We start from the raw sequence: 105390 nt of genomic DNA, 5'->3' as shown, positions 1-105390 counted from the left end.
AAGCTGCAGCAACCATACTGTACATCACAGCCAGGCTGGACTCTCTGCTTGTTACCGCTACTGATTTAAATTTGTGTCAACCATGGCAGGGGCTGATCTTCAATAGAGTGCCTATTCCCTTCCTTCTCCAAAACATCTAGATTGCCACCCAATCTACCCTACTGCAGCCTTGCTCTGTCCCCCTCTGGGCAATTCCAGCACTCACTGCCCTTCCCCATTCTGCCTGGTCCTCTGCTACAGGTTTTTCCTGATATACTACAGCATCAGCCCAAGGGTGAGGGGTTAGATTGGGGCTGGGGGAGCAAATTTATTCTTTGAGCCATAGCAGGTGGTCATCCTCCCCCCACAAAGAACAAGGACATTCTGGAGAATGTGTTTATTTACAGATTTATAAAAACCCCAAGATAAAAATAATCAATCAAACCCAGCAGGGGAAGTTCTCAGAACGCAGTAACCTAGGCCTGCATTGTGCACTGCCAGACAGTATCCTGCCTCTGTGCTTCCACAGAACAATTCAGGGCTTAGGCCAAAGGGCAAGATGAGATCAACAGACTTGCTTTACTGGTGCTCCTCCTCTCAGCAGCAGACTGGAACTAGTAGCAATGTTTTAAAATACAGCGACTCAGGCTGCTTGGCCCAGTCTCTCTCCTCTGTGCCCTGGGATATGGCACCATCCGACTTCCTTCCCTGCAGCATGCAAAGACCACATAATCTCACCACAGCCTCCATCGCAGGACATAGTTGAGCCTACAGCCTGATCTCAGTAATGCTCCATGTATCCTTGAGCTGGCAGCAGAATTGAGAAGAACAGCAGATAAGTGACACTTGCCACCAGCAGGAGCTTCTGTTGCATGGAAGAAATGCTGACAGCACAGGGCCCACACCAGGCCCCTGATGTAACAGATGACAGCACACAACAGAGGGCAGGGGAGAGAAGGGGTTGTTCCATCACCGCAGGAGCTGGGGGTTCATTTGCAGCAGCCACTCAATGGTCTCCAGTAGGTAGGCCATGTCATAGTGCCGGGCGATATTCTGGAAGATGTTTATGTGTTCCACAAAGGTCTGAGGGAAAAAATAAGAGCAATCAGGGGAGGGCCAGGCCATGGTGCTACACATGGAGTAGTTGAGAGGGCCACACCACCCTGCAGCATGCAAAGCAATGTGACACACTGAACAATTGAGGCGGCAGGGATAGCCATGATCTTGTACCTGGGCAAGATAAGCCAGGCACAATGCAGGACATGGAAACACATGAATGCAAGAAGCCAGAAGGCACCAAGAGGAAGCCCAAGAGGTAGAGTTTTGAAGAACTTTTCCTAAGTCACTAAGAGGGAAATCCTGTGGAATATCCTGGGGACAGGATCCCTATGCACTCTAAAGGAAGAAGCAGCACACACCTTGGTCTGGATCATCAGGTTGAAGTCTCCTGCACAGCTGCAGTACACGGGCATGTGGCTTTCCTTCACGCCTTTGCACTTCACACACATCTGGAAAGCAAAGGGACTCAGGTTGAGATAAGGAGACAGGGCTGGCTATCCCAAGCATATTTAAATTGCCAGTGCAGGTGAAACCCAGGACTGTGATCCCAGGCTCCGGCAAGTACCAGTCTCCTGCAGATGCAAGTCCTGCAGCTGATGGGACTTGCAGCCATGGCAATGGCCCACATGTTGCTGCAGCTGTGAGCCACATAGCTGATGGGACTCCCAGCCACGGCAGCTATAAATTCAGAGCTGTAAAATGTGTCATAGTGCTGGGTGATATTCTGGAAGATGTTTATGTGTTCCACAAATTAACAATTTTATAGCTTATTTCTATCCAGCTTTAATGCAAATATGTAGCAGGGAACCTCCATGGCTCAGAGCGTTGTCAGCTATCAGAGCTTCCAGCTGCAGGGGGGCACCATGCACTACTGAGACTGGGAGATCTGCATCAGATGGGATTCCCAGCTGTGGCAGTGCCCTGTGCATGGCCACAGATAGGAGTCCCATCAGCTGTGGGACTCGCAGCTGCAGCAACGCTGCTGTGAGCTGTGGAGTTCACAGCTGCAGCATCCTCTCCGATACAGGGAGCAAAAGGATGCTGGTGACAAAGAGGAAGTTCAGCATGAGAGTTGCTATGGAGATAAAGCCAGCTTCTCACCAAATCCTGCAATGTAAAAGCCATCAGCTTCTTCTGCAGGGCTTCCACCAATGCCTTTTCGATGGAGTCAGAATTGTACTCTGCCTGGCAGTTTGAACACACCCAACTGGGTAACACAGACCCATCCTGCAGGACAGAGAGAAAGGGATGAGAGCAAGTTAGGAAGGAAATGCAGATACTAGGTAGCAAATGACAAGCCTGAAGCATAACACCCTGGACCCCTCACCTTTCACAGGAGTGAAAAATCAGATAATACTTTGTGCAAGACCCTGAAAGCCTGAGCTCCTGGATGAGAGGAGCTATGGCAAGCTCACATGGCAACCTCATACCTGAGAGAGAGCAGGGTCTTTGCAGAGATCAAGGTCCCTACAGAAGTTACAGTTCCTGCAGATAACCTCAGGGAGTACATAGGAACGGCAGGGGTCCCGAAACTGGGCTTCCTCTGAGAATTCACCGACTTCAATCAGGCGCAGAAGATCTCGCTTCAGCTTATTTACTTGGTTGGTTATATTTGCATCTAGGGACAGCACCTTCAGGAGGAATTATTATGTGAGTTTACTAGCATTAGGATGATCCATGGTAATAGGAGAGTAAGATGCACCTCCCACTCACCTTCACCCCTTCACAAAGTCATAGCAACCTAATCTTCCTCTCCTGGGTATCTGAGTTGTTCATTAAAGCCCCTAGGGCTAGACATGGATATACCTCATGCCCTGTACAAGGCAAGAGAAAGTTGTAGAAGAACCAGGAACTAGATCTGGGTAGCAGGAAAAGGCATTCTCTTTGTGGAGGATCTGCCTCATTGGTCACAAGTTGTAGCAAGGTAAGTTTAGGTTAGATATTAGGAAAATCTCTCCCATGAGGAGGGCAGTAAAGCACCAAAACAGGTTACCCAGAGAGGTCAGAGAATCTCCATTCTTGGAGGTTTGTAAGACTCAGCTGGACAAAGCCTTGGCTGGGATGATCCTGCTTTGAGTAGGGGATTGGACTAGATGACCTGAGGTCCCTTCCAACCCTAATTTTCTGATTCTATGAAACTCACAGGCTACAGCCCCTTTACTTTCCACAGGAAGCAGGTATGAAAGAAGAACTGCAAGGTAGGCTGAAGGATGCACATTTGGGATCCCATATTTGCCTTCTGTGATCCAGGCTGGATTTGTCAAGTGCTCTCCTGATCCAGCAGACTTGGGCCTAGAAGTCTTGTAGTGCAGCAACTCACCTTACAAACATACTTAATAAATTCCAGAGCTGGGTTGGTGAGTGGCAGGTAAGAGCCTGGAAGTACTGGGAACATTTCTGAGGGCTCTGAGGCGTTGCGGGAACCACTCATCTTCTTTTGGATTTTCTGTGTGATCGTGAAGAAGCTCTGAGTGAGCTCATTAGAGACATAATCCTGTGAGAAAGTGATCATACCTGGGGAAGAGGATGGGATGGGGAGGGAGAAACAGAGAGAGATACAGGAGATTTGAAGCAGACTGAGAAGATAACTGTGACCCTAGCCTCCAGCAAACTTTTCAAGAGTAAATTGGATGCTTATCTTGCTGGGATCCTATGACCCCAGCTGACTTCCTGCCCTTTGGGCAGGGGGCTGGACTCGATCTCCTGAGGTCCCTTCCAGCCCTAATGTCTATGAAATCTATGAAACTGCAGCAACTCCACTCTTGATCAGGCACACAAAAAAGTGTGTTGGGGAGGAGGATAGGGAAAGGAAGGAAGAGCTTCATAGCCTCCAGTGTAGTATATTCTCACCAGGGAACAGAACTGGCACTCACCTGGCATGGCACCCGTCTCCCCCACAGCTTCTTGGGAGGCCTGGGTGTTGGTCCTTCTCTTGATAGGGGTGCTCCCTGGAGTATTGCGTCTCATCTCCTCCTTCATGCTGTGATACACAGCAACAATGTAGGCTAGGGAGAGGGAGAGGCAATGTTTCATATAGGATCCAAGCTGTACACCCAACCCCACTCAGAAGCATCTCCTAGGTTAAGAGCCTTGTCTGAAGGGCTCTTATTCCTTGGGACAGAATGAATTTGCCATATCCATTCTGAATGCCATCTTTAGCAGAGCTACTTCATCTTGTCAGGCTTCCTATTTTATGGGACTCCCATTACCACCTCCATTCTGGGTTTTACAGTACCCAGTTGCATAACTAAGGCAGGCTGATGGGGCAGCAGCTCCGGGCAACACCCTTGGAGGGAGGAACAGAAAAATAAGGTCTTCTGCCACAGTGGCAGCCTCTGTGCATTGTGGAAAGCAAGTCATAAGAGGAGAGGCTGAAGGAAATAGGCATGTTTAGCTTTCAGAGGAGGTGCTTAAGAGAGGACTGAAATATCTAAAGTGCTGCTATAAAGGAGGAAAAACATTTTTTCTCTTGTTCCAGACAGCAAGTATAAAAGGGTGGTTTCCAGGGGTGGCTGTGAGCCCCCTGGAGTCCCTTCAGCCCTTATCCACTCTGCTGTCTTTGGGCAGTCATCCCTTCATTTGTCTACCACGCCTTGATGCACCTGTTTTTATAAAATGGAGGCCGCCCCAAGGCTTCCCAATCTGCTCTCATTCTAATGACCAGGTGTCTGTGTTCACTGCCTTAAGGGCTTACTGCATGCCTCTGTCCATCGCTACACCATGACCCATGCCTTGCTGGTATCACCATTCACTGATGATCACTCAACATACTTAGCCTCTTTCTGGGATCTCAGACCCCCTGATCTCACTGGACTCCTGGACTCCCTGCTAGGTCCCTAGAGACATCCTCCAACCCTTTAGTCTTTTCCAAAACTTCCAGACTGCTGCACACTGTACTCTCCACATTGACATTCAGGAGCTGCAGCCATTCTGCTTCAGAGATGTTCCCCTCAGCAGCATCTAGGGCCCTACTACTGACTCAGCTCAGGGCCTGGGTTAATAGCCTGTCTAAGCCCAGCACCCTCCGTGGTCATGTGGCCTCTGATTGCTTTTCTGCCACACCTGCAATCTGTCTGCTCTTACAGTAGCAGGAGCACCAAGCCTCCTGCTACAGTAGAATGTGGATCAGTGGCCTTAAGTTGCAGCAAAGTAAGTTTAGACTGGATATCAAAATATATTCCTTCACTATTGGAACAATGAGGCAGTGGAACAGACTGCCTAGGGACACTGGAATCTCCAGCACTGGAGGTGTTCAAGAGGCTTGACAAGCACAGATTAGGGATAATCTAGTGGTAGTGATGCCTATATTCTATTATAGGTATTTCCCATGCTTCTGGGCTTTCCTGGCTGCCACATGGGGCCAAAAAGGATTTTTCCCCCTCCTGCTGCTACATGTTGGGGAGGGAATGGGAGGTGCGGGTGATGGGGAGTGGTTTGCCTTCCTCAGACGCCTTGGGTGTTGGCCATTGACAAGGCTGGAGATTTTGACTGGGGTATGCCAATGCTCCTGCTGAGACAGAAACCTAAAGATTCCTGGCTAGAGGGTCTTACCCCTTTGCTCAGGGTCTGATTGGAATTTGAGCTCAGGAAGCAATTTTAACCCCATGGTCTGATTGGTATGGATTGTGAGGGTTTTTGCCTTCCTCTGTAGCAAGAGGCATGACCCTCTTCCTTGAATCCCTAGAGGGTATTTTAACGAACTTTCCAGCAGCATGATGGTGGCTGCTGTGGTCCTGCTTTACTTGTGGCAGGTTAGAGCGTTATGTCTGGGGTTTTGTCAGGGATGACTGCAGCTTTGATACTGGTTTAAATAATGGATTTTTATAGGATAGTTTGGATGGGGATGGTCCTGCATCAGGCAAGGGGTTGGACTGGATAGCCTCTGGAGGTTCCTTCCAGGCCTATGTTTCTACGATTGCTGCTGCCCTGGGTACCAAGCTGCCCCATTATGCTTCTAACAGCATCTAAGACAGTGGGGATTTAGTCCATAACTGGGGATCTTAGATACTATCCCAAAAAAGATAAAAGGGCATAGAAGTCTATTCCTGACTACCAAGGAAGCAGCACTCAGTGCCCTCAGGGGCTGGCAAGGCAACAGTGAACTTTGGTGCTATCCCCTGCCTTAAGCAGGAGAGAGAGTTCTGAGCATCAGCCAAGTGTCCAAGGGAGAAGGGCCTGTGTGAACTCTGCAATAAACACTCACCTGACACAATCATGAGGAAATAGCTCTGGCAGGAGGCAGCTTGGGGCAGGTATTGTACAATGTTCCAGTTGTTCTCCAGTAAGTCTTCCACACTGGCCTCTCCATCTTGTTCCCCATCTGCTTCTGCCTCCCCCTCTTCCTCGTCCTCACTGTCCTCTTCATCCACCTCTTGCCTTTTGTTGGTGTCATTCTATAAGAAGAATTTAACCACTAGATTGTCACATGCTCTTGAACCTAATTTACTGAGATGACAGCACATTGTGTCTAAACAGCAGCAATCTCCTTCACTTCCCCATACCTCCAAGTATCTTTCCAGATACTCAGCTCTCCACAACATATCAAAAGGGTGCAAAACCCCTTCTCTAGACTCTTACCTCTCCATAGTGGATGTTAGATGGCACTTTCCCTTTGATCCCCCCATAGTTCGCTGGGTCCATCCAGAGAAGGAACTCCCAGCAGCGGCAGAATGAGATGGTCAAAGAGTGGAAGATCTCTTTTGAGTGAATGCTGAGGGGCAAGAAATCAGAGTCAGCCAGTGATCCACGAAGACTACAGTCTAGCCCTGGGCTCTGCCTACTCCTCCCCACCTCAGACAGACAGAGGGAAGCTTCCCTGGGGACCCAAAAAAGACAGCAAATCGTATGCAGGTGATCCACCCATTTCCCCACATCAAGTCTCACTTCAGGCCCAGTACAAAAGGGCTGAAGTGCATTTCTGTTCTGGTCCTTCACCCTATAATGGCTAAAGCAAATGGGAAACTCTTTTTCTGCAAGTAATTTAGTGCTAGTGGAAGATAACTGACAGCCAATTAACAGAAGGCCAGAAGCAACCTCCCCCTACCCTACTGCCCTTACTGCACCCCTCCCAGTTTCTTCCTACAGGAACAGCCTTTAGGGCAGAGAAAAGCTCAACTCCAGGATCCATTTGGTTTTCTCTGCTGAAGTAAGTTGTTCCTGGATTGTCAATCTTGCTATACTGTCTGACCTTTCTGGAAGCCTGACCATTCCCCACCTGTTGATGATGTACTCCATGTAGCCAATGGCATCCTCAATACGCCGCTTCTTGGTGCACAGTATGATGCGATTGAAGTTGGCATAAACCACTGAAGAGCCAAGACGTTTGAACTCAGTTACCAGCCTGCAGGCAGAGCACGGAAAAGGAAGGAAGATACTGTCTCTCACAGGGCTCTAGGCTATATATGGCTGGCACCAATACAATTCCAGGCCTGTGCTGGCCAGAGAGTCCTATGAACAGGTGCTAACTACCAGTGTCTGCTTAGTGCCAAGTTTTGAAAGAAAACCTGACTGGGCACATCTGCACATGTGCCAGACTGCATAGTTGTTACTGTGCAGTCCTGATGCTGCACAGGTCTTTTCCCATGCTACTGTGCTGCAGCGTTGGCATCATGGTTGCCGTAGCAATGAGCTATGGCAATGCATCTTGTTGCTATGATGATGTAGTGTCTCATGTAGACATGTCCTATTGGATGAGGTCTGGCAGGGAAGCAGGCATATGGCCATTTCAGCTTTATGGAAGTACACAACAATAACTTTATGTCCTACAAAAATTGCTCAAGCTTACAGTTTTTTTGAGGCTATACACTCTCTTTTTTAAAAAGGGGATGAGCCCAGGGAGCAGGCTTCCCTTCATCTGAAAAGAGAACACAGTGAACACCCTCCAAGCCTTCAATGCCCTTGCTCTTGTAGCAAGGTAGTTGATCATCCCCTTGAACTGTGTTAACTTGGATGTCTTAGGAAAGAAATGGAGGGAGGAAAAGAGATGAAACACTGGGGAAAGACGGGGATGGTTCAGGGGTTCTCAGGTTGTTTATTTACCATCTTTAGTACATGCATTCATTTCACACCTATTTTTATGATGGTATTTCTAACCAATGGTAGTTGGGAGCTGCTGTGCACCTATGGTGCATGCCAGTGGCACAGCTGTAGGCCACAGGCCTCTGACTGGTGTGTCTTTTCACTAGAGCCAGCCAAATGCATCACCGGGTATAGGGTGACTGGGGCATGCTCCGCCTGCAGCTGGCACCTAATTTATTCCATGTTGCTGAAGAGTTTAGGAGAGCTGGCTGCAGCTGCTAATGATGCAAGGACCTGGTTGTAAGCAAATATCTCCAACAGTCACCTTGTAACATACTACAATCACTACTCATAGCTCCACTCAACTCTGACAAACACCAGCCCTCACTCACTGTAGGAAGAGTTTCTTCATCATATTATGCAGTGTTCGGTGCAATACTGGATCATACAGCAATGAGGATGGTGAGCGAAGCCAGCGATAAAAATGGATCACTTGGTTATCTGCATAGATGTTGTGGTACTGTGTAATCTCCTTCACCCAGCCCACCACCATGCTCTTCAGAATCCTGCCAGAAGGTAAGAGATCAGTGTCCTAGTATGAGCCAAAGCATCTCTCCACTCACCTACAAACTTCCAAGTAGATGCCAACATCTTTCAAATGGCATTGCAGAATTGAAGAGTGGGGAAAGCCTAATGCATCAGAAATATAGGTGACTCTGAGCCCCCCACCCCAAGGACTAAGCTGAACACTCTTGTGCTTCTCCCTTTACCTCACAGTTAAAGGCCACACATCCAGATACCCTCCCCCAACAGAGCACAAGACTAAAGAGAACAAACAGGGATAAGTTACCCCCAACATAACTACAGACTGAGACCTGTCATTGAGCTTGCTCTGACCTTAGAAACCCTTACATAAGCCGATCAAAATTTTATTGGGAAAAAAAACCAAAACCCCTATCCTTCGGCCAGACACAGGGGCTGCTCATCCTTTTCTACTGTAGTCTAAGCTGGCTGTAGCCTAAACCAACTTCTGCCAAGTCCCAAAAGCCAAAAGTTATGCTTCTGGCCACTCCACAGATACGCCCTTCTGATTTCTCCAAAAAAGTCTGGAGACACTAAAGCTGCCCAGCCACTGGCTGTGCACTTACACAGTAAAGTAAGACAGCATGAGGAAGTCACTAAAATTGGCTTTTACAACCTGTTCTGTTGGCTCCTTTGGTCATACCTGAAAGTGTTTGAGCAGAGTGCTGTGTCATCATAACCAGCTGGGATGTTCGCAGCCTGGTTCCCTGTAACCATGTCCTCAAGAGATGCCTGCTGGATCACATCAAAGCTGATGTTTACGCTAGAGGCTCCCTCCATGTCGTTGATGTGATGGGACTGCAGAATAGTGTTTACAGCCAGGCTCTGGATGTCCAGCTCCAGACACACTACAGCAACACACCTTGTCAGCAGGAGGAAAAAGGGACTCCAACTCTTCCTTTACAAGGCAAAAGGCTAAACAGAGCAGCATCATATTGTACCCTTTTTTCCAAGCGTGCACCAGAAGCTAAACAAATCACTTACAGGGATTGTGCACAATGAAGAAATGAAACAGCAGTACAGAAGGATAGCAATTGTGGAAGAATCCTGTATCTAACTAGTGGTGAAGGAATGACTCTTTAGTGGCTCCAAAGAGTCTCAGCACTTTTCACATGGGCCATACACTGCTGTGTATGTCACCTGAGTGGGAGAATTGTCATAACATAGGAAACACTGGTTGTCAGAACTGGACTTGCCATTGTATTGTTGTCAGTATCATATTATTCTGGAGTCACGCACAGAGGCAGCATGTTGGGAAGGATTACCTGTTCATGGATGGAGAAGGCAGGGCAGGGTGGTACCAGAGACACTAACTAGCTCAGCGAGGCATAAGCTTTCATAGACAACATCCTACTTCATCAGATGCTAACACAGGCTGTCTTCTATGAAAGCTTATTACCTCTCTGAACATAAGAGCATTAAGAATTGCCATTTTCTGGGTCAGACCATAGGTCCATCTTGACCAGTATCCTGTGTCGCACAATGAGAGAGAGTGGATGCTAAAAGGGAAAGTGAACAGCATCTGACCAGGGTTTTTTCCCCTCCGCTGTTCCTCCACTTGTAGCCTCCAGCATTTCAGCCCTAGGAAGCTCTGCTTCAGAGGCTGTACTCCTAACTCCCATGCTCAATAGCTACTGATGCTCCTTTCTTCCAAAAATTTGTCCAATCTCTTTTTTTGAATCTAGTTCAACCCTTGCAACATCATGTGGCAATGAGTTCTACACTTTAAAATTACAGACTGTATGAAAAAGAACTTGTTTTTATTAGGTTTTAAATTTACTCCAGTAAAATCCCTGTTACGCGGCATTCTACTATCCAGAACACTACTAACTGGAATTTCTGGCCAGCTGGCCAGACATGGGGGAGGAGCAAAAGCTCACACATGGTGGCCACCGCTGCTCCGTGTGCGTCTGCTGCCACCCCGTGCCCCATGCGGCGGTCACCGCTATTACCGCCCCCGGCTCCACATCCATCCACACGACCTACGCTTCTCAGGTAACCGGCATTTTTAGATGCCCGGCACGCCCCATTCCCCACTCATGCCAGATAACAGGGATTTTACTGTACTTACTGGTTTCATTCTATGACCTCCTTACTTCTCATTTTGTAAGAGACTAGTAAGTAAAAAAATCCCTATTTACTTTCTCTTCACTATTCAGTTTTCTGTAAATCCTTATCGTGTCCCTCTCAAGCATCTCTTTTCTAAACTGAATAGGCCTAGCCTCTTTAGTCTCTCCTCAGATGGAAGCCCCTCTATACCACTAATCATCCTTGTTGCCTTTCTCTATACCTTCTCTTGTTCTTCTGTTCTTTTTGAGCTGTGGGGACCAAAGCTGGACACAGTACTCAAGATGTGGATGCACCATGGATTTATAAAGGGGCATATTGATACTTCTTTTACAATTTCCCTTCTCCATAATTTCCTAACATTATCTTTGCCTTTTCGACAGCTGCTCCACAGTAACTCCCAGATTGCTTTTTTGGTGTGGTAACAGCTAAAGGTAGAACCCATTATGGTATAGGTATAGCTCGAGTTATTCTTGCCCATGTGCATCACTTTACACTTATCTATATTGAATTTCACCTGCCATTTAATTGCCCATTTGCTCAGTAGTGCCAAATCCTTCTGTAGTTCCTCAAAATCCGCCTTGGTCTTTAACACTTTGAATAATTTTGTGTCATCACAAAATTTGGCCATCTTGCTATTCACCTCCTTTTGCAGATCATTTATGAATATATGTTAAACAGCACTGGTTCCAATACAAATCCCTGGAGGAACCCACTGTTTACGTCTTTCCATCCCAAAAATGACCATTTATACTCACTCCTTGCTTTCATTTTTAAGACAATTTCTAATCCATGAATGGACCTGCCCCGTAATCCCATCACCACCTAACTTCATTAAGAGCCTCCGATGGGGGACTTAGTACATCTGGACAATGTCAACTGGATCACCCTGATCCACCTGCTTATGGACACCCTCAAAAAACTAGTAAGGGTGAGGCATGCTTTTCCTTTGAGAAAACCATTTCAGAGAATGTTACCATGGAGGTCCTGGACTTCAACTTCCCACCTAGCAGCCTAAATTTAGCTTCCAGGACTTCTCTGCTCTACTTCCCCATGTCAGTGGTACCCACATGAACCCCAACCATCAGCTCCTCTCCAGCAGTCCATAGCAGTCTATCTATGTATTTTGTGAGATGTTACCCTTTCCACACAACAAGCAAATCATCACGTGGTCCTCCTGGACATCACAAACCAGCTATGTGCCTAAAGACTGAAATTGTCTGCTGTTACCACCTACCTCACTCCTGTCTTGTGGGGTCCCCTTTCTTGTAGGAGCATCCTTGGTGCAAGAGGACACTACAACATCAGCTGGAAACTGTGTCCTATCAAGCAATAGTTTCCCTCTTTCCCAGCTTGATGCCCTCCATCCCTGAGGCTCTCATCCTTCTCAGCAGAATGGGGGCTGCTACAAGGAAGGTGGGACTGCTCTACAGTGACCCTAAAAGCCTCATCTGAGAACATCTCTTCCTCCCTTAGCTGCCACCCTAGCCTCAAGAAAACATACCTGTTCTCTCAGAGCCAGGAGCTCCTTGCACCAGATGCACAACCAACCAGCACACACATGAGACCTGCCCCAGGGGTATGTAATCATACATACTGTACTTGGTCCAGTAAATTGGGTAGCCCCCAACCTGCTGCTGGACTTCTCTCTGCATTTTTTGAAATGTTAAAGTGTAGTTTTCTTTTTTAATGTTTTATTAAGGGATCCCATAGATTAAAAACTGAATTTATGAACTGACCTTCTGTCTAACTTTACTCTGTCCGAACTGCAGGTAATATTTAAACAAAGGACTTAAATATTGATCCAAATACTAATTTTGACCTAATTCAGCTAGATATCTAGGTTAGTAACTCCTAATCAAAGAAACAACTTGGCTTGAAGGCTTTCCTTGCACGTGGGGGGGGGGAAGGGTGGGAGAGAGAAGAGGGTGTTAACGAACTGACCTGTGAATTGCTTGCAAATTGCTGTTTGCTCATTTCCCTAGTTCAGTGTTTCCCAACCTTTTCCAGCCCAAGGCACACTTACATTAATAAAAAATTTCTGTGGCACACCTCTTAAGGCACTCCCCATCCTCATACCTATTGTAGCTCATTGCCATGGCAAAAATCTGTGGCACACCTGTTCACTTCTGATGGCACGCTTTTGTGCCACAGCACACTGGTTGGGAAACACTGCCCTAGTTGCTCCAGTCAGTCTCTCAGATGCCCTCTTGCTCTGACTTCTGCCCAACTTCAAACTAAGACAGGTAACTGCCTTTCTCTGTGCACAGAACAGACAAGCCAAACTCATAAATCAGCTTTTTGGACACTAAATGTAATGCAAGTCTATAAAGCTGCTATAACATGGATGCTAACCCCTTAACAGGGTGTCCTTTCTGTGTCCAGGCACTGACGCTCCGACACAAATAAGACAGGCAGATCCTGCTGTGGCTGAGTGATCAGTGGACAAGTCAGCAGTTCTCCTGAAGCTGGACAGCTGACATGCATTAATAATCAGAATGGCACTTCACCATGCCCACACCACCCAGCATTCCACGATAGTTTGCATTTTAAAAAACTGCAGGTAAAACTTCCTTCTGCTCCTCACCTGTGGAGTAGCAGCCAGGGTTGTTTATCTCCACTGAGGCTCGGTCATCAAATTCCATAACTAGGCGATTGTCATCTGCCTCCTTGCCCCCGAGATCTGGGCGGGATGTAGGCGAGAGCCACAGCAGGTGGTTGTGACGATGGAGGTGACGGGAGAAGAAAAGGTCAGAACCAAAGGTGGACATGTCATCAGGGAGATTCCCAATGGGAATGTGATAATACCTGGGTAGTGAAGACGAGGGGCACAGTTAGTCAACTCAGAGCTAAGTCCAGCTACAGAGACCCACTGGACTGTCCCATCTCAGGGACAAACAGTAGAGCCAATGATAATTTTGACTTACCTTGGCTTCACAGCCTGTGCCCAAGGTGACCCCTCCCCAACCAATACACAAATGCAACAGCTCCCAATTGTATGTAGACTCCCATATATCTTCTGGTGGCATAACAGTGGCTCATGTACCTGCTCATCTCAAAGGCCTGGGATAAGCATATGTCCAGGCTGAGGTACTGACGGATCATATGGCGAGCAGCATGGCGCTGCCAGTCCAGAACTCCATAGTTGATGTCATTTGTCACCCGGACAGGAACCAGTGGAAACTCTTCGAAGACAGGAATCCCATTCACCAGCTGCTTAAGGTCCCAGTTGGACTGTACAGCAATCAGTGTGGGGCCCCGACGTTCATCCTGGAGAGGGTGAGTTTGACAGACCAATTCAGTGTACACCCCCCTTTGGAGGAAAGAAGGAAGAGAGGGGCCCTTCTCCCTCAGAGAGATGTTTCCCACTAGCTGAAAAAGTTTGGCAAGGGCAGGAGCCATACAAATCAGTGACTGAATATTCTGTCCACATATTTCTTCAGGACATCAACACAGCTGGAGTGAGTCTGGAGTTCTCAAACCACTCTCCCCATAAGGCTTCATAACAAAGCCCTTGTTGTAACACTTGCACCACAAAAGGCAGACCATCCTAGGTTACCTAGTTTTACTATAGCCCTGGCCTTGACCACATGACCAGCTAGCACTGCAACAGTGTTAACAACACCCATGCATCTTGGACAGCTCTTACGTGTTGATGCAAGGTGCTCCGTAGAACCCCAAACTCAATGTCTCCCAAGCAAGCTCTGCTGTTATACCTGCATGTCTGCCAAAGTTTTGGGGAGTGGAGAGGGGACATGAACATTTTGCAGGCTGTACTCTCAACTCATACCTTGTAGCCCAGCAGAAGTCTCTGGATAGCCCTGTAGACTGTCTTAACATCAGTTTCAGCTCGCACCTCAAATGTGTGCTTGTCAGGAGGAAGCAGCTCCTCGCCCACCTTTGCCAGCATAGTGCTATGCTCTGATGAGTACATAGCGGTCAGGTTTGGCATTTGGTTACTGCGTACCTGTGGTAAACAGAGAAGATCAGAGAGAACAATGGACTGGGAGAGAGAGGCTCCATATCGTAATGTAACAGCGTCACAGGACCATCCACTCCATGTTAGCATTTCTGCACCTTAGGAACAGTTTGTAAACAGGCCTGCTGGAAATTCATGCTTCAAGGAACTGCAGAGATGTGTGCCCTTCCAAAGAAATCCTCACATCCATATTATCTCCTAATGCTGCCAGTTGCTCCTTTCTTATTCTTACCGTGTCCAGCACAAATACTGAGGCTTTGCGCTGAGATGGGATGAAGAGGCCAAAGAGTGCCTTTCTGCTTTGGGAGTTGTGGTAGAGATAGATATGTCGTATGCTTCCTAGGAATGCAAAGCAGACATACCAATGTCAGAGATACCATCCCTGAGCCAGGGGGACTCTTGGTGTTGGGCATGTTCAACCCTTCCCACTGAATAACTTTTGATAATCTCACCTGGGTCTAGGTAGCTGAACTGGGCCAGTGAACGCATCTCCAAGTGCTCTAGGCTGAAGGTTTCAGCCTCCCGGCCAGAGAGGTGCCTAACCAGCTGCTTGTTGACCATGCATACACAGCCCAGATGGATCAAGGCACGCAGCAGTAATGGCACCTGGAAAGACGAAAATCTAAACATTAACCCAAGTGAAACACCTGATGCAGCCATTTTGACCTCCATGCTGATCCCAACTGGTCTTCAAAAAGGCGGCTCACCAAGGCTGGAGTGGGGAAACATGACAGATCTTCCAGACATGCCCAGAGGGAAGAAACCAGGGAGTGCCTGATGAGAATATTTTACTGACCCTTTTTTTGTGATTTCACTTGGGCAACCATTTCACTTTCAACCACAAACTTTATGGGCAAAAATTCTGCCATATTCCACAGAAGGAGAAGCTGCATCTCAGTGGAGGCTAGGAAGTACCTGCATAATCTGTACAACAGGTGTAAAGACTATATTCCAAGTAACAGAATATATTATTCTGCAGGTTGCATCTCCTAAGTCAAAGATGAACTTATGTAATGTACAAGAATCAAGGCATGAGTCTCTCAAAACCCCTTCGAAGAGGCCACATTTGTTCTCACTGGCTGGTGGTGCACTTTAGAAGATGAGTCTGTTTCAGAGGTGGGCAATTATTTGGGCCCATGGGCCACATACGGAGTTTTGCTGAGTTATCACAGGCTGGGTGTGCAACAACGCTGCCCATCAACAACTCACCAAAACACCCTGTGTGGGATGGGGCTGAAGGCAGGCAAAAAGCGATATTCAGAAGCGGGACAAGATCACGGGGCAGGGTTGCATGGTGGTGATGGTGCAGGGCAAGGGCCTGAGGCCAAGCTGTGATCCACTACCCAAATGCCCCTGTGACAGAGGCGAGTGTGCAGGGTGCAGATTGTGGCTCTCCCCCTGCCCCATGCTGTCACTGTCCCAAGATCCTGGGCCTGGATGCAGCTCCCTGAATGGCTCTTGGCTGGTCTCCGTGGAGACTCTGGGATTGTGTGGTGGTGACAGTGCAGGGCTGGGGCAGAGCCATGATCTGCTCCTTGCCTGCCCCTGGCCACAGAACCAAGGCTCTTCCCCGGCTCCACAGTCATTTCCCCACAATCTTGGGGTCCCCATGGAGACTGGCTGGGAGCTGAGCAGATAGGGCACACAGCCAAGTGGATGGGATGGGGCTACGGCTAGGCAGGAAGCTGCATCCAGGGCTGAGGCAGAGCTGCCTGCTCACCACTTCCTGCTGAACCCATGCCATTGTAGGGCAACAGATTGTGGCTCTGCCCTGGCCTTGCACTGTCACGCCCCAAGATCCCAAGGTCTCCCTTGACCCACCTGCCTCGCTCCTGGATGCTACTCCCCGGCCACCCACTGCCCCATCCCAGCCACACAGATGAGTGCCCTGCCTGCATGAGTCCCACCCCTAATGGTGTGTGTGGAGTGGATGGGCTGGGGTGCCCAGGCAGCAAGTCACTGCTGCCAGGAAATGGAGTCCAATCACCATGTTGTCCCAGCCCTGCTGTGTGCCATGGGGCAGCAGGATAGGCTGCACATGCCATGAAACTGGGTTACTCCCCACAGGCCTGGGCTGGGTGGGACCAACGGACCAGTCATAGGCCAAAATCCCTTGGCAGGCTGGATCTGGGCTCTGGGTTGTATTTTGCCCACGCCTGGTCTATTTCTTCCTATAGGTATTGAAGACCCAGTAATAGGGTTACCTGAGTCTCATACACTCCCTCAATGTCTGGGGCAGCCAGGTCAGCATTGATCTCATTGATGTGTTCTTGATACATGTCTTCAGGGACCGAGTATTCATATAAGTTATAGACGAGGTTAGAGCGGGGCAGGATTCTGTTCACCTGCCAGGGAGATAAAAGACACACTCGTATAGCAGGGCAATCAGCAAAAGCTCTAGATGCACAATGAACTGGGGTTCTAGCACAACCACAGCTGCTCATGGAATGGGCTCAGGCTCACAGCTCTAGCAGTTATATGGCAGAGTGAGCAATCCAATTCCCAACAGTGGTCTACTCCATGTGGAAAGAAGTTGGTTGGATTCGTCATAGCTTTAGCTTAGGCACATCACAGACTGACCATAACTGGCAGACAATTCAGGAGATAAATTCTAGAATAGCAGTAGGGGTTATAGGAAGGGTCTAAGGTGTACCTTCATAGTTGGGCAGCAGGGAGCCAAACCTAATCTGCACTATACCTGACTCTAGTATACATTATTAGCTTTATTCTCAGTTCAGATGGCTCCTTTTCCTTCTGTATACAACAGGGCCAACAGGATTCCTCATACCTTTCTATAGATAGCTCCCTCCTCTGGCTTTGCAATGTGCTGATTGACATAGAATAGCCTTGAGATGCTCAATTTCATACAATGCAGGTCATTTCCAATAACAGCCCACAGCCTGAATAGGCCAGGCTGGCTAGTCTCAGCAACCTACAGGAGATAAGACAGATAAACGTTTATCGGTAGAAGGTAGTTTGCAGTATGTTACTAACTCTTTTCTTATGAAGTTTGGAGCACTTCTAGGTGCACTCTCCATATTCAGAGACATTCTGTAGTCCAGGAGAAAGTGCAGCTTTCTCTGAAGCCCATGCATCCTTGATGTTTCCTTAACCATCAGAGCTCTGGATATCTCCTATGCACATTCCCTCAGTGCTTCATCCATTCAGTGCTCTCTATGGCTGGCAGCCAAACCCTCCTATTATAGGCTAAAGTTTCAATGAAGTCAGAAGTTAGTACTACAGGTGCAGTTCAAAGAACCTATAGAAAGTGGCACTTGGTTTCCAAACAGTGCTGTACATATACCTCCTAACTAAACTGCTAGTAACCTTTACATGAAGTAAGTAAGGGTACCATGATGAAAGCCGGCAAATTCCAGTTTGCACTTGACCCTAGCCGTTAGGGATGTAAATATTGTTTAACATTTTTTCACCTTTAACCTCCTTTAATTATATATATTAAACTGTTAACTGATAACACAAACCTAGTCCCTGCTGGGGGGTGCAGAGCCCTAAGCCGGTGCCTGCCCCACCCCACCATGGGGGAGGGGCTGCAGCTGCCTGCCTGGGAAGTTGGGGGCTGCATACAGACCTGCTCAGACACCACTGCTGCTGGAAGCCACCCTCTGGGGCCTGTGACAAGCGGAGAGGAGACAGCAGCAAGTCCCACCAGACAACCCAGCCCATGTGAAGAGCTGCAAGCAGCAGCAGTTGCAGGCAATGGGCTTTCCCAACCTGTTGCAACTAGAAGGTGTGCTGGCAGTTAGGGAGCAGACTAGCTATGGGTACTAAAGTCCCACCTTGTCCCTCCCTGTCCTCTCCTCCATGTCTGACCTCCCGACTTCCAGTTTTTGTCAGGGCACCATGCGACTTCCCGTCACCACCCTTCCTTGCCGGACTGCACCCTGCCCCATGCTAAACAATAACCAGTAATCTATAACTTATTATCACCGGGCTTACCAGTTAAATGACTAATCTTTACCTGTACTATCTGCCAAGGCAGATCCAGGATGCTGCGTGCTGTCCTACGCAGGTAGCTGCTAAGACCTGTGGAAGATGCATCCCTGATTACCCCTCCGCCCAGAACTACCCCTCCGTCCTCTAATCGTCGCTTTTTCTGGCGCTCCCGTCGCTGCCGAGCCTGCAGCTCCCACTTCTTCTTGTGGTAGCGAAGCCAGACCAACCGCTCCTCCTGATAATGAAGACAGCATTAGCTACTGTGAACAGGAACCATATGATCATGTATAGCAGACGTCAGCAATGTTTTTGGACAAAGTGCCAGAAACACCTGCATCCTCAACTTGTAAGATATTGGTGTGCCAGGAATGCATGGTGGGGGAGCTGCAGAGTCTGATCCTTGGTGTGGCAGTGCAGCCCTGGCCTCTTCCCCAAGGCACAGGTGCCAAGCAAAATGCCTTCACATATCACGGTCCGATACATGTGCCAGGGGTTGCTTACCCGATATATAGTATGTCACGGCAACCCTGCCTCTCTTTCCCCCAACCAAGACATGAATGTCAGCTACAAGCACTGAACACATTACCTACATCCCTCTTATACACCACCCAATGCAGACTAAAGAATACTCCTCTGCAGCTGTCATTTCTTATGCTTACTCTCCTTCTAAAGCCTCTTCATCCTTGCTAAAGTCTGCTCCAATAGTACTCTCTTGCAGAACCTCTAGCAGAAACTTTTACAAGATGTTGTGGCTCTGCATTGGGTGGTCAAAGCTTCCTGCCAGGCTGAGCAGACCAGTGTACTCTTCATGGATACATCCTAGCTTAAACCCAGTTTGTATTACCTTGGTGGTGCCCAAAGGTGGTGGTGGGCCCAGGATCTCCCTCCAGGACTGGGTCAGCTCTAGGTTTTGGGATGCCTGGCTCTCCACTACTGCTGGGGTCCTCTTGCGCTTACTTGCAATGGGAATCAATGGTTGAAGTGGCTTGACAGTTCCAAAATCCTCCATATCAGCAACCTGTGGGCTTGGAGTTCCTTCCTGAGGCTGGTTGGTAGCGACCTGAGGAGGGAACAAAGTGCAAGGAAGCTTATAAATAAACTGAGCAGATGTGATGTACATGATTACAGAGTCAGGTGGGTGGCAAATTGGCTTAGGGGTCACACCCCTAAAGTGGTGGTGTACCAGTCGGTATCAACCTGGAAAGATGTGGGCAGTGGAGTCCCACAAGACTTGGTCCTTGCAGCTGTGCTGTTCAATGTCTTCATCAGTGACTTGAATGAGGCATGGTGGGCACTCTGTCCAAATTCGCAGATGATACCAAATTATGGGGAAAGTTAACACACTAGAGGGTAGGGAATGAATCCAGGTGGATCTGGACAGGTTGGAAAAGTGGGCAGAACAGAATAGGATGAAGTTCAACAGGGACAAGCGCAAAGTGCTGCACCTAGGGAGAAGGAATCACCAACACATTTACAGGCTGGAAGAGGACCTTCTCAGCAGCACAGCAGTGGAAAGGGATCTCAGAGTCATTGTTGACACCAAGATGAACATGAGTTGATGTGACAGTGACCAGTAAAGCTAACGGCACTCTATCATGCATCAGCAGGTGCATGACAATCAGGGTCCAGGGAGATGATACTTCCCCTCTATGCGACATTGGTCAGGCCGCAGTTGGAGTACTGCGTCCAGTTTTGGGTGCCGTACTTCAAGAGGGATATGGACAACCTTGAGAGGGCTCAGAGAAGGGCCACTCATATGGTTAGGGGCCTGCAGGCAAATCCCTATGAGGAGAGATTGAGGGACCTGAATCTCTTTAGCCTCCGCAAGAGAAGGCTGAGAGATGACTTTGTAGGCAGCCATAAGTTCATCAGGGTGGGGCAGCAAGGAATAGGTGATGCTCTCTTTACCAGGGGACCCCTTGGAGTAACTAGGAGCAATGGTGACAAACTGACGGAGAGCAGATTTAAGTTAGACATCAGGAAGAACTTTACAGTGAGGGTTGCCAGAATCTGGAATGGGCTTCCAAGGGAGGTGGTGCTCTCCCCTACCTCAGGGATCTTTAAGAGGAGACTAGACATGCACCTGGCTGGGGTCATCTAACCCCAGTGCTCTTTCCTGCCCATGGAAGGGGGTCAGACTCTATGATCTCCTGAGATCCCTTCCAACCCAAACATCTACGAATCTATGATGTGTTGACCAAGGTAATGGGAAGAAACAGAGCTCTTTGACTTGAGCACAGCATCAGTTAGCCCTGTGTGCCCAGTCAAGTCTTCATTTCCCACTACTGCTCCTTACAGCTCTCTAACCCAGACAGTCTGTTTTCTCACCCCCCATTACCTGTCTCCTGCCTTCACTAGTGAAGAGCTCACTGATTTTCTTCTGTTTGTATATGTCATTCTTCTCCAGGAGTTTCTTGTGCAGCCAGTCAGGGTGTCGGACACGGGGCACTGGATTCTTTACCTGCAGAGACATCAAGCCACACCATAAAAACCCAAGATCCAATTGCTTCCCACTTCCAGCCTCTCCTGCCCTCCCCTCTTACTTGCTGCAGTGCTGCTGGGATGGTGATGATCTTCTGAATGGTGCTGCCCAATCTCTCAATGTAGTAGTCCCAGTCCAGAATCTGTTCACAGGACAAAACATCAGTTAGCATTGGGGAAGGTGAAGAAGTGGGATCCTGAATTATGGCTTTGCTAAGGTGCAGGTGCAAAGAGGCTCCTTAAAGCCCCTTTCCCTGTAGACGATCCATAACTCTGTCAGGTGCCAATGGCACGCAATTACCTCCAGCAGTTTCTAGCTATTATTGGAGAGTAATGGACTGACCTGCCCCACAGAGTCATTTCCAGATCACTCACCGCTCTTATGTTGAAATCCTGCATGGAGGGACTCTTCAACCATTTCCGGAGATAATGCTTCCGTACACTGGTCTCTGCTTGGAAGATGGCCAGTGGGACGGCCCTGGGTAAGACAGGGGAGCATCTATCACCTATTGAGTGCTGGCATTACAGATAGTTTCATAGTTTCTAGGGTCGGAAGGGACCCGAGCAGATCATCTAGTCCGACCCCCTGCCATGGCAGGAAAGAGTACTGGGGTCAAACGATCCCAGCAAGATGTTCATCCAGCCTCCTCTTAAAGACCCCCAGGGTAGGAGCCTGCACCACTTCTCTTGGAAGCTGGTTCCAGACCCTAGCCGCCCTGACTGTGAAGTAGCGCCTCCTGATATCTAACCTAAACCTACCCTCTGCCAGCTTGTGACCGTTATTCCTGGTCACTCCTGGCGGTGCTCGGGGGAACAGTGACTCCCCCAGTGCCTGCTGATCCCCCCTGACTAGTTTATAACAGGCCACAAGATCCCCACTCAGCCTTCTCTTTTGGAGGCTGAACAGGTTCAGGTCCCGTAGCCTCTCCTCATAGGGCCTGCCCTGTTGTCCCCTGATCATGCGACTGGCCTCCTCTGGACCCTCTCCATGCTGTCCACATCCCTCTTGAAGTGTGGCACCCAGAACTGGACGCAGTACTCCAGCTGCGGCCTGACCAGTGCCGCATAGAGGGGGAGGATCACCTCCTTGGACCTGCTCGAGATGCATCTGTGGATGCATGACAAGGTGCGGTTGGCCTTCCTAAATGCCTCTCCACACTGCCGGCCCATGTTCATCTTGGAGTCAGCGATGACCCCCAGATCCCTTTCCGCCTCCGTACTGACAAGAGGGGAGTTCCCTAACCTGCAGGTTTGGTGCCGGTTGTTCCTCCCCAGGTGCATCACCTTGCACTTGTCTGTGTTGAAGCCCATCCTATTCTCATCCACCCACCCTTGTAGCCTGTCTAGGTCTGACTGAAGCCTGATGCTTCCTTCTAGTGTGCCCACATCCCCCAACATCTTAGTGTCATCAGCGAATTTGAACAGGGTGCTTTTTACCCCCTCATCCAAATCACTGATGAAGATGTTGAACAGTGCGGGCCGAGGACCGAGCCCTGGGAGACCCCACTGCCCACGTCCTTCCAGGTTGAGAAGGACCCATCCACTACCACCCTCTGGGTGCGGCCCTCCAGCCAGTTGGCGACCCATTTGACTGTGTGGGTGTCGACACCACAGTCCCCCAGTTTCTTAATGAGAACGGGGTGAGACAGTGTCAAAAGCCTTCCGGAAGTCCAGGAAGACTATATCCACTGCTACTCCTGCATCTAATGATCTGGTGATCTGATCGTAAAAGGCCACCAGGTTGGTCTGACAGGACCTGCCACTGATGAACCTGTGTTGGTTGCCCCTAAGCATGCAGTCCCCTGCTGGCCCCTCCTGGATCTGTGCCAGCATAATTTTCTCGAACAGCTTGCCTAGGATCGAGGTGAGACCAACCGGCCTATAGTTTCCCAGGTCCTCCTTCCTGCCTTTTTTGAAGATGGGGACCACGTTGGCCCTCTTCCAGTCCTCCGGTATCTCACTAGAGCACCACGAGTGCTGGTAAAGCCGTGCCAGGGGACTTGCAATGACCTCGGCCAGTTCCTCTAGAACTCTAGGGTGGAGATAATCCTGGCCGGCTGACTTGAATACGTCCAACTCCTCCAGAAGCTCCCTAACTAAATCCTCGCTAACCCGTGGCCCAGGTGTGCCTCCCCCCGGGCCCGAGGGGGCCCAGCAGGGAGGTGGCTGTTCTGGTCCCTACTTAGGAAGACGGAGGCAAAGAAATCGTTAAACATGTTAGCTTTGCCGTCTGGTGTGACGACCAAGTTTCCCATCGCGTCCTGCGAGGGCCCCACATTACCCAGGACCTTCTTTTTACCCCCTACGTATTTCAAAAAGGACTTCTTATTGTCCTTAATCTGGGAAGCCAGTCCCAGTTCCATCTCTGCCTTGGCCTTCCTAACTACCCCCCTACATCCCCGAGCAACTACAGAATAGTCCTCCCTGGTGATGACCCCTTCTTTCTATTGGGTGTAAGCCTCCTTTTTAGCAAGGAGACATTCCCGGATGCTTTTGGTGAGCCACGGAGGCTTGTGTGCTCTTCTGCTCCCTTTGATCCTCATTGGGATTACCTCCCTTTGGGCTTGGAGGTTCGTCTCCTTAAGGAGTGACCACTCTCCTTGGACACCTGGCTCCCCTCCCCTCCAGGACCTCAGCGCTTCTCCAACTATCCTCCTTAGCTCGTTGAAGTCTGCCCTCCTAAAATCTAGGGCCGCTGCCTTACTGCATGCCTTTGCCACCTTGCGCTGGATGGTGAATGCCAGCTGGCGATGATCGCTGTCCCCCAGGTGGTTGAGCACCCGCAGCCCCCTCACCAGGTCATCACCCTGGATAGAGTGGAATGCTATTCCTGATTCTGCAGGAAAAACTCCTAGGTTTTATATTTCATTCCTCTAACCCACTAGGCCTGGTTAAATTGGACAGAAATACAGCACATTTTACTCTAGCTACCCGTTCCCTTTTTGCATGCCAGCTATAGTGTTTATTGAAGATTCACCTGTCAGTGACTGGAGACCCTTCTGGTTTCTTGGAGATGATGAATCGGCAGCTCAACCCAGCATCTTTTACCATCTGGTCTCCTAAGAACTCAGCCAAACGTTTGGCTGTGCTGATGGAGGTAGATTTCTGTTCTCCATAATCCTCCAGTTTGCGGGACATGGAGCGATTCTCAGAAATCAGCTCAAAAAGCTCAGAATCAGGCATGTTGGCAGCCTGGAAAGACAGCAGATCTGTGGGACCATGGCAGCAGGCACCAGTGATTAAACATTCCTGGTATTATAGCTGTGTGAGCACATGGCACTTCATATGGGAGACATTAAAACAACTCTGCCCCTGATGCTTAGGTAATCTAACAAAGCGGTTCCCAAACTGACAGATTGCACATCACCAATTTAAAACCTTACAACTTTTAAGTAACACCAGCATATTTTTGTCATATAAAGCAATTATAATAAATCTGTTAACGTGTACCATGAACAGGTTGTCTGTGTACCACTGGTGGTACATGTATTGCAGATTGGGAACCGCTGAGCTAACTTGTACAAAGAACACTGTAATTATAGCTTGTTTCAGTGTATTGGTGAGGTGGGTAGTGACAAAACTTTGCACTCTGAGTCTGGGAAGTCTAGTTCTGATTGTCAAGAGCTGTCATATTAAAAGATAAAATCTCCCAAGAAGTTATCATCCTGATCTGGAACAGGAGTGGCCTTCAAATCCCTTCTGAGTGTCTTAGATTTATACTCCCACATCTGGCATTTTCTGTCAGTTCTCTCCAATCCTGATACAACTAAGCTAGCAGAAATACACATTTATCTTACTGCATGATGAAAAGAGATTCTGGGCTCCATTCCTTCTTCTGTTTCACTGCAAGTCTTTGGGGAAAGACACCTCTCTATCTATAAATGACCACCTTTGTGCAGAGTGCTCTCTCATTTTCAGAAGGGGGCTGATAGAGACCAAATACTTGCCCAGCATGACTAATTCAGCCAAAGGAAAATCCACAAGTAGAAATCACTGACAGAAAGGCTTCTACAAAAGGGACCATTCTTAGACTTGAAGAACAGCATAAAGAAACCAAAACAATAAAGCTGGAATGGAAATGACTTTGGGAGAATCCTGCCCTTGTCCATCCTGCCTCTCCATCAGTACAAAGCAGCAGAGTACCAGCCCATCTTATTTTCTCATCTACCCTTTCACATGTCTATTCCCCCATCTGGATGCAACTTACAGCAGAAAAGCAAAGGAACTATTCTCTTCCAGATGCTTGCTCTTACCTTGCTGTAAAGCACATCAAGCCAGTAGTCAGCCACCTTGGCCACAGAAGCATAGACTTCTTCCAGTGTTGTGCCCTTCAGGAAGGCCTCAAACACTGATGACTGGAAGATCTTAACTAGCTGCAGCTCCCCACGCCGCTTCACTTCAAAACCTTTCAGCTCAGCAAGGGATCCATCCTCATTAAACACTGCATACCTAGGACACAGAGCTCATGTAAGACTTGCCCCGTACATGAGGTACAAACACTCTTTGAGAAGCTCTGCTCACCCCATCTTCCTCTCACTATGTACCTCTCTCTCGTATTACTCAGCCACACTGCTGTACTGGCCAATGATCAGAGTACTGGCAGAAGATAAGATGACATTACACACACAAGGCTAACAGGTAATGTGCAGAACAGTTAACAGAGCTCCTGCTCTATTTTGAGCTCACAGTCTGGCTGAGAACTTTTCCTACAGCGGTGCTTTGTGCAACAAATGGGCCTTCAGGAGTTCATTGTAAAACAAGACAGGTAACTGATAGATATTAACTGAAGGAACACTCTGCAACAGGTGGCACAAGAGAAGGAGTAAGGAGCAGCAGGACAGCATATGAATAGAGAAAGCTAGAGGCAGACAGTGCAGAGATGAGCTTTAGAGGGGAGGGCAAAGCTGTTGCCTCTATGTGGCACAGGAAAGGAAACTAGTGAAGCAGTTTGGAAAAGACAGATTGTTACTCTTGGCCCCCAAGTCCCATATGGCTTTCCTTCAGTTTTATGCCCCTAGTTCTACCAATTACCCATGAGCCTGGATATAAACAGTGGGGTGCTTTTGTGCAATTCTAACCTCATGTGAAGCCCTGATAATGGAATAAAGGTTATATATGATTTACATCACTTAGACCAGTGGAAGCCAACCTTTGGCAGACATGTCTCACATCCTCAACTGCCACTTCCAATCCCTGCCTGACCTGCTGCTCTGCTTTTGGCTCTTTGCCCTGTCTGCCACTTTATTTTCTGCTCCCTCCCTAGTATGCTGTACCAAATAGAGACTGCCTGTGCCACTTATGGCATGCATGCCACAGGTTGGACACCTGTGACTTAGCCAATACCAAGGGAAGCCCAACCCCACACCAAGGCGTGTAGTTCAATGTGAAGGAAGGGGACTGTACAATGCCCTCCACCTGCTGCCATTACTATTGGACATGCTGGGGTGGGAAGGTGGCTGTCAGCAGCAATTGGTGCAATCTGATATGTCAGAAGCAAAAGCAATCCTGCAACAGCATCCACTCCTAGCTTATAACTTCAAGTCACAGACCCCAAAGTAACTAGATATGATGAATGCAGAGGCCATTTAATATTTGACATCCCACTAGTATCCATGGCTCAGGTCTGGCAGGAGGCAGCAAATAGAAATGGACAAGGCTCTGTAACCAGGCAATGAACAGGGATAAGCAAGGAGATGCAAGGTAGACCCAGTTCAAGGGGGCTAGACAAAAGTGCTGGATTCCAAGAATAGAAAATTAGGTCCACTTATGTTACTCTAGCTACTAATCCATCGCATAGATTCATAAGTTGTAAAGTGTAGAGTTGGAAGGAAGGGACCACAATGGATCATTGTGTCCAGCCCCCTGCCCCGGCAGGAAAGAGAACGGAGGTCAGATGACCCCAGCCAGGTGACTATCAAGCCTCCTCTTGAAGACCTCCAAGTTAGGTGTAGTACTACCGCTCTTAGAAGTCCATTCCAGATTCTGGCCACCCTTACTGTAAAAAAAATTTCTTCCTAATGTCTAACCTAAATCTACTCTCCACTAGTTTGCACCCATTACTCCTAGTTACTCCCTGGGGCGCTCTGGTAAATAGTGCCTCACCAATTCCCTGTTGTGCTCCCTCGATAAACTTATAGGCAGCTACAAGGTCTCCCCTCAGACATCTCTTGTAAAGGCTGAAGAGATCCAGATCTCTCAACCTCCCCACATAGAGTCTTTCACAGAGGCCAGTAATCATGCGAGTGGCCCTCCTCTAAACCCTCTCCAGATTCTCTGTGTCCCTTTCGAAGAGCAGTGCCCAAAATTGGACACAGTACTACAACTGCGGCCTAACCAATGCTGCATAGAGGGAGAGCATCACTTCCCTTGATCTGTTGGTCATGCATCTGCTCATACATGACAGGTGCGACTGGCTTTGTTGATGGCCTTGTTACACTGCCAGCTCATGTTCATCTTGGAGTCAGCTATAACGCCAAGATCTCTCTCAGCCTCTGAAGTGCTAAGGAGGTCATCCCCCAACCTATAGGTGTGCTGGGGTTTCCTCCTTCCTGGGTGGAGTACCTTACATTTATCTTTGTTGAACTGCATCCTACTTTGTTCTGCCCATTGATTCAACCTGTCCAGGTTGGCCTGTATCTGTTCCCTGCCCTCTGGTGCGCATGCTGTACTGTACATACTTAGGGTACCAGACAATGGAAAGCAGACCTCCTAAGACTTTCTTTGGCTGCCTAATGCAGTGGTCTCCAAAGTGGGGTGCGTAAGACAATCCATTGGGGTGCAGGAAGAAAATATTAGAAGTTCTTTTTATATTTATTTTATCTAAAAAAAATAAGAAAGAAATTAAGCTTTACTAATACTTAATATACAGATTGACACTGGCGCCCTCACTTGGTCCGTATGTCAGATGGTCACGTGTCACGTACGGTACGCAAGGTACCCTGAGGGAAGAGTGGGAGTTCCACAACACGGAGGGGTTTTCAGTGGCGCCCTCACTCATATACTGGGGGTGCGTGCTCAAAAATTTTTTACTGATTGGGGTGTGCGATCAAAAAAGTTTGGAGACCACTGGCCTAATGCATAGCTTAATTCTGTAGGAACCTCCATATGGATTACAGTCTCTCCCCCTATCCATTTTACCCCCAGATGGAGCCAAAAAAAGGCACTGAGAGAAAGAGTTATTAGAGGTCTTTCTGGACTACTGAAAGACAGAGACCAGATAGTCTAATTAGATGCAGCTGAGCCATATACAATAATAAATTATCTTAAGGGAATCTATTACTGTTCTGTGTTGGCAGCCTCAGAACAGAACAAATGTATATTCTATGACAAAGACTGCCAACAAATGGAAACACCCTTTCACTACAAGTTACCTTGTGGAACTCCTTGCCATAATGCATACCTGAATCCCGTTTGGCTGCAAAGAAGAATAATGCAGAAGCAGAACACATGGCACAGGAGGACAGCTATCATTATAGAATATAACCTCCCACTGATGGAGTGTGGTAGAACTGGACATGCCCCATAAGGAAATGATTTTATAGTAGTTCCTCACTGATTTTCTTACACCTACACCTTACACCAAAAAGACATTGGTCTAGATGGACCTGTAAGAGGGAGTCAAGCCTGTTATGGAAGATGGAAGGAAAAGAATGGGAAGTGGACCCAACCCCTTTAAGGCCAGAACCATTTAGCAAACTTGCTAAATGGGTACTTTGTGTCAGTTTTTCACCAGTCCCATGGGACACCCCTGCCCACTACGGGACAGGGAGGCCTGGGTGAGGGAGACTCCTTACGCTCCATCAAAGCTGACCTTGTGAAGGAACACCTTGAGAGGCTGGATTCCTTCAAGTCAGCTGACCCTGACAGTTTATACCTGAGGGTACCCAAGTAACTGGCAAGCATCATAGCTCAGCCCCTGGCTCAGATCTTTGAGAACTCCTGGCGCTCTGGTGTAGTGCCCGAAGACTGGGAGAAGGCCAATGTGGTGCCTATCTTCAAGAAAGGGAGGAAAGTGGATCCAGCAAACTACAGGCCCATCAGCCTGACCTCAATCCCGGAGGAGGTCTTAGAAAAGATTATCAAAGAGGCCATCCTTAACAGACTAGCAGACGGCAACATCCTGAGCGATAGCCAGCATGGGTTTGTTGCGGGTAGGTCTTGCTTGATCAATCTCATTTCCTTTTATAACCTATCACCTGGACAAGGTTGTATATTTTGACTTTAAAAAAGCCTTTGATCTGGTATCCCACGATCACCTGACAACAGCCTCAGCTGCACCACGATCTGCTGGCTGGGGAACTGGCTCTGCAGCAGGACCCAGAGAGTGGTGGTTGACAGAAGTCAATCGTTGTGGTGCCCTGTGACCAGCAGGGTCCTTCAAGGCTCTGTCCTAGGGCCTAAACTATTCAACATCCTCATTAATGATGCAGACATTGGTGTCAGGAGCAGACTGGCCAAGTTCGCCAACCACACCAAACTCCGGAGTAAAGCATTCACACGTTAGGACAGGAGGGCAATCCAGGCACATCTTAACAGGCTCAGGAAATGGGCAGATGAAAACATGATGGTGCTTACCACTGAAAAATGCAAGGTTCTCCACCTTGGGAGGAAAAACCTGCAGCATCCTTATAGGCTTGGCAGTGCTACACTGACTAGCACTACAGATGAAAGGGACTTGGGGGTCATGACTGACCACAAGATGAACATGAGCCTTCAGTGTGATGCTGCATCTAGTAAAGCGAGCAAAACACTGGCTTGCATCCACAGATGCTTCTCAAGCAAATCCCAGTGTGTTGTTCTCCTGTTGTACTTGGCCTTGGTGAGGCCGCAGCTGAAATACCGCATCCAGGTTTGGGCTCCACAATTCAAAAAGGATGTGGAGAAGCTTGAGGGAGTCCAGAGGAGAGCCATGCGCATGATCAGAGGTCAGGAAAACAGACCTTATGATAAGAGGCTGAGAGCCATGGGGCTCTTTAGCCGGGAAAAGCGCAGGCTCAGGGGTGATCTAGTGGCCATCTGCAAGTTTATCAGAGGTACTCACCAGGCTCTGGGGGAATGTTTGTTCGCCACAGCGCCCCAAGGGATGACAAGATCGAATGGTCATAAACTCCTCTATGACTGTTTCAGGCTGGACATAAGGAAGAATTTCTTCACTGTCCAAGCCCCCAAGGTTTGGAACAGACTGCCGCTAGAGGTGGTTCAAGCACCTTCTTCGAATGCCTTCAAGAGACATTTGTATGTTCATCTTGCTGGGATCCTGTGATCCCTGCTGACTTCCTGCCTCTGGGGCAGGGGGCTGGACTCAATGATCCTCCGGGGTCCCTTCCAGCCCTAGTGTCTATGAAATCTGTGAAATTTGGCTCAGCAGAGGCCTCACACCAGAAAAGGAGCTTAGGGGGAGACTGGGAAAGCAAAGCAGCAAGGTCCTCACTAGCTTCAACACTGCAAGAGACTTCTGACACGGGAGGCAGATTGGTTCAAGTGACCGGAAAGGCAAGGGAGGGGGACCAGAAGGGCTAGGGGAGACAAAAGCTCACCCCAGAAGTGAGAAAGGGTCAGTCAAGCTATGACACCGCTGGGGGTGGGGGTCAGAGGCACTGGCACAGAGGTCCTAATGCAGGAACTTGAGCTGGGAGCCAGGGCTGAAAAGCCTGCTGTGGTAGCCAAGGGGGTTAGGCAGTGTGCCTGCTAAGCCCAAGGTTTTGGGTTCTATCCCTGGAAGAGCAGAACAGAGAGAGAGAGTTTGGAGGGCCCAGAACAGGCCAGACCCCTTCATGGAACTGGTGAATTGGCATCTGAGACAAGATACCTAGAGAGTCAGATGCCAGAAGTCTGGCCAAATGTTAAGACCTCACCATCAAAGTTTCCCCCCTTCCCCACCCCACCCCTGCTTTGGGCAGAGACACAACACCTCCCAAAATGACTTTCTTTCAGCAAAGTGTGGCAGGCAAGTCAGGACTTGGAAGGTTTCTAATTGGGTGGTGGGACAACAGGTTTGGTCATGACAAGATGGAGAGCCCCTTTGTTTGAATTGCATCAGCAGGCCATTGGTCTGTTTTGATCACTGTCAGCGGGTTGCAGTTCAAGGCAGAATTAGGTTTAACATTATTCAAAAGTCTCTTAATGCACTATGAAAGCTATGTAGTTAAAATATAAGTTAGCAAATGCAAAATATGCCAGAAACATTATGCACCCTTCCAGTTCTGGGGCACATTTCATAGTTTCATAGATGTTAGGGTCAGAAGGGACCTATTAGATCATCGAGTCTGACCCCTGCCCCAGGCAGGAAAGAGTGCTGGGGTCAGAAGACACCAGCCAGGTGTCTGTCCAATCTCCTTTTAAAATACCTCCAAGGAAGGGGACAGCACCACCTCCCTTGGAAGTGTATTCCATATTTTGGCAACCCTCACTGTAAAGAATTTTTTCCCCGATGTCCAGTCTAATAATGTAGGTGATGGTGCCAGAGTATAATAGTATTTTGCAACATTTCTATGATCACAGGGCATGCCTCAGTTCCCTCACCTTATTGTACATCCTGGGAAAAAATAGTTTAACTTTTAGCTTGGTTTAGGGAGAAGGCAGGCTTTGGTTTCTACATATTGCTGTCAATCAGAAAATGAACAAACAATAAGTGAGTTAAGGAATCTCCCCCCACAGATGCCCCTTGGGCAAATACAAGAGCAGCCACAACTGGAGACTGCTTTGCAAATACTTCCTTCTGTTCAGAAGGGAGATGAAAGAAATCCAATGCAACAAACTGATTTGAAAAGGGAATGCAGACTGTACCCCAGAAACACAGAAAGCAATGGACCCCAAAGAGATACTGCTATTTAGGTCTGTTCCTTTTACTGATATGCACTCCACTTAGGTATGACTTGGCATTTTTATCCAAGGACTCTGATGTATTGCAGTTGCCCAATAAATGATGATTATGCTTTAGAAAGACTGCCTGCTTTGTTGTATTCTACTTCAGCTGTGCTGCTTCTCTTAGAGATGTAAAGTCTCCATCTAGACCTGAACCAGCTGCAGCTCACTGGTGTACCCATGGAGACAAAAGCTGCTGTGACCTAAAGGTCTGGTCATCAGAAACTATGCTTAAGTTGGCTTCAAAGAGTATGCAGAGAGAGAGAGAGATACAGTGTTAGCAAAACAAAAAAAGACCAAGGTCCCTATCAAATGTAACTGCTCTTAGCTGAGTCATCCTAACCCGAGACATGGCTCCATATGCTGTCTAATTCATGCCATAGCTGGAATCTGACATGTTGCATTTCCTTAACTTCTATGCAGCACTTAGTGGATAAGCTGAACTAAGGGGCCTGTCTGGCATCTCATTTATACACATCTGAACAACATCCAAGTTGCCTAGCTTGACCCCTCTACCCTGAGGGAAGTGATAGGATTTCAGGCCTGAAATTCCCACCTTTTCTTTAGCTTTTTGCCTTCCTCCTTGGAGGCTGGTAGGATCATGGCCAGGTATGGTCCATCCACTTCAAAGAAGATGCTGTTCTCTGATCGGGTGACATAGGTGAGTGAGGCTGGATCCACAAGCTCTTGGTACTGATCATTTGTGAAGCCTTCCTGCAGGCAAAATCCCACCAAAGAACAGCTTCAATGAACTACTGGTTTTGCACTCTGCAGAGCAAAGAATGACAATCCCACCTTAAATTGCAAGCCCATTTCCCATGACTAGCAAATCAGTCTCTGCTTGCTAACAAGGCGTATGGGTAACATCTTACCACTTCAGAACAAACATTACCTCTACATGCTCGTCTAGAGCACCTGTCTGCAAATTTAAAAAACAATTTAGCAGAACATATGATCAAGGACCTGAGCTGCACTTGGGCAGAAAAAAAAGCAAAAGATTTAAAAAATACTTCATTTAGGTTATAGCCAGTAGAACACTAGCAATATGAGTGTTTGTCAGGAAAAAGCCACAAAGCTTGGGTTTATACCCAAGCAGGAGACGCAGAGCAGAGAATTTGGGAAGGCGACTGTCTAAAGAGAAGATTTGATGAAACAGCAAATTGGCTGTCCACAGCCTTCGCGTCTTTGACCTTCACATGGTTAAACCAGAGAGCAGAGGTCAGTGGGCTACATCATACTCTAACACAATCCCAAAGCCAGGGTCTATACTGAGGACAAAGACTAGCAAGGCCACTGCACAGGTCTCTAAGCAGTTCACTAATTCTGAGCTCTTGCTCTCTGGGAACCGCTGCCTGAACCACACTGAAGAGTTCTTGAACTCTTCCATCATTCAAATGATGGGTTTGTGTTAATGATTCTATAAGCTATCAATGGCTGGCAGCTATGGACCAAGTAAAACTCAAAGCCATAAGGTCCTATTCATAACAAAAGGGGCAGTCATAAACCAGAAGGCATCCTGTAGGCTAACTTCCTGCAAGCAACTTGTGCAATATTAGGTCAATTCAGAGAATAGCCTATATTGGCTAATGTACCGTACCTGGATAAATGCCAGAATCACTCTCCTATGAGTCCACCATTGCCCTTTACCACCCACCCCCTCCATCTCTTTGAAGCCAGTCTAAAATGGTGTTAGACTTACCTTCACTAAGATGTTCAGCATGGCACCTGGATATGAGATGGTCACTTTGGGCTTCTTTACATTGTTTGATTTGATTACAAAGTTTTCTGGGAAGCTGTTGGGAAGGACGCACCAGATTCCATCAGTGTCGAGCTCCAGGGGCCTCCTGGAAAGGAAGGGAGAGCAAGTCCAGATGGGAGATGGGAAGACATGGCACAAGACTAAGTAAATGCTTGGATCTTTGCCAGCTGTGCAGGTAGACAGGCAGTTTACCCTTCCACTGATCCAGAGCTCCCCCATTAATGTGCATACAAAGTACCTGAAGGTGTCAGTCTATGCTGCCAGCCAGCTGTAAAGTTGGAACATCAGCAATTCACTTGCCTTCACATTATACATCCCACTGGGATTCTGCCCTGCAGTCAAGCCTGAACCTCAAATACTCTAACACAGGGGCATCTAGCCCACCAGGCCATTCTATCCAAGATGACAGCAGCCGGGGCAGTAGGACCCAAGGGAAGCCAGCAGGAGCTAGCAAGAAAGCCACCCCTTGCTGAAAGGAGTACTTCTGGGGGCAAGGGGAGGGACTTCTAGGGGCAAAGATTGGGGTTTAGGGGGCAGGACTTCTGGTCCCAAGATGGCAACCAGGGAGCAGGGCACCTATCAGGGAGTGGGACTACCTATGTTGTCCTCAATAGCTTGCCAAAACTCAGTAGGTGGCCCTCTGCCCAAAATAATTGCTTGCCTCTGCTCTAACATGTTTCTGCCATGTATGGCATCAGTCATTGGAGGCACTCACCCAATCTGCTCTATCAGTTCCCTGGCCTGCGTAATGATGTTTGCTCCAGTGAAGCAAACAATTCCAGCCATCTCCATGGAGTACCAGCGAGCCCTGTGGGGAACATAGGCTAGATGTGAATAGGACAGCAGACAACAGCATCTCTTACAACGTTTTTGGCTGGAATGCCGAAAAAACCACAATGTCTACTTTGTAAGGAGCCAGTGCCAGCATGCCAGAAAAACAAAACGGGGGCGGGTGGTACATGACAGGACATACTGTATATTAATATAGTTAATAATCATAAATGCCTTTTTTTCCCCCCAGTAAATATCAGGTTTTCTAAAAATTCTAAACCTGGTGACAATGAATAAAATTTCATATACTAACTGTAATTGGGGTTTGGTTTTTTTTGTTAAGCGTGTTGTGTGAGCGAGAACCAGACCACACACATGCCTGAACGCACACAGAACCACACACACAGACATGCCCAGAACCAGATACGAGTCCACACCTGCACGCGCACACACAGAACCAGACATACACACACAGAAACACACAGAACGAGACACATGTGCACACATGGACACAGAACCAGACACACACACACGGGCACATGTGCATGCATACTGCTGGGCTGCAGGACAGAGTCCAACCAGACTATGGCCCAGGCCCACTGCAGCCCCTGTGCTTCTCCAGGGAGCTGGCTCCTAGGCTGCAGCACAGCCTGCCAAGGCCCCAGCCTGAAGCACGCCCATCAGCCAGCTGCAGGGGCAGTGCTGGGGGGGGGAGCTACAGTCACTCCAACATTTGCCTTAGCCCCACTGTAGCCACCCCTCCCAGTGCGGTCACCACCTGCCTGCCCCATGCAGCTAAGCCCACAAAGGTGCGGCACTCCCATGTGGAGGGTTGGGTTTGGAGAGGGTGGGTGGCCACAGCCTGGGCAGCACTAGAGGGGTGGAACTAAGGTGAATTTTGGGGTGGCCACAGCTCCCTCAAGCCACCCAAGTGGTGCCCCAGTGCACTGGGCTCCAGGGCACACACATGCAGGCCTCCAAGCAGATGGCAGCGAAGAGGCTGGGGTTGCAATGCCCCAGCCCCTCCCCAGCCCTGTGTCCCTTATTGCAGTTGCCACCACCATGGAGTTGGTGCCAGGGCTACGGAGCCTCAGAGCGGTTGGTGGGCGAGGAGTCTGGGGTTGCACTGTTCCATGTCTCTCTTCCACCATCCACTCTTCAAGGGGTGTGCGCAGCCACCACTGGTGCAAAGCCTGGCTGAGGCTCTGGAGCCAGTGCACAGGGATGGCACTAGGGCAGCCTGGAGGGGCTATGGCCATGCCAACATTCGCCTTAGGGCCCCACCCCCACCATAGCAACCCCTCCAGCATTGCTGCCATTCACCCACCTCCTGCAGCTGAGCCCACCCACTCCCACTCATTACTGCAGCCTTCTCAGAGCCCCCTCACCAAGAAGAGACTGGTGCCACCCCTGCAGCTGGCCCAGGCTCTGAGGAGCTGCTGCCAGCCACAAAGCTCGAGCTGCCTGTGGCAGGGCTTGTAGCCTCCTAGCCACCTGCTGAGAACAACCCTGTCTCTGTGGCTGGCAGCAGCTGCCCAGAGCCCAGACCAACCCATGTGCCAAGCAAAATGGCCTTGCTTGCTGTGCTCTAGTACATGTGCTGTGGGTTGCCAATCCCTGCTTTAGGGCAAAGGACACAATGAGGAGTCACAAGATGAAAGTGTCTCCAAAGCAAGAAAGGCAGAACAGACAGCAGTGTGGATCATACGTATTTCCCCCTCTGATGTCTTATCTCCTTAGGTCTAGGTCATAGACCCTGTGTCACAAGAAACATCAGGATGCTAGACACCAAAAACAGCAGGGTCATTTTTAGCTGGCCCATTAGCATTACCTAGACAACAGTAAGATTAGCATTACAGGAATCCTTCACTGTAACCCATAGGTTTCAAAAGAAGCTACAGGCTGCAGGATGTCTGTGTAGGATCAACCAAGCAATCTTTTTTCCTATAACCTCTACCCAAAGAACATACCAGAAGGAACATATAGGGGAAAGTACATTTCTAGATTCTCTCAAGAGAGGTCATAGTTAGTACACACCCTTTGCGCATGACATAACCATAGAAAGAGTTGAGGATACACTTGTGAGCCAGCTGCAAAGAGTCATACAAGATCTCCATATTCTTGCAGCGCTTTACTTCAGAGGCATCTCCAATCTCCATGGCTGCAGCCAGCTTCTTCTTCCACACCTGAGCATGACAGACACAGCAATCAGTGATTCTGCCATCCATTACAGGGAGTGACAACGTCCAACCAACTTCCATGAGAACACCTAGTTAAAGGCATGGGCTTGACGGGTTCACTCATATTAACTCTGTATTCTTTCACCTGTATCTAGACCAGGGGTTGTCAGCTGGGGGTACGCATATCCCCAGGGATACTTAGAAAAGCCATAGGGAGTATGCGTGGGCGGGCAGGTACGCAGCTCCCTGAGGTGTGGTGGTGGCAGCATCTCCCCTGGCCCGTTCCTACAGTTCACATCTTACCCAGGCCAGGGGGAGGTGAAGGAGCATGCTGTGCACTGCCAGCCCCACATGGCACACAGCAGCACCTTCTCCCCCCCAGCTCGTTCTCCTCCATTCCCCTTCCTGGAGAGCAGTGGGGGTCTGAATGGGGGAGGGAGGTGGAGAAAAAGGTGTGTGCTTCTGTACTCACTCCCAGAAGCAGGGCTGGGGGGGAATGGGGTGGGGGCATGGGCAGTGATACCTCTCTGTGGGGTATCAGACTGGAGGGGGGGGCTCAGATACGGTAGCCACTGCTGCCATCACCACCCACTGCCCTGTGCCGCTGCCACTGCAATGCCTGCACTACTTTTTCACGGCCAGTTGTGTGTGCAGCTCCATGGGCTGCTGAGAGGCAGCCTGCAGTTGGCCAGGCGCAAGGCCTGTCAGCAGCCCACAGAGAAAAGCGGTGCAGGTACAGCAGCAAGTGGTGGTAATGGTGGCGTGGGGCAGTGGGTGGTGATGATTGTGGCACCTGCCATGTCCGAGCTGCAACCCCCCCATTTGACCCCCATCCCAGTGCTGCCACTACACGCACATCTGAGACGGCATGCGGGGGGACGTACTCCTGGATATGTGTGGGCTGCAGCCAGGGTTGTGCTGGGCTCCTCCCAGCAGGGTTGGGCTGCGCTGTGCTCTGATTAGGTGGCAGTGGTGTTGGGAAGGCCATAGCAAATTCTGGAGTGGCTCCAGCCCCTCCTGTAGCCCTGCTCCCAGCACTGCCACTGCCTGCACTGAACACAGCCTGGCCCAGTTCCCTGCTGGGAAGAGCCCAGCACTGCCCTGGCCCCAGCCTGCCCCACATGCAGATCTGGGGGCACGCACCCACCATGCCCTCCAGCAGTGTGTGCAGCAGCAGGAGCCACTCCCCCTCCCCCCCCATGCCCTAAAGACAAGCTGCTCACGCTCCGCTCCACGCCCGCCCCGCCTGTGCAACACCTGCCCCAGCCCTCACCATGGGACTTCAATCTACACCCCTCCTCTTAAAAACAAGAAAAAATATAAAGGGGTACAGGAGTTGAAACTTTGAGTCAGAAGGGGTACACATATCAAAAAAAGGTTGAAAACTCCTGATCTAGACAATAAGATCTGGGCAGAAAAGATCACATCAGATGCAGATAAGCCTTTCTGTATTAACTTTAGCTTTGTCAAATGTGATCCTTACAGGACTTGATCAACAGCAGTGCCACCATATTACCTAGTTAGCTTTTAGCTAGTATCTACTGCACAGACAATAGCAGGAGATAAAACCAGAAGACTACCTTATTTACTTGAATACAAGACTACTCTGAATTTAAGACAACCCCCCAAATTCTATTGGAGGCTCATCTTAATTTTGTCCCCCTTCACTATTGCAGGTGACGGTAGGTGGACAGAAAGCAGGGGAGGGAGTAGGGTAGCATGCAGTAGACTGGGAAGTGGGGAGCATGCAGCAGGGGGTCACATGGTAGGGAAGGAGTAGTGGGGCACAGGCAGGAAGGGGGCAAGTTAGGAGGCAGGCAGTGAGAGAGGCAGATAGCTAGCGCCCTGCTCATTTGGTCCCAATCATGCCTGCACCCCACAGCCTCAGGCCCTCAGTCTTCCTTCCATTCCTTCTCCCTCTCTTTCCACACCACTTCTGCCCCCTGTAACCTTGGGTCCCCACCCTCCTTCCTCCCATCTCCCCCTGCTCCCCCAGTCTCCCCTCCACTCCCCCCTCTTACCTTTGCTCTACAACAGCAGGCTTCATCCTCACGGCAGCATGCAGCACATACATACTCTGTGCTCCTGGCTGCAGCAAAGACGTAGCCTGCTGTTGTGGAACAAAAGGTAAGCAGGAGTGCAGCAGAGAGGGAGAGAGGGAAAGACTGGGAGTAGCAGAGGCTTGAAGCTGTAGGGGAGGAGTGGCAGGGGGGTGCAGAGGCCACAGGGAGCAAGCAGAAGCTGCGGCTCTGGCTCAGGCTCCCACCCAAGCTTGGGGCCACAGTCACAGTCACTTGGCACATCCCATACCAACCTGGTACTTGATTATAAGGTGAGGGGCTTTCCCCCTCTCCACCACAACATTAAGGGGAAAAAAACCCACTTGTCTTTTAATCCAGTAATACGTTAAAAAAATCCAAAGCAGAACTGTCTAGGTTGAAAAGGCCATTAGCCCATTTAGTCCTAAGACAGGGCTGAGGAAGTTAGAGATAAGGGGCAAAGCACAAAAAGAGAGAGCCTTGACTGCTCCTTTTCTGGAGCATTCTACCACTGAGGAAGGAAAGGGTTGAGGGAATTTGAGGCCCAGACCTTATGCAGCCCCTTGAACTCGTAGCGACGGTCTCTGAAAGCTCGCACAGTGTCCACATAAAATGAATTCTCCCGCTGACAAATAGTGGTGACGCGTTCATCCACCTTGGTGACATGTATCTTCTTATAGGCCTTCCGGCAGTAATCTATGAAAGAATGAATAGGTGGAGCTCTGTCAGAGATCTGTGCACCCACAAGTGCAGATAGCATACTATGCCCATGGCAGAATGGAGAAGCTACTAAGCCTCTCATGTCCAGCCACTATGGACCAAGTTCCTAGATCAGGAATGGGCAAAATACAGCCTGCAGGCAGGATCTGGCCTGCTGGAGGAGTGGATCTGGCTTGCAGCTGCCCCCATGGCATTCTGCATGGGGCCATGCCCTGCCCGCTTGTGCCAGGGCAGCCCGCTCTGGGCTACCATCAGCCCACAATGACCCAGCTCCCAGCCAGGGCACAGCTTCTGGTGGGGCTGTTCCCAGTGCAGCTGTAGCTGGGTGCTGCTCTGCACTCCCAGCCTCAAGCGGTGGCTCGTGCTTTTGGTCTTGCCTCTGCCCATGCCCCTCTAGGTGAGCAGTTTCAGTGAGGTGGCTCATATCACAGCATGAGGGGGCTGCGGCTCCACTGGAAGGCAACTGGTATTTGAAACCAGAGTCCCATGTACTCGCTGGGAGCAGCGCAGTGTGGCAGAAATGGGAGGAAGAGCTGCTGCTAGAAGCAGGGGGTGCAGAGCAGCACCTGGCCGGCTGCAGCCACAGTGGGAACAGCCCGATGGAAACAGCTCCTGCCTCTACCATGCTACATCACACCATTCTGAGTGAGTAGGCAAGAAGCTTCAGCTGGGCAGCTCCTGCCCCAGCAGCAGGGCTTTAGCTTCAGCTCCCAGCCACCTTCTGGGAGCTGGAGCTGAAGCACCACATGCTGGGGTAAGAACCTGGCTGACACTCCTTGCCCGGAGTGGCACGGTGAGGCGCTGCAGGGGCAAGATCAGGAACTGGAACTACCACTGGAAGCGTGGGGCACAGGCCAGCACCCGGCCAGGAGTGCAGCACAGGCTACCCTGGTATGAACGGGCAAGGCACAACCCCACGTAGAGTGCCATGGGGGCAGTGTGGACTGCACTGCCTGGGTGAGTTCTGGTGCATGTGTCCCCCACCCCCCTTCACCCACAGCAGGCTCCCAGGACCTAGCACCTAGGCAGCTCCCCTCCACATACACACTGCCCTCTGGGATATGGGGTGCTGGGGGGCATATGATCCTAGCCTCTCCCACCCCTCCCACTCATGAATGCTGTTCCCTGCCTGCCCACAGCCCCATAGGGAGTTTTGGTGAGTTGCTGTTGGGGAGGAGAGGGAGGAGGGGGAAGAGATAACATCCTAGCTATGCACATGTGCAGGCCCTACCAGCACAGACAGAAACAGCGCCTTATCTACAGGATCAAGATTGGAACAATGGTGGGAGTGTGGAACCCCACCCAAAAAAAGAAAAAAAAACAAACAACCAAAAACCCAAGAAAACAGAAAAATCACATACTACTTAAGTTCTTCCATAAAAACCCAGCTCATCCGATAGTTTGGGGGTGGGCAAAATACAGCCTGCAGGCCAGATCTCCAGTTAACTGCTCCCCAATTAATTGCATCTGGCCCAGCCCACTCCCACCCAGGGCAGCACAAGCTGCGCTCCCATCCTTACCCACTGGAGGGCCCCAGCCACTGCACGCAGTAGGGAAGGGAAGCAGTGGCAAGCAGGCAGGGAAGCAGTGGCTGCCCTGGCTCAGGGACCGTGGCAGGTGGAGTCCCCTGGAGGTACATGGTTCCCTGCCAAGTCCCAGAAGCCGCACACGCTGGCAGAATGCAAGGCTGAGCTGACCAGGCTCCATTGCATGGCACTCCCGGCACCACATGGAGCTCTCGACTCACTGGGAGCGGCACATAATGGAACCTGGTTGGCTTGGCCTTGCTGCCTGCTGGCACATGCAGCTCCCAAGACTTGGTGGGGAGCTGTGTGCCACCAGGCGGCTCTGCCTGCTGCAGGCCATGAGTGCCCCAAGGGCAACAGGGTCTGTGTCATGAGCTACAGGCAGCCCTGCTCCCACTTGGTAGGCCTGCAGGCACATGGGTGGAAAGGACAGGAGGTGCCTGATCCCTTATGTCTGTGTGGGCTGGAAGGAGCAATGGCTGCAGCTATCTTGGGTCCACTGCGTGGGGCTCTCCACGGTGAGTGGGGCGGGGTGGGGGGGAAGCAGATGGGGAGCTGCCCCCACCCCACAAGCCATACCTCTGTCCTGCTCCGCTCTCCCCACTGCTGCTGAGTAGTGCCTGTCCCCCTCCCTCAGAGGGTGGTGTCGATCTGGCCTCCCACACCCTTTCCCTCCCCACTCCCCTTACACCACACCGGACTTACTACCTGATGGTAGCTGTATCCGATATCAGATTGGTATTGGCTGATATGCCTCCTTAAATATCGGCTATTGGTATTAGCCCCAAAATCTCTTATTGGTGCACCCCTAAGCAAGACCACTCCCAAAAGGAGTGCTTCCAGGGAAGGCTGCGGACTTCTGGTGGCAAAGGTCAGGGGAGGGTCTTCTAGTCCTAAAATGGCAACCGGGGGGCAAAGCACTTGTCAAGGTGCAGGACTTAGCAGCTTGGCAAAGGGTGTACCCCTGTGGCCCTTGACAGCTCACCAAAACTCCTTAAGTGGCCCTGCAGCTGAAACAAATTGTGCAATGCTGCTATAGCTCCTACCTTCCTGGATTTTTCTTCTCCAACAATGTTACAGAAATGGTGAAACTGTTAATGGTGCTAATATTTCTGTTTAACTGATATATTTTGGAGCTAATGATCACCAGAAATGAATGAATCTGTTGTCAAAAATTACAAGTCATTGGTACCTATAAACCCTTATACTGATTCATCACTGGCATGTTTGTTTCACAACCGCAAGACTGGAAACTGGCTGTATATCCCAGGGAACAGTATACAGGGACACTTGAAAAGAGGCAATGGGAACACATGATTTGAAACAGCGAACAAAGTAATTCTAAATTAAAATGAGAAAGAGGTGAGTAAAACACTCTACATAGAACAGATAAAATGAACACAGATTAGTCAATTATGCTTGCATGGGACAGTCCCTATTATTACAGGCAGCGAGTGAATAATCACTTGCAGCGCACAGATTGTACCCATGTAGACCAGACAAAGAGTCAGCCTTTCTTCACAGATCTGAAGTAGCAACATAAGACAAAACTTGATTTTGAAATCCTGATGATGCAAAACATTATGTACCATGAGCTCTGAGCACTGGCAAATGCTATACAATAGATTATTTTCTCACCTGCTAATCGCTTTTTTTCATACTTGGCCTGTTCCTCACGGGAGAGCTCATGAAAGGCACGGGGTGGTCCATCTGGGTAGAATGGAGGAAACTTCTCTGACTCTAGCTGCTGCTGGATGCGGTGATACTCACTGCGGCTCGCAGGCACTACAAGGGAACATCATCATGAGGTTGGGGAGGATTAGGAAACGGGTTCAGACTATAACTGGGTCAACCTCCATGTTCTATCCACAATGCAATACAGTAAGAGAATTTTAGCAGCCCAGCACCAAAGTAACACTCACTGAATTCCCCTCTCCATTGCCAGGTCATGCGACGCTGACAATTGGCACCTGGCTTGTTAAAATCACAGGCAGCACATGTGGCCTCGTCCACCATCGCAGAGGGCTGGAAAGAAACAGACACACAAGATTAAAGAAACAAGCTTGGCTCTAAGACTCTTACAGTGTAACATGCAAGTCCTCAGCTCCAGGCTTTTATGTTGCAGTCTTTATGGATGCAGGTTATATTAAAAACAGTGGATGTAAATGATCAGAAGACGTCCACCTAGGCAGCACTCCAGATCTCTATCAACTGAATTTGGAACTCTTAAGAGGCCTCTTTCTGTTCTGCCCACCTATCAGCTGTGGTTTTAGCAGGCAATGGGTTTACTTCAAGTGCCTTCTTAGACCTTCAACCCCAGCCCTGCTTTACTCCTCTACCCTGAAAAATTAATTAGCTCATTGCCAGTTGAAAAGAATCTAAGGTCTCTGTAAATGCCTGCTACCCACCTGCAACCTGTTTGTTAGAATGATGTTGGGATACATGGCTCCCACATCCAGATGGTATATAAGGGGACACTCAATCCGATTAGGAACATCCTTCAAGGAATTCAGCTTGACTCTGATTTCATCACAAACCTGCAGTGAGGATAAGATGCGCAAATCAGACAGAGAGAAAATAATGATTCAGCCAGGGACCAGAGAGCAAACAAGGTCCCAAGAAGACAGGAATAGGAAGAGCCACGGGAGTAGGAAGCTTATAATGGTGGAATCACTTCTTTGGCATCGGTAAGATGCCACTTACAGAAACATGAGATTTTGTTTCTGGTATCAACTTATGATAAACAGAAACAGGGCAAGCCTGATATGAATGACAGCTGAAGTGAGCTGTTGTACAACATTACACACACACGAGTTGTGCTCATCTAAAGTAACATCAAATATTGTAATCACCATCCCATCACTCATGTCTCCTTGAAAACATCATGCCAGGCCATAGCCCCTGGTGCTGGAATCAGGGCAAGTTACCTCCTGGAAATTGGTGACTTGATCCAATGGCAAACCCTCTTCTTCCTCAATGGCATGCCTTAATGTCTTTTCCACACGCTGTAGCAGAAAGTCAAAGGCAGCAGGATTCTAGGAAGGTATGAGAATAAAAGTGTTATCTCCAGCTCTTCATACCCAACCTCCCCCACTGTCCAGTTAAGGAAGCAGCTACAAACTCCCATTAAGCTGCCATTTTTCAGGATAAGCTTTAGGAGATGTCTCTAGAATAATATGGCGGTGGGGCAGAGCTATACTGCTACCCAGCACGTCCACAGGTGGCAGATGGTGGAATGACCTTCAGGGAAGGTTAGCTGTGAAATAAGTAGGAGTAACTGATGAATAAGCAGTTGCAGACCAAGCAGCAGCAGCACCACCAGTACGTGTTGAAGACAATAGATGTCAATGCTTTCCCTTCTGAAAAAACATGCATCCTTAGACAGTGCTGTGACATGACGAGTACAGGTCACCACTAATATAAGCCTGCCCAGCCCCCAGCCACAGGTCTACAAGTCATCAATGGTGAAGGTGGAAGATACTTTAGAATTTCAATGGCTGAGAAGGCAGATGAAGGCTACAGTGGAGCAAGATTCCCAGTTGTCTTGGTCTCCTTGCCACTAGATCAAGGCCCCATTCTGTCAAGAGCCATGTGGAAACTGATATGCAGCAGCTTCTCCATGATAAAAGAACCGTGTTCCATGAAAACAGCTTTCAGCACATTCCTCAAGCTCTTTGGCAACCAGCTAACAGCAACAGGAGCAGGATTGTGAGGTCTGGAAGTGCCTAGTCACAAACTGGCACAAGGGCAGCAGTTACAAGAAGGTCATCTAGCACTTGGACAAGACAGAAGTGAGATTCAGTAGCTGTAACTGTGACTGAGCGGCTCTCGTCAGGATCTTCTCTGCGCACCCGACATGGGAAAGGGGCTAGGAAAGGTGCTCTAAACATAGCCCAATACAGTATTCTGTATTTCCTCCTGACTAGATAACTGCTTCCAGTAGTATCACCTTTACTGTGGTAAAAAATACCAATGAATATACACCATCATCAAGAACCTCATAGAAAACCCCAGTAGTAAACACCCAAAGTGCTACACTGCAATCCTAGCCCAAGAACTCAGGCAACACAGTGCTGATGTAGCTGCACTAAGCAAGACTCAGCAAGTGGGAGATGGGCAGTTCAAAGAACATGGAGGTGGCTATACCTTCTTCTGGAAGGGTAAGCAGGAAGAACACCGACTTCACAAAGCTGGGGTTTTTGCCGTTAAGAATGAACTCATAAACCAACTCAGTGAGTTCCCCATCAGAATTAATGAGGGCCTCATGACTCTGTCTTAAGCTGGAGGGGAGCTAATATGCCACTGTCATCAGGAGGCATGCCCCAATTCTTGATGCCACTGATGAAACCGAGGTGGAATTCTACACCAACCCTGACCAAGTCCTTTCTGATGTTCCGGAGGGAGACAGACTTATTCTTCTCAGCAATTTCACCACAAGAGTCAGACAGGGCTCTAATTTCTGGAATGGAACCACTGGCAAGGAAGGAGTAGGAAAGGTCACCTCCAGTGATATCCTCCTCTTGACCAAGTGCACAGAACATGGAATCACCGTCACCAGCACCGCGTTCCACCAGAAAAACAAGCATAAGACATTACGATCTAAGCTTTGGCACCAGATAGTCTATGTCATCTTCTGCGCCCAGGATCACAAAGACATCTGCATCACCTAAGCTATGCTAGGAGCCGACGATTGCTGGACTGATCACCGACTCATCCACTTGGTTACGTCACTCAAAACTAGCTTCTAAACAATGGCTATAGCAGAAGAAATGCCGATGAAAGGTCAACTTCAAAGGACTCAAGAATCCAATGAAGCAAGACCTCTTCCACCAGTGCCTCAACAAAAAAGGGTTAATTCCAATTAACAACAATGGGAGAATGTCACCAATGTGTGAGGTGCCCTGAAGGCCACTGTGCTTGCGAAGCGACACTTGGATTCTCTACCAGGAAACACCAAGATTGGTTTGATGGGAATGACAAGGAGATCCAAGAGTTGATCAATCACAAGTACAAGGTCTTTTGTGCTTGTCAAAACAACACCAACTTCAAGCTCGAGACAGTGAATCTCCAACAAGCCAAAAGGCAGAGGTTCAAAGGAGGACCCACAACATGAAGAACAAATAGTGGGAAGACAAGTCTAGGTAAATTCAACGTCTCACTGACATCCATGATAGGCACGGTTTTCAGTGCCATCAAAGCCATCTATGGTTCGAGAACTCAGGGACCAACCCCCTTGACACATAAGGATGGAGGAGACCTGATCAAGAAAAGGGGAGACATCAATGCCCATTGGAAAGAGCATTTTGAAGACCTCAATCGAGACTCTGTTGTTGACAAGAGTTTTCTTAACTCCATCCCACAACACCCAGAGATGATCTTGGAATCCCTCCAATCCTTGATGGAGGTAAGAAAAGGATGTGGGAACAAATGATATGGCCAGGAGTAATCTAGGTCGGATCATGAACAACTACAAGGCTCTGGGTGCCAGGCTTAGAAGCTCAGAGGCACAGGTGATCTTCTCATCAATCCTCCCGGTCAGCAGTCGTGGTCCACGTCAAGACAGCTATATTGGAGAAGCCAACTTGCAGCTCTGGAGTTGGTATCATTGTGCAGGTTTTGGCTTCTTTGGCCATGGTCTGCACTTCCAGGAAAGACGCATGGTGGGACAAGACGGTCTCCATCCCTCTTCAAAAGGTAAGAGTCTGTTCTCTTACAGGTTGGTTAATCTCCTATGCAGGGCTTTAAACTAGGTTTGTTGGGGAATGGGGGATGCAAAAGACGGAGATATCCTAGGAACGACGGACCAGGAGCCATGCACTGGAAAAGTCCATGCAAGTACTGCAGGGTCTGATAGGCATCAGGACAGGGGGTACCAAGGGCACCTATCTGGGGACTTAAATGTCTCTATATAAATGCTAGGAGCATGGGGAACAAACAGGAGGAACTCAAACTCCTGCTTGCAAACAAAGACTTTGACCTGGTTGGACTAACTGAAACCTGGTGGAACCCTATCCACGACTGGGCAGTAGACATTGAGGACTATAGGTGGTATAGACATAATAGAGTAGGAAAAAGGTGGCGGGGGTGTTGCTCTCTATGTTAAGAAGCAATACACATCCTCAGTAATCAAGATGAGATCTGAAGCGGGGCAAATTGAGGTACTGTGGGTCAGAATACAAGGGGGTCAGGCTGAAAGGAACTTGGTAGTGGGAGTCTATTACAGACCACCACACCAGGAGGATGAGCTAGGCCTGGAATTCTTAAGGTAGCTCTCAGAGGCAGTATGCTCAAGTGATATGGTTATCATAGCTGACTTTGATTACTCTGGCATCTAATGGGAGGCGCAGTCAGCTAGATCCGACAGTTTATGTAGGTTCCTAACCTGCATACAGGACCGTCACCTAACGCAGGAAGTATATGATTCCATTAGGGGAAATGCTTTACTGGATTTGGTGTTTGCTACAAGGGATGACCTGGTGGGAGATCTGCAGATACAGGGTAGTCTAGGAGATAAAGACCACCAGTTGCTGGAATTTACTATCTGTCGAGAAGTAGGAAAGATAACCAGTAGGGCAGAAGTGCTAGATTTGAAGAAGGCTAACTTCAACAAGCTCAGGAGGTTAGTAAGTGGGATGCTGAAAGACAAGTGCCTTGGTGAGATGGGAGTTGGGGGTTGCAAGGATCACCCCATGCCCTGGTCGCAATCTTGTGACTGGAAGTCGCAACCCTAACCCCTGATCTTTGCCATTGGAAGACTCTCCCCTTGCCCAGGAAGTACTACTTGGGAGGAAGGGTTGCTTGTATATTGTGTGTAGAGGGGTAGGGGAATATTTGGGGTGTGGATGTGTGTGAATGTGGGAGGGTGTGTGGGGGGGATGTGAGTGTGGTTGAAGTGTTGGGTAAGTGTGTGGGTGTGTATGTGTGGTTGTGTGGAGGGGGTGTAAGTGGTGTGTGTGGGTATGGTGGGGTATGTGGCTTCCCTCCAACCCACTCTTAGTGATGTGGCTGAGCCTAGCCCTTCTGCAGGTGTTGGGAGGGCATCAGTGCTGCCTGCCTGCCTGGCTTGCAGCACGCTGCAAAATGGTGGGAAAGTAGCTGCTGCTAGTGGGTAGCAAGGGAAGCCCCCAGGAGGGGGGCGGGGGGGTGTGCAGGGGGTCAAGCCTGGCACCATGGGCTCTCTCAGGCTCCGTTCCGCACCCACCTGGCAGAGCTGCAGCTGCGCCTGTGCTGGCTCCTGCTGCTTCCACTTGCATCAAGCTCATGCTGGCTCCTGCCTAGCTCATGCCTGCCCAATGGGGATTTGTGAACAGCCGAATTCCTTCATGCCCCCCACTCCATCCACATGCTCCCCAGCCCAGCCATGTACAAGCAGGACCAAAGAGAGCTGCAGGCAGAGCCAACCCTACTCCCCTCAATGCTGCAGCTTCCCCTCCCTACCTGCTGCCCAAAGCTCTCCTGCAAGGACAGGAGTTGTTGTCACTGAAGGCTGAGGCAGCCCAGCAGTTCCCTGAGCAGTGGCAACAACAGCTCTGCCCAGCTGTGCCTGCTGCCTGAGGCTGGCGCCCACTGGTGGAGGAGGCTGGAAGCACAGCACATGCTGCCCCAGGCAGCAGTGGCCATGAATTGGCCCCATGGGGAGTACAATGGGGGCAACTGACAGCCAGGTCATATGCAATTAATTGGTGGGTGCCTGCCTTTGGGCCAGATCCAATCAGCTGGTGGGCGCATGTGGCACGTAGGCTGTATTTTGCCCACCCCTACTCTATTAGCTGTCCAACTTTTAAACTGCACACCTCCAGAGCTGAATGTTGCCAGGGTGTACACTGCACCTAGTGCCCTTCCACCCCCAAGCTCCCTAGTTGCAGGCTACTCAATTGCAGGCCCCCTCCCGGGCTGCCCTATCCTGCCCTCATGGGACAGGGTTAGGCAGCAGAAGCTGGAGGATACATGGGGAGCCCAAAGATCCAGCAGTATCAGGAGAGCAATTGGGAAAGCCGTTCCTGGACCAGGAACCCAGGGGCCAAAAGCTAACTGCCCAGGGGCTGAATGAGGCCTGGGGGCCACCAACTGGACAGCCCTGTTCTACTAGACTTCATGTGCTCAGCAGCTCTACACAAGTACAAAACATCTGTGTCTTGGACTTATTCCCTCACTCCCAGTAAGAAAAACAGAATCTCAAGGGAACATAATTATCAAAATGAGTGATATTCTTCATGTTGGTTCTCTTCACCCTCTTTCAGAGACAAGATCATTCAAAGAAGCCTACCATTTTGAAGCGACATGGGATGTCGCTGCGGAAAACCCCAGACTCCAGCGCCTCAACATGACCACCGACATAAGTCTCAGAGTCCAACACATGACCATCCTCGGTGAGCTTGTTGAATTCCTGCTCTTGCTTGTTGGGGAAGATTATGTTGGCATGATGGGCCTGGACCATCAGCAGTGCCTCACACAGCGTTCCTGAACCCTTCCGTAACACCTGTGGAGATAAACATGGGGCTGCTATTATCAGGCTGTTAGACACCCAGTACAAACCTGGCCACACAAAAGCCCTATGCAACTAAGACTAGGTTGGCCCACCTAGTCAGTGAGATGCGGAACTAGTTACAGCCATCACTTGCATTTAGATACAAGACTAGAGAATGCCCCTACTCCAAGACAAAATGATTTAGGGGATAGTAAACAAAGCTCAGCCTCTGACTGTTTAAATTCGCTGATGATACCAAAATTTGGGGTGAGGTGAGCATGCTAGTAGGAAGCGAAAGACTGCAACAAGACCTGGATAGGTTACAGCAGTGGGCTGACATAAACAGGATGCGTTTCAATACCAACAAGTGCAGGGTGCTGCACTTAGGCAGTAGAAACCAGCAGCACACTTACAGAACAGGAAACTCCCTTCTTGAGAGCACGGAGGCGGAAAGGGATCTTGGAGTCATCATTGACTCCAAGATGAACACAGGCCGACAATGCGTGGTCACAGTTGGCAGGGCTAACCGGACCTTGTCGTGCATCCACAGGTGCATCTCAAGTAGGGCCAAGGAGGTGATCCTCCCCCTCTATGCAACACTGGTCAGGCCACAGCTGGAGTACTGCATCCAGTTCTGTGTGCTCCATTTCAGGAGGGATGTGGACAACATTGAAAGGGTCCAGAGGAGGGCCACTCGCATGATCTGGGGACTACAGGACAGACCCTACACTGAAAGGCTGCGGGACCTAAACCTGTTCAGCCTTCACAAGAGAAGGCTGAGGGGGGACCTGGTGACTGTCTATAAACTCACTAGGGGAGACCAGAACGGTTTAGGGGAAACACTGTTTCCCCTAGTGCCCCCTGGCATGACAAGGAACAACGGACACAAGTTATTAGAGAGTAGGTTTAGATTAGACATCCGCAAGAACTACTGCACAGTTAGGGCGGCTAGGAGCTGGAACCAACTTCCTAGGGAAGTGGTGCTGGCTCCTACCCTGGGGATGTTTAAGAGAAGGCTTGATGACTATCTGGCTGGACTCATTTGAGTCCAGTCTTTTCTCCCGCCCAGGCGGGGGGTTGGACTTGAAGATCTACAAGGTCCCTTCCGACCCAACTTCTGATTCTAGGTAGGGCACGTGCCCCCCAGATCTGTGTGTGGGGCGGAAGCGGGCTGCTGCTGGGCTCTGCACCATGCTCCCACTGCCCGGGAGCATCGCTGGATGCCACGTGCCTGCTGTGTGCTGGCTGTACTGTATCCTCTGCCCACCTGGCAGCAGCAGGCACATGGTGTGCCATGCAACTCCAGAGGCAGCTGTAGCATAGTGCAGAGTGCAGCTGCAGCCCGCTGCTCCCTGAGGTCTCTCTCTCCTCAGGCTGGCTCATCCCATCCGCATCCCCATCCCCATGGCAGGGCTAGCACAAAGGCACACCCTGGGGCAGGCATGGGGGACACATGCCCCCTGATCTGTGCATGGGTGGAGGCGGGATGCGCACTGGGCTCTGCACCATGTGGCATTGCCTCCCGACCTGCGCGGGATGCCATCTGCCTGCCACCGCCAAGTGAGCAGAGGCACTCTGCCCCTCTCCCTCCAGACTTACCTGCTGGGCACTGCATGCATCTGTGTGCATGTCTGTAAGTTAGTCTATGTCTGTCACTCCCAAGCCACTGCCCCCCCAGTCTTGCTGGTGCCCCTCACTCCTGATCCACAATACCCTGCATCCTGCAAGGAGGTGCCCTCCCCAGTCTCAAAACCCCCCACATACCCCTACAGCCACCCATACCTTCACAAATCCTGCCCTGCACACACAAACCCCACCCCATCCCCCAACCATACAAAGTACCTGCATAATTTTGAGTTTTAGCTACGCAATTAAAATTGCAATTGCGACTAATTTTTTAACATCCCACAAGTAATCACAATTAATTTTTTTAAATTTTAACTGCTTTATATGGCTACCATGACTGATAAAACAATGTTTTATGATTACTAAAGGTTTTGATGTTGTTTTAATATATAGTCCGTTACCTATGCCTATGAACAATTTGCTGATGGTATTTAAGGCTGTATCATTTTAAATTGTTAGCACTCAGCCTGTCAGAGTTTGGGAACCACTGGTCTACATTACAGATGTGACTGCTGCACTAACACCAAATAAATTCCCCATGGCTTGCGTTAACGGTACTCACAGCAGGCCCCTATATCATGGTAAAATTTTTCCTGGAATTGCCAATGCCATATTTACTCTACCGTACCCATTGTGGAACTTAACTGGTACAATGACAACCGTGGGAGATCTGTTGAAATGTTTTAGCAAAGCTAGCTCCTTAGAGACCGCTAGATAGATCTGGCCCAAGATAATAATAAGGAGGCCCTTTGTTGAGTAAATGTCCAGAAGCTTGCATAACACCTAAAAAAGAGGCTTCAGCTGAAGTAGTGGGCATGCAAAATCTTAGCCAAAAATCACTGAAAGCTGCAGATACTCAGCATTTCTGACCCAAATATGCCTGCTTTTATCCCAGAGCCAAGAAAGGGGGAAGTATATTGGCAATGGGGAATGCTTGCATTGACAGACCATCCTTGCTAAGTGCTTACAAAAGATCAAAGAAGAAGTCCTTCCTTAAATACAGAGGGGGTAAAAAGAAGGTACTGGGTAACGTGGGACCTCTGCAAGGCACGCTAGGAAATCTGGTCATTGCACCAGACAACAAAGCTAACCTATTTAACAATCTCTTTGCCTCCTTTCTGAGCAGGGACTGGGTCACGCCCCCCAGCACCCCCACAGATGCATCTCAAGCAGGTGCAAGGAGGTTATCCTCTCCCTCTATGCGATGCTGGTCAGGCTGCAGCTGGAGTACTGCATCCAGTTCTGGAGGAGCGATGTGGACAACATGGAGAGTGTCCAGAAGAAGGCCACTTGCATGATCAGGGGCAGCAGGGCAGGCCCTACGAGGAGAGGCTATGGGACCTGAACCTGTTCAGCCTCCACAAAAGAAGGCTGAGGGGGGAATCTAGTGGCTGTTTACAAACTAGTCAGAGGGGACCAGCAGGCACTGGGGGAGTCCCTGTTCCCCCGAGCACTGCCAGGAGTGACTAAAAACAATGGTCATAAGCTGGCAGAGGGTAGATTCAGACTAGACATCAGGAGACGCTACTTCATGGTCAGGGCAGCTAGGACCTGGAACAAACTTCCAAGAGAAGTGGTGCTGGCTCCTACCCTGGGGGTCTTTATGAGGTTAGATGAACACCTTGCTGGGGTCGTTTGACCCCAGTACTCTTTCCTGCCAGGTCAGGGGGTCAGACTGGATGATCTGCTCAGGTCCCTTCCAACCCTACCAACTATGAAACTATGAAGCAGCTCCTCTACTCAGCATAAGAAAAGCTTGATTTCTTGAGAACACTCACCTCATCAGGCTCCATGGGAATGATGGTGCACAAGGCAAAGATGAAAGGATGAACATACTTCATGTACATATAGTATGTAGCAACTGCATCAGACACTGAATAGGTGGCCAGAGTCTAACGGGAAACAGGAATGAACCACATTAATATTCATTTCAAGACTAAAAAAGCAACACTTCCACCACATTTACTGCTTCCTGGGGAAATATGGGCAGACTCTGCTTTAAAAAAAAGGAGTAAACACTGTTTTTTGGCTTAAGGGGTCAACTTAATTGTGTAGCCCCAAGGTCAGCAATGTTTTCTGGTGGGGCAGGAGCAATGAATCAACTAAGGTCAGAGTTAGGCAGGCACTAGGATTTGGCAGCTGCTGCTGCTTCCCTCTGCTGTTCAGCTACAGTGCCATGTGTCAATAGCTCCCTTCTGCCAGAGCCCCAGGCAGCTGACTGTGGCATGGTCCTGAGAGACCTCCCTGCTGCTAAGTGCCACAGCTAGACCGGCTAGGTCCAAAGGCTTTAGGTTAGATCTGGCCCACAGGTTATGGGTTACCCCCAGCATAGCTGAATAAAAACCGTTCAGTTTTCATAAAATGAGGGATGAAGAAGTTCTACTTGCTGCCTACCTGGCACAGGTGCCTTAGAATTGTAGCAATGGGGAATAATAATTGGATTATCTATAGGGGTGCACTGATAAAGATTTTCCTGGCCAATACCAATAGCTGATTATTAACCACCCACATTGGCTGATACTAATCTGATAGCCAATTTACAGGAATGCAGCCTGGCAGCTTGGAGAACAGCGTCCAGCCAATAAGTCTATAGGGGGAGAAGGGGCATAGGGGAAGAAAGGGGTGTGGGGGGGTAGATCCAGACTTCCCATGGTGAGGGAGGGAGCGGGTCAGAGGCAGGCACTGCTCAGCCAGGGTAACAAGTGGGACCCTGGGCCAGGAGCAGGATGGAGCCACGGGTGGTTCATCCAGTTGATGCGGAGGGTGGGGAGGGGCAGCCACTCTCCACTGCTGTGACCATCCCCAGGGGAGGCATGGGGGGCATGTGCCCCCCAGATTTGCCTTCAGGATAAGGGTGAGCTGCCCATGGTGGACTTGCGGCCAGGGGCTGCGCCAGCCTTTTCCCAGCAGGGGGGCTAAGAGTGGGGTGGGCAGCAGTGGTGCTGGGAGGGGCACCTATGGGGAATTCTGGGAAGGCAATAGCCCCCAAACCTCCCTAGCACTGTCCCTACTCAAGGCACTTCACTCTGCTGCCTGCTGCCTTTCCCTGAGGAGCCCTGTGTTGTGGGGCACACAGGGGGCACATGGCCAGCATGAGGCCCCCAAGGGAAAGGCAGGAGAGCGGAGTCCCCTGAGCAGGGTGGCCCTTGAGGGTATAGCCACCCCAAAATCCCCTGTAGTACCCCCCCCCCCCCCGAACTGCCACCTGCCTTGCACACCTCAGCCCACCCTAGTTCCAGTCTCCCTGCTGGGAAAAAGCTGGTGCAGCCCCTGGTTCTGAGCCCAAAGCAGGAAGCCCACCTCTGCCCCACACACAAATCTGGGGGCAGGCACACATCCCCCATGCCTTCCCGGGGATGTGTGCAGTGGCCCCACCTCCTCCCCCCCACCATGCCCCCTGGATGAGCCGCCCACAGCTCCATCCTGCACCCAACCCCAGGGTCCCATTCACTGCCTTTGCTGGGCAGCACCTGCCCCTGCCTCAGCTCCACTCCCTCCCTCACCATGGGGGCTTGGATTTGCCCGCTGCCCCATGTCCCTTCCCCGTTCCCCCCGCCACAGACTTACTGGGCAGATGCAGCTCTCCAAGCTGCCCAGCTGCATGCATATGGGCATATGGCTATGGGCATACATGTGGCATTTAATTGGTAATATTAATCAGCTACATCAGCCAAAAAAAGCCCATAATGTTAACTTACCTTTTCTCAGTGCCAATCCAATATGCAACTGATATATCGGTGCACCTCTAATGATCTATTCAGTGCATCTGTCTTCCTTCAAAGCTACTTCTGTTAACTTCTTTGTTCCTAGTTTATAGCTAGGGACCCACCAAATTCATGGGCCCTGGCAGCTGATTACACAGCTGTAACATGGCTGGGGCCCCCCTGATTTCACAGCCGCATCACGGCTGGGACCTCTTTTGAAGGCCACACTAGGTATGCAGTTTCAGCCAGGTGGTTCCTACCCCAGCACACGAGGCTTTGGCTTCCAGCTGCTGGATCTGGAGCTGAAGGCCTAGCACTCTGCTGCTTGCTTGCTCCAGAGCAGCTCCTGCTGCACCCCCACCGGTGCCCGCAACCCAGCCGGGTGCTTCTCTGTGTCCCCCGCCTCCGGTTCCAGGATCTGAAGCCGGGCCTTGTACTTGCTGGGAGTGGAGTGGTGTGGTGCAGCAGGAGCAAGCTGCTGCTGGAGGCAGAGAGAGCAGAGCAGCACCTGGCTGTCTGTAGTCATACCAGGAACAGCCTGCTGAAAGCTGCTCCTGCCCCTGCTGCACAGTGCTGTGTTGCACCATGCCACATTGTTCGGGTAGACAGGCGGCTCCTGCCAGTACTGGGGCTCCAGCTTCAACTCCTCGCTGCTCTTCCTGGAGCTGGAGCCCTGTCTGCTGGGACAGAAGCAGGAGCAGCTTTCAACAGGCTGTCCCCAGGACAGGCTGCTCTGGCATGAGCAAAGGGGGCTCAGCCCCATGCAGAGTGCCATGGGGGGCAGCAAGGACATCTCTCCCCGGAGACTGATCTCTGCTACGCGTCCCTCACTTTCCCCCCTCCCCTCACCTACAGTAGGCTCCCAGGATCTGAAACCATGTATTTGGTAGATCCCTATTTACCGCCCACATCCAACCCTTTGAAGTGCCTATATTCTTTTACATGCGTTCAACTCCATAAGCCCCGCTTTAGACAGTATTTAAGTTAAACTTTGTCCACTTCTTTCCCACAACTGAAGAAGGGCGCTTTGTGCCCAAAAGCTTGTCCAACATCTCTCTCAACCATACAGTTTATCAGGAGAGGGAGAACTGTACATAGCTGAAAAGTACCTGAGGCTCCTCTGTAGCCATCCGGCACATCTCTTCAGGGTCCAGCTCCACTGGGTCATAACCCAGCTTTGCTTTAGCTGCTGCTTTCAGGTTGTGGCTTCCTACTGGGAGGTAACTGTCTCTTTTTACCCATCTGAAAGGAATAAACAGAAAACCAGCTTGTGAACAGAAGCCATGGGAAAGAACACAGTTCTGGTTCCAGAAAGCAATGAACTATGCACAAAGCACTTTGATTACTGGAACAAAGCAGAAGGGAAGAACAGTAGCATTCTTGGAGGCCTGGTACCGCTAATCAGGATGGAGTCTAGCACAAGGAAAGGCTAGGCACTTTCAGAGTATGCCTTTGGTAATGGACTCAGTCCTAATTTGCTGCAGCCTGAACCTTGGTTAGGTAGAAAAGAGATTTACACCCTAATTCTAGTCAACGTTTCATAAAGCAGCTTTGTTCAGTTGCAAAAATGACTGCCTTTTTCTTCTGAACCTGTAAGAAAAGGCTGCCGGGTAGAATGTGATTATGTTTACACTAGGGGAACAGGATAAAACAAACCCTTGGCATTTGTTATTAAAATCAGAGGGCAATTAAATATCTTATAACCTGACTAACAAGACCATTAACCAACTAAACAATCTAGACCCCAATAAACCCATTGCTAGACAAAGTCCAGCAAAACAAGTGATGCACAAGTGCAACGCTTGTTTTCTGTGAATACCAACCTCAGAATCTCATTATAAATCAAATATCCAATATCCAGACACTGGAGATAGTATGCACTTTATAAAAAACTGCAATCAGATAGAGTTGAAGGGGACAGAAATAAAAGTCCACAAAATAAAGGTGGCATCTGGTACCTGAGACAGTCCATGTGGATGCACTGTGAGGTTTTGTACTCCCCTTGACTGTCTTTTTGGAATCCAATTTCCTGATGCATATTCAGTCCATGAGCTGCTGCTCTGGCTTCCACAAAGGGCCTAGAGAGGAAGACAATGTGCAGCAGAAGGGATACAACAGGTACCATCAGCTCTCTCCCCTTAAGATAGTGGTTACAAATGTCCTGATATTATAAATCACCAAGCCCAGAGCTTACTTGGTGAGCCTCACTTGATCCTACACTTTCACGGCTACTCTTAACATAATAAGAGGCTTAAGTCCATCTGTCAGCCTGTAACGCTTCTGACCAACTGTGTATGTGCCGGGCTGCAGGGGCCCAAGTTTATGCCGCTACCAAGGAAGTCTGGCAGTGGGAAATATGCCCTGGCTGCCCGAACAGCAGGGCTTCCCTCTGACTCCCTGCCTGAGGGCAAAGGGGTGGCAGTGGGGAAATCATAGTGGCAGTGCCCCCCAGAACAACCAGCAAGGAGGAGGCAGGCAGATGCAGGCAGGTGAACTTGACACAGCGTGGGGGGAAGAGGGGTGCGGGACTGGGTCCTCACCAGGCCCTCCCTGTCATTCTGGACAAGTAATTTGCTAGTACTATAATATTTGGATACAAGAATGAATAAAGTTCCATCAGGATCATATAATGGAAATTATGGTACAAACAGAGCATCTCAAGTGCAATCTATACCTGGATACAGGACTTTGAGGTCAATCAGCTCTAGCTGTGTAAAGCCTCCAGTGTTCTCCTTTCCTCTCATTTTTTTCTGGACTCTTCTTTTCCCCCCCGCCCCACCTCTAATTTTAGCATCCTCAACACACACAAGCATATCTCCTTGGCGTAAATTCAACCATGAAACAGCAGTATAGAGAGAAGCTTAGAAATTCATGGAATTTCTAAGACTGAGCTACATCTGGTGTCATATTTCAAAGTCAACTGATGTATCTGCATTGCAAAAAGTTTTGCATATCACTTTTTCACCCTATTACCGCTCTGCAGATGGAGTCTGAGAACCACAGACTTCAATTAGTCTTCTACACTCCTAGGAGTTCTAGGACAGTGCTTCAGGGCAAAGAGAATGGCCAAATACCTCATTTGGATTACAGTAGCATTACACCAACACCTTGGAATCCCCTGGAAAAGGAAAGAGGGTGCATGACCTGCACCTGTCCCCTATTTCAGCTAACCCTTGCCCTGTAAAGTCTAAGACCTAGTTTCCAGTTCCATTATTACCAGTCAAAGAAGTCTCCATTATAAGTGACAAAGATGGTGGGTTTGGTCTCCTGGACATGCTCAAACCACCTCCGAATTAAATGGGCCTGGTTTAAAGAGAAAGGTAAAACAATACGTAGGTCATTTCCTTTCCAGGATGGAGAAACACTAGATAGCATAGCTTATCTAACACTATACCCATAGCTCTTCCTTCCTCTATAACCTGAACTGCTCTACTATGACTGAACCCAGGACACAAGTGGTAACTAGAACCATAACCCCCAATAGGAAGCAACCTATTGTATGACCAAGTGTTCTTTGGTCTGCCAAATATGTGGGTAGATAACAGACAGCTGTTTGAGCTTCATCTTCCAAACAGAACCCACTCACCTCATCTGGCTCATTAAAGATGCAGAAAGGGCCTTCATACTCTGGCTTAGGAGTAAACTCAAAATCTTCAATATCCTCAGAGACAATCTCTCTGTTTGTGATCAGGTACCCCTAGGAAAACCAAAACTGGGAGACATTACTGGGTATGTGCAGCCTAGGTGTGGCAAGCTTGGTAGAGCTTTATAAAAAGAGAAATATGTTGTATACAGACTAGAGTCAGATATGATCCTGCCTTGTAATTGCAGAGGTCCGTGCATGACAGAGGATCCTCTCTTGACAAAACAATGTCTATGATCATGTTGAGAGATTTCAATTCTTGGCCCAAGATTTAAATTTTGTATGGAAGTTGAAGGGTAATTGAGATTTCCACCCCCACCCAAGTTCTCTCACTCACTGCTTTTCATCCCAACTGGATGATGCATACTTCTGTTATAGACAAGAATACAGGAAAGCTGTGGGGGCCCTGCAGTCTCTGACATATGTAATTTTGTTCAGTTACCCATTCAATAAATACTGACAAGCCTGCAATAAAGTGAAGAAGAGGTGACTGAAGCCACATGGCTAGCCTACGACATAACTTTGGGGTGGCAGTTACCTGACCATCAATCATGTAAGAGATCATCATGATCTGGTCCGTCTCTGCATCAGGGAACTTCAGGGGGAGCTTGGTGGTTTCGATATCAAAGGCCAGAACAACAGGATCCTGAAAAGTATCAAATAAGTCCAATCAGAACCTGGATTCAAGTCAAAGTGATTTAAGATCATCTTTAAGCCAAAATAGCACAGTAAACAAGACAGACTTTAACTCATCTCGGTTTCCAACCCCACACCAATCTCCAAGCCTTGTACTACAGTCACCACACACCATGTGGTAAACGGTCAGTCACATTTGGAAAAACTTGCACTTTGTTACTGGAAATTAATTTGAAGCTGGGAAAATTCAGCTATGTACGGCCACTACAAACTGGCTTCTTCCAGACAGGAACACTCACTGGTCGCTCTACCAGGTCATCTCTGCGGGTGATTTCTGGAGGGTAGACATTGCCACGGTAGCGCACATTGTACCAATGAGCCTGTAAAAGCAAGAGAATTTAAGAGTTGTATTAACATATTATGCCAGTAATAAGTTGCAGTACAGTTGTCCTTGTGCTCAATGTTGAGTTGTATGTAATTAGTGCAATATGAAGGAACTAGTGAATTGTCTGTCAAGGAGGAGGGAGGGAGGAGGCGGCGGAGGCAGGCAGGGACAGAGCACTGCCGTCCATCACCCCTGGTTGCTTCCCAGGAGGTGGGGGGAAGAAGCTTGCATGTGGTAGCTGCCACTGCCACCCACCGCCCCGTGCTACTACCGCTCCACATCTGGCTGAGCCGCACCCGCCACACCCCCTGCATCTGGCCACAAGCCACCCCTGCCTCCCTTAGGCTCCACGTCCAGCCCAGCACCTCCCAGGGGGTTGGGGGAGCTTGCATGTGGCTGCTGCCGCTGCCACCCACCACCCTGCGCTGCCACCACTCGGAGGACAAAGCGGGGCTGGACACACAGGATGTCAGTGAAGCTTGCACACAGCCACTGCCCTGCACTGCCATGGCTCTTCATCTGCCCCCACCTTGCTCCCCAGCTCCATCCCCTCCATCTCTGCCATCATGGCGCCACTCTGCCATCCGACTCCATCTCCAAGGAGCACTCTGATTGGTTGCATATATATAGAATGGGAGAATAGGTCACTAGAACAGGAGTAAGAAACAAATCTCCTGAGTTCCATTTCTAGTTCTGTCAAGATTTGATCCTGCCCACCGTGTGGCTTTCGGTAAGTCATTTCACTTTTCTGTTTAGTTTCTACACCTGAGAAAAATCACTAACAGTAATGACCTGCATTAAATTCATGGAAATACTTGGATTGAAGGTACTATAAAGAAGGAAAGGATTTCTAGTGGGGGTTTTTTTTGGTTGGTTGGTTTTTTGGGGTTGTTTTTCTTTGTTTTTTTTTTGTTTGTTTGTTTGTTTTTAACAGCTCTAAAAGAACAAATGTTCTGAGTTTCCTGGAACCAAGGCCTCCTACCCACCACATGGATCTTCAGATCAATGGACAGGCGGACATGGTATGGGACATCATACTCCCGCATATCAATTATGTTGTCCATCTGGTTGGCTGTCTTTTTCAAAGGCTCCGCATCATCTGTGGTCAGGCTGCTGCCAGTTAGTACACTGCAAAAGGCAGGGAAAAGGGGTAGTTTATAGGTCTTAAATTTAGTGTGGTTAAAGAAGACACAGCACTGTTACAGCAACCCTAAGCAATATGACATGCTTGAAAAAGGCAAAGATTAAATTCCAACAGCTGCTAATATAGAAATGAGAGACAAAATTTTCCATATGAATACAGCAGCCATTTTCATAAGGACGAAAAGAAGGTTACCTATCAGAAAAAACTGGGATATTTCCTGCAGCTGCTCTCATAGCTCCCTCCCTTGTTGCCAAAAATTGAACAAACAAAACAAAAGAACTGGAGGGATGATTAGAGCGGAGGCATGAGTGGAGTGAGATCTTTAGGAGTCACACGTGAAACATCTTGATCACCAGAGCACCCAGGGAAAACAAGGTATTATGTTGGGCATTAGAAACTCTTTCAAATAGCTGACCAAGAAACAGAACAATCTACCTGGATAGCATGGATGTGTAGGTATCGCTCGCCTGGTCTTGCTCTTGGTTCTTCTTTACTGCAGGAGAGATCTCTTTCCGCACCTTCACCAAGTCATCCACTGTGCTGAAGGACAATTTGATGTAGTTTCGCTTCAAACCCACCAGATGATTTGGCTACAAAGGAACATGACCGTGCCAATAAGTGGCAGAGAAACAAAATGTGAAGACTAACAGCGAAGGAGGATAGACCATGCCAGTGAGAGAGAGTTACATAGGGTGGTTGTATCAAACTATAGGTGAGAAGTTAGACCAAAGGCAGACAATATCATTAGGTGGGGATACAATGGATAAGAAACACCGTACCACAAGTTAAACTAGGAAAATGAAGGATAGGAAAAGATTACACACCTACAGAAAAATTTATTTCTGCTCATTAGTAATACCCAGGCCATTGCCTGACAGAATACAGCCCTAAGATATTTGAATCGAGCAAATCTATCTGCATGCCATTCTCTTCAGCCTTACTCCTTTTGTTTCTTTAGAGCTATTCAACCTCATAAGAACATTACAGTAAGAGCATAAAGAGCGGAGTAATAGTCACCAAGTCCAAATCCTCTTTCGGTACAGTTTCCAGCTTTGCAATTTTCCCTTGAAACTTCTTGGAAAGGAAAGAAGATATTTCTCGTTCGCAGCCCTGCAAAGAGACCCGAGGATCAGCAATAAAAACTCTTCCCAAAAGGACAGCAGTTTCCAGAACCAAGTGAGACAACATCTGCATCTCTCAATCTATGTGGGCTTTAATACTAGCCAGACTGCCAACTACTCCCTTCAAAACTGGGAATAGATTTTAAGTAGTCTCCTAGACTGTAAAACCAAGAACTGACAGACAAGCACAGCAGTGGTAGTGCTCAAACTGCTACATGTGCACAAGCCTGTAGCAATACAAGCAAGCTAAGTCACCCCAGCTTTGGCCCTGGATAAAGCAAAAGCTAACGCTGGAGTTGTTTTGTTACATTTGCTTCCCTACAGGTTAGGGCATATGTAGCAGTTACAATCTAGCATGTGCTGACCACTCTTGAGTAGCATCTCCCCTTCTTTTGAAGCCACTCCAAATAAGCATTTATCCACTCCCGCAAATTTCCCAGGGGGGTAGAGTAGAACAGCAGTGAAGAGCTAACCACTTACTGGATACTGAACACAAGCAAGAGGAGTATCATTCACTCTTGTGGGTTCTTTGGCATTTAACCTTGTAAACACAGGTAGCTACTATTCTGAAGGATAGTTCGTTAACCAAAATAAACCCTTTTTCTTTATATTAGAAAGGCGACATTATTGATAACAGCTCTTTCTCATTTTCTTTCAGTTCTACCAGACTTAAATGACCAGCCCCAGTGCATCTAAGACATCAGTACTATAACACATTTTTCTTGCTTCCTCCAGGCAGGACACTGACACCTGCTCCTTCTCCCCAAAGCTTCCCAGACTATCATGTGTTAATGCTCCCATAAACACGACTGAACAATACCACCACACTCTACCAAGACCCTGCTTGTCAGCCCCAGGGTCCAAAGGTTGATGTTCTACCTACCTTTCGAGTTGCAATGTAGAAATATGGCTTGTAGGGCAGGGCCACCTACAAGTGGGAAAAAAAGTCAATACCACACACATTTACAGTAAAAGAAAAAAGAAAATAGCTAAGACGCATTCCTCATGCTACATACTGGTGTATGTGACATCAGCATTCCCGCTCTAGTTTCTCTCCAACAGCAGGCAGAAACTAGTTTGGCACAGAAAGAGTATAAAGAGCAGGGGCAGCTACTTTATACTTTTTCTGTGCCAAACCCGATTCTTTTTGTCCTCCCATGGTGCCCCCCATTTTCTTCAGTCCTTAACGTCTCCCAGACCTACCTTAAATCTACTTCCATCCTCCTGGATGAAATAATAATCCACAGAGCTGACCAATCGCTTATCTTCATCCAGGATCTCTGTCTGAGAACCAACAAGGTATTGTTTTAGTCATCCTATTAAACAGGATATGCAAACCCCACATCTTCCCCCTTTTCTGGCATCTGCCTCTTGTCTTCTAACACACTCAGGCCCTTCCCCCCTCTCGGGAAAGCAGTCCCGTGGTTACACCTCCACCAGACCATTTAGCCCTCTGTGCCAAAATGCCAAATACCACCCGGGACTGATGTGCACACAGTGCCCGGGGAGGGGCACGGGTCAGTGCTGCAGGCAGAGGCGAGGGGACAGGCCGGTACCGGGTGCATGTTGATCAACCAGCCGGTCTTCTCGCCAGGGTCCTTCATCCGCTCAAACCCAAACTGCGCGTCCATCCTGTCCGCCCACTGGCTCCGCTCCAGGCGCTTGAGAGCGGACAGCGAAGAGCCATCGTCCCTAGGGCGAAGGGAGCTTAAGGAACATCATCACACGCCCACCCCGCCCCTGGCAGCCGCGCTGCGCTGGGGGAGAGCGCCGGGGAAGCTCGGGAGCCCGCGGCGGCGCTCCCCGGCACGGCTGGGGCAGGCAGCAGGAACCGCGGCCGCACCGGCAGCCAGGCCCAGGCCCAGGCCCGCGCCCCGCGCCCCGCTCGGGCTCTCACCGCGCGGCCCCCGGGTCCCCGCGCGCCGGCTGGGCCCAACGCCGCCCGCGGCCCCGCGGCTCCATCCCAGCTCCCAGGCGCGAGCCGCGGAAGTTCGCGCGCTGCGTCGCTCTCGCGAGAGCAGGGTAAGCCGGGCGCCCCACTCGAGATCCGCTCCGCCAATCGGCAAGCAGCGCTGCTACACGCCCACCTAGCAGCCAATGGGCGAGCGGCTTCCTCCTCCTCCTCGTCTGCCCCACCCCGGCTGCCAGGCCCCGCCCCGCCCCGCCCCGCCCTGTACAGTCCCGGGCAGGACTCCGCTGTTGCTCGGCTGCGGCGCCTGCGCGGGGCGGGGCACAGGGCAGGGCAGCCTTGTTGCGGTCGCCCTGCGTCGGGGAGATGGTCGCGGCGCTGTCGGAGCCGGGGCCGGGCCTCCCCAAGCGGCTGCTTGCGCGGTACCTGCTGCTGCTGCGGCTCCGCCCGGTGCTCACGAAGGCGGTGTCCAGGTGAGCGCTGGCGGGCGCGGCCGGACCGACTTCCCGCGGGCGCCACCTGCCGGCCGGGCAGCGCCGCTCGCTGCCCCCTGCGCTCCCTGGGGCCCCGCCTCGTACCCGGCCCCGGGCAGCCGCTCCCCGAGCCGCACCTGCGGGAGCAGGGCGGCCCCTCCCCCGGCGGAGCGGGTCGGGAGGCGGCGCGGTCGCAGGGACGGGCTCGGCTCGCGCCTCCGGGGGCGCCTCGATCGGGGCCGGTGCTGGAGTTTGGGTTGGCATCCCTCCGCCCCGGCTGGTCTCCCGGGTGCCCCGCGCTCTCCTTCGCCGCCCGGGCACGCTGCGGCCGCCCCTTCCCCGGGGGAGCAGGGCCAGCGGGTGCCGGGACCGGCAGGTGCCAGGCGAAGTCCCGCGCTGCAGTGCGTGCCCCTGCCAGGCTGCAGTGGGCTCCTGGAGCAGCAGCTGCATTGTGCTGATTGACTCTGCTGAGCCTCTCGACACTTGTGGTGGAGCAGTGGCCCCGGGAGGGGAAGGCCTATTTGTCACCCTTTAAGTGTGGGCCAAGCCCACCAAGTTTCTCACTGGCCTCCTGTAGGTGGGGAGGCTGCAGGAAAAGGGGAACAGTTCTTGGGACAAATAATAAAAAAACTGGGATGGGAGTGCAGCAGTGCCAAGTGGGGACACCAAGCAGAGCGCACCGGACAGCGCCCACTGGCCCTCAAAGGAGTGAATCCAAGGACCCAGGAGGGAAAGGGAGTGTTAGACTCCCAGGGGGAGGTGGGGTCCAGGGAGGGCTGCACCTGCTTCATCTCTGCATTAGTTTTCAAGCCAAGCTGACCAGAGCCAGAAGCCAGGGGGAACTGCTGCAGTCCAGGTGCATCGGGCAGCGATCTTGCCAGCTCTTTTCATTGAAATCAGCCATCGCTAATTATTGTCAGCAAAGGCCCAATATCAAATAGGTGCCCCCAGTACCCTGGGGGGCCTGTCACAGCATGGAGGAAGCATGTTGAGAGAGTAAGAGAAACTTGCTCTGCTCCTTTTAGAGCTGCTCTGTGGCTGATAGGCAGGGATCCTGGTTTTCTCCGATCAGAAAAAATCTCAGCTTCTCTGATTAAAACCCCCAGATCTGTGTTTTTCCACAATTAAAATGAAATGCCACTAGTGTGTGTGTGTGTGTGTGTGTGGCTGGCCGGCCGGCCGGCCAAGGTGAGGCATCCTCTGCCCACTGCTGCAGTGGGGATGGCTTGTATATACATATATTATACATATAGGTATCAGTGCATATAGGTGAACTCAATGTTTTATTGATATATTTACAACTTTAAAGCAATTTGAAACCTACCAGTGCCTCAGTTACTATAATAAAATAAATTCTAAATACCTATATATTTTGGCATTTGATTTGGGGGAGGTTGTTTTTGTTTTTCATGGAAAATCAGAGCTCCCCCTGCCCCCTTTGTTCACAAGCATGTGAGCCCCAAATGCTTTGTGGTGCTAAGCAGCCCTGATAGGGGCAGGGCACCAGGATGCCATTCCCCCTCGCTCCCAAGCCACAGCTCCCCCAGCTGTACTGGTGTGTCTTTCTTCCGACCCATAGCCCCCTGGCCCTGCCAGTGCCCCTCACTTCTGATCATAGCTCCTCCCCATGCCCCTAGCCCTGCTGATGTCACTCACTCCTGATTTGCTGCCCTGTGCTGCCAAGTCCCAGCCCATCTGTGTGGTGTGGAGCAGAGCAGTTCCTGACCATAAGTGATGTCTTGGGCTCATGTGGGGTCATATGCCCCCCCCCTTGCCATTTCTGCTCCTATAGCAGGGTGTGGGCTGTGGGGCTGCAGCCTGGCTGGACTGCCACAGGGCAGCAGCCATCTCCATGGCCTAGCGGGCAGGACCCAGTGCAGGAGGGCAGGGTGGGGCAGTGAGACTAGTTGCTGCTGTCACTGCCACTGCAAGCTCTGTGCCAGCTGCGCCACCATGGTTGCCAAGGTGAGGCATCCTCTGCCCACTGCTGCAGTAGGGGTGGCGTGCATACTGCCTCCCCCCATACTGTGGTAGCAGGTAGGGTGTGCCTCACTGTGGTGGTGCAGCTGGTGCAGGGCTCACTGTGGCAGCAACTTCAGGTTTCTCTGCCCTGCTCCACTGTCCTGTACTGGGTCCCGCCCACTAGACCGTAGAGGCAACTCCTGTCTCGTGCCAGTCCAGCTAGGCTGCAGACCTGTGCCCCACTAGGTACAGAAATCTGGGGGAGCATGTGCCTCCCCATGCCTGCCCCCCATGCATTGCCTCTGGTGTCTGACCCTTCCCCAGGAGTGCATGCAGCAGTGAGGAGCCAGCTGTCCCCCAACAAGCCACTTTTGGCTCCATCCCACTGCCTAGCCGGGCCCCATGGCTGCACATTCCTGACCCTACCCCAGGCACTGCCCCAGCTGGGCAGTGCCCTCAGCCCGGCTGCAAACCCTGCCTCACTCCCAGTACACTTCTGGGTTTGCCACTGAGCACGCGTTTCCTCCCCCTCCTGTGGAACACTTTGTCCACCCCAGCATCACAACACTCATGAGCTGCACCTGGTACCTTGAGGTATGTAGAAAAAACATTTAAAGCTGTGTCTATGGCCGAATCACTGACGCTCCAAATCAACATTGAATCTTAAGATTTGGATTCAGCCGAATCAAATCAGGGACCGTGATCCAAATCAACAAATTGAATCGCTGTCCCCGATTTGGACCAAACCCGAATCGAATATGGCCTGTTTCACACACCTTGCCTATGTCTCCCCACCATAGATTTACCTGTGGGAGCTGCTCTCTACCATGCTGCTTGGGGCTGTATTGCTGGCCACATGCATGTGTGTGCACACACACATATGCATGTGTCACCCCCTGCTCTGATTTCCTTCCTCCCATTCCCTTCAGCCTTAACCATCCCCTTGCAGGCTGGAACTGTGTTAGAAATTGTGCATGATAGGTTGTTCTCAGACACAAAGAAAAGCACTAGCACTCCCCAGGGAAGGAGGGATCTTACAGACTGACCAAGGCTCAGACTTGGGGGCCAAGGCAGTCACAAGCTAAATTTTGAGGCACTTTCCTGTTGTTGATTTATTTAAGAGCTTGCTGGCAAGACAACTTCGGCTAGCCTCAGAGATGCTGTACTCCAAAGACTGCCAGGTCTTTATGCATAACTGCTGAAGCCAGTCTAATTCCTTGCCCTGGCTTCTGAACTGGATGCAGATGTTGCAGAGTGGGTCAAACTGCTGGCAGGCCTGTGTGAAGGCTGAGCAAGCAAAAGCAGGAGCAGGTGGGGTTTTCACCCGAGCTCCCATACACTTCAGGTGTATACATGACACAGCCTGTGATCCAAAATGCTTTTTTAGCCTGATTAATGATTAGTCCTGAAGGACTGGGACTGAGCACTCCCTGTTTCTATCAGTGAATGTGGATGTATTGTTTCATTTCTGTTTTCCCTGATTGTAAAATGGAAACTATATGGCCCTGCCTCATGCACAGGTTGAGAGACTTAACCTTTATAAGGCAACTAGAGATTTTAGTAGGAAAGTACTGTCATGAGTGATAGCATTTGTGCATTGCTCTCCTCCTTCCATGATACACTGAAGAATAAAAGGAGCCAAGTTTTGCCAAGTCGCTCAAACCCTGCTCTTGCTTCTCTCTAGACATTTCTCTCTTCTTTATTCCCTTCTTCCCCATTACTCTCTTTAATTGTCTAGTGTCTGGACATTTGGTGGACAAATTAGTGTATGTGCCAAAGAAAAATATTTCAGTTCTTAAGGCACTGGCTTAGGAAATGGGAGGCTTGGATCCAAGTGTCTGCTTTGCCTCAGGCCCTCTTTGATTTTGGACAGGTCACCTTAGTTTGTGTCTCCATTTTCCTGTCTAAATAGGACATAGCTAACTCATCTACAACAGTTTTGTGGGAGTCAATAGATTAAGGAGTGTGAAGTACTAAGGTGCTGTGGATAAGGGTTGTCTTTACTTTCAACGTTGCCAGCTATTATCTGCTCTTTCCATATCCCTTGGCTGTCTTCCTGCTACCCATATCATTGAGCTGGCAGAGCAACTGAAGAGGCTCACATGAAATCAAGAACTTCTCCACATGCTCCTGCTTAAAGTCAGGGAAAACAGAAGTAAGACAATACATCCACTTTCACTGATAGAAACTGTGAGTCTGGCTCCCAGGGACTCTGGAACAGCACTGCAGGGTTCCATGTTTGTCTGGAAGACGAGGGTAACAGTGCCCACCCTTTACAAAATGCTGTGAGGCATTCCAGTAAACCATGCTATACAAATAATATAGAAACTAATCACCATTTGCAGGTTAAATATTTTCCATTTCTGGGTACAACTGTTGTTTTTCTTTTGTGTACCAGCAGCGTTCTCCTGGACTCAGATTTGGATGGACTTGCATTCCCAATACAAAGGCTCTGCAGGCCACAATCAATCCTCAGTAACACCCATGACTCCATTACTGCCCCTTAACTCATTTAGGTGGAACTCAGTGGAATATATGACAGATCAAATGTTCATCATAGTTAACAGGGATGGCTCCATGAGGTTTCAGTGAAAGTTAGATTATGCCTATAGCATAGGTGCAGAGTACTCTCTGCCCTGGCTCTCCTCAGGAAGAGAGTAGGATGACCACCCATCCCTAATTGGTTAGGACAGTCCCAAAATGAGAACATCAACCAGCATTTGTCCTGGATTCCCAGTACTGTGCAGGGATCTGGGTTTTCCATTCACTGTGGAAAAACATAGGAAACAGCAGGTTTCCCATTGCAGGCTGGCAGAGTTCCAGTCTGCAAGGGGCTGCAAGGAGCAGGACACAGGGTGTGCCATGTGCATATGTGCAGCTCCCCTAGCTGTCTACAGGCAAGTCTGTGTGTGTGTGGGGGGGGGGCAGATTGAGGCCCCCGTGGTGAGAGAGGGAGTGGGGCAGGAGCTGGGTCTGGGTGCCACTGCCTAGCCAGGGCGGTGCATGGGGCCCAGAGCCAGGGCAGCAAGTGGGACAGAGCCATGGGCGACTCAGGCTGGGGGAGGAGGTTCCTTGCCATTGCTCATACTCTTAGGAAGAAGGGTATGGGGGGCACATGTCCCCCAGATTTGTGTGTGGGGTGGGGATGGATGCATCCTGCCCACTGCAGCCTCAGGACTCCCCACCCTGCTGCCTTCCCCCTGGGAGCCCTGCACTGGCTGCACCGCCATGGTAAGGTGCCCCTTGCCCAACTGGCAGGAGCAGGAGTGGTGGTACAGAGTTGTGTCCCCTGCTCCTGTCAGGTGGGCAGGGGGTGCCTTGCTATGGCAGTGTGGCCAGGGCAGGGCTCCCAGTAGGTGGCCAGCAGGGCAGACAACCCGCCCGTATACCCACCATCCCACAGGCTCCACTCGGCTCTGCTCCAGCCATGCCCCCTGGGGTGTTGCAGCATCTTAAATCGTTCCCCACCCCCTGCAAAAATAAGCCAGCATCTATGGCTTGTATATAGCAAGCTATAACCACACCTAAGAAAGAATACCATTCAACTTGCTACCCTTAGCTGGTTTTGCCTTCTGCAGCAGCATTAAATGAGTCTTGCCTTAAAACCTGTAGTTGTGACCGGTACATGTTGGTTTCACAATTATGACCTGGACATGGGGAGTCAGGGTCAACAGCTTAAAGTCCATGATACCAGACTTCCAGAAACCAAGGGTCACAGTATCCAGTGTCAGTCTGAGTCTGTGGTCAAGATGATTTGGGGTTCAGGAGTCAGGGAGTCCAACGCACACAACAGAATAAGTAGGAGTGAGGTACTGGAGACCAAGGCATGGATGAGGCAGGGACAAGGCTGGAAGGTCAGAGGAAGAGGCAAGATAGGAGCAAGGCATGAAGGGTTCCAGATAACAAGGCTACTGACACTTTTGCTGGGACAAGGCCTTGGTGGAAGTGGGAGGGTTTTTTAGCTCTCCCTTCAAGACGTTTTGGCTTCAGTTGGTTCCCTTGGGTCACATTATCTCCCATTGGGACCCTCATGGGAGGGCCCAAGCTGGGCTCGGTCCAGTGCTCAGCCAGCTGCTTGGTGGTACTGTGGCCCAGGCCTCTGCCCAAAAGCCTGGAAGATCTTGGTTCAAACCTCAGGGCTCTTGACAGTTGGGACCAGATTCAAAGCTTGTTTTAACCATGAAAACAGCATTGTTCTGTAAATTATTTGTTTTTCTGAGAGCTATACAATGGCAAGCTGCCAATTTCACAAGCCTGGGTCTAGAAACACAGCACATTTTCACCAGTAAAATTGCCATCACAATGGTGTAAAAAAAGGAGAGGCCAAATATTGCTAATCCCTAAACCAGCATAATTTCACTATCAGGGTGGTGGACCACCCAGGTTTGTCCACGCGCAAATATCCAGAGCCACTGGGATTCCAGCATTCTTTGGGAAATATTCCCACTGACTATGATGGCCTGTTGATGGCCTGGTCAAATTGTGGATTAGCATACTGACCTTCACCTACATGTCTGTTCCCACCACTGTGGCACCACAGACCCCCCTGTTATCGGGGAAGCTGAGGTGGCTGAAGCGGGACAGCAGGAAGTTAGAGCGCAGGTAGCTCTTAACCAGTGCCAAAGCAAACCAATTGGAGCACAGATCCTTTGTAAAGGACTATGTCGTGGGAATGGTCATGGTGAAGAATCTTTTCTTTTCCACTGCCATTGCAATTTCAAGGTGTTGTCCAGAGGAACTATTTATTGGGGGTGAACAGCAGTGTGATGCTGTAGCAATTGATGCATCTCCAGCAAAACCAAGGAGGTGATTCTTCTGCTGTACCCAGCACTAGTGAGACCACAGCTGAAGTACTGCATCCACTTCTGGGCACCACACTTTAACAAGGACATGGACAAGTTTGAGAGAGTCCAAAGAAGAGTCACCCGTATGATCAGAGTCTTACATGGCAAGCCATACGAGGAAAGGCTGAGGGATCTGGGACTCTTCAGTCTGAAGAAAGGAAGGCTGAGAGGGGACCTGGTAGCAGCATACTGCTACATGGCGCGCAACTAACTATTCACCAGGGCATCCGATGAGAAAACTAGGAGTAAGGGCCACTAACTCCTGGAAGACCAAGTCAGGCTCAACATTAGGAAAAACTTCTTCACAGTCAGGGTGTCCAGATTGTGGAATAAGCTCCCTCCAGAGGTGGTGCAATCACCTACCCTGGAAATCTTCAAGAGGAGATTAGATGGGCACCTTGATCAGGTCACCCGACCCCCAGTTATCTTTTCTGCTTGGTGCAGGGGGCTGGACCCAATGATCTTCCAAGGTCTCTTCCTGTCTTACAGTCTATGAATCTGTTAACAGCCTGGTAAATCTGGATTGTATCCACCTGGAAATTAAATCATTCATAGTCCCCTGGGACAAGTTTGCCACCTACTTTGCAGACAAAATCACTCACTTCCAATACAGTTTGGGGACTGCCAGTTTAACTGCTGAGGTTATGTTTGGGGAAACCCAGGTGACCAGTTGCAACCTGATTCATACCCATCCTGGCTTGTGAAAAATAGCTAGGGAAGATTGGGGCAATTGTGATGGAGGTTGTAAGTGCTTCCTTTTAGGACTTGTAGGTTGCCAGGTGTTCTTAGGTCTGCGGTTGTCCAGCTCCTACTCAAAAAATATCACTTAATGATAATTTATCACTGGAGTACAGCCTCCCCTTGTCACTCAGATTTGCAGACTGGTGGTGCTCCTGGATCATTTGCCACACCTGGAGTCTCAGATTCTGGCAGTAGCCAGGGATACCTTTCACCAGCTTTATCAAGTGAGAAGGCTGCGACCCTTTCTTTCAGTTACCTCTGGCCAGCATTATCCATGCTTTCCTAACATCAGGGCCAGGCTACTACAACATGCTCTATGGAGGGCTGTCTTTGATTGTCCAGAAGCTGCAACTGGTTCAGAACGTGGTGGCCTGTCTTCTGACTGAGGGTGGGTTGCCAGGACCACATTACTGCAGTGCTCCAGAGTCTGCACTGGCTCTCAGTAGTTTTCAGGGTGCAATCTGAGATGCTGAATTTGTCTTATAAAGCCCTAAATGGCTTGGGGCCTACATATCCAAGGGAGTGCTTCCTCCATCACGTTCCATTGCAATCCCTAAGGTCAGCTGAGAGGAACCTTCTTCAAATGCAACCTGTACATCAGGTTTATTCAGTGAAAATATGTAGAGGTTGTTTTGAGTAATTGCTGCTCAGCCTTAGGATTCTCTCTCTCCCTTGGCCTGTCAGAGTTCAAGCCTGGATATCTTTTGGGGGTGCTGTAAGACCTTATTTAAGCAGGGTTAAATTCTGGGTTATTGTTTGGGGAGCTGTTTTATTATTTACTCTTTTACTTAAATATTTTTATTGTGGTTTTATAAATTATCTTGTTCTTATTGTAAGCTGCCCTGAGCCTTTTTTAGGGAGGGCATATTTAAATCAAATAATGAATGAATAAATAAATAAATAAATAAACTATGAGTCTCATCTGTTTAAGCATCATCTGCTTTGGCCAATCCATGTGGAGCCATTGGATAATAGTATATGATTTTACATGCTCTCCCTCTACCCAGTGGCAAACCAACAGATCTTATCTTTCATATAAGCAGGGTTCAAGTAAGGAAGGACCCAGGAAAAGTGCTGGAACTGCTCGTGCCTCAGCAATGGTTCCTTCTCCTCTGTGGAACAGCTGCTGTTTTACCTGTCTCTGTTCCCTAGTGCTTCATATCAAGCACCAAGTTACACCCAGGAGTTAGAGAAAGAAAATGAGAAGGGAGATTTCAGTTGAAGTCAGGTAGATTTGCCTAATAGTGAGATTATTGGGTTGTTGGATTGACTTGTGCTCTTGGCTATTTTAAACTAAGCTGGCTGAAGCACTTGAGAGCTGTAGTAAATAGTCCTCATATAGCTCCAGAGCAGGGGTGGGCAATGTTTTTGAGCAGAGTGCCAAAAGCACCTGCAACCTTAACTTGTAAGATGTTGGCATGCCAGGGGCAGGTGGCAGGGGAACCATGAGAGGCCCAATCCTTGTTGTGGCAGCACAGTCCCAGTCTCTTCCTCAAGGCATGAATGCCAAGCAAAATGCCTGTGTGTGCCTGGCACACGGGCTGGGGTTGCCTACCCCTGCCCGGGGGCCTAGAAAACTTCACCTGGTAAGTCTCTCCGATTTCTATTTTTCATGGCACCACTACACTACACAAATAAGCTTGCTAGATATTGCTGTTAAAATGACTTGCAATGAACTGCTATCTGATTTCTCTTGGTAATCTTACGGTCAACACCAGACTGAAATAAATATTGGCAAGACATACCTCTAAGTGATTGTTTTCAGTTCTTTGAAAGACTATACCACACAGGGTCATATCCAGGGGATGTTTTCTGCGTAGCTATAAGGACTGTGGGCTTTAATAGGGAGAAGAAAAAATCTGTGGAAGTCAGCTAGCTGTCAGGAACATTTTACTAAGGCACAGGTTGCAAGGCATGAGCTGGTGAGGAGTGTAGGTTCATAAACAATATGAAGAATGCAGGTTCTCTTCCTTCCACCTCCATTCTTTGGTTGGCTTCTTGTAAGCATGCTGGGAGTCCAATACTTTTTAAGTAGGTAGAATTGCATCAGATCACTTTGCTTCTTGCTGAGCCATCCCATCCTGGTTTACATGGTGTAATTTAACCTACTGCTGTCCTGTCCATTGGCTGTGCTTAGAGCTTAGGGTCTTGCTTTGATTGAGGGTTATCTCTTTGTGTAGCTGCCTGATCACATCCCTTTTCCCTCCATCTGCAGTGCTGTTTTGTCAGCGCTTGGGAGTCTCCTATCGCAGGTCATTGAGAGAAGCCAGAAAAAGCCAGAGTCACCCAAAAGCCTGGACCTGAGAAGACCATTGAGATTTGCCATCTATAGGTAAGTGCTGGACATGGGGGAGGAAGGGTAGTAGAGCTGGACTGAATTAAAATGCTCTGACCAGTGACACTGATTACTCTGGGGCAGAGGCATTTCCTTTAGCGCAGGAACTAGCCCCCTTTCTTGTTCTGTGCAAGTATGAGAAGGAGGTTGCAACCTTCCTGCCACCTTGACTGTGTTACCAGGAAGGTCTTCCTTTTTGTGGAAGGGGGTATTCAGTTTCCATATTACTCCATATTACTCTGCCATTTTTGATGGGTTTGTGATATGGATAGTCAGTTCATTAGGAACCGGAGTAAGGCCAATAGTCCTATCACCAAGACAACCAAGGAGCTATCAGATATTAACCTCTGGTATAAATCATAGTTATTTTGAAAGTCAAGTATTTCCAGGGACTTAACCTCAGTTATGGACACTTCAGTTGTGTGCTAGTTGTAAGCGCCTATGTCTGAGGTATTGAAGTGTTCTCCAGGCTTCCCATAGAAATGATATGTCCCTAAAATGAAAGTCTCAATATTTCGTTCTTTCAAATAAAATACTAAGTATTTTAAGTTATAATATAACTTAATTATAACTTATTATTAGTATAAATAATAAGTATATTAAGTTAGACTGCGAAACAAGTACCATCAGGCCAGGAAATTCCCTGAGATGCCACTCACTCAGGTGAGATGCACAAATGAATAGTGAGGAGCACAGCCCCTACTGGGCTGTTTGTTTCCCCACACTTGTGGGGCACAAGAGGGAAGCCCCATGTGCTGGAGCTGGCTGCTTTCCCCACCCCAGCCTGCTCCAGTGCCTGGGGCTTCCTTTCTGTGTCCTGCGGGCGTGCGAAGTGCCTGGGAAACAAATGGTCCAGCAGTGCTGCGCTCTTCACAGTGCTGGCCAGAGCCAGGAGTCAAGCACTAGTGCTGAGCAGAGTGCCCTCCCTGCCCCACTGCCTGCCTGGGTGGTTGGGGGTGTGGGAGGGGTCCCCATGCCCATCCCCCCTCAAACCCACAGCCTGCCCAGCCAGGCTCTGCACTGCTGCCAGCCCCAGCCCTAGCCCTACGCTCCACACTCCCGCTCAGCTGCAGCACCACCCCCACCCTCGCAGGACTGGGACATTGGGAAGCCTTCAGCAGCAGCAGCAGCAGCAGCCCCACCTGGTGCTAGCAGGGCTGGGCCCTTCCACTCATGAGAGTGGGAACCAGGCGTAATAGGGTATGTTGGGGAGCAGGCGTAGGCGCCTTGCTCCCACCCCTGCAGGCAGAAGGGCTGGATGGGGCACAATTTGTTGGGGGGCACCACGAGCTGGATGAAAGTGCCTGGCAGGCTGGATCCAGCCTCTGGGCGATAGTTTTCCCACCCTGTGATACCCAGTGGCACTAAAACTGCCTCAGCCAATTCCTTCAGTACTCTAGGGTGTGTCCTGTCATGCAGGATCGAACTCCCCTTTTGAAGGGAAGGGGAAAGCTCTGTCTCAGGACACACCAAGAAATAGCCTTCTACAGTTTCCCTTGCCTGAGAGGACCCCCTGCAACCAGCCCTAGCATGACTTCACAAGGGGCAAGCCTCTGGCTTTGAGACCTTGGCTCTTGCTTCACCAGTGATCTGTTGCACCCCTACCTCCAAGTGCTCCTTCTTTTTGGTAAGCTATCAGGAAGGGGGTGGTTTCTTCTTTAAAGAGGAGGGGTAAGAGTGCAAATGTCCCAAGCAGTACAGTGGACTTAACTTTAAAGTGCAATTTTTATTGTGCTACTCCAGTTCCCTGTGTCCTTCCTTTGACTCCACTTCATCCATCCTGAGGCTTTCTCCTTGTCTGCTCTGAGATTAGCCTTTTTTTCCCTCTAGCTCTCTGAGCCTCATTCATTCTCGTCAGGCCAGTCAGCCCTCTTGTAACAAAACAGTTATGAAACCATAGTATTAACATAGGGACACATACAATATAAGAAAACAGAGTCATGGGGAACTTATCAGCAGGGATCCCGGTTTCTCCCAATATATGATCGCAAATCCTCTGGAAAACAAAAATCACAAGTTCTGTCATAAAACCCCCAAAATTCATGATTAAAATTAAAGGCTCCCCAAAGCCCCCTCAGCCCTGCTTGTGCCTCTCACTCCCCTCCATACAGTCTTCCTGATGCCCCTTGCCCCCCCACCCAAGCCCCTGCTCCCCCAGCCCTGCAGGAGAAGGCCCCCAGCTGCCAGGGCTATGGACCCGGGTCCGCAGCCCCCTGCCCCCTCTCCCCCCTGCTGCAGGGGGTGGGGAGCATTGGCTCCCCACCTCTGTGTGCACTCCCAAGGGGGGTAGGAGGGATCTGCGCCCCCCCAGATATGTGCATGGGCCAGGCATGGGCTGTAGGCTCGGGCTCCCACCCTACTTCCCTCCCCTGGGGCCTCTGTAGCCTGGCAGGCAAAACCCATTGTGGCAGGGCACAGCAGGGCTGCATGGAGAGGCTGCTTGCCACCGCGAGCTCAACACGGCCCTGGCAATGCATCCCCTATGCATGCTGCTGCTTTGAGGTGCACAACCATGTGCCGCTGGTCTCACTGCAGCCTAGCGCACAGGAGGTGCAGCACCAGGGCAGCCTGTAGCTCACCTGGGGGCGCATGAACCAGGAGTGGTGGGCTATCAGCCTGAGATGGCTCTGCACTTCCCTGTGTGGCTTCCCTGAAGGGCCGATAGCACGCTGCTTCCAGTCCATGTGCCACTCTCCGGGCGGGTACTCCTGCGGGAACCTGGCTGGGGGCTGAGGGAGTGGGAAGGTGTTGGGAAAAGACATGGAGTGCCTGCCTCCCTGGTGGCACGTGGACCCAGAAGGGCATGCTACTGGCCCTTCAGGGAAGCCATACAGGAAAGCACAGAGCCCACTTGAGCCAGTAGTGCAGTGCTGTGTGGGCAAGCACTCCTACAGGAAGCTGGCTGGGGGCTGAGGGAGCAGGGAGGTGCTGGGGAAACCCCACATGGAGTGCCCACCCAGCCAGCAGTGCATGGACCGGGATCAGCATGCTGTCAGCCCAAACAGACTCTGCACTTTCCTCTGCGGCTTTCCTGAAGGGCTGACAGCAAGCCATATGCCACTAGCGTACACTCCATGTGGGGCTTCCCCCAACACCTCCCTGCTCCGTAAATCCAGGCACCTATGCCCTGCCCCTCACCTGGCCCACTGGCTCTTCCCCCAGCCCTGGCAGTCACCCACAACCACACCTGCCACCCAAGGACCCCCCAGCCATTCCAGTGCCTCCCAGCCATGACCCACAACCCTCAGGCCCTGGCAGAGGGGGCCCCCAGGCCCCTGCAAGCCCCACTTACCTTAGGCTCCAGGAATGAACAAGGAGCCTGAACCAGGCCTTGAGTGACTGAGAGGCTCAGGGCCTGCCCTTTCCCCTCTTCCCCACCACCCCCGGGCAGGGTTGTGGGTTTCCCACCCTTCTGCAATCAGCACTTGCAGGTTGGAACTGTGCCTGCCTGCAGAGCTCTTTGCAAAAGTGGTAAATCTGCAGGTATCTCTGTTATAAGGGAAAATCCATTTTTTCTCTGATAAAGTTGGGAAATCTGTGGTTTTCTCTGTTTTTCCATGGGAAATGGAGAACCCAGATCCTGCTAATCAGGAAGCAGTTTCTGGATCCTGCTGCCAGACCCAGCCTGCCATTTCCCCCTGGGTGAAAAGGACATCTAAGTGTCATGCATATGAAACTATTTACTGCAAAGCCTGTTGACACTGAGTGTTTCCCCACCCCCTAAGGTTTCCCCACAAGAACTGCAAGCTAGAACTCAGACCGCTTAAACCTTTTGTCACATATCCTGTTTGGCATTGACACCTTGAAAACATCTAGCTACTCTAAGTAATCCCTAACTGTTCTTTCACTCATGGGAGGATCTAGGGGAGTCTGGGAGTATGTGTCCATACCCCTCCTTCAGCTGTGCAGTGCATGCTCAGCAAACTCTCTAGGCTCAATGACTTATCACTGTGGCTCTGGAACCCAGAGGAGGCTGATGTCACTGCCCCTTGCCCCATTTCCCCCCTGCTGCTAAATTTGATGTCAGGTTGGGCAGGTGGGAAGCAAGTGTTCGCAGCTTCCCCCATCCCCTGTGTTCTAGAGCTGTGCTGTTAGGTCAGAGAGCTTGCTGTACATGTACCATGCACCAAAAAGGGTGCAACAACACTGCACTTCACTGGATCTTCCCCTGCTTCCACTATTCTGGGCTGTTTGCCTCCTTCCCTTTCTTTGCTGCCAGCTGCACTCATCATATAGCAGCTAACTTTGTTTGTGAAAACTGAAGTTAGAAAAGGCACTAAATACTTCAGCCTTCATTGCATAATCCATCATTAGATTGCCTTTTGCAGCTAGTAAGGGGCCTATACTTCGTTTGATTTTCCTCTTAGTTTTGACATACTTGTAGAATCCCTTTTTAATGCCTGCTAGATCCCTTGCCAGGTGCATCTCAAGTCATACTTCAGCCTTCCTGATTTTCTCCCTGAACATTTGTGTGATGTTTTTGTATTTCCTTAGTAATAATGACCAAGTTTCCACTTTTTGTAGGATTTGTTTTCATGTTTCAGCTCATTGAAGAGATTGCTGTTTAGCCAGGCTGGTCTATTACAATTCTTTTGTTGCATCAGGATACTTTGCTCCTGCACCCTTAACAGCCTTCTTAAAGTACAACCACCTCTCCTAGACAACTTTCCCCCTTTGTAGCAGGTTGACACTTCCTTAGACAGACTTAAGTGCCAGTTTCCTCAAAACTGGTGAGTTCTTAGTCTCTGTTCTCTTATTATCTATACAGAATGCTTCTCATTACAGCAAACATAACAAGTATAGGTACCATGAAAAAATTAAATCAAACCTCTGGTCTTCAGTCAGACCTGAAGGAACAGCATAGTCCCCATACTTCCCCCTAAATACCAGTTTCCTTTTCCCCTCAAGTTTCCCTTCCGGGGAGCTTTAAACTTCCTCTGAGCCCAGCCCATCATCTCTGTCAGCTGAGCCAGTGTTCTTAAACAGGTAGGCTGTTATCCCATTAACCCTCCACAGCTGGTTTCAGCCTGAGTCCTATACCTCATTACACCCTCAGCTTCTCAGTGGGTCTTGCCCACCAGTTCCTTGAGCTTATTAAAGCCTGTTTTTCTGAAGTCCAGTGCTTTTTTTTCTGGTACTCTTCCTTCACTTTACTTAGGATCCTAGACTCTATCACTTCTTAGTCATTCTTACCCAAGTTACTTTCCACCTTCACATTCTCAATCAATTCCTCAATTTGCTGCCCACAAACATAGAGAAGAGCTTTCCCCCTCCTCCCTCGCCCTGTTGGCTTCTCCAGAAAAAAAGTTATGCCCTATATGCTTCAAGAATTTCTTGACTGTGCACTTCTGTGTTACCCTCCCAGCAAATGTCCTAATAATTCCAGTCCTCCATGAGAACCAGGTCCTGTGAAATTTGTGTTAAGTGTTTAAATGAGGCCTCATCCACCCCTTCCTCCTTGTTTGGGAGCCTATAGCAAATGACCACTGTGACATCACCCCACTTCTCTCATCTCGGATCTTTATCTGAAGCTTTCAGTAGCTCCCACTTTTGCACTGCACTTCAGAACACATACACACACACACATATTTATGTGTGTGTGTATATATATACATATATACGTGTGTGTGTGTGTGTGTGTGTGTGTGTGTGTGTGTATAGAGAGAGAATAAAATCTCCTCTTTTATGCTCCCCATCTGCCCTTCCTGAAGAAGTTATACCCATCTATGAAAATACTCCAGTCATGAGAACTATCCCATCACATCATAATTTTAGGATTGATGTTGAAAAGTGTTAAATAGGTGCAGAGACAGCAGGAAATGTAACTGCTTCCTTTGTTGGGGCTACTAGGTTGCATAGTTTAGATTGCAGTGCCTGGAAGAAATAGTCTTGAATAAATGAGGCTTGAGCACCAATTGGGGAAATATGAAACCATCAGAATTGTGAAGAGTATAAAATTATATCTAAATCCTTTCTTCTGGCAATGTGTTGTACTTCAGAAGCTCAGGAAAGAACCCCAGGCACTAGTCACATAGGCTGCTTGCACACGCCACAGAGGTTTAAGTCTGTTTAGTTCACTCTAAATTGAAATGGTGAGTTTTTAAAAACACCGCTTCAATTTCGTGAGAACTAAACTGAACTAAATCCCCGTGGCGTGTACACAAGGGTGGGGTCTGATCCTTACATGCCTCTTTGGTGGCGGGGTGGGGGGGAGAGCTGCTGGTGGGCTGAGTGGTCCCTGAACTGTGTGGGGGCCTCCCTGGCAGCACCTGCCCACTGGCACCTGGCTCAGGCAGTTTCGGGGGGCACCACAGCCACAGAGGGAAGCACTGCTTCTCCCTCCCCTCTGCAGCCATAGAGGGAAGCACCGGGCCCCCAACCAACTCAAGCAAGCAGGCAGGCTCAGGGGAGAAAGAAAAAAAAATTCAGGCTTGCCACTTTGTTTGTTTGTTTGTTTTGTTCAGTGGAGCCTGTCTGCCCAGGCTACCACCAGTTCTCACAGCCCCTGAACTGCATGGGGCCCAGTAAGCCCCAAGCACGTCAGCTTCCAGCACCCCGTGCACTGTTGCACTTTGTTAGGTAGCAAACTAAAACACCTCAGAGGTGTTTTATCTTGCTACGTACCAACGTAATTTAAAGTGGAATACTCCACAAAGCGTGAGAATAGCAATGCCATTAAAGCAGAATACGCTGCTGAGCGTGCAAACAGCAGTGCTATTAAAGTGGTGCAAAAGGGCATTTCAGCTGCTTTAAAGGCCAATTTTGTGGCGTGTACAAAGGCCCATAGTGTACCATGCCTTTGGCTGGAACTCTGATAACATGAGGATAGGAATGACTCTTGAGGGCCAAAAGCTGTTCAAATCTGGTGATGCTCCCCTCCAAAAGGTGGGTGAGTAATGGATTTTGGAAAAGCACATGTAATACAGAATTCAGCAAGGTATGCTGCTTTGAAAAGTGCTTTGCCCTTACTTTTGTTACATTTCTGAGCTCAGTGCCCTGGTGCAGGGGAGAATGGTCCAGTAGTTAGAATAGTAGCATGAGACACTACAAAACCAAGGACCTGGTCACTTCTCCATTAAAGCAAGCTATTCAGTCTCTATGTGCCTTCATTTCACATCTATAAAATTGAAATAAAAGAGCCCTGCCATACAGCAGAATGAAAAGATGAGCTCATTAATAAATCTCAGCACCTCAGTCTTTAAGATGCTAAAATTAAAAAGTTTACATGATACAGTAGTGTTATGAGAGGAAAAAATACCCTGTACATGGTAATTATATTGGCATATAATTGTGCAATTTGAAAACAGTCTTAGGTATTTTGTTAAGCATGTGGACTACTTTTTCCTGTGGTAAAGAACTGCCAAAATAAAATAAAAAACTTTTTCGTAACACTGTATAGGTATGAAAGAGATGGAACCCTGTCCATTGTAACCCAAGGAACAATGGACACAAATTATTAGAAAGTAGATTTAGATTAGACATCCTCAAGAACTACTTCACAGTTAGGGCGGCTAGGAGCTGGAACCAACTTCCTAGGGAAGTGGTGCTGGCTCCTGCCCTGGGGGTCTTTAAGAAGAGGCTTGATGCCTACCTGGCTGGACTCATTTGAGTCCAGTCTTTTCTCCCACCCAGGCTGGGGGTCGGACTTGAAGATCTACAAGGTCCCTTCTGACCCGACTTCTATGATTCTATGATAGTATTATCAGTCAAATTAAATACTTCAGATGGGGATGGCTTGGAGGCTGAAGGAGGAGGAAGATGAAGTCCAGCCATGCCTTTTTGGTTTGTCAGCTTCCTGTTCACAGGGCCACTCAGCCACTATTTCTACCTGTACCTGGAACAGCTGATCCCATCAACTGTCCCCTTTGCAATGATCAAGAGGCTGCTGCTCGACCGCCTGATCATTGCTCCAGCGTTCCTGCTGCTCTTCTTCTTTGTCATGAATCTGCTTGAGGTAGGTACCCCTCTCCAGGCTGTATTGTGCATCATTATCTAGCAGAAAATGCTGTCACGCTTGGGAAAATACAGGTGATCGGTTGTAACCAGGATCCATGCTAATTCTGGCTTTTGAAATATAGCCAGAGGAGATTAGGGCCATTGCTGAAGGGGCCTGGAGTTGAGCTGAAAGGGTTAAAGCATAGATCTGGATGCTGCAACACTGTTAATGTGTTTATTAATGTGATAGAGAGGCTTGTTGCTCTTTGCCACACTTTTTGGAATCTTCTGGGTACTCCTGAACTGCTCATTTAAAGGCATGGAGAGCGGAGCGTAGTGAACCTCCACACAGGATCAGATGGGAAACTCTTTACCCTGTCATGACAAGGCAAAGACTAAAGTTAGAAAGGTGTTTATCGGGGAGCTTCTGTTCACCAGTGATGTTGCCCTTTCAGCCCATGACAAATCCTACTACAAGAACAAGAAAGGATCACCTTTCAAGAGCTTGTCAGCCATTTGCTATCACTATTAGCATAATGAAAACAGCTGTATTAGGACAGAGAGTTCCATAAGATACATCAGTAATCCAAAACAAGAACCAGCTAGAAGTAGCCCAAAAGTTCAGCTACCTAGGTTCTACAGTGACCACCAACCTCTCACTGGATGAAGAATTTAATGTTTGCATCGGAAAAGCTGCTACCACCTTCAGCAGACTAACTAAAAGAGCATGGAACAACTCAAAGCTTGCTATCAAGACCAAAATGCTGGTGTACAAGACTTGCGTGCTCAGCACTCTCATGTATGGTGGGGAAACATAGACAACTTATGCCCATCAAGAGAAAAAGTTAAACAGCTTCCACCTGTGCTGTTTATGCCACATACTCAGCATCAAATGGCAAGATAAAGTCACCAATGTAGAGGTTCTTCAGAGGGCAAATCTACCACGTGTGACAGCCCTACTCAAACAGAGACTTCTGCACTGGCTAGGCCATCTGAACAGATTGGAAGATGGACATATACCCAAGGACACTCTATCTGGGGAACTATCAGAGGGAACAAGAACAACAGGATGTCTCAAGCTTTGCCACAATATGCAAGCAAAATATGCAGGCATTTGAAATTGATCCTGACCAATGGAAAAACTTGGCAAGCAATCAGAACAAGTGGTATCATCATCTCCACCAGGGCATCAATGTCCACAACAGGAACTGGCTCCAACAGCTTGAAGAGAAAAGAGTCTGTAGGAAGCAAGCAGCTCCTGAACCACCCAAGCATGACACACACACACTTGCAACCACGGCCACAGATCGTGTAAATCATGGATTGGACTATTCAGTCACATGAGACACTGCAAACCATCTATGCCAAAGGCTGCAATATCCACTGTCTTGCAGATGCAAGGATGCCATTTTTTTTCAAAAACCCCTGCAGAGCTGGGTATTAGTAAGAGCAGAAAAGCAAGAATATCCCCAGAGCTGTCCCTAGGGCTGTGCGGAGCCAGTGAGGGAGGGGGCAGGGGTGTGGTGAGCAGTCAGAGCACAAATCCAGCAGTGTGCGGCAGCTGCACAGAGTGGTGGCAGCCTTGGTGGGGCCTGTACTACACTGTCCATGGGGTCCCCCAGAGCACAGGGCCTGGGGCAGCCACTTTGATTTGCACCCCCCCGGGACAGCTCTGAGTATCCCCCACTCTAAAATCTTGAGCTGATCATTCAGTCACTTTGTGGTTTGGTTTTCCCAGCTGCAGAAAGGTGATGCTCAGTTTTGTAGTTCCCAGAACTGCTTGGAGGAAAGGAGGTATACAAATGGATAGTGAGCTACATTACTGAGAGCCTTGCATTGTACCTAGCTATTGTCACATGGGGAGCATTGTTGGGTTGTGGGAGCCCGTTGGGCTATATAGCCCATCAAGATTTGTGCCTTGGTAATAAATAAAACTCATCACCTACATGGATTAGACCTCTGCATAGTTTTGTTTAGTTTTCCCCTGGGTTTCAGGAGGATATCTCCCTAACCATCATCATTGTTTCTTGTACTCCAGGGGAAGGACTTATCTACATTTGTTAAAATGATAAAGAATGGCTACTGGACAGCACTCAAAATGAACTGGAAAGTATGGACCCCATTCCAGTTTATTAATGTCAATTATGTCCCAATGCAGGTAAGTCTGTGCCTGCTCAGATGCTCCCTCCTCTGTGAATTGACTTCCAGATTATTTTCCTTTAATAGTTTTCTTCATGCAAGCAGCCCTTTCAGTTATTCTCCTACTTAAGGTTTTTGGCCTGTGCCGCTCTTAAGTTAACTATAAAACTGAGACCTCTGTTGCCTAAATTAATTCTTCATATGTAAAGGGACTAGATGAGCCCTAGCAGATCCTGACGTTTTGGAAGTAAGATGGTCCCTAACATTTAGTGTTCATTCCATAAAGGACCAAACGCTGTCCCAGTTACTGTGGTTAGAGAACGGAGAGCATCTACCAGTTTATCTTATGGCAGTTGTTGTTGTCTGTCCACAGTTTCGAGTACTATTTGGGAACCTCATTGCGCTCTTCTGGTTTGCCTATCTGGCCACTATCAGGAAGTGATAGCATCATGATTTGGAGTAGTTGACATTGGTCATCTGTTAGTCCATAGCCCCCATGGTAATCCAAGGAGCATTCTACAAGAACTGACACTACAGCAAATCCTGCAGGATTGAACACTTTCTGAATACTGCTCTCATTGCAAAGAGTGCCTAACTCAATGAATGGTGGGTCAGTCCCTGGCTGTGGCATTCTGACACTATTGTAATACAAATTATGTGTTAGCATTTAATCCTTCTGTGCCTCTCAAGTGGTGCTTAATCAATAATGATCAACTGTCAGGGTTAAAAAAAACAAAACAGTATAACTTTTTAATATTAATTTTTAATTATAATAAAATTATCACTTCTTACATCATTTCTTATTCTGGTGTGTTTGTTGATTTTTGCCTGCCTGAGATTTGTGACAGTTTGCTTCCTACAGTTCTGAACAATTTTACCTCTACATTGGTGTATGGGATATATGACCTTGTGCCAGGCATAGCTGGTGAACTCAAAGACAGGTGGTTTGGGTGGCATAGGCAGAGAGAGAAAAAAAATGGTGGGGGGAGCTGAACGCATGCACCTCCCTGAAAGTCTGCCGGGGGAGGGGGAAGGGCCATGGGGTGGGGGGAGAATATTGTTGAAACCAGGCAGGGATCAGAGCAGAGCCAGGCCCGGGAGTTCCCCAGCCTATAGGTATGCTGCTGGTTCTTCCTGCCCAAGTGCAGTACCCTGCATTTGTTGGTATTGAATCCCATCCTATTCACATTTTCCCACGCCTGTAACCTGTCCAGGTCCAGCTGTATCCTCACCCCAAATCTTGGTGTCGTCAGCGAATTTGAACAGGGTGCTTTTCACCCCCTAGTCCAAATGGCTGATAAAGAAATTGAACAGTACAGGCCCAAGGACCGAACTCTAGGGAACTCCACTGCCCACCTCCCTTCAGGTCAAATGTGACCTGTCTACCACCATTCTGTGACTGTGGCCCCCTAGCCACTTTGCGACCCATCTGACTGTGTAGGCATCAATGCCACAGTCACCTAGCTTTTTAATAAGGATGCGGTGGGAGACAATGTCCAGAAAGACTACATCCACTGCAAATTTGCTCCCCATTGGCTGTCTACATGTACTGTACTGCACAGTAATTACTTGGCAGTTAATTTGCTACTTGCACTTGCAGGTAGCAAATTAACTGCCAAGTAGAGGAAATTAGTGCTCAGTAAGAGTCAGCATGTGTAGACAGTGATGCTTACCAGGGGTGTGCAAAGTGGGTCATAGTCGATTCAGATTCAGCCCAATTCAAAGGACAGTGATTTGATTTGTTGATTTGGATCATTGCCCAAATTCGATTCGGCGGAATCTGAATCTGAAGATTCAATGCTGATTCAGAGAATCAGCGATTCGGCCACAGACACAGCTTTAGCTGTTTTTTCTGCATACCTCAACGTACCAACACGGCTCACAAATGCTGAGATGGTGGGGCAGATGGAGCGCCCTACAGGAGCATGGGGGGGCCTCCCCACATCCGCAGCAGTGGACCCAGAAGTGGACCAGAAGTACTTCCAGTCCACTTCCGGGTCCACTGCCGAGCACACGGGTGACCCTCCCCGCACATCCCCAGCTCAGCAATCAGCCACAGGGGGACCTCAGGTACCCCCCACCAGACCCAGGAGGCACGAGCCGCCAAGCTGGGGGGGTAAGGGGGGACCATCCCCTGTGTGCTTGACAGCGGACCCAGAAGTGGACCGAAAGTGGTTCTGGTCCACTTCCAGGTCCACCACTGAGACACTGAGGATCCCCCCTCACCCCCATCCACCTGTGGGACGTTCCATCCACCCTACCTTCTCAGCATGCACTAGCTGTCTGGTACCTTGAGGTATGTAGAAAAGACATTTAAAGCTGTGTCTATGTCCGAATCATTGAATCTCTCCGAATCAATTCAGAGGATTCCAATTCGATTCGGAGAGATTAAAGGGTCTCCTGATTCAATTCAGAGATTCAGCTGCCAAATCGGGCCGAATCTCCACTGAATCGAATCAGCAACGAAAGCTTTGCAAAGCCCTAATACTTACTACAGTAATTAACTCTACTGCACAGTAAAATGTTTTATGTAGATGCACCCAGTGAGGAGGAAAAGAAAGACTATACGTGAAAGAGGCTTTTGATACCCATTATGTTGGTAAATTCAATTTTATTTACATAGAGCTCCTTGGACAGATGCATGGGGAGTCCTTGTAGGCTGTAGCCCTGCATGCTAGATCAGGCACAGGCTAGTGCAAGGACAAATCTTGGCACATGTGGACATCACAGGACCCTGGAGTCTAATCTCAATACACAGGACTCAACAGGGGTGACATTCTTGGCAGGGAAAAGGGCCAATGTGGGCAGTGGAGTGCCCTTGGGCTCGGTCTTCAGGCCCACACTGTTCAACATCTTCACCAGTGACTTGGACAAGGGGGTGAAAAGCACCTTGTTCAAATTTGCAAATGACAATAAGATGTGGGGAGAAGTGGGCACGCCAGAAAGGAGGGACAGGCTACAATTGGATCTGGACAGGTTACAGGGGTGGGCAGATGAGAACAGGATGGGATTCAATACTCACAAGTGCAAGGTGATACACCTGGGGAGGAAGAACCAGCAGCATACCTACAGACTGGGGAACTCCCTTCTCATCTGCACAGAGGCAGAAAAGGATCTTGGAGTCATTTTTCTTGGAGGAAAACAGACCTTACGACGACAGGCTGAGAGGCTCTTTAGCTTGGAAAAGTGCAGGCTCAGGGGTGATCTGATAGCCATCTATAAGTTTATCCCACCAGTACCTGGGGGAACATTTGTTCACCAAGAGCGCCCCAAGGGATGACAAGGTCAGATGGTTATAAACTACTGCAAGACCGTTTCAGGCTGGACACAACAAAGAATTTCTTTACTGTCTGAACCCCCAAGGTCTGGAGTAGGCTGCCATTGGAGGTGGTTCAAGCACCTACATTGAACACCTTCAAGAGAAAATTGGATGCTTATCTTGCTGGGATCGTATGACCCCAGCTGACTTCCTGCCCTTTGGGCGGGGGGCTGGACTCGATGATCTCCTGAGGTCCCTTCCAGCCCTAATGTCTATGAAATCTATGAAGCATAAATTGCCTTAATGAGGAAAGCTTGTCTACCACCTCTCCTAATAAATTAGTTTGTTGAATAAGAGATATTACCAACCCCCACTACCAATCTTCCCCTCCCCTATCCTCCCCAAAATTTCACCATTGTTCTGGATGACCATTTTAAAGTAAGGGTCTACTTTTTAACCTGGAAGCCCAATACTAAAAAAAATCTTATTGTAATAGAACTGTAAATCTTAGCATGGGAAAAATCCCTATCTGTGTTCCATTGAAAACTTTTGTTCCTAATAAGAGCCACGAATCTGCCCCATTCTGGAGACAAGTGTAGAGAGGGAAACCAGTATCCAAGCTTTTGGATTCAGTCCATTGAGGAGGGTAAAGGGGGGAAGTGAGAGATTGTTTGCTCTACAGTTGGAATAATTTGTGCTTTTTAATCAATGTTTAAATTTAGGCCTGGTACCCATTGCATTTATTGTATTAACTAGTTAATTGCACCAGAAACTTAGAGATGCTGCACATGCAAACTAATTATCACATAATAAAAATGATCAACCAGGCACAAAAGTGTTCCTTGAAAAAATGTTGAACATTTTTGTAGCTGGTTTCTCTCAAATTTAAGTTGAGCATGTGGAATATCACACATAGGGTGATAGTGTTTTTCCAGGTCCTCCAGCATCCAAGGGTAGACACTCTGTCTTCCCAGAAGGGAACCCTCTGTGACTGTTACAGGCGCTGGGCATATCAGTTACTTTAAGATGGGCGGAGGCTCTGGAAGGAGCTTAGTCAGCAAACATGATGAGCACCTGACTGTTAGACCCTGACTCCATGTGGCTTCCACCAACTAGGGAGACGATGATCCAATTACTCATGGATCCTGTCACTCGCTAGCCAGAGCAAGCAGGGAGCAAACACCAGCACACGTTGCTTGCAACAGCTTTATTCAAAATGGAGATAGCTTCAGGCAAGCTCCCTCACAGACACACAGCCTGTGAAACCAGGGAGCATCAGTGAACATTAGTTCTTTACACATTTTATACACCTTGATTCATGCTCATTAACATTTATTCCACCTTTGCCCCTTCTTTGGTTCCACCCATATCTCCTCCTCTCTCAAGCTCCGCCTCTGTTTACTGTTTACTTCATTAGCATGGAATTACTTATGCATTTCATTCATTTGCATGCCTCTCTGCTAAGAGCGCATGCGTAAGACTTTGACCTCCGCTTCCTCCAGTCACTTGCTGGTTCTTTCTGGTTTCTTGTTGACTCCTTCATTTCCAAGATCTTGCTTCTGCTTTATCTCCTGATGATAGCTGGTGGGCTGCATCTTGTTCTTTTTACACCATATACCCTACACACTACCCCATTGCTAGGAAACTGCTTGTCTAAGCATTTGCAATGTTACTTTTAATATGTCATTTTGTCTTGTGGTCAACAGCTTTTGCTGAGACACAGATAAAACCCTTTATTCAGCTGCAAATCCAGTGCTCCATGTAACAGGGACTCAGGCAAGAGTCCTGTTACTTAGGCTAGGTCAGGCAAAACTGACCCGACAATGAACCCTGCCAGGTGGAGAAAATTACACACCCAAGACAGGATTGGGTTATTAGCCTGCCAAAACCAGCATAAAGCTGGTGGCAGGACAGTGATTGATTGCCTTCAGGCATGAGAGGACAGCAAGGGGCAGCCAAAGCCCCAGACAGAGAGGAAAGACAAGAAGCTTGCCTGACAACTTTAGAAAGACACCAGGATCTCAAGACTGAGAGACACCAGGCAAGCTGTGTACCTTGTAACTCCAACAGCTCTGGTAAGTGAGGAGAGAACCAGGGCTGGGCAGAGCAGCACGGTGGGGGAACCCCGAGCAGCAACAGGGACCAATAGGAATCAAACTGTAATTATAAGTCTATATAACATAAGTCTATATCATATATATATATGGTGGAGGCCCAGGATGTGTGGTATGTTAGTATGTGTGCTGCAAGAGGCAGCTGGAGTTGGGGAGCGTGATAAGGCAGATCCACCTGCTTTGAAATGCTGTGATAAGGAATTGAACTATTACAATTATAATTGACCATTAATAAATCATTAATATTACTATGATTACAAACTCTTATAAATATATTACTATTGGAATGAAAAGTATTATTGATTCCTTTTATAAGTATTACCTGTTATTATATTATAAGTCTATAGGATGAAAGTCAACTATAATTATAATGCATAATAGCTCAGTTGTTGAGAGAATCCTGAAGGAAGTGTTGTCATCCTCTTTATCTTCTTTTTCTTCCTTTCTCTTTCTGCCTCTTGTCACACCAACAGGGATCAATCAGCCTGCAACTAGCAGTGGAAGGGGATCTAAAAACCGGAGAAAGGGAGGATAGAAAGAGCATTGGAATTTGTATTGGTGCCTCTTGTGCACCTTGCATACATATCTTCATACCCATAAAATTCCACCAGCTCTGTTTACAAAAAATTTGAACTAAGCAATGTGTCCCCCCGCAACCAGAGATGACCCTATCAGGGTACAGGGCAGTTGTGTACTGATGGCGGCAGGCAGGGTGGCTGCCCCAGGCATGGATGCAAAGAGGGCAGCATTGGCAGGTGCAAAGGGGGTGCCACCACTCTGTGCTGCTCACCCCCCACTCCTCACAGAAGGCAGTTTTTCCGGGGTGCGCTGGAGTGAGGGCGGCAGCACACTGAGCTTGTCCCCCGGGGCTCGGAGACCCACGGTACCCCACTGGTGCAGGGCCTTGGGCTAATTAGCACACTCCCCGCTGTGCAGAGCCGATCCCATGTGCCACAGCAGCAGTAGGGAGGAGGGGAGTTGGCGAGCGTCTGGATGTGAGGCTGGTGGTGGCACTGAGGAGTCACCCCATCCACTCCTCCCATCTCCACAGGGGCCCCCAAAACACTCTGCCCAGAGTGGTTGATTGTATTCACAGCCCCTAAGGATGACCCTGCCACCCTCGGGGCACAGACAAGTGTCAGGTGTCACTTACCAAGGGTGGTGCGTAGCACATCACCATGTCCTCTTTTGAGTTGCACGTCGCAGAGGTGTGCGCATCAAATAGCACTCGAAACTTTACTCCACCAACTTGATCAGCCTGCAGTCTTCTCGAACCCTGGATTTGCATTGCTGTGCCCCCCAGGGGCAAGTCTCGTGAATGGGATGAGTCCTTCTCTGTCCCTGCTGTGTTGTCATCCCTCACCTGTCTCAAACCTCCCTCATTGATACAGCAAATGCACACCCCAACCTTTGCTCCCCCAATTTATAGTCCTTCAGTAGGGCAAGCACCCTCCAACAGCAGCCTCATTTTGGTGTGGAAAAGAACCCCCACTCTGGTGCTAGGGTGGAAAAAAGCATAAAAAGAAGGCAAAACATTTGCAAAGTCCCTTGGTTTGTGTGCAATCAAAGCAGGTCTTAAATCCCATGTTCCCCCCCTCCCCCCCACCGGCTTCACTTTGTTCCAAAACAAAGGAGACAGTGCCTGGCACCTGGCTGGAAAAGAATCTTGAAAAAGTGCATTTTCATAATTTCATAGTACTTAGGGTTGGAAGTGACCTAAACAGATCATTCCTCAGGCAGGAACGGGTGCCGGGATCATATCACCCCAGCCAAATATCTGTCCAAGTTCCTCTTGAAGACCCCCAAGGCAGGAGAGAGCACCATCTCCCTTGGGAGGCCATTCCAGAGCCTGGCAGCCCTAACTGTAAAGTAATGCCTCCTGATATCCAGCCTGAACCTTCTCTCTAACAATTCATGGCCATTATTCCTAGTAACCATGGGTGATGCCCGGGGGAACAGAGCCTCCCCCAGTTCCCACTGGTCCCCCCTGGTGAGTGTGTAAATGGCCACCAGATCCCCTCTCAGCCTTCTCTTGTGAAGGCTGAATAGGTTCAGGCCCTTTAGCCTCTCTTCATAGGGCCTGCCCTGCTGCCCCTTGACCAGGTGAGTGACCCTCCTCTGGACCCTCTCAATGCTAGCTACATCCCTCTTGAAGTGCGGTGCCCAGAACTGGACGCAGTACTCCAACTGCGGCCTGACCAACACCACATAGAGGGGAAGGATCACCTCCCTGGACCTGCTTGTGATGCATCTATAGGTGCATGACCAGGTGCGGTTAGCCTTACTGACCACTTCCTCACATTGGCGGCTCATGTTCATCCTGGAGTTAACAGTGACTCCAAGATCCCTTTCTGCCACCGTGTTGACAAGAAGGGTGTTCCCCAGCCTGTAGATGTGTTGCTGGTTCCTTCTCCCTAGATGCAGTGCCTTGCACTTGTCCACATTAAATTCCATCCTATTCTCATCTGCCCACCTCTGTAACCTGTCTAGATCTAGCTGGATTCTGTCCCTCCCCTCCAGCGTGCCCACCTCGCCCCACAGCTTGGTGTTGTCAGAGAATTTGGACAGCGTGCTTTCCACACCCACATCCAGATCGCTGATAAAGATATTGAACAGTAGAGGCCCCAGGACTGAGCCCTGGGGGACTCCACTGCCAACATCCCTCCAGGTCAAAAATGACCCATCCACCACCACTCTCTGGGAGTGACCATCTAACCAATTTGCCACCCATCTGACTGTGTAGGCATCAATGTCACAGTAACCCAGTTGTTGTTTTTTAAGAGAATGTGGTGGGAAACTGTATCAAAGGCCTTCTTAAAGTCCAGGAAGACGACATCCACCCTGACAGCCTCGTCCAGGGACTTTGTGACCTGATCATAAAAAGAAACCAGGTTAGTTAGGCAGAACCTGCCCTCAATGAATCCATGTTGGTTGCCCCTGAGCATTACCTCCCCTGCTGGGCCCTTGCAGATGTGCTCCTTGATAATTTTCTCAGAGGTCTTCCCAAGGACCGACTTAGGACTGACTGGCCTATAATTGCTGGGGTCCTCTTTTTTCCCCTTATTGTAAATGGAGACCACATTGGCCCTTTTCTAATCCTCTGGTACCTGGCCAGTGCCCCACGAGTGCTCAGAGAGCCTTGCCAGGGGCCCCACTATGACCCCTGCCAATTCCCTTAGCACCCTTGGGTGAAAAGCGTCTGGACCTACTGATTTAAACACATCCAGCCCCTCCAAAAGTTCCCTAACTAGGTTGTCCCTGAACCTAGGCATAGCAGTGCCTCCCCTGGGTCTGTCTGCAATTCTAGTGGGGGAGATGTCCTGGTCCCTGTTCAGGAATATGGAGGCAAAGAATTCATTAAAGAAGTCAGCTTTTTCATTTAATGTAATCATGTTGCCAAGCCTGTCCTGTAGGGGCTCCATATTACCTGGTGCCTTCTTCTTCCTTCCTATGTATTTGAAAAAGGACTTTTTATTATCCTTAATTCTGGTCGCTAGCCCTAGCTCCATCTCTGACGTGGCCTTCCTAACAGCCTCCCTGCAGTCACGAGCAACAGAGGTGTAATTTTCCTTGGTGATGGCCCCTTGCTTCCATTGTCTGTACACTTCCTTCTTTGTCCTCAGGCATCCCTGGATGCCTTTGCCAAGCCATGGGGGCTTCTTAGCACTTCTGCCCCCCTTGGTGCACATTGGGACTGACTCCCTTTGAGCTCGGAGGATCATCTCCTTGAGGAACAACCACCTGTCTTGGACTCCCATCTCACTGAAGCTCCGAAACCCTAATGCCTCTCCTACTAACCTTCTTAGCTTATAGAAGTCGGCCCTCCTGAAGTCAAGAACCTCTGCCTTGCTTTCACCATCCTGCTCTGGATAGTAAATTCCAGCAGGCGATGATCACTGTCACCCACGTGGTCGAGTACCTGTAGACCCCTCACCAGGTCGTCACCTGTGGCAAGGACCAAGTCCAGCAAGGCATTCCCCTGGTGGGACTATGCACCTCCTGGGTTAGGTGGAGGTCCTGTATCCTGGCGAGGAGCCTACATGAACGGTTGGACTTGGCTGACCGCTCCTCCCAGCAGATGTCTGGGTAGTTTAGGTTACCCATGACAACCACATCCCTTGACTTTACTGACCTGAGAATTCAAGGTCCAATTTGTCCCCCTGGTGAGGCAGTTTGTAGTAGACGCCTACTATCAAGTCCCTTTCCTCACGCCCCCCTTGCATTCTTACCCAGAGTGCCTCATTTTAGCCCTCCTCTGACCCCATCCTGATCATTTAGGATGTGTATTGGTCTTTGATGTATAGCGCTACACCCCCCACACACACACTTTTCCCTGCTCTGTCTTACCTGTACAGCCTGTATTCCTCAATGTCCACGGCCCAGTCATAGGTAGAATCCCACCAGGTTTCTGTGAGCCCCACTGGGTTTTTGCTAGCTAGCAGGAAGGCAAGTTACTCCTGCTTATTCCCTATGCTTCAAGCATTTGTGTAGAGGTATTTGAGGCCTCCTGTAGGGGCCTGTGCTGCCCCCTTGTTCCTAAGCCTGCCCTGGCCCCTGTCACTTACCTGGGTACTACCTGTGCACATCACCTGGCACAGGTGTTCTTCTGCGTCCCCGTCCTCCAATGAACCTAGTTTAAAGCTTGCCATAGGAGATCAGCCACCCTGGAAGAAAAAATATGCTTACCTTTTGGGGAGAGATGAAGCTCATCGTACCCGAGCATGTCCTCTGCACGGAAATGGGGGTCATGGTCCAAGAACCCAAGGCACACCTGGTAATACCAGCTCCAAAGCCGCCAGTTGACTTTACCAATGCATGTCTCATGGTGCCGTCCATTTCTGCCCACTGGAAGGACAGAAGAAAAAAAACACCTGTCCCCCTGTCTCCTTGAGCTTTGCCTGTAGAGTCTTGTAGTCTCTCATGATGCAGGTTGCCCCAATTTCCAAAGTTTCTGTCTAGGGAAAATGCAAGGGTTGTGAAGGGTGAGCCAAAGAGCCTCAGGAGGCATGAGCCCCCATGGGCAACTTTGCAAAGTGGCTGGTGGCTTGCAAAAAAAGAAGCGAGGCTGCTGGGGGGTGAGACACCATTTCCCTTCTCCCAACTAAGGGAGGTGAAATCAGAAGCAGTATGGCCTCAAAAGTGACTTTGCAGAGTGGGTGCTGCCTTTGCAAAATGCTGGTGTGTAGGCCAGCACTTGTGTGTTGCGACCCACCGAGGCAGCACCCCCGTTTACCTCTGGAGCTCCCCTGTGTACCTGTGCAAGAGAAATTGCCAACCCCTCCCCCCCACCCCATGCAGCAAGTGTCAGGAAAAATGAACAGAGAAATGAACCCAAACAATGAACAAAATCCACCTTCGCAACTAAGTAGCGTAAGGGTGGATATGGAGGCAGACAGAGGAAGCCAGAAAACCATGAGGTTTTATTGTTTGCAATATGCTATTATAAGCAGTTATTTGTGCTTCTTTGCCTTCAGCCCACCATGACCCTCAACTGCCCCCATCTCCCTGAAATGCAGTGGCTCCCTCCTGATCCTGCTGGCAGTTGTACAGCCCTCCCATGACCCCACTGAGTTAAGGGGAACAGGCTCAGCTGTAATTCTCTGTCCAGGTTTTTCCTTCACAGAGGCAAACTGAGCGGACTGACTTTCCCCTTTTGGGTGAGGTACCCATTTATTTAAGTAGTTGCGCACACTCTGAAAGGCATCTGTTCCAGCCGCCTGCAGAGGGTTTAGATTGAGAGTATGGTCGGGGGTAGAAAGGTAAGAAAGATTTATTGACTTAAAAAAAACCACAACTATGCGTAATGACAAGACACATGATGACAGACAGAAGCAATTCGTGTCAGCAACTTATCGGCAGTTCTTCTGATGCCTGATGCACAGCAAACTTCTTTTATCACAAAGTTCAGTGAGGTCAGGTGCCCCCGAGCAACGCTGTCTGAGGGGTGCTGGGAAGGACCCTGGAATGCAGTTCTTGGGCTCCTCAAGGTCCACGGGCTCACTGATCCAGGCAACAGCTAACTAATTCTTTTCACAGAGCTGCATCTTCCTTCCAAATGGTTTCCAGATATTTCAGCTAATTTATAGCTTCTGAAGGACACTGATAATGTACGACCACTTACATTCCTTTTTCTTCAACTGTCCATAGACTGACCAATAGCAATACAAGCCTTGTATTCCTTTGATAAGGTAATTTTAACTGTGCCACAGGGCCTCGCTACTTTTAGGCTTTGCTAAATTTACTAGGCTTTACTTTATACAAGGCCTCACTACATCTTAAGCCATAATTAGGCTTTTAGCAACAACTTATAGCTTAATATTTAAACAAATACAGAAAAACACTTGGTCTAATATTCATAGAGCCTTTAGCAAGCACTTTTATTACACAGACATACTTTTCAGCTGCCACACTCTACTTCTTGCTTGCTGAAGCACTATAATAGCTATAACTGAGATGCCAAAGTCACATGCACTACATTGGGAAATTGGGAGGGATCTATAAATTTAACTTGCATAGCATGAACAGATTTACGACAACAACGGTTGAAACACTATTTAGCAATTGCCACTAGGGCAATGCAGAATACTATGATGCTTAAGATGGTTAGCCAGGTAGTTGAGGTGACACTTGGTGACACACCAATAGCACAGATTACGTTATACCATTTACATGGCTTGGGCACATTTGATGCAAAAAATTGCGGTCCGTTTCTTGGAGGCTCGCAAAGTATCACAGACACACATACATTAGATGGCACAAAAGGTGTATTTGCAAATAGGGTCAGAGCAGAGTCAAAAACTCAGATTACTCTGAACCCACCAAGGAATTTTGCAGGCTGTATTTATCTTTTTCCTCCTGGGCACGTGTGCAGATACAGGAACTCTTACAGCTCATTTCCGTTTCATACAAGCATACATGTGGTTACATCACTACATATATCGCATGTATATTATAATTAACTACTTAAGTATGCAGGGCGGAGAGGTAAATATGCATCAGCTAATTAAGCATGCTCAGAGATTACTACAGGTCACCAAGAGTTTAAACGCCCCCCCCTTTCAAGGACACAGTCAGTTGAATTCCAGCTTCTGTAATCTGCATGAGAAAGGCTAGGGAGAAGCTGGGGGAGAGTCTGCGATTTAGTATAAGAAGAGCTGTGGCAAGGCCGGGCAAGGAAAAAAGTCCTTGGCAGTGTTTCTTTCTTATCAGGTGCAAGATGCAAGCTGTGCATTTCTAACAATACTCCATTTCTAACAATATTCCCCACTCAAGATGCTTTCTGCTCCCCATTCTCATTTAGGCAGATCAAGATAATTACGAGGAATTTTTCTGAGTACCATGACTTTTGCTACAGTCTGCGCTTTGAGGGGGACTGCTGCAACTTGCATCCCTTCAACTGTGGTGGTTATCAATCTAGTGAGACAGTACTCTCCTAATGCCACTTGGGAAAGATCCCAGCTGCGGTTCTCATCCCATTCTTGACCAGTACTCTTAACATCTGCCTTATCACTTACCAACCATTTTGGGGCCAAAGGAAAAGCCCTCCAAGGCCACTGTTCTCCGGCCTCTTGGAGTCCCCCACAGGCCCACCAGCTGGTAAGATTGAAGGTACCTGCAATTCTTTCCATCATGTCAACATACAAATTTGTCCCAGGGGGAGCAGTTGGGGGAAGCGGGGATATAGGCTGGCGGCTAGGGCTGCTCAATCCTGCTTCTCTTACTGCATAGATAACAACAAAGCATATTAAGATTCCCACCATATTCTCCCTTTCTTGAGATCAAATACAGCCTAAACTTTTTCTTTTTAGTTTCTTGTCTAATTTTCTGAACTTTGATTAAGCCGTCTCAGGCGCACTTGGAGATCACCAGTAGGTTCACAGCTCCACTTGCTGGCTTCTTGTTCCGAGGACGACTCAGCTTCCGGAGTGAGTTCGTCCTGGGAGTTGGTGTCCTCTGACGCTCGTGGATGTCGTTTCACACGGGTATGGTGTATCCAACGGTCATGGCCAGCAATCTTTACAGTGGTGCGTGTTGTTAGAAGTATCTGGAAAGGGCCACTCCACCTCTCAGTCAAAGTTTCCTTTTTCCACCGCTGCACCAAGACCCAGTCTGCTGGGCAGAAGTCATGTACTGGTACGTCTAAAGGCAGACGCTGAAAGGAGGCTGCATACCTGTGAAGAGAAGACAAGACAGACTGCAAAGCAATAACGTACATATGAAGCTCGCTGTTACCTAATTCAAAAGTTACATTTTCTCGCATCCCAGGGGGTAAGACTCAAGGGGGCTTGCCAAACATAATTTCATATGGGGTTAAAGTAATGCCCCGTCGGGGAGTGTTTCGAATGCAAGTAAGAGCTAGCGGCAATGCTTGAGGCCACTTAAGGCATGCTTCAATACAGATTTTGGTGAGTAGAGTCTTTAAGGTCCTATTCATGCGTTCCACTTGTCCTGAACTCTGTGGTCTCCATGGTGTGTGTAGTTTCCAAGTGATCTTGAGAGCTTATGCGACTTCTTGAACTACCTTTCCCACAAAGTGTTGTCCTTGATCCGACTCGATGGATTCAGGCAGAGAATACCAGGGAATGATCTCCTGCAACAAATACTTCACTACTGTAGCTGCAGTACCAGTCCTGGTGGGCCATGCCTCAACCCAACCAGAGAGCTGGTCTACCATGACAAGTAAAAACCCATGATGTCTGGACCGTGGGAGGTCGGCAAAATCAATCTGCCATGCTTGTCCAGGGTACGCTGCCCAGGGTCTACCTCCCATTGGCACAGGGGGTTTCCTTCAAGGGTTTACTTTCTGGCATGTGATGCACCTGGTAGCAACACGCTGAGCTTCTACATATAGCCCTGGGGCTACTGCTTGGCGGATCACTAGATCACCCATAGCCAAGCCTCCCATATGGGTTCTTGCATGGAGCTGTTGCAGCACCTCCCGAAGCAATGGCCTGGGTATCATGACCTTTCCTCCCGGTACTATCCACCACCCCTGGGAGTTCTTTTTTGCACAAGCTTTCTGTGCAAATTTATCTTCTTCAGGGGAATACTGCGGGACTAAATCCCAGACGTACGGCCATATGGCATGGGACAAGGCCTGCCTGGATACTTCCTCTGCTTCTCCACCAATAAATGCGGCTTCCTTTGCTGCCGCATCAGCCTTTGCGTTTCCAAGCTTATGCTTTTCCTCAGCAGCCTTCCCACGGGCCCGCACATGAATGACTGCTACCTCTTTAGGCTGGTGGAGTGCCTCTAGTAGCTTGATAATCTGGGGGCCATTAGCAATTTTATTCCCAGAAGCCGTAATGAAACCCTTTTCTTTCCACAATAGTCCGTGCGCATGGACCATAGAAAAAGCATAGCGAGAATCAGTGTATACATTAACCCGCTGGCCTGTCCCCAGCTGTAATGCTCAGGTGAGCGCAGTGAGTTCCGCGGCCTGTGCCGACCATGAGCTCGGCAATGACTTCCGCCATACTACCTTATCCAAGGTTACCACTGCACATCCTGTTCGTCTTTTTCCATCGATGACAGAGCTGGAGCCGTCTATGAAGTATTCAGCATCTGGGTCTTCAGTTGGGTCCTTAGCAAGATCAGGCTGCACCTGTGTGGTTTGATTAAGGACCTCAAGGCAGTCATGCATCGGTTTCTCTGGCTCCGGCAGCAAGGTTGCAGGGTTCAAGGCTGTAGTATGTTTGAAAGTAAGTCCTGGATTAGAGAGCAAAAATATCTAATACCATGATTGTCTGGAGGGGTAGAGAAACTTTCCTCCCTCAGTCCCTAGAATCTGGGGAACTCCATGTGGGGTGTCTATTTCCATATCCACACCCATGACTATCTTCTGGGCTTCTTCAACAACCACTGCTGTGGCTGCTACAGCCCGAAGACAGGCTGGCCACCCAAGTGCAACTGGATCTAGAACCTTTGAGTAATATCCCACGGGTCTCCAGGTTGGGCCTGATGTCTGTGTCAGCACCCCTGATGCGACCCCTCGATTCTCATGAACATACAGTCGATATGGCTTTTTACTATTTGGGATGGCCAGGGCAGGGGGCTGGGTTAATGCTGCCTTAAGCAGATCAAAGGCATGCTGCATTTCTTTATTCCATTTCCATTTAGTGAGACTCTCCTTAGTTAGTAAGTCATACAGTGGTCTAGCCTTCCCACCATAATCTGGTATCCATAGTCGACAGAACCCAGTTAGTCCTAGGAATGCCCGCAGCTCCTTGGGTGACTTAGGTGAGGTTAGACCTTGGATTGCCTGTATGCGATCTGCACTCAGGGCTCTGACTCCTTTTGAGAACTTATATCCCAAAAATGTAACTTGAGGCTGACATATTTGGGCTTTCTCTTTAGAGACTTTATATCCTTTTCCCCCTAGGGTGTTTAACAGTGACCTGGTGGCTTCCTCGCAGAGTTCCAAGTTTGGGCTTGCAACTAGCAGGTCATCCACATACTGGAGGAGAGTCACTGCAGGGTGTGATCCCTTCCACTCCTCCAAGTCCTTCTGAAGGGCAAGTCCAAAAATATGGGGGGCTGCTGTGAATCCTTGTGGAAGAACTGTCCACATGAGTTGGGCTTTATGGAAAGTATCTGGATCCTCCCATTCAAAAGCAAACAATTTTTGACTCTCTCGGTGAAGGGGAATGGAGAAGAAAGCATCTTTCAAATCTAGCACTGAAAATATTTCAGCTTCCCCCGGTACTTGTGTCAAAATCGTGTGAGTGTTCGGGACTACAGGATGGTCTGAAAGGACCTTCTTATTTACTGCTCGCAGGTCTTGGACCAGTCTGTATGAGACCCCATCTGCCTTTGGCACTCCAAGAATGGGGGTATTATATGGTGAGGACCCTTCCACTAGCCATCCGCACCTCTTGTATTTCTCTATTAACGGCTTGAGTCCAGCTCTGGCCGCTCGGCTGAGTGGATACTGCTTTACCCGAACGGGCCCCTCCCCATCCTTGAGTATGATCCTTACCGGGGGGGGAGACCAACTTAGCTTGTGCAGGGGTTCCGTCAGCCCATACCAAATGGTCTACTCCAGTCATGTGATCTTCAGAACTTACTGCAGGGCGTCGGTTCTCCAGGAGAGCCATCTGATAATTCGAGCTCTGCTTGACAGGTAGCTGGACCACCATCTGATCGTCTCTGAAAAATATCACAGCTTGCAAGTTTGTGAGTAGATCCCACCCAAGTAGTGCAATCGGGCAACTTGGAGAATATACAAAGGAGTGCTCAAGCAAATGGTCCCCCACTTTAGTGAGAAGTGGCTTACAAACAGGGAGTCGGGATTGCGTTCCCTCAATCCCTTCCACAAGTACATGCTGTTCACTAGTTCCTGCATGGGGGGGGTTTCTGGAATCATTGAAAATGTAGCCCCAGTATCCACCAAGGCTTCAAAGTTTTTGCCACCAACCCTAATGGTTACCATGGGATCTTCTCGGGCTCCAACCCGAAGGGTAGTGGTCTTAGATCCCCCTCCCCTTCATTCTGTGTCCTCACCCTTTTCCTCTGCCCGCATGAGGTGACCTCTTGGTTCACCCTCTCTCTTCTCCTTTAACTTTGGGCATTCCCTCTTCCAGTGTCCTTTCTCCCTGCAGTAAGCACAAACGTCTGCTCCCACTCTTCCTCCTTTCCCTTTCTGCATCCCAGCCTTTCCAGGTTACCTCCAGTTATAGCAGCTGCCAGCGCTGCCATCTGTCGCTGAGCCTTTTTATCCTCCTTGCGCTCCTGCATATGCTCACGATTCCCATATACCTTATATGCAATTTCCACCAGCTCTGAAATCAGTTTCCCAGCACCTCCCTCAGTTTTCTGTAACTTCTTATGAATATCAGCAGCCGATTGACCAATAAACATAAGATTTACCATGCGTTGATTATCTGGGGCTTCTGGATCTAGGTCCGAAAACCTGCGGAACACCTCATACAGCCTCCCGAGGAAAGCTGAGGGATCCTCTTCTCTTCCCTGTCTCACTTCATACAATTTAGATAGATTAGTAACCTGAGGCACTGCTTTCCCCATTGCTTCCACTATAATCCCCAGATACCGTGCACTCAGCTTTCTTCCTTCTGCAGTATGATTATCCCATCTCGGTTCCTCAACAGGGCAGGTAGCACACAAGGTACGACCAGCAGCTCCCTCCGCTTCTACCCTGGCTGCTGCAATGCGCTCTGCCATCCCCAACACTAATCTCCTCTCCTCCGGGGTCAGGAGGGTTTGAAGCATCATCTGGACCCAAGTGGGTCGATGGGTTTGTCCAATAGATCGAAACAGATCCCTCATCTTTTCAGGGTCTTCACGAAAAGAGGGGCTCTGATTCTTTCAGTTAAATAAATCTGAAGTACTAAATGGGGTGTAGACAAAAGTTGCATTGCCCCCCTCTCTGATAACCTCTCGCATCGGGCAATTCAGCACCGGCTGTGATTCTACAGTCTTGTGCAAATAATAGCCCTTATTCCCTGACTCAGATGGGGCACTTGGCTGAGGCTCACGCTCTGAATCATTAGGTATGCTTTGATACGCCGGTGGTGGTTTCCCTGAGGGAGGGAGCGGTGGTGCAGAGGGACTGGATCCCGAGGAGGTGTCTGATTCATCCTCGCTGCCTGACAGGGTGACCAGAGAGCAGGTCCGATACTCAGCCAATTCAGGATTCCCCTCCTCATTAGACTCAGGGAGTACAGGCGGTCCTCCTCGAGTCTTTCCTTCAACAACCATCACATGAGACTTTACTAAGCATTTCTTAATCCAAGGTGGCTGATTTTGAACCACCCACAACCAACAATCGATATAAGGAAATTTATTCCAATATCCGTTCTGCATAACTATTTCATGGATAGCCATCACTTCTTTTACTACAAAGGATCCTTTCGGGGTCCAATGGACCCCAAATGTTGGCCACTCGAGTTGACAAAACTTAATTAAATCACGCTTTTTCATCTTCACTCCATAATCTGCCTGCTTTGCAAATTTACTGAAGTTTTGTAATATATAACTTAAAGGTGTATCCGAGTTTTCTACACGGAAGCGACCCGCACCCATATGCCCACAAAAGTGTGTCCAACTCACACCAGATACCAAAAGATCCTAGTTACAGACGGTTCGCATATACCAAGCCGAAAATTTCCCAGTATTAAACCAAATCGAACGTGTCTTTGTTCCCGGATCCAGACCAAATTGGGCAAGGGAATTCGTATACTCACTCAGATACCCCAGAGATCTCGATCAGAATGCCGGAATGTGTGTCTGGCGTCCTCAGAAACCAAAAATTTTGCACAGGAGCCTTTAACTTCCCGGATATCCCGACTCACGTCTTAAGCCCCCTGGGCGAGCCCAAAAAGGTGGCTCGGTGCGCACTCCCCGTGGTGGCAGAGACGATCTTGTCACTGAATTCTGGGGTAGTCCAAGAAAACTCCTGGCTGGCTCACCAGATTTGATGCAAAAAATTGCGGTCCATTTCTTGGAGGCTCACAAAGTATCACAGACACACATACATTAGATGGCACAAAAGGTGTATTTGCAAATAGGGTCAGAGCAGAGTCAAAAACTCAGATTACTCTGAACCCACCAAGGAATTTTGCAGGCTGTATTTATCTTTTTCCTCCTGGGCACGTGTGCAGAAACAGGAACTCTTACAGCTCACTTCCGTTTCATACAAGCATACATGTGGTTACATCACTACATATATCGCATGTATATTATAATTAACTACTTAAGTATGCAGGGCGGAGAGGTAAATATGCATCAGCTAATTAAGCATGCTCAGAGATTACTATAGGTCACCAAGAGTTTAAACGCCCCCCCCTTTCAAGGACACAGTCAGTTGAATTCCAGCTTCTGTAATCTGCATGAGAAAGGCTAGGGAGAAGCTGGGGGAGAGTCTGCGATTTAGTATAAGAAGAGCTGTGGCAAGGCCGGGCAAGGAAAAAAGTCCTTGGCAGTGTTTCTTTCTTATCAGGTGCAAGATGCAAGCTGTGCATTTCTAACAATACTCCATTTCTAACACATTGACAGCCAGACTGATGATTCGCCTACCCTCTCAGGCAAGGAGAGCTGACTGAGCGCCTCGCCGAGCCTTTGCTTCAAGGCTTTGCAGCTTATTTTTTATGTTAGTTAAGTTTTCTAACCGTGGCATGTCTACATTTGATAACCATGAAGTGGGTATCCTGAAGTTGAGAGATATAGTTTTAGAGGAAATTTCTGGCCATTTTAGGGCAGTAGTCCAGTTACTTAACTGCAGTAGAGCAACAGCTTCACTTTTAGTTCCTAAGCAACACAAAGTACACAAAGTCTAGGTGGTACCATTTTTATGCAGCAAACGACTTGGTCTCTCCCAACAAACACATTGCCCTATTGTTACATATGACATATTAGGTAGCTCGTATACGCAGGTCATGTTAGGTGGGCTGAGAGGCCAGCCTCTCCATAGGGTCCCTAATCTAATTAAGGTGCTACTAATTTGAACTAAGGGGGACTGTGCTACGTACCGTGTGCCATTGGGGGTAACAACTTTTTATATGGGGCAATGTAAATTTTAGTCCCAAAGGCATCCTCCTCTCAGCCCTGTGTTTAGCAAATAAGCAGTGGTCTAGTTTCCCTCTTTTACCCCCGGCACCAGGAATAAATATTTTCCTTTATTACAGCCTTCCCAAGTAGTAACTCAGGTACTTTGATAGGGGCATCTCTCTTTAAATGTTGCAGGCATCCCATGATGCTCTAAGCCAGGGGGCCATTTTCTATTTTTAATGTTGTTTCTCTCCTGGGGAAAATGCATATTCAATGATAACTGGACTTGCGCACAAGCAGTACTCCAAGTCTGATTTTGTCTGCTTTAAAAGCAGTGTCCATCATGACCTGGGCAAGATGGGCTGTCTCTAACCTTACATCAGTTAGCAATTCATTAGTGTGCTCTAACACTTTTTCTATACATTCATAGCTGAGTTAAGTTCATCTCAAAGATAACCTGGAGTGTCTTTTTGTCTGTGGGACTTAAGTGCAGTTATGGAACAGAAAATGACTGGCCATTCCCATCTAAGCAATCCTTTAACTACCCGGACTCCTGCTGAACGGTTTGGAAAAGTAGCTTGGTCTGTTTTGGTCTGAACAACACTTGGGCAGTGAACAATGAAGCATTTAGGAGGGTTGGGATTTTAACTTGTGACCTCTACCAGGGTGTGGAGTTATACACAGGCGGTGTCAGGGCCTCTCTGGAGGGAACAGCCAGAGATAGTAGTGAACACCCCGTTTTTTCACAAGTCACATTTATCCTTCCCTCTCAGGGAGCCTGTAGCCATGCTTCACCTCCCAGAGAGCGAACGAGCTTCCACTGTCACTCATGGGGACAAAGCTGTATTGGGTTAATGAAACGGCATTGTCCTGGCAGAATCATAGCACTGATTTTCTTTAGGAATCCCACTGGTATGAAAGGATGAGGCTAAATGGTGGAGACTTGCAGATACAGCCTCCTTTTGGTTGTATTAAAGTGGGTACCATTCTACTACGCCTCTGTGTAGGTATGATTTACAAACCATGTAATAACTTTGTTCCAATCTGTAATGTGCCCTCCCATCTGGTGGGCTTCACACCACCGCTGGAGAGTGCGATCAGCCACAGGAGTGGGAGGGGACAGATTTTCTCATAAATGCAGTGGCTCGAGAGGCTGAACAGATGCAGAATGCACTACTGGGGACACAAGCTCAGGGGTGTTGAGCTCAACAGGGTTTCCTTCAGGAAGCATGTAACAACAAATTCCTAAACAAGCAGAGCTACAACAATCACTTTCCCCCTCACAGTCAGCCATTTCAGCCTTCAAGTAGGGAATGAACCCAAGATAATAACTGGTGCCACAGGTACACTGACAGATACTACCTTGCCAGTCAACTATCCTGTTTCTTCTACTCAGAGACCAGGACTTCACTTGCTCCGGGGTGGCAGGCTTCTTCCAAATGGATTCTGCAGCTGGATCACGTGAAGGCCAT

At 49.1% G+C, this 105390-nt stretch overlaps 2 protein-coding genes across 2 annotated transcripts; one reads left to right on the top strand and one right to left on the bottom strand.

Moving 5' to 3' along the window:
- Positions 1-369: 369 nt before the first annotated feature.
- POLE (DNA polymerase epsilon, catalytic subunit) lies at positions 370-63701 on the bottom strand. The gene is made up of 49 exons (XM_090062484.1): positions 63600-63701; positions 63259-63394; positions 62906-62986; positions 62586-62630; positions 61599-61691; positions 61017-61171; positions 60424-60565; positions 59352-59432; positions 58955-59062; positions 58360-58470; positions 57991-58076; positions 56732-56851; positions 55883-56015; positions 52848-52961; positions 49243-49455; positions 43904-44011; positions 43385-43513; positions 42899-43001; positions 42615-42761; positions 39281-39426; positions 36549-36697; positions 34456-34548; positions 33681-33825; positions 32538-32695; positions 25372-25567; positions 24096-24310; positions 21494-21596; positions 21181-21261; positions 20976-21098; positions 19482-19697; positions 18663-18872; positions 17472-17615; positions 16888-17028; positions 15136-15289; positions 14916-15022; positions 14495-14671; positions 13751-13974; positions 13292-13512; positions 9281-9485; positions 8448-8621; positions 7253-7378; positions 6616-6748; positions 6242-6431; positions 3912-4043; positions 3359-3552; positions 2469-2669; positions 2140-2265; positions 1398-1487; positions 370-1062 (listed from the first exon to the last, which is right to left on the bottom strand). The coding sequence occupies exons 1-49, from the start codon at positions 63662-63664 to the stop codon at positions 949-951; spliced, it is 6858 nt and encodes a 2285-aa protein (XP_089918610.1). The 5' UTR covers positions 63665-63701; the 3' UTR covers positions 370-948.
- Positions 63702-63871: 170 nt separating this feature from the next.
- Positions 63872-84836, top strand: PXMP2 (peroxisomal membrane protein 2). The gene is made up of 5 exons (XM_090063285.1): positions 63872-64084; positions 73847-73963; positions 81758-81920; positions 83940-84059; positions 84414-84836. Exons 1-5 carry the CDS (start codon positions 63978-63980, stop codon positions 84480-84482), a joined length of 576 nt encoding a protein of 191 aa, XP_089919411.1. The 5' UTR covers positions 63872-63977; the 3' UTR covers positions 84483-84836.
- The last annotated feature ends 20554 nt before the right edge of the window (positions 84837-105390 follow it).

This window comes from Crocodylus siamensis, chromosome 9, assembly GCF_052110815.1.
Source record: "Crocodylus siamensis isolate JL-2025a chromosome 9, ASM5211081v1, whole genome shotgun sequence".
NCBI lineage: Eukaryota > Metazoa > Chordata > Crocodylia > Crocodylidae > Crocodylus > Crocodylus siamensis.
This window is presented reverse-complemented; position numbering and strand designations above follow the sequence as displayed.

What these genes read in the sequence shown, in the direction of transcription:
- PXMP2 (XM_090063285.1), top strand. Translation starts at nt 63,978, where the DNA reads ATGGTCGCGGCGCTGTCGGAGCCGGGGCCGGGCCTCCCCAAGCGGCTG. An exon ending in TTGTCATGAATCTGCTTGAG is followed by an intron (nt 81,921 to 83,939) that starts GTAGGTACCCCT and finishes CTTGTACTCCAG; the next exon opens with GGGAAGGACTTATCTACATT. An exon ending in TCAATTATGTCCCAATGCAG is followed by an intron (nt 84,060 to 84,413) that starts GTAAGTCTGTGC and finishes GTCTGTCCACAG; the next exon opens with TTTCGAGTACTATTTGGGAA.
- POLE (XM_090062484.1), bottom strand. Translation starts at nt 63,664, where the DNA reads ATGGAGCCGCGGGGCCGCGGGCGGCGTTGGGCCCAGCCGGCGCGCGGG. An exon ending in GGTTATGTCATGCGCAAAGG is followed by an intron (nt 34,549 to 36,548) that starts GTGTGTACTAAC and finishes TGTTCCCCACAG; the next exon opens with GGCTCGCTGGTACTCCATGG. An exon ending in GGAGACGGGTGCCATGCCAG is followed by an intron (nt 3,553 to 3,911) that starts GTGAGTGCCAGT and finishes CCTCTTCCCCAG; the next exon opens with GTATGATCACTTTCTCACAG.